Here is a 144,179-nt window from a genome sequence, read left to right on the forward strand (position 1 = left end):
TCATGGAATTCAATGATATCTAAACTCGAGCTTGAACGAGAAAATATTTTGATCAAAAGTTACAAACCGATTTGTTTTCTGAAAACCTATTTTCAATGCGTTCATTACCATTGAACGTAAAATCCTAGGAATTCACCTGGAATTCATTAGGTCACCTGAACCAAATCGGGTGTCAACCGTAAGAACGGTGGTTGCATAGCATGGTCGAAGACATGACCTTGTGCCAGACCGAAAAACTATAGGGTGATCTTTACTATTGCTCCTACAAAGGATAGTAACTGCATCCGACACGTTTTTGACCATAATTAAAAGCATGTCAGGGGACATTGCCTTAACAGTTGCTTGTTCATCGCTTTCCTTTACAACCGGACGGTAGTTTACTGAAAGGTAATATACGGCACAAGTAAACTGGACGTGTTGCTTTCCTAATACAAGGTTAATAAGTGGGTGACACAAAACCATAAGTTTTGAGCTAAAATTTTCAAATCTGAAACCCACAAAACCCACAAAAATATTTTGCAACACCGGTGAAAGGTTATTCCGGAAAACTTATCTAGGGTAAAAGCTAGAATGAATTTTCAAAATATCAAATGTTTTCATAAAGATCCAATTTCCTTAAAGGATCTAAATTTTTATAGTCATGTGGGACTGTAAACCACAATGTTACTATCATTGTTCATACCGCCTTATCAAAATCACTGATGTATAAAGTGTGAGAATAAAAAAAGTGATTCGAGTGAAGTGTGATTTAATTTCAAGTTCTGTATTGCTTGAGGACAAGCAACGTTCAAGTGTGAGGATATTTGATAGTGCTCCAAATGAACATATATTTAGTAGCAATATCCTCCCAATATGTAAATTATTTAGTTGTAATTGTCCTATTTTAAGTTGTAATCGTTTATATTAAATAAGTGCGAAGACAAAAGGCGAAAACGAAGATTTGAAGACGCAAACGTTCAAAAAGCTCAAATGTACAAGATACAATTCAAGTGGTTCAATTTATTGATGAGAAACGTCTAAAAATGACAAAAGTACAAGTTGCGGAACGCAAAGTACAAGATATTAAATTATACGAAAGGACGTTCGAAAATCCGGAACCGGTACCCGAGCCAACTATCAACGCCCGACGCAATGGACCAAAAATTACAAGTCTACTATGCACAAGAATATAATATAATATATAAATAATTATATTAATTATTTATATTTTATATTTATATATTTATTATGTCGACAAGCAAGGAGCCAAAAGTTTGTGAGCTAGATTTTCAAACTCCACGACTCGCGGAGTTTGAAGGCCAAAAACTCCACGACTCACGGAGCTGTGCATTCTGCAGAGTTTATATATAATAAATAATAATAATAATACTCTGTAATAAATAAATAAATATATATATATATAATATATATAGTATAGGGTAGTTTTATATTAGATTAGTTCGGGTTATGCAAAAGTTATTTTTACGGGTTTTTGAAGTCAAAATTCTGTCCGTGTAACACTACGCGATAAATACTCAATGTAAGTTATGTTCTCCTTTTTAAATTAATATCTCGTACTTAAGTTATTATTATGCTTATTTGAGCCAAAGTAATCATGATGTTGGACTAAATATTAAAGACGGGGTAATTGGGCTTTGTACCATAATTGGGGTTTGGACAAAAGAACGACACTTGTGGAAATTAGACTATGGGCTATTAATTGGCTTTATATTTGTTTAACTAAATGATAGTTTGTTAATTTTAATATAAAGATTTACAATTGAACGTACCTATAAATAACCATATACACTCGATCGGACACGATGGGCGGGGTATTTATATGTACGAATAATCGTTCATTTAACCGGACACGGGAATGAATTAGTAGTCTATGGAATTATTAAAACAGGGGTGAAATTATGTACAAGGACACTTGGCATAATTGATAACAAAGTATTAAAACCTTGGGTTACACGCAGTCGATATCCTGGTGTAATTATTAAACAAAGTATTAAAACCTTGTTACAGTTTAAGTCCCCAATTAGTTGGAATATTTAACTTCGGGTATAAGGATAATTTGACGAGGACACTCGCACTTTATATTTATGACTGATGGACTGTTATGGACAAAAACCAAATGGACATATTAAATAATCCAGGACAAAGGACAATTAACCCATGGGCATAAAACTAAAATCAACACGTCAAACATCATGATTACGGAAGTTTAAATAAGCATAATATATTTTATTTCATTTTTCCTCGTACTTTTATTTATTGTCATTTTAATTATTGTTATTTATTTTATATTGTTATTTAAATATCATCATTTACTATAAGCTTCGCTTAAAATATAAATCGACAAACCGGTCATTAAACGATAAACCCCCTTTTATATATTATTATATATAATTATATATATTTTGTACAAATATAGTTGTTTAAAAATATAGTGTGCAATAAGCCCGCTCCCTGTGGAACGAACCGGAATTACTAAAAACTATACTACTCTACGATTAGGTACACTGCCTATAGTGTTGTAGCAAGGTTTAGGTATATCCCATTTGTAAATAAATAATTAAAACTTGTGTAATTTGTAACGTATTTCGTAGTAAAATATAGTACTATCACGTACCCCCATGCTACCACATCACCTGTGTATAAAATCATTCTATCGATACATAACATTCACTTTTCATTCATTTCGTGGCTTGGTTACCGACCTTAACATATAATGCGCATAAATAATACCCCCAAAACAGAACATCTCGTCTGTATAATATATAAAATTCGAAGTACTAAACACCATGCCCACTAGCTCTTCCGTCTAGTGAACATTCTGGTGGGGGTGTTAAACCCGGTAGCTACCTTTAGGATTCGCGTGAATTAGGGCCATACAAGATTCTAATTCTTAGGTTACCAAGCAATAATAATCAAGGGAAAATATTCACAACATTTAGTATAACGTCCAACTAATTCAATCATAATCCACAGAACTTCTGTTTGTATAATAATTCATTCGAGGAATGTTTTGCTTGTGTCTATCTCGTCAAACATTTATAAAAGTATTTCATGTATTCGCAGTTCAAAATATATTTTAAAAGCATTTAATAAAGCAGATATAAAAATAGCGCATGTATTCTCAGTTCCACTTCAGTAAAGAGTAAAAGGGAATCAAATGAACTCACGATACGATATTTTGTAGTAAAAATATGCATACAACGATACTGAACAATGCAGGGTTGGCCTTGGATTCACGAACCTATATTAGTTATATATATATATATATATATATATATATATATATATATATATATATATATATATAATAAAACATGTAATCGTAATCGAACAGATTTATATAATATTAGTGATATAATTGTTAATTATATGTTTCTTTAATAACTTAATTAAATATATTTATTTTATATCCTTTAACTAACTAACAATTATTTAATACAAAAATGTTAATACAGTTTTGTTAAATATATTTTTATATAATACATTTTTATTGTAATAATAATAATAATAATAATAATAATAATAATAATAATAATAATAATAATAATAATAATAATAATAATATTAATAGTAATATTGATAGAAATAATAATATAGTTTTTTTTAATAACAATAATAATACTAGTATTAATAATAATAATAATAATGATAATAATAATACTAATGTTAAAATGATAATATTAATGATACAAATAATGATACAAATAATAATACTTATAATTATAATGATAATGATGATAATAATAATAATACTAATTACATTAACTACAAAAATCATAATAACAATAATAATAATAATAATAATAATAATAATAATAATAATAATAATAATAATAATAATAATAATAATAATAATAATAATAATAATAATAATAATAATAAGGAAAAATAACTACCTTTAAAAAGATAACAAATATGTCTCAGCCCGGACTCGAACCTGTGTCCTCCCGCTCACCCGCTAACACTCTTAACCAATCTTCTACCTTGTATCTTTCTGCTTTTAACTGGTATCTAAATTTATTTAGCCCGAAAATTCCATCGACCAAATCATCACTCTTTTAATAGCGTTTTTAACAGCAGCATGAAATGGGTCTCGGCCCATTAAACAATTTACGGCCCAACAGAAAAGAAAACTAAACTTAACGGCCCTCTACAATTAAATCAAGCCCGTTAAAGAAGTTGAAAGTGTTCGGTTAAATAAAGGGAACAAAATGGGGTTACTCCACTTGTAGCAGCCATATACGACTTCCATTATTTTAATAGCCACAACAATCATCATCGTTATACAGTTGTCTATCATCATCTTCATTGTATATCATCACTTATCATTGTAGCAGGAACACAGCAAGGGAAACAAAGGAGTAGCAGCGAGAATAAAAAAAAAATGGTGTTGCTTGATAGTTTTAAACAAACGCAGACTTTAAAACATGAAAGAATAAATGGCGGTTTAGGGTTGGGTTTGGTCCTATGGTTACGTTTTTGGTGTTGGTGGGTGTGATGGTGGAGATGTGGTGGTGGTGACATATGTTGTGATTTTCGAATAGAAATTAGAAACAGAAACCTTAATAACGAGTTGGTGTTTGCGATAGTTTGAAACTGAAACAGAAAAAGGTTCGTACTAGCAGTCTAGTTTTAAGTGATGGTGTTCTAAATGAGTTTGGTTTGGTTGTGGTTTCACGATGATGGGGTTAACCGGTGGTGGTTGTAGATTGTATCAAACAACAGGAAAATAGATCCACTGTAGCATCATCATCTTCGTTTAATTTGAAATGTCCCGTTCTTATTGATTAAAAACGTTCCATATTAATTGATTTCGTTGCGAGGTTTTGACCTCTATATGAGACGTTTTTCAAAGACTGCATTCATTTTAAAACAAACCATAACCTTTATTTCATCAATAAAGGTTTAAAAAGCTTTACGTAGATTATCAAATAATGATAATCTAAAATATCCTGTTTACACACGACCATTACATAATGGTTTACAATACAAATATGTTACAACAAAATAAGTTCCTTGAATGCAGTTTTTACACAATATCATACAAGCATGGACTCCAAATCTCGTCCTTATTTAAGTATGCGACAGCGGAAGCTCTTAATAATCACCTGAGAATAAACATGCTTAAAACGTCAACAAAAATGTTGGTGAGTTATAGGTTTAACCTATATATATCAAATCATAATAATAGACCACAAGATTTCATATTTCAATACACACCCCATACATAGAGATAAAAATCATTCATATGGTGAACACCTGGTAACCGACATTAACAAGATGCATATATAAGAATATCCCCATCATTCCGGGACACCCTTCGGATATGATATAAATTTCGAAGTACTAAAGCATCCGGTACTTTGGATGGGGTTTGTTAGGCCCAATAGATCTATCTTTAGGATTCGCGTCAATTAGGGTGTCTGTTCCCTAATTCTTAGATTACCAGACTTAATAAAAAGGGGCATATTCGATTTTGATAATTCAACCATAGAATGTAGTTTCACGTACTTGTGTCTATTTTGTAAATCATTTATAAAACCTGCATGTATTTTCATCCCAAAAATATTAGATTTTAAAAGTGGGACTATAACTCACTTTCACAGATTTTTACTTCGTCGGGAAGTAAGACTTGGCCACTGGTTGATTCACGAACCTATAACAATATATACATATATATCAAAGTATGTTCAAAATATATTTACAACACTTTTAATATATTTTGATGTTTTAAGTTTATTAAGTCAGCTGTCCTCGTTAGTAACCTACAACTAGTTGTCCACAGTTAGATGTACAGAAATAAATCGATAAATATTATCTTGAATCAATCCACGACCCAGTGTATACGTATCTCAGTATTGATCACAACTCAAACTATATATATTTTGGAATCAACCTCAACCCTGTATAGCTAACTCCAACATTCACATATAGAGTGTCTATGGTTGTTCCGAAATATATATAGATGTGTCGACATGATAGGTCGAAACATTGTATACGTGTCTATGGTATCTCAAGATTACATAATATACAATATAAGTTGATTAAGTTATGGTTGGAATAGATTTGTTACCAATTTTCACGTAGCTAAAATGAGAAAAATTATCCAATCTTGTTTTACCCATAACTTCTTCATTTTAAATCCGTTTTGAGTGAATCAAATTGATATGGTTTCATATTGAACTCTATTTTATGAATCTAAACAGAAAAGTATAGGTTTATAGTCGGAAAAATAAGTTACAAGTCGTTTTTGTAAAGGTAGTCATTTCAGTCGAAAGAACGACGTCTAGATGACCATTTTAGAAAACATACTTCCACTTTGAGTTTAATCATAATTTTTGGATATAGTTTCATGTTCATAATAAAAATCATTTTCTCAGAATAAAAACTTTAAAATCAAAGTTTATCATAGTTTTTAATTAACTAACCCAAAACAGCCCGCGGTGTTACTACGACGGCGTAAATCCGGTTTTACGGTGTTTTTCGTGTTTCCAGGTTTTAAATCATTAAGTTAGCATATCATATAGATATAGAACATGTGTTTAGTTGATTTTAAAAGTCAAGTTAGAAGGATTAACTTTTGTTTGCGAACAAGTTTAGAATTAACTAAACTATGTTCTAGTGATTACAAGTTTAAACCTTCGAATAAGATAGCTTTATATGTATGAATCGAATGATGTTATGAACATCATTACTACCTTAAGTTCCTTGGATAAACCTACTGGAAAAGAGAAAAATGGATCTAACTTCAATGGATCCTTGGATGGCTCGAAGTTCTTGAAGCAGAATCATGACACGAAAACAAGTTCAAGTAAGATCATCACTTGAAATAAGATTGTTATAGTTATAGAAATTGAACCAAAGTTTGAATATGATTATTACCTTGTATTAGAATGATAACCTACTGTAATAAACAAAGATTTCTTGAGGTTGGATGATCACCTTACAAGATTGGAAGTGAGCTAGCAAACTTGAAAGTATTCTTGATTTTATGAAACTAGAACTTTTGGAATTTATGAAGAACACTTAGAACTTGAAGATAGAACTTGAGAGAGATCAATTAGATGAAGAAAATTGAAGAATGAAAGTGTTTGTAGGTGTTTTTGGTCGTTGGTGTATGGATTAGATATAAAGGATATGTAATTTTGTTTTCATGTAAATAAGTCATGAATGATTACTCATATTTTTGTAATTTTATGAGATATTTCATGCTAGTTGCCAAATGATGGTTCCCACATGTGTTAGGTGACTCACATGGGCTGCTAAGAGCTGATCATTGGAGTGTATATACCAATAGTACATACATCTAAAAGCTGTGTATTGTACGAGTACGAATACGGGTGCATACGAGTAGAATTGTTGATGAAACTGAACGAGGATGTAATTGTAAGCATTTTTGTTAAGTAGAAGTATTTTGATAAGTGTATTGAAGTCTTTCAAAAGTGTATAAATACATATTAAAACACTACATGTATATACATTTTAACTGAGTCGTTAAGTCATCGTTAGTCGTTACATGTAAGTGTTGTTTTGAAACCTTTAGGTTAACGATCTTGTTAAATGTTGTTAACCCAATATTTATAATATCAAATGAGATTTTAAATTATTATATTATCATGATATTATCATGTATGAATATCTCTTAATATGATATATATACATTAAATGTCTTTACAACGATAATCGTTACATATATGTCTCGTTTAAAAATCATTAAGTTAGTAGTCTTGTTTTTACATATGTAGTTCATTGTTAATATACTTAATGATATGTTTACTTATCATAGTATCATGTTAACTATATATATATCCATATATATATGTCATCATATAGTTTTTACAAGTTTTAACGTTCGTGAATCACCGGTCAACTTGGGTGGTCAATTGTCTATATGAAACATATTTCAATTAATCAAGTCTTAACAAGTTTGATTGCTTAACATGTTGGAAACATTTAATCATGTAAATATCAATCTTAATTAATATATATAAACATGGAAAAGTTCGGGTCACTACAGTACCTACCCGTTAAATAAATTTCGTCCCGAAATTTTAAACAGTTGAAGGTGTTGACGAATCTTCTAGAAATAGATGCGGGTATTTCTTCTTCATCTGATCTTCACACTCACAGGTGAACTCGGGTCCTCTACGAGCATTCCATCGAACCTTAACAATTGGTATCTTGTTTTGCTTAAGTCTTTTAACATCACGATCCATTATTTCGACGGGTTCTTCGATGAATTGAAGTTTTTCGTTGATTTGGATTTCATCTAACGGAATAGTGAGATCTTCTTTAGGAAAACATTTCTTCAAATTCGAGACGTGGAAAGTGTTATGTACAGCCGCGAGTTGTTGAGGTAACTCAAGTCAGTAAGCTACTGGTCCGACACGATCAATAATCTTGAATGGTCCAATATACCTTGGATTTAATTTCCCTCGTTTACCAAATCGAACAACGCCTTTCCAAGGTGCAACTTTAAGCATGACCATCTCTCCAATTTCAAATTCTATATCTTTTCTTTTAATGTCAGCGTAGCTCTTTTGTCGACTTTGGGCGGTTTTCAACCGTTGTTGAATTTGGATGATCTTCTCGGTAGTTTCTTGTATAATCTCAGGACCCGTAATCTGTCTATCCCCCACTTCACTCCAACAAATCGGAGACCTGCACTTTCTACCATAAAGTGCTTCAAACGGCGCCATCTCAATGCTTGAATGGTAGCTGTTGTTGTAGGAAAATTCTGCTAACGGTAGATGTCGATCCCAACTGTTTCCGAAATCAATAACACATGCTCGTAGCATGTCTTCAAGCGTTTGTATCATCCTTTCGCTCTGCCCATCAGTTTGTGGATGATAGGCAGTACTCATGTCTAGACGAGTTCCTAATGCTTGCTGTAATGTCTGCCAGAATCTTGAAATAAATCTGCCATCCCTATCAGAGATAATAGAGATTGGTATTCCATGTCTGGAGATGACTTCCTTCAAATACAGTCGTGCTAACTTCTCCATCTTGTCATCTTCTCTTATTGGCAGGAAGTGTGCTGATTTGGTGAGACGATCAACTATTACCCAAATAGTATCAAAACCACTTGCAGTCCTTGGCAATTTAGTGATGAAATCCATGGTAATATTTTCCCATTTCCATTCCGGGATTTCGGGTTGTTGAAGTAGACCTGATGGTTTCTGATGCTCAGCTTTGACCTTAGAACACGTCAAACATTCTCCTACGTATTTAGCAACATCAACTTTCATACCCGGCCACCAAAAATGTTTCTTGAGATCCTTGTACATCTTCCCCGTTCCAGGATGTATTGAGTATCTGGTTTTATGAGCTTCTCTAAGTACCATTTCTCTCATATCTCCAAATTTTGGTACCCAAATCCTTTCAGCCCTATACCGGGTTCCGTCTTCCCGAATATTAAGATGCTTCTCCGATCCTTTGGGTATTTCATCCTTTAAATTTCCCTCTTTTAAAACTCCTTGTTGCGCCTCCTTTATTTGAGTAGTAATGTTATTATGAATCATTATATTCATAGATTTTACTCGAATGGGTTCTCTGTCCTTCCTGCTCAAGGCATCGGCTACCACATTTGCCTTCCCTGGGTGATACGAATCTCAAAGTCGTAATCATTCAATAATTCAATCCACCTACGCTGCCTCATATTCAGTTGTTTCTGATTAAATATGTGTTGAAGACTTTTGTGGTCGGTATATATAATACTTTTGACCCCATATAAGTAGTGCCTCCAAGTCTTTAATGCAAAAACAACCGCGCCTAATTCCAAATCATGAGTCGTATAATTTTGTTCGTGAATCTTCAATTGTCTAGACGCATAAGCAATCACCTTCGTTCGTTGCATTAATACACAACCGAGACCTTGCTTTGATGCATCACAATAAATCACAAAATCATCATTCCCTTCAGGCAATGACAATATAGGTGCCGTAGTTAGCTTTTTCTTCAATAACTGAAACGCTTTCTCTTGTTCATCATTCCATTCAAATTTCTTCCCTTTATGCGTTAATGCAGTCAAGGGTTTTGCTATTCTGGAAAAGTCTTGGATGAACCTTCTGTAGTAACCAGCTAGTCCTAAAAACTGGCGTATGTGTTTTGGAGTTTTTGGGGTTTCCCACTTTTCAACAGTTTCTATCTTTGCCGGATCCACCTTAATACCTTCTTTGTTCACTATGTGACCGAGGAATTGAACTTCTTCCAACCAAAATGCACACTTTGAAAACTTAGCGTACAATTCTTCCTTCCTCAATACTTCTAACACCTTTCTCAAATGTTCACCGTGTTCTTGGTCATTCTTTGAGTAAATAAGTATGTCATCAATGAAAACAATGACAAACTTGTCAAGGTATGGTCCACACACTCGGTTCATAAGGTCCATGAACACAGCTGGTGCATTAGTTAAACCAAACGGCATGACCATAAACTCGTAATGACCGTAACGTGTTCTGAAAGCAGTCTTTGGAATATCATCTTCTTTCACCCGCATTTGATGATACCCGGAACGTAAGTCAATCTTTGAATAAACAGACGAGCCTTGTAGTTGATCAAATAAGTCATCGATTCTCGGTAGTGGGTAGCGGTTCTTGATGGTAAGTTTGTTCAACTCTCGGTAGTCGATACACAACCTGAATGTACCATCTTTCTTCTTGACAAACAAAACAGGAGCTCCCCACGGTGATGTGCTTGGTCGAATGAAACCACGCTCTAAAAGTTCTTGTAATTGGCTTTGTAGTTCTTTCATCTCGCTGGGTGCGAGTCTGTAAGGAGCACGAGCTATTGGTGCAGCTCCTGGTACAAGATCTATTTGAAATTCAACGGATCGATGTGGGGGTAATCCCGGTAATTCTTTCGGAAATACATCAGGAAATTCTTTTACGACGGGAACATCATTGATGCTCTTTTCTTCAGTTTGTACTTTCTCGACGTGTGCTAGAACAGCATAGCAACCTTTTCTTATTAGTTTTTGTGCCTTCAAATTACTAATAAGATGTAGCTTCGTGTTGCCCTTTTCTCCGTACACCATTAAGGGTTTTCCTTTTTCTCGTATAATGCGAATTGCATTTTTGTAACAAACGATCTCCGCTTTCACTTCTTTCAACCAGTCCATACCGATTATCACATCAAAACTCCCTAACTCTACTGGTATCAAATCAATCTTAAATATTTCGCTAACCAGTTTAATTTCTCGATTCCGACATATATTATCTGCTGAAATTAATTTACCATTTGCTAATTCGAGTAAAAATTTACTATCCAAAGGCGTCAATGGACAACTTAATTTAGCACAAAAATCTCTACTCATATAGCTTCTATCCGCACCCGAATCAAATAAAACGTAAGCAGATTTATTGTCAATAAGAAACGTACCCGTAACAAGCTCCGGGTCTTCCTGTGCCTCTGCCGCATTAATATTGAAAACTCTTCCACGGCCTTGTCCATTCGTGTTCTCCTGGTTCGGGCAATTTCTAATAATGTGGCCCGGTTTTCCACATTTATAACAAACTACATTGGCATAACTTGCTCTGACACTACTTGCTCCGCCATTACTCGTTCCGACACCATTTGTTCCTTTCGTTCTATTAACCCCTGGTCCGTAGACCTCACACTTCGCCGCGCTATGACCATTTCTTTTACACTTGTTGCAAAATTTGGTGCAGAACCCCGAGTGATTCTTTTCACACCTTTGGCATAGCTGCTTCTGATTGTTGTTGTTGTTGCGGTTATTATTGTTGTTGGGATGATTGTTGTAGTTGCTGTTGTTGTTGTTGTTGTTGTTGTTGGGCCGTTTGTTGTAGTTGCGATTGATGTTGCGATTGTTGGGATAATTGTTGCGATTATTGTTGTAATTGCTGTTGTTGTTGTTGTTGTATTGGTGATTCTTATCACCGTTTTCCTCCCACTTTCTTTTGACTTGCTTCACATTGGCCTCTTCAGCAGTCTGTTCTTTAATTCTTTCTTCAATCTGGTTCACGAGTTTGTGAGCCATTCTACATGCCTGTTGTATGGAGGCGGGCTCGTGTGAACTTATATCTTCTTGGATTCTTTCCGGTAATCCTTTCACAAACGCGTCGATCTTCTCTTCCTCATCTTCGAATGCTCCTGGACACAATAGGCACAATTCTGTGAATCGTCTTTCGTACGTGGTAATATCAAATCCTTGGGTTCGTAACCCTCTAAGTTCTGTCTTGAGCTTATTGACCTCGGTTCTGGGACGGTACTTCTCGTTCATCAAGTGCTTGAATGCTGACCACGGTAGTGCGTACGCATCGTCTTGTCCCACTTGCTCTAGATAGGTATTCCACCATGTTAACGCAGAACCTGTGAAGGTATGCGTAGCGTACTTTACTTTGTCCTCTTCAGTACTCTTACTTATGGCAAACACCGATTCGACCTTCTCGGTCCACCGTTTCAATCCGATCGGTCCTTCGGTTCCATCAAATTCCAAAGGTTTGCAGGCAGTGAATTCTTTGTAGGTGCATCCTACACGATTTCCTGTACTGCTAGATCCAAGGTTATTGTTGGTATGTAGCGCAGCCTGTACTGCGGCTATGTTTGAAGCTAGAAAAGTACGGAATTCCTCTTCATTCATATTCACGGTGTGTCGAGTAGTCGGTGCCATTTCCTTCAAAATAGTTAAATGGAACAAGTTAATCATACAGAATATTAGGAGTAGTTAATAGTATTTCGTAGCATAATATGAACTCATTTATAAAAGCTTTTTCTTCATATTAGCGTTTTATAAGTTTAAATTCGGGTAGTACCTACCCGTTAAATTCATACTTAGTAGCTAATATACAATTCAACTACTACAATTCTATGTGAAAAACTGATTATAATAATATTTCGCGTTCAAACTTTTACACAATATTTTACAAACTTACAATACCGCTTATTTTACATATAGCATGAAATATAGCACACAATAAATTTGATACAAGATGGTTGTGAAGATAATTCTAGCTAGTACACAAGTCGTTCAGCAAAGGCAACAAAGACACGTAATTCATACGTCCAGAAACAAGTCATGCATTCTGGTTTTACTAGGATTACTTCCCATCCTTGGTCTTGTGGAACATAACCGTTATGGCCGTTGATAAGACAGCGTATTGTAACGTCGTCAAAGGGACGAGGGTTACGTAATGTCCAACAGTCCCGTAACAATCTAAAAACCTCATTTCTTACCCCAATTACCGACTCCGTCACTTGTGGGAACGTTTTGTTTAATAGTTGTAGCCCGATGTTCTTGTTCTCAGTTTGGTGAGAAGTGAACATTACTAATCCGTAAGCATAACATGCTTCTTTATGTTGCATGTTAGCCGCTTTTTCTAAATCACGAAGTCCAATATTCGGATATATTGAGTCAAAATAATTTCTTAACCCATTGCGTAAAATAGCATTTGGGTTCCCCGCAATATATGCGTCAAAGTAAACACATCGTAACTTATGGATTTCCCAATGTGATATCCCCCATCTTTCGAACGAAAGCCTTTTATAAACCAAGGTATTCTTGGAACGTTCTTCGAATGTCTTACAAACTGATCTCGCCTTAAGTAGTTGTGCCGAAGAATTCTGACCGACTCTAGACAAGATTTCATCAATCATGTCTCCGGGTAGGTCTCTTAAAATATTGGGTTGTCTATCCATTTTGTGTTTTTATACTGTAAAATAGACAAGAGTTAGATTCATAAAAAAAAAATACTTATTAATACAAGCAATTTTTACATATATCATAAAGCATAAGCACACTATATTACATATATTACACCACACGAATACAGCTATCTTATTCCGACTCGCTTGTTTCTTCTTCTTCGGTTTTGGTTCGTTTTGCCAAGTTTCTAGGGATATATGATGTTCCCCTAATACGAGCCGTCGTTATCCACATTGGTTTAGAAAAACCTGGTGGTTTAGAGGTTCCCGGGTCATTGTTACAACTTAAGGACTTCGGGCGTTGACGATACATATAAAGTTCATCGGGGTTGGAATTAGATTTCTCTATTTTTATGCCCTTTCCCTTATTATTTTCTTTTGCCTTTTTAAATTCAGTTGGGGTAATTTCTATAACATCATCGGAATTCTCGTCGGAATCCGATTCATCGGAGAATTGGTAATCCTCCCAATATTTTGCTTCCTTGGCGGAAACACCATTGACCATAATTAACCTTGGTCGGTTGGTTGAGGATTTTCTTTTACTTAACCATTTTATTATTTCCCCCACCGGTTCTATTTCTTCATCCGGTTCCGATTCTTCTTCCGGTTCCGATTCTTCTTCCGGTTCTGACTCTTCTTCCGGTTCCTCTTCGGGAACTTGTGAATCAGTCCAATATATATTCGACTCTTCGTTATTATTAGGTGAGTCAATGGGATTTGTGCTAGAGGTAGACATCTATCACACAATATCAAACATGTTAAGAGATTAATATATCACATAATATATACATGTTAATAATATATAGTTTCCAACAAAAATGTTAAGCAATCATTTTTAAAGAAAACACGGTCGAAGTCCAGACTCACTAATGCATCCTAACAAACTTGATAAGACACACTAATGCAAATTTTCTGGTTCTCTAAGACCAACGCTCGGATACCAACTGAAATGTCCCGTTCTTATTGATTAAAAACGTTCCATATTAATTGATTTCGTTGCGAGGTTTTGACCTCTATATGAGACGTTTTTCAAAGACTGCATTCATTTTAAAACAAACCATAACCTTTATTTCATCAATAAAGGTTTAAAAAGCTTTACGTAGATTATCAAATAATGATAATCTAAAATATCCTGTTTACACACGACCATTACATAATGGTTTACAATACAAATATGTTACAACAAAATAAGTTCCTTGAATGCAGTTTTTACACAATATCATACAAGCATGGACTCCAAATCTCGTCCTTATTTAAGTATGCGACAGCGGAAGCTCTTAATAATCACCTGAGAATAAACATGCTTAAAACGTCAACAAAAATGTTGGTGAGTTATAGGTTTAACCTATATATATCAAATCATAATAATAGACCACAAGATTTCATATTTCAATACACACCCCATACATAGAGATAAAAATCATTCATATGGTGAACACCTGGTAACCGACATTAACAAGATGCATATATAAGAATATCCCCATCATTCCGGGACACCCTTCGGATATGATATAAATTTCGAAGTACTAAAGCATCCGGTACTTTGGATGGGGTTTGTTAGGCCCAATAGATCTATATTTAGGATTCGCGTCAATTAGGGTGTCTGTTCCCTAATTCTTAGATTACCAGACTTAATAAAAAGGGGCATATTCGATTTTGATAATTCAACCATAGAATGTAGTTTCACGTACTTGTGTCTATTTTGTAAATCATTTATAAAACCTGCATGTATTCTCATCCCAAAAATATTAGATTTTAAAAGTGGGACTATTACTCACTTTCACAGATTTTTACTTCGTCGGGAAGTAAGACTTGGCCACTGGTTGATTCACGAACCTATAACAATATATACATATATATCAAAGTATGTTCAAAATATATTTACAACACTTTTAATATATTTTGATGTTTTAAGTTTATTAAGTCAGCTGTCCTCGTTAGTAACTACAACTAGTTGTCCACAGTTAGATGTACAGAAATAAATCGATAAATATTATCTTGAATCAATCCACGACCCAGTGTATACGTATCTCAGTATTGATCACAACTCAAACTATATATATTTTGGAATCAACCTCAACCCTGTATAGCTAACTCCAACATTCACATATAGAGTGTCTATGGTTGTTCCGAAATATATATAGATGTGTCGACATGATAGGTCGAAACATTGTATACGTGTCTATGGTATCTCAAGATTACATAATATACAATACAAGTTGATTAAGTTATGGTTGGAATAGATTTGTTACCAATTTTCACGTAGCTAAAATGAGAAAAATTATCCAATCTTGTTTTACCCATAACTTCTTCATTTTAAATCCGTTTTGAGTGAATCAAATTGCTATGGTTTCATATTGAACTCTATTTTATGAATCTAAACAGAAAAGTATAGGTTTATAGTCGGAAAAATAAGTTACAAGTCGTTTTTGTAAAGGTAGTCATTTCAGTCGAAAGAACGACGTCTAGATGACCATTTTAGAAAACATACTTCCACTTTGAGTTTAATCATAATTTTTGGATATAGTTTCATGTTCATAATAAAAATCATTTTCTCAGAATAACAACTTTAAAATCAAAGTTTATCATAGTTTTTAATTAACTAACCCAAAACAGCCCGCGGTGTTACTACGACGGCGTAAATCCGGTTTTACGGTGTTTTTCGTGTTTCCAGGTTTTAAATCATTAAGTTAGCATATCATATAGATATAGAACATGTGTTTAGTTGATTTTAAAAGTCAAGTTAGAAGGATTAACTTTTGTTTGCGAACAAGTTTAGAATTAACTAAACTATGTTCTAGTGATTACAAGTTTAAACCTTCGAATAAGATAGCTTTATATGTATGAATCGAATGATGTTATGAACATCATTACTACCTTAAGTTCCTTGGATAAACCTACTGGAAAAGAGAAAAATGGATCTAGCTTCAATGGATCCTTGGATGGCTCGAAGTTCTTGAAGCAGAATCATGACACGAAAACAAGTTCAAGTAAGATCATCACTTGAAATAAGATTGTTATAGTTATAGAAATTGAACCAAAGTTTGAATATGATTATTACCTTGTATTAGAATGATAACCTACTGTAAGAAACAAAGATTTCTTGAGGTTGGATGATCACCTTACAAGATTGGAAGTGAGCTAGCAAACTTGAAAGTATTCTTGATTTTATGAAACTAGAACTTTTGGAATTTATGAAGAACACTTAGAACTTGAAGATAGAACTTGAGAGAGATCAATTAGATGAAGAAAATTGAAGAATTAAAGTGTTTGTAGGTGTTTTTGGTCGTTGGTGTATGGATTAGATATAAAGGATATGTAATTTTGTTTTCATGTAAATAAGTCATGAATGATTACTCATATTTTTGTAATTTTATGAGATATTTCATGCTAGTTGCCAAATGATGGTTCCCACATGTGTTAGGTGACTCACATGGGCTGCTAAGAGCTGATCATTGGAGTGTATATACCAATAGTACATACATCTAAAAGCTGTGTATTGTACGAGTACGAATACGGGTGCATACGAGTAGAATTGTTGATGAAACTGAACGAGGATGTAATTGTAAGCATTTTTGTTAAGTAGAAGTATTTTGATAAGTGTATTGAAGTCTTTCAAAAGTGTATAAATACATATTAAAACACTACATGTATATACATTTTAACTGAGTCGTTAAGTCATCGTTAGTCGTTACATGTAAGTGTTGTTTTGAAACCTTTAGGTTAACGATCTTGTTAAATGTTGTTAACCCAATGTTTATAATATCAAATGAGATTTTAAATTATTATATTATCATGATATTATCATGTATGAATATCTCTTAATATGATATATATACATTAAATGTCTTTACAACGATAATCGTTACATATATGTCTCGTTTAAAAATCATTAAGTTAGTAGTCTTGTTTTTACATATGTAGTTCATTGTTAATATACTTAATGATATGTTTACTTATCATAGTATCATGTTAACTATATATATATCCATATATATATGTCATCATATAGTTTTTACAAGTTTTAACGTTCGTGAATCACCGGTCAACTTGGGTGGTCAATTGTCTATATGAAACATATTTCAATTAATCAAGTCTTAACAAGTTTGATTGCTTAACATGTTGGAAACATTTAATCATGTAAATATCAATCTTAATTAATATATATAAACATGGAAAAGTTCGGGTCACTACAGTACCTACACGTTAAATAAATTTCGTCCCGAAATTTTAAACAGTTGAAGGTGTTGACGAATCTTCTAGAAATAGATGCGGGTATTTCTTCTTCATCTGATGTTCACGCTCACAGGTGAACTCGGGTCCTCTACGAGCATTCCATCGAACCTTAACAATTGGTATCTTGTTTTGCTTAAGTCTTTTAACATCACGATCCATTATTTCGACGGGTTCTTCGATGAATTGAAGTTTTTCGTTGATTTGGATTTCATCTAACGGAATAGTGAGATCTTCTTTAGCAAAACATTTCTTCAAATTCGAGACGTGGAAAGTGTTATGTACAGCCACGAGTTGTTGAGGTAACTCAAGTCAGTAAGCTACTGGTCCGACACGATCAATAATCTTGAATGGTCCAATATACCTTGGATTTAATTTCCCTCGTTTACCAAATCGAACAACGCCTTTCCAAGGTGCAACTTTAAGCATGACCATCTCTCCAATTTCAAATTCTATATCTTTTCTTTTAATGTCAGTGTAGCTCTTTTGTCGACTTTGGGCGGTTTTCAACCGTTGTTGAATTTGGATGATCTTCTCGGTAGTTTCTTGTATAATCTCAGGACCCGTAATCTGTCTATCCCCCACTTCACTCCAACAAATCGGAGACCTGCACTTTCTACCATAAAGTGCTTCAAACGGCGCCATCTCAATGCTTGAATGGTAGCTGTTGTTGTAGGAAAATTCTGCTAACGGTAGATGTCGATCCCAACTGTTTCCGAAATCAATAACACATGCTCGTAGCATGTCTTCAAGCGTTTGTATCATCCTTTCGCTCTGCCCATCAGTTTGTGGATGATAGGCAGTACTCATGTCTAGACGAGTTCCTAATGCTTGCTGTAATGTCTGCCAGAATCTTGAAATAAATCTGCCATCCCTATCAGAGATAATAGAGATTGGTATTCCATGTCTGGAGATGACTTCCTTCAAATACAGTCGTGCTAACTTCTCCATCTTGTCATCTTCTGTTATTGGCAGGAAGTGTGCTGATTTGGTGAGACGATCAACTATTACCCAAATAGTATCAAAACCACTTGCAGTCCTTGGCAATTTAGTGATGAAATCCATGGTAATATTTTCCCATTTCCATTCCGGGATTTCGGGTTGTTGAAGTAGACCTGATGGTTTCTGATGCTCAGCTTTGACCTTAGAACACGTCAAACATTCTCCTACGTATTTAGCAACATCGGCTTTCATACCCGGCCACCAAAAATGTTTCTTGAGATCCTTGTACATCTTCCCCGTTCCAGGATGTATTGAGTATCTGGTTTTATGAGCTTCTCTAAGTACCATTTCTCTCATATCTCCAAATTTTGGTGGTTGTGGAGGTTCACGATCAAGGAAGGGGAGTGAGATGAGGTGGTGAAGTTGTCGTGGGTTTAAAACAGAAGATGAAGAAGGAGCTCGAGTAGAAATAGAAAGATACAGAAAAGAAAAGGAACATAGATGGTTGTGTTCGTGATCAAGGTGCTTGTGGTGTTCGACTTTTAATAAAAATAAAAATGAAACAATCTATAAAGGTGATGATTTTGGTGTTTAATGTTTTCCAGCGTTTAAAACATTTGGTTGATGTTTGGTGTGTAGATCTAAAAATCTGGCTTTCAAGTGAGTAGGTTGGTTTGGTTGAAACTCACAAGTGTATGTGTAATGTAAATGCATATATAGAGAGGATAGAATGCAATTAGGATAGAATGTAAAATACAGTAAACGAATAATCTAATAAATATTATAATATAATAATAATAAGCAACATGTGACATTAAACTTTATGAAACACTAAACGAACTTGTGATTGAAATAATTCAGCAGCCTATAATTTAACTTCATCTACCGACAGTTTTAACGAACTATTATATCGTGCACTATTTGAAATCAGTGGCGGATAAAAGTCTCCGGAAAAATCCCAAATTTTTAGATTAACTATATTTATTTATTTTGGTCATTATGGTATAAAATTTGATCATTAATTAAAAAAAAATTACATTAATTATTCACTCCCAACCCCAAGTAAAAAATAAAAAGGTTAAAAATACAACAAATAACTTCTAAATATATTATTAATAAACCTAAAATTTATAAAACTCAGTTTCGAATCACCGTTTATTTTAAAATTACATAAGTTCCTTTTTAACTTTTATAACATCGTTCGAACTATAACTGGGTGTTGCTATCGTTTTCTAAATGAATTTGAAACCACCAATATATATTAAATATACTCTATTTATTTTTATAGATATGTTTAATTACTAATTATTATATATATTAATTTATTTTACAATAATAACTCCAACAATTAAATCATATAATATTTCAATTTATTATTTTACATATGTATATATATATATATTTTTAAATATATACATTTCTATTTACAAATAGTGGTTCGTGAATCGTCAAGAGCAGTGGAAAGTCAATTGAATATATGAACATAGTTTCAAGGTTTTCAAGACTCAATATTACAGACTTTGCTTATCATGTCGAAATCATGAAAGAATAAAGTTTAAATTTGATCGGAAATTTTCGGGTCGTCACAGTACCTACCCGTTAAAGAAATTTCGTCCCGAATTTGAGTGGGATCATCATGGCTAACAATAAGAATGTTTTCCTGACGAATATGGGCTGATAAATAGAGTTTTATTACTGTTGAGTAATATGGATAAGATAATTCGACTACTCTCGAGTACGAGTGAAGCTATCACAAAAGACTGAAATGAGTAAATGTAAATTCGTCTTAACCGGTGACATAGTCACAGTTGATTTCCGTAATTTAAGGGATTTAGTGAAAATCTTCGAAATCTAAAAGATTTGATTCTTCGTCGAATAAGGGAATTGAGATCTTTATAATTAAATACGGTGATCTGCCTCGATTACTCTGTCTGATATTTTCATTATAAATTAAGCTTTTTCCATTCCATTATTCTCACCATTCCTATACTTTCTTTCTCAGTTCATACATCTAAAAGATTGTGAAAATGCTTAATCCCGTTCTAATCCTGAATATTTTCCTAATTATCATTTTTGTCATCCTTCTTTTCAATCTTCCACCAGAAAAATCTGTTTACTTCTACTATTACCTTGGGGTGATACCATTCTTAATTCTGCCGTGTATTTATATTGCTATTCGTATTAATATCCATGGTTTGTAACCTCCGTGTTGTTATTGGGCTTTATATTTTCTCTTACATTTTGGAGCTCTTTGCCTTTTTATTCTCTTCTCGACCTCTAGTAAAGCGAGTAATGGTCCAGAATTCTTAAGTACGGAGTTTCAAATGAACTTAATGTTCTAAACAAGAATGGACGTAATAGCACGATTTAATTTGTCAAATTACCAGAATCACTGAGAATAGAACTATCAAGAATATACTTTCTTGATATTTTCAGAAGTTAAGCAGAATGAAAGAGTTTTGTAACATGGCACATAATGACTATATGGTCTGTGAATCATCACGTTTCATTTAAAAACTCAGCATGACTTACTGTAATATAATCACGTTGATCAAGTGTCATTATATTATACTAACTCATGCATCAGTTCCCAACGTTAATTCAAAACATTCATATTTTAAATTCGAATATTTACAGAATATAGAAACTAAAACAGTTTCCTTTTATGATATAACACAGATAGCGCAGAGAGATAATTAAAATCAGACGAGAATATTTATGAAGATATCTTCAGAAATATTGAGGATATTTATAATGAAAGATACGATAATATCTTATAATTCTACAATCAAATTGTGATGAAGAAATTCATTCACAATGATTTAGAATAATTACGGAACAAGGTATTCGCTAAAGATTTCATCAGAAATAGCATCATCTGGATTCTTTATGTACAAGTTTAGTCCTTGTGATTTGTTCAGAGTCTCCTTCATGGTTTGTTCAATCCGTTTTTCAGTTTAAAACTTTTTCTGAGCTTTGCCAACACACAATTCTTTATCATCAAACTTTTGACTGTTAAGGCAGTCTTCAGTTTTCACTGCTTCATCAGCTTTTTCAAAACTCAGAAAACTGATTCATTAGCTAAAGCGCTTTTCAGAATTTCAGAATTGAAGATCATAATTTTTGGAGATAGATGTTATATGTATACATATAACCGTTGATGTAGAACGTTGTGAGATTCGAAATAATGATTGATGATTTCCGGTGATTGGTGTGGCAATTATTGTTTCAAGATGTGGATGAGTACATGATAGGGTTTCAATGCATATAATGATTTTTCAAAAAAATCAAGGATCAATGAAGTTGTTGGTAAGTTTACTGCTATTGTGGCTGAATATAAAAGGTTCTCCGGTAACAATAAAAGAGCACGCATACATATCGTGGTTATAATAAGGTTGTTTCGAACGAAAAGTCGAAGTTGACTTGCTGGAGCTGTGATAAAATTGGCTAATTTGAAAGAAAAAAAATGCAATGTTATTTTCGATAACAACAATGCCAAAGGAGCTAGTACAGATACGTGTTAAATGTTTACTCAGGTTCTGAGAGTTTTTCAAGTGCATAACAATATGCATCAATCTTTTCTTTCGTAGATGAAGTGCGGTTGGTTCATCATCTCGATTGAGGTGTTTTCAAGAATCATGAAAGGTTTTGAACGCAGATTGTAATCGTCGAGATACAAATGAGGTTTAAGATGAAATCAAGTGGCAAACTTGAAGAATTGTTTAGTTTCATATGTTATAATCAGTATTTTAATTCATTTTAATTGTCCAATGTTAGTAGTCCACAGTTGATAGTCCACAGTTAACAGTCCAATAATTCATATATAGCTTAATATATAATATTCGAATTAATTAATACGTATCGTGACCCGTGTACATGTCTCAGACTCAATCACAACCCAAAGTATATATATTATTGTAGAATCAACCTCAACCCTATATAGCTAACTCAAGAATTACTGCATATAGAGTGTCTATGGTTATTCCAAATAATATATATAGATGCGTCGATATGATATGTCAAAACCTTGTATACGTGTCCCGATATTTAAAGTGCGTAAAATAAATAACAGAAATTAAATGACAATAAATAAAATTGCGAGAATATAAATTGCGATAAATAAATTGCGATAACTAAAATGTAATCAGTTAGCTAGGAACAGTTAGCGTGAATTCTTACCAAAAGTTTTCTCATAGTTAATTTGTTTGTTTCTAACAAATTTTATTTTGTCCAATGTTTTCTTCATTATGCCACTTGTTGGATTCTGATAGGTCAAAATCCAAATATGAAATTGAATGAAAATGGTTATTCTACGGTGAACGGATACGTATATCGATGGATGTAAGTAGGATAGTAAATTACTGTTGAATCAGATTCGAAGAATGTATAATGTAACTTATTAATGTGAAATATAAATATTCCTCGGGTATTACCTACCCGTTAAAATATTTCCACCATTAACAGTTTGTACGAAAGAATTTTTTTTAATTACAATCTTTATGAAAACATATATACATATATATTTTCTTCAGATGTAATCATAGATTTAATGAGTCAGTATGATATTAAACTCATTTGATTTACCGTTAGAACGAGAATATATAATCTCTAAAACATTAGAGATTACATAATTGCCATGTCGAATGAAGATAAATGATGTAGACGTCATGTAGAACGATGATTATACTCGAGGTACAGATTGAGATGTTGAGGCGTGGGATGTTTGTTGAAGCTGGTAAGTTTTGCACCATATTCTCCAAATTGATTACTCGAGCGTGAAGCTCGTTGACTTCTTCCATTACTCCAGGATGATTGTCGATCGGAACGAGCGGATGAATAAGGTTTAGAATTGTAGATAGTATATAATCATGGAAAAATATTCGGGAAATGATGATGAAAATGGTGTTTCGGACTGGTTCGCCGGTAAGTGCTTCAGGTTCTTCGCCAATAGGGCAATATGATGGGTGGAAAGGATCGCCTTCTTCACGTCTCCATTGATTAAGTCTACTACGAACCCATCAGATGAATTGGGGATGGATGATTGGTTGATTCATTCTGGTGACGCTGCTTTCGGAGCTTAGGTGAACATCCATGTCGGAATAGCTGTCGGAAGCCGAGAAGCTTGAACTAGTTGCGATTTCCATTTCGTACGATTGAATAAAGAATTTTTTGATATGAAATGATTTCCGGCTATCGGGTGGTATCCTAATTATATAGAGTATCTATATATATAGAACAAAAGATTTCGTAGATTACGGAGGAATTTACGGAATATGTCAAGCAAAGTTTACAGTAACAGATACGCTAAGATATGAATTAGCAGATATGCTAAGATATGAATTTTGTCTATACACTATTCATGCAATCAATGTAGTAAGATGTGTCTAGACTAAGAACGATAAGCAGGTAATTTCCTAAGGATGATAAGCAGGTAATTTTCGACACGAAATGATAAGCAAAACTTTTGACATGCAGACACGGTCGAAGTCCAGACTAACTAATGCATCTAATCAACTATCAGTTAGACACACTAATGCAAGACCTGGTTCGCTAAGACCACTGCTCTGATACCACCTGTAGTGACACGTCCGAATCTATCTGGATGAATACATTACATTTGGTTACATCACGAGGTACTTGACCTCTATATGATACGTTTTACAAACATTGCATTCGTTTTTAAAAGACAAACTTTCAGTACATCGACAGTTGATGGCATGCATACCATTTCATAATATATTCAACTATAATTGACTTAGTAATGATTTTGATGAACTCGACGACTCAAATGCAGCGTCTTTTGAAATATGTCATGAATGACTCCAAGTAATATCTCTAGAATGAGCAAATACACAGCGGAAGATTTCTTTAATACCTGAGAATAAACATGCTTTAAAGTGTCAACCAAAAGGTTGGTGAGTTCATAAGTTTATTGTAAACAATAAAATTCATCATTTTGATAGACCACAAGATTCAAATACAGTACACCTATCTCGTGTATGAAACCATTTTCATAAATCTTAGTAACCGTACACATATCTCGTGTACAAAAATATCATACACATAACCTGTGTATAAAATCATTCTCTCGATACATAACATTCACTTTTCATTCATTTCTTGGCTTGGTAACCGACCTTAACATATAATGCGCATAAATAATATCCCCAAAACAGAACATCTCATCTGTATAATATATAAACTTTGAAGTACTAAACACCACGCCCACTAGCTCTTCCATCTAGTGAACATTCTGGGTGGGGGTGTTAAACCCGGTAGCTACCTTTAGGATTCACATGAGTTAGGGCCATACTCGATTCTAATTCTTAGGTTACCAAGCAATAATAATCAGGGGAAAATATTCACAACAATTAGTGGCAATTATAACGTCCAACTAATTCAATCATAATCCACAGAACTTCTGTTTGCATAATAATTCATTCGAGGAATGTTTTGCTTGTGTCTATCTCGTCAAACATTTATAGAAGTATTTCATGTATTCGCAGTTCAAAATATATTTCAAAAGCATTTAATAAAGCAGTTATAAAAATATCGCATGTATTCTCAGTCCCAAAAATGTAAAGAGTAAAAGGGAATTAAATGAACTCACGATACGATATTTTGTAGTAAAAATATGCATACAACGATACTGAACAATGCAGGGTTGGCCTTGGATTCACGAACCTATATTAGTTATATATATATATATATATATATATATATATATATATATATATATATATATATATATATATATATATATATATATATATATATATATATATATATATATATATATATATATATATATATTTATTTATTTATTAAAACATATAATCGTAATCGAACAGATTTATATAATATTAGTGATATAATTGTTAATTATATGTTTCGTTAATAACTTAATTAAATATATTTATTTTATATCCTTTAACTAACTAACAATTATTTAATACAAAAATGTTAATATAGTTTTGTTAAAAATATTTTTATATAATTGATTTTTATTGTAATAATAATAATAATAATAATAATAATAATAATAATAATAATAATAATAATAATAATAATAATATTAATAGTAATATTGATAGAAATAATAATATAGTTTTTTTTAATAACAATAATAATACACTTATTAATAATAATGATAATAATAATAATACTAATGTTAAAATGATAATATTAATGTTAAAATAATGATAAAAATAATGATACAAATAATAATACTTATAATTATAATGATAATGATGATAATAATAATAATATTAATTACATTAACTACAAAAATCATAATAATAATAATAATAATAATAATAATAATAATAATAATAATAATAATAATAATAATAATAATAATAATAATAATAAGGAAAAATAACTACCTTTAAAAAGATAACAAATATGTCTCAGCCCAGACTCGAACCTGTGACCTCCCGCTCACCCGCTAACACTCTTAACCAATCTTCTACCTTGTATCTTTCTGCTTTTAACTAGTATCTAAATTTATTTAACCCAAAAATTCCATCGACCAAATCATCACTCTTTTAATAGCGTTTTTTAACAGCAGCATGAAATGGGTCTCGACCCATTAAACAATTTACGGCCCAACAGAAAAGAAAACTAAACTTAACGGCCCTCTACAATTAAATCAAGCCCGTTAAAGAAGTTGAAAGTGTTCGGTTAAATAAAGGGAACGGAATAGGGTTACTCCACTTGTAGCAGCTATATACGACTTCCATTATTTTAATAGCCACAACCATCATCATCGTTATATAGTTGTCTATCATCATCTTCATTGTATATCATCACTTATCATTGTAGCAGGAACACAGCAATGGAAACAAAGGAGTAGCAGCGAGAATAAAAAAAATGGTGTTGCTTGATAGTTTTAAACAAACGCAGACTTTAAAACATGAAAGAATAAATGGCGGTTTAGGGTTGGGTTTGGTCCTATGGTTACGTTTTTGGTGTTGGTGGGTGTGATGGTGGAGATGTGGTGGTGGTGACATATGTTGTGATTTTCGAATAGAAATTAGAAACAGAAACCTTAATAACTAGTTGGTGTTTGCGATAGTTTGAAACAGAAACAGAAAAAGGTTCGTACTAGCAGTCTAGTTTTAAGTGATGGTGTTCTAAATGTGTTTGGTTTGGTTGTAGTTTCACGATGATGGGGTTAACCGGTGGTGGTTGTAGATTGAATTAAACAACAGGAAAACAGATGCACTGTAGCATCATCATCTTCGTTTAATTACTGTAGCAGGATGTTGGTTTTGATAACAAGGCAAAAGCATAAACTAACGATCACTTTGAATGGTAGTGAATGGATTTTGGGTGGTTCCTGGCTGCACCCAAACACGAACAGCAGTAATTGCTTCAACAGATTCACGTATATAGCAACAAGTATAGCATCGTTTCAAATTGGGTTTCAAGTTGAAAATTGTGATTCGAACATCATAAAATGGAAGTGGTGTGGTTGTTTCGAAACGTGAAGATGGTTTCGAAGAGAAGATAAGGTGGTGGTTTGGCTCGATTAGTACATAAAGCATACTCGATGGTGGTGATGGTGAGGGTGATGGGTTTTCAAAATAAAAACAAAGGAGATGGTGGTTGTGGAGGTTCACGATCAAGGAAGAGGAGTGAGATGAGGTGGTGAAGTTGTCGTGGGTTTAAAACAGAAGATGAAGAAAGAGCTCGAGTAGAAATAGAAAGATACAGAAAAGAAAAGGAACATAGATGGTTGTGTTCGTGATCAAGGTGCTTGTGGTGTTCGACTTTTAATGAAAATAAAAATGAAACAATCTATAAAGGTGATGATTTTGGTGTTTAATGTTTTCCAGCGTTTAAAACATTTGGTTGATGTTTGGTGTGTAGATCTAAAAATCTGGCTTTCAAGTGAGTAGGTTGGTTTGGTTGAATCTCACAAGTGTATGTGTAATGTAAATGCATATATAGAGAGGATAGAATGCAATTATGATAGAATGTAAAATACAGTAAACGAATAATCTAATAAATATTATAATATAATAATAATAATAATAAGCAACATGTGATATTAAACTTTATGAAACACTAAACGAACTTGTGATTGAAATAATTCAGCAGCCTATAATTTAACTTCATCTACCGACAGTTTTAACGAACTATTATATCGTGCACTATTTGAAATCAGTGGCGGATAAAAGTCTCCGAAAAAATCCCAAATTTTTAGATTAACTATATTTATTTATTTTGGTCATTATGGTATAAAATTCGATCAATAATTAAAAAAGTTACATTAATTATTCACTCCCAACCCCAAGTAAAAAATAAAAAGTTTAAAAATACAACAAATAACTTCTAAATATATTATTAATAAGCCTAAAATTTATAAAACTCAGCTTCGAATCACTGTTTATTTTAAAATTACATAAGTTCCTTTTTAACTTGTATAACATCGTTCGAACTATAACTGGGTGTTGCTATCGTTTTCTAAATGAATTTGAAACCACCAATATGAAATGTCCCATTCTTATTGATTAAAAAAACGTTCCATATTAATTGATTTCGTTGCGAGGTTTTGACCTCTATATGAGACGTTTTTCAAAGACTGCATTCATTTTAAAACAAACCATAACCATTATTTCATAAATAAAGGTTTAAAAAGCTTTACGTAGATTATCAAATAATGATAATCTAAAATATCCTGTTTACACACGACCATTACATAATGGTTTACAATACAAATATGTTACATCGAAATCAGTTTCTTGAATGCAGTTTTTACACAATATCATACAAACATGGACTCCAAATCTTGTCCTTATTTTAGTATGCAACAGCGGAAGCTCTTAATATTCACCTGAGAATAAACATGCTTTAAACGTCAACAAAAATGTTGGTGAGTTATAGGTTTAACCTATATATATCAAATCGTAACAATAGACCACAAGATTTCATATTTCAATACACATCCCATACATAGAGATAAAAATCATTCATATGGTGAACACCTGGTAACCGACATTAACAAGATGCATATATAAGAATATCCCCATCATTCCGGGACACCCTTCGGATATGATATAAATTTCGAAGTACTAAAGCATCCGGTACTTTGGATGGGGTTTGTTAGGCCCAATAGATCTATCTTTAGGATTCGCGTCAATTAGGGTGTCTGTTCCCTAATTGTTAGATTACCAGACTTAATAAAAAGGGGCATATTCGATTTCGATAATTCAACCATAGAATGTAGTTTCACGTACTTGTGTCTATTTTGTAAATCATTTATAAAACCTGCATGTATTCTCATCCCAAAAATATTAGATTTTAAAAGTGGGACTATAACTCACTTTCACAGATTTTTACTTCGTCGGGAAGTAAGATTTGGCCACTGGTTGATTCACGAACCTATAACAATATATACATATATATCAAAGTATGTTCAAAATATATTTACAACACTTTTAATATATTTTGATGTTTTAAGTTTATTAAGTCAGCTGTCCTCGTTAGTAACCTACAACTAGTTGTCCACAGTTAGATGTACAGAAATAAATCGATAAATATTATCTTGAATCAATCCACGACCCAGTGTATACGTATCTCAGTATTGATCACAACTCAAACTCTATATATTTTGGAATCAACCTCAACCCTGTATAGCTAACTCCAACATTCACATATAGAGTGTCTATGGTTGTTCCGAAATATATATAGATGTGTCGACATGATAGGTCGAAACATTGTATACGTGTCTATGGTATCTCAAGATTACATAATATACAATACAAGTTGATTAAGTTATGGTTGGAATAGATTTGTTACCAATTTTCACGTAGCTAAAATGAGAAAAATTATCCAATCTTGTTTTACCCATAACTTCTTCATTTTAAATCCGTTTTGAGTGAATCAAATTGCTATGGTTTCATATTGAACTCTATTTTATGAATCTAAACAGAAAAGTATAGGTTTATAGTCGGAAAAATAAGTTACAAGTCGTTTTTGTAAAGGTAGTCATTTCAGTCGAAAGAACGACGTCTAGATGACCATTTTAGAAAACATACTTCCACTTTGAGTTTAATCATAATTTTTGGATATAGTTTCATGTTCATAATAAAAATCATTTTCTCAGAATAACAACTTTAAAATCAAAGTTTATCATAGTTTTTAATTAACTAACCCAAAACAGCCCGCGGTGTTACTACGACGGCGTAAATCCGGTTTTACGGTGTTTTTCGTGTTTCCAGGTTTTAAATCATTAAGTTAGCATATCATATAGATATAGAACATGTGTTTAGTTGATTTTAAAAGTCAAGTTAGAAGGATTAACTTTTGTTTGCGAACAAGATTAGAATTAACTAAACTATGTTCTAGTGATTACAAGTTTAAACCTTCGAATAAGATAGCTTTATATGTATGAATCGAATGATGTTATGAACATCATTACTACCTTAAGTTCCTTGGATAAACCTACTGGAAAAGAGAAAAATAGATCTAGCTTCAATGGATCCTTGGATGGCTCGAAGTTCTTGAAGCAGAATCATGACACGAAAACAAGTTCAAGTAAGATCATCACTTGAAATAAGATTGTTATAGTTATAGAAATTGAACCAAAGTTTGAATATGATTATTACCTTGTATTAGAATGATAACCTACTGTAAGAAACAAAGATTTCTTGAGGTTGGATGATCACCTTACAAGATTGGAAGTGAGCTAGCAAACTTGAAAGTATTCTTGATTTTATGAAACTAGAACTTTTGGAATTTATGAAGAACACTTAGAACTTGAAGATAGAACTTGAGAGAGATCAATTAGATGAAGAAAATTGAAGAATGAAAGTGTTTGTAGGTGTTTTTGGTCGTTGGTGTATGGATTAGATATAAAGGATATGTAATTTTGTTTTCATGTAAATAAGTCATGAATGATTACTCATTTTTTTGTAATTTTATGAGATATTTCATGCTGGTTGCCAAATGATGGTTCCCACATGTGTTAGGTGACTCACATGGGCTGCTAAGAGCTGATCATTGGAGTGTATATACCAATAGTACATACATCTAAAAGCTGTGTATTGTACGAGTACGAATACGGGTGCATACGAGTAGAATTGTTGATGAAACTGAACGAGGATGTAATTGTAAGCATTTTTGTTAAGTAGAAGTATTTTGATAAGTGTATTGAAGTCTTTCAAAAGTGTATAAATACATATTAAAACACTACATGTATATACATTTTAACTGAGTCGTTAAGTCATCGTTAGTCGTTACATGTAAGTGTTGTTTTGAAACCTTTAGGTTAACGATCTTGTTAAATGTTGTTAACCTAATGTTCATAATATCAAATGAGATTTTAAATTATTATATTATCATGATATTATCATGTATGAATATCTCTTAATATGATATATATACATTAAATATCTTTACAACGATAATCGTTACATATATGTCTCGTTTAAAAATCATTAAGTTAGTAGTCTTGTTTTTACATATGTAGTTCATTGTTAATATACTTAATGATATGTTTACTTATCATAGTATCATGTTAACTATATATATATCCATATATATGTCATCATATAGTTTTTACAAGTTTTAACGTTCGTGAATCACCGGTCAACTTGGGTGGTCAATTGTCTATATGAAACATATTTCAATTAATCAAGTCTTAACAAGTTTGATTGCTTAACATGTTGGAAACATTTAATCATGTAAATATCAATCTCAATTAATATATATAAACATGGAAAAGTTCGGGTCACTACAGTACCTACCCGTTAAATAAATTTCGTCCCGAAATTTTAAGCTGTTGAAGGTGTTGACGAATCTTCTGGAAATAGATGCGGGTATTTCTTCTTCATCTGATCTTCACGCTCCCAGGTGAACTCGGGTCCTCTACGAGTATTCCATCGAACCTTAACAATTGGTATCTTGTTTTGCTTAAGTCTTTTAACCTCACGATCCATTATTTCGACGGGTTCTTCGATGAATTGAAGTTTTTCGTTGATTTGGATTTCATCTAACGGAATAGTGAGATCTTCTTTGGTAAAACATTTCTTTAAATTCGAGACGTGGAAAGTGTTATGTACAGCCGCGAGTTGTTGAGGTAACTCTAGTCGGTAAGCTACTGGTCCGACACGATCAATAATCTTGAATGGTCCAATATACCTTGGATTTAATTTCCCTCGTTTACCAAATCGAACAACGCCTTTCCAAGGTGCAACTTTAAGCATGACCATCTCTCCAATTTCAAATTCTATATCTTTTCTTTTAATGTCAGCGTAGCTCTTTTGTCGACTTTGGGCGGTTTTCAACCGTTGTTGAATTTGGATGATCTTCTCGGTAGTTTCTTGTATAATCTCCGGACCCGTAATCTGTCTATCCCCCACTTCACTCCAACAAATTGGAGACCTGCACTTTCTACCATAAAGTGCTTCAAACGGCGCCATCTCAATGCTTGAATGGTAGCTGTTGTTGTAGGAAAATTCTGCTAACGGTAGATGTCGATCCCAACTGTTTCCGAAATCAATAACACATGCTCGTAGCATGTCTTCAAGCGTTTGTATCGTCCTTTCGCTCTGCCCATCAGTTTGTGGATGATAGGCAGTACTCATGTCTAGACGAGTTCCTAATGCTTGCTGTAATGTCTGCCAGAATCTTGAAATAAATCTGCCATCCCTATCAGAGATAATAGAGATTGGTATTCCATGTCTGGAGATGACTTCCTTCAAATACAGTCGTGCTAACTTCTCCATCTTGTCATCTTCTCTTATTGGCAAGAAGTGTGCTGATTTGGTGAGACGATCAACTATTACCCAAATAGTATCAAAACTACTTGCAGTCCTTGGCAATTTAGTGATGAAATCCATGGTAATGTTTTCCCATTTCCATTCCGGGATTTTGGGTTGTTGAAGTAGACCTGATGGTTTCTGATGCTCAGCTTTGACCTTAGAACACGTCAAACATTCTCCTACGTATTTAGCAACATCGGCTTTCATACCAGGCCACCAAAAATGTTTCTTGAGATCCTTGTACATCTTCCCCGTTCCAGGATGTATTGAGTATCTGGTTTTATGAGCTTCTCTAAGTACCATTTCTCTCATATCTCCAAATTTTGGTACCCAAATCCTTTCAGCCCTATACCGGGTTCCGTCTTCCCGAATATTAAGATGCTTCTCCGATCCTTTGGGTATTTCATCCTTTAAATTTCCCTCTTTTAAAACTCCTTGTTGCGCCTCCTTTATTTGAGTAGTAAGGTTATTATGAATCATTATATTCATAGATTTTACTCGAATGGGTTCTCTGTCCTTCCTGCTCAAGGCATCGGCTACCACATTTGCCTTCCCAGGGTGGTAACGAATCTCAAAGTCGTAATCATTCAATAATTCAATCCACCTACGCTGCCTCATATTCAGTTGTTTCTGATTAAATATGTGTTGAAGACTTTTGTGGTCGGTATATATAATACTTTTGACCCCATATAAGTAGTGCCTCCAAGTCTTTAATGCAAAAACAACCGCGCCTAATTCCAAATCATGCGTCGTATAATTTTGTTCGTGAATCTTCAATTGTCTAGACGCATAAGCAATCACCTTCGTTCGTTGCATTAATACACAACCGAGACCTTGCTTTGATGCGTCACAATAAATCACAAAATCATCATTCCCTTCAGGCAATGACAATATAGGTGCCGTAGTTAGCTTTTTCTTCAATAACTGAAACGCTTTCTCTTGTTCATCATTCCATTCAAATTTCTTCCCTTTATGCGTTAATGCAGTCAAGGGTTTTGCTATTCTGGAAAAGTCTTGGATGAACCTTCTGTAGTAACCAGCTAGTCCTAAAAACTGGCGTATGTGTTTCGGAGTTTTCGGGGTTTCCCACTTTTCAACAGTTTCTATCTTTGCCGGATCCACCTTAATACCTTCTTTGTTCACTATGTGACCGAGGAATTGAACTTCTTCCAACCAAAATGCACACTTTGAAAACTTAGCGTACAATTCTTCCTTCCTCAATACTTCTAACACCTTTCTCAAATGTTCATCGTGTTCTTGGTCATTCTTTGAGTAAATAAGTATGTCATCAATGAAAACAATGACAAACTTGTCAAGGTATGGTCCACACACTCGGTTCATAAGGTCCATGAACACAGCTGGTGCATTAGTTAAACCAAACGGCATGACCATAAACTCATAATGACCGTAACGTGTTCTGAAAGCAGTCTTTGGAATATCATCTTCTTTCACCCGCATTTGATGATACCCGGAACGTAAGTCAATCTTTGAATAAACAGACGAGCCTTGTAGTTGATCAAATAAGTCGTCGATTCTCGGTAGTGGGTAGCGGTTCTTGATGGTAAGTTTGTTCAACTCTCGGTAGTCGATACACAACCTGAATGTACCATCTTTCTTCTTGACAAACAAAACAGGAGCTCCCCACGGTGATGTGCTTGGTCGAATGAAACCACGCTCTAAAAGTTCTTGTAATTGGCTTTGTAGTTCTTTCATCTCGCTGGGTGCGAGTCTGTAAGGAGCACGAGCTATTGGTGCAGCTCCTGGTACAAGATCTATTTGAAATTCAACGGATCGATGTGGGGGTAATCCCGGTAATTCTTTCGGAAATTCATCGGGAAATTCTTTTGCGACGGGAACATCATTGATGCTCTTTTCTTCAGTTTGTACTTTCTCGACGTGTGCTAGAACAGCATAGCAACCTTTTCTTATTAGTTTTTGTGCCTTCAAATTACTAATAAGATGTAGCTTCGTGTTGCCCTTTTCTCCGTACACCATTAAGGGTTTTCCTTTTTCTCGTATAATACGAATTGCATTTTTGTAACAAACGATCTCCGCTTTCACTTCTTTCAACCAGTCCATACCGATTATCACATCAAAACTCCCTAACTCTACTGGTATCAAATCAATCTTAAATGTTTCGCTAACCAGTTTAATTTCTCGATTCCGACATATATTATCTGCTGAAATTAATTTACCATTTGCTAATTCGAGTAAAAATTTACTATCCAAAGGCGTCAATGGACAACTTAATTTAGCACAAAAATCTCTACTCATATAGCTTCTATCCGCACCCGAATCAAATAAAACGTAAGCAGATTTATTGTCAATAAGAAACGTACCCGTAACAAGTTCCGGGTCTTCCTGTGCCTCTGCTGCATTAATATTGAAAACTCTTCCACGGCCTTGTCCATTCATGTTCTCCTGGTTCGGGCAATTTCTAATAATGTGGCCCAGTTTTCCACATTTATAACAAACTACATTGGCATAACCTGCTCTGACACTACTTGCTCCGCCATTACTCGTTCCGACACCATTTGTTCCTTTCGTTCTATTAACCCCTGGTCCGTAGACCTCACACTTCGCCGCGCTATGACCATTTCTTTTACACTTGTTGCAAAATTTGGTGCAGAACCCCGAGTGATTCTTTTCACACCTTTGGCATAGCTGCTTCTGATTGTTGTTGTTGTTGCGGTTATTATTGTTGTTGGGATGATTGTTGTAGTTGCTGTTGTTGTTGTTGTTGTTGTTGTTGTTGTTGTTGTTGTTGTTGTTGTTGTTGTTGTTGTTGTTGTTGTTGTTGTTGTTGGGCCGTTTGTTGTAGTTGCGATTGATGTTGCGATTGTTGGGATAATTGTTGCGATTATTGTTGTAATTGCTGTTGTTGTTGTATTGGTGATTCTTATCACCGTTTTCCTCCCACTTTCTTTTGACTTGCTTCACATTGGCCTCTTCAACAGTCTGTTCTTTAATTCTTTCTTCAATTTGGTTCACGAGTTTGTGAGCCATTCTACATGCCTGTTGTATGGAGGCGGGCTCGTGTGAACTTATATCTTCTTGGATTCTTTCCGGTAATCCTTTCACAAACGCGTCGATCTTCTCTTCCTCATCTTCGAATGCTCCCGGACACAATAGGCACAATTCTGTGAATCGTCTTTCGTACGTGGTAATATCAAATCCTTGGGTTCGTAACCCTCTAAGTTCTGTCTTGAGCTTATTGACCTCGGTTCTGGGACGGTACTTCTCGTTCATCAAGTGCTTGAATGCTGACCACGGTAGTGCGTACGCATCGTCTTGTCCCACTTGCTCTAGATAGGTATTCCACCATGTTAACGCAGAACCTGTGAAGGTATGCGTAGCGTACTTTACTTTGTCCTCTTCAGTACACTTACTTATGGCAAACACCGATTCGACCTTCTCGGTCCACCGTTTCAATCCGATCGGTCCTTCGGTTCCATCAAATTCCAAAGGTTTGCAGGCAGTGAATTCTTTGTAGGTGCATCCTACACTATTTCCTGTACTGCTAGATCCAAGGTTATTGTTGGCATGTAGCGCAGCCTGTACTGCGGCTATGTTTGAAGCTAGAAAAGTACGGAATTCCTCTTCATTCATATTCACGGTGTGTCGAGTAGTCGGTGCCATTTCCTTCAAAATAGTTAAATGGAACAAGTTAATCATACAGAATATTAAGAGTAGTTAATAGTATTTCGTAGCATAATATGAACTCATTTATAAAAGCTTTTTCTTCATATTAGCGTTTTATAAGTTTAAATTCGGGTAGTACCTACCCGTTAAGTTCATACTTAGTAGCTAATATACAATTCAACTACTACAATTCTATATGAAAAACTGATTATAATAATATTTCGAGTTCAAACTTTTATACAATATTTTACAAACTTACAATACCGCTTATTTTACATAAAGCATGAAATATAGCACACAATAACTTTGATACAAGATAGTTGTGAAGATAATTCTAGCTAGTACACAAGTCGTTCAGCAAAGGCAATAAAGACACGTAATTCATACGTCCAGAAACAAGTCATGCATTCTGGTTTTACTAGGACTACTTCCCATCCTTGGTCTTGTGCAACATAACCGTTATGGCCGTTGATAAGACAGCGTGTTGTAACGTCGTCAAAGGGACGAGGGTTACGTAATGTCCAACAGTCCCGTAATAATCTAAAAACCTCATTTCTTACCCCAATTACCGACTCCGTCACTTGTGGAAACGTTTTGTTTAATAGTTGTAGCCCGATGTTCTTGTTCTCACTTTGGTGAGAAGCGAACATTACTAATCCGTAAGCATAACATGCTTCTTTATGTTGCATGTTAGCCGCTTTTTCTAAATCACGAAGTCCAATATTCGAATATATTGAGTCTAAATAATTTCTTAACCCGTTGCGTAAAATAGCATTTGGGTTCCCCGCAATATATGCGTCAAAGTAAACACATCGTAACTTATGGGTTTCCCAATGTGATATCCCCCATCTTTCAAACGATAGTCTCTTATAAACCAAGACATTCTTGGAACGTTCTTCGAATGTTTTACAAACTGATCTCGCCTTAAATAGTTGTGCCGAGGAATTCTGGCCGACTCTAGACAAGATTTCATCAATCATGTCTCCGGGTAGGTCTCTTAAAATATTGGGTTGTCTATCCATTTTGTGTTTTTAAACTGTAAAATAGACAAGAGTTAGATTCATAAAAAAATACTTATTAATACAAGCAATTTTTACATATATCATAAAGCATAAGAACACTATATTACATATATTACATCACACGAATACAACTATCTTATTCCGACTCGCTCGTTTCTTCTTCTTCGGTTTTGGTTCGTTTTGCCAAGTTTCTAGGGATATATGATGTTCCCCTAATACGAGCCGTCGTTGTCCACATTGGTTTAGAAAAACCTGGTGGTTTAGAGGTTTCTGGGTCATTGTTACAACTTAAGGACTTCGGGGGTTGACGATACATATAAAGTTCATCGGGGTTGGAATTAGATTTCTCTATTTTTATGCCCTTTCCCTTATTATTTTCTTTTGCCTTTTTAAATTCAGTTGGGGTAATTTCTATAACATCATCGGAATTCTCGTCGGAATCCGATTCATCGGAGAATTGGTAATCCTCCCAATATTTTGCTTCCTTGGCGGAAACACCATTGACCATAATTAACCTTGGTCGGTTGGTTGAGGATTTTCTTTTACTTAACCGTTTTATTATTTCCCCCACCGGTTCTATTTCTTCATCCGGTTCCGATTCTTCTTCCGGTTCCGATTCTTCTTCCGGTTCCGACTCTTCTTCCGGTTCCTCTTCGGGAACTTGTGAATCAGTCCACGAATCATTCCAATTTACATTTGACTCTTCATTATTATTAGGTGAGTCAATGGGACTTGTTCTAGAGGTAGACATCTATCACATAATATCAAACGCGTTAAGAGATTAATATATCACATAATATTCACATGTTAAAAATATATAGTTTCCAACAAAATTTGTTAAGCAATCATTTTTCAAGTAAACACGGTCGAAGTCCAGACTCACTAATGCATCCTAACAAACTCGATAAGACACACTAATGCAAAATTCTGGTTCTCTAAGACCAACGCTCGGATACCAACTGAAATGTCCCGTTCTTATTGATTAAAAAAACGTTCCATATTAATTGATTTCGTTGCGAGGTTTTGACCTCTATATGAGACGTTTTTCAAAGACTGCATTCATTTTAAAACAAACCATAACCATTATTTCATAAATAAAGGTTTAAAAAGCTTTACGTAGATTATCAAATAATGATAATCTAAAATATCCTGTTTACACACGACCATTACATAATGGTTTACAATACAAATATGTTACATCGAAATCAGTTTCTTGAATGCAGTTTTTACACAATATCATACAAACATGGACTCCAAATCTTGTCCTTATTTTAGTATGCAACAGCGGAAGCTCTTAATATTCACCTGAGAATAAACATGCTTTAAACGTCAACAAAAATGTTGGTGAGTTATAGGTTTAACCTATATATATCAAATCGTAACGATAGACCACAAGATTTCATATTTCAATACACATCCCATACATAGAGATAAAAATCATTCATATGGTGAACACCTGGTAACCGACATTAACAAGATGCATATATAAGAATATCCCCATCATTCCGGGACACCCTTCGGATATGATATAAATTTCGAAGTACTAAAGCATCCGGTACTTTGGATGGGGTTTGTTAGGCCCAATAGATCTATCTTTAGGATTCGCGTCAATTAGGGTGTCTGTTCCCTAATTCTTAGATTACCAGACTTAATAAAAAGGGGCATATTCGATTTCGATAATTCAACCATAGAATGTAGTTTCACGTACTTGTGTCTATTTTGTAAATCATTTATAAAACCTGCATGTATTCTCATCCCAAAAATATTAGATTTTAAAAGTGGGACTATAACTCACTTTCACAGATTTTTACTTCGTCGGGAAGTAAGACTTGGCCACTGGTTGATTCACGAACCTATAACAATATATACATATATATCAAAGCATGTTCAAAATATATTTACAACACTTTTAATATATTTTGATGTTTTAAGTTTATTAAGTCAGCTGTCCTCGTTAGTAACCTACAACTAGTTGTCCACAGTTAGATGTACAAAAATAAATCGATAAATATTATCTTGAATCAATCCACGACCCAGTGTATACGTATCTCAGTATTGATCACAACTCAAACTATATATATTTTGGAATCAACCTCAACCCTGTATAGCTAACTCCAACATTCACATATAGAGTGTCTATGGTTGTTCCGAAATATATATAGATGTGTCGACATGATAGGTCGAAACATTGTATACGTGTCTATGGTATCTCAAGATTACATAATATACAATACAAGTTGATTAAGTTATGGTTGGAATAGATTTGTTACCAATTTTCACGTAGCTAAAATGAGAAAAATTATCCAATCTTGTTTTACCCATAACTTCTTCATTTTAAATCCGTTTTGAGTGAATCAAATTGCTATGGTTTCATATTGAACTCTATTTTATGAATCTAAACAGAAAAGTATAGGTTTATAGTCGGAAAAATAAGTTACAAGTCGTTTTTGTAAAGGTAGTCATTTCAGTCGAAAGAACGACGTCTAGATGACCATTTTAGAAAACATACTTCCACTTTGAGTTTAATCATAATTTTTGGATATAGTTTCATGTTCATAATAAAAATCATTTTCTCAGAATAACAACTTTAAAATCAAAGTTTATCATAGTTTTTAATTAACTAACCCAAAACAGCCCGCGGTGTTACTACGACGGCGTAAATCCGGTTTTACGGTGTTTTTCGTGTTTCCAGGTTTTAAATCATTAAGTTAGCATATCATATAGATATAGAACATGTGTTTAGTTGATTTTAAAAGTCAAGTTAGAAGGATTAACTTTTGTTTGCGAACAAGTTTAGAATTAACTAAACTATGTTCTAGTGATTACAAGTTTAAACCTTCGAATAAGATAGCTTTATATGTATGAATCGAATGATGTTATGAACATCATTACTACCTTAAGTTCCTTGGATAAACCTACTGGAAAAGAGAAAAATAGATCTAGCTTCAATGGATCCTTGGATGGCTCGAAGTTCTTGAAGCAGAATCATGACACGAAAACAAGTTCAAGTAAGATCATCACTTGAAATAAGATTGTTATAGTTATAGAAATTGAACCAAAGTTTGAATATGATTATTACCTTGTATTAGAATGATAACCTACTGTAAGAAACAAAGATTTCTTGAGGTTGGATGATCACCTTACAAGATTGGAAGTGAGCTAGCAAACTTGAAAGTATTCTTGATTTTATGAAACTAGAACTTTTGGAATTTATGAAGAACACTTAGAACTTGAAGATAGAACTTGAGAGAGATCAATTAGATGAAGAAAATTGAAGAATGAAAGTGTTTGTAGGTGTTTTTGGTCGTTGGTGTATGGATTAGATATAAAGGATATGTAATTTTGTTTTCATGTAAATAAGTCATGAATGATTACTCATTTTTTTGTAATTTTATGAGATATTTCATGCTAGTTGCCAAATGATGGTTCCCACATGTGTTAGGTGACTCACATGGGTTGCTAAGAGCTGATCATTGGAGTGTATATACCAATAGTACATACATCTAAAAGCTGTGTATTGTACGAGTACGAATACGGGTGCATACGAGTAGAATTGTTGATGAAACTGAACGAGGATGTAATTGTAAGCATTTTTGTTAAGTAGAAGTATTTTGATAAGTGTATTGAAGTCTTTCAAAAGTGTATAAATACATATTAAAACACTACATGTATATACATTTTAACTGAGTCGTTAAGTCATCGTTAGTCGTTACATGTAAGTGTTGTTTTGAAACCTTTAGGTTAACGATCTTGTTAAATGTTGTTAACCTAATGTTCATAATATCAAATGAGATTTTAAATTATTATATTATCATGATATTATCATGTATGAATATCTCTTAATATGATATATATACATTAAATATCTTTACAACGATAATCGTTACATATATGTCTCGTTTAAAAATCATTAAGTTAGTAGTCTTGTTTTTACATATGTAGTTCATTGTTAATATACTTAATGATATGTTTACTTATCATAGTATCATGTTAACTATATATATATCCATATATATGTCATCATATAGTTTTTACAAGTTTTAACGTTCGTGAATCACCGGTCAACTTGGGTGGTCAATTGTCTATATGAAACATATTTCAATAAATCAAGTCTTAACAAGTTTGATTGCTTAACATGTTGGAAACATTTAATCATGTAAATATCAATCTCAATTAATATATATAAACATGGAAAAGTTCGGGTCACTACACAATATATATTAAATATACTCTATTTATTTTTATAGATATGTTTAATTACTAATTGTTATATATATTAATTTATTTTACAATAATAACTCCAACAATTAAATCATCTAATATTTCAATTTATTATTTTACATATATATATTTTTAAATATATACATTTCTATTTACAAATAGTGGTTCGTGAATCGTCAAGAGCAGTCGAAGGTCAATTGAATATATGAACATAGTTTCAAGGTTTTCAAGACTCAATATTACAGACTTTGCTTATCGTGTCGAAATCATGAAAGAATAAAGTTTAAATTTGATCGGAAATTTTCGGGTCGTCATACATGGAAGAGAACATACAGATCCATAATCAAGCCAGTGAATGGCCAAAGCAACTGATCAAACCACTCTTTTACCACCATTTATGGTTGCATCTATAGGAAGGTCAAAGAAAAACACAAAGAAGGTTATGGATGAGAAGGATAGCATGAACCAGAGTGGAAAATTGTCAAGAAAAGGAAAGTCAACTACCTGTGGCAAGTATGGAAAGTATGGTCATAACAAGAGGACGTGTTCATCTGGTGCAAGTGACAACACAGTGAAGAAAAGGAAGCCCGAGATCAATGGTGCAGGTGGTGGCAAGAAGAAAACAAAAGTTTGAATGATGTTTATTTATGCAGGTTGTATGTTTAAAAACTTATGTTATATGTTTGAAACTAATGTTGTCTTTTGGATGTTCAAACTTATGTTGTCTTTTGTATGTTTAAAACATTATGTATTATTATGCAGTTTGGTTTATGCACTTTTGAGTGATGTTAAATTTATGCACTTTTATTGGTTTGGATGTTTATTTACGTAATTTTTAAGTGATGTTAAATTATGCACTTTTGTTGGTTTGGATGTTTGGTTTATGCACTTTTGAGTGATATTAAATTTATGCACTTTTGGTGTATACATTTTTGGTTGTTAATCTGGTGACTTGTTTAATACACACAACAAAACCCAATACTACATGAGTGGTGTATGAGAGAGGTGAGATGTAGACAATCCTTCCCCTATCCGAGAATAAAACAAGTCATTTCTCCACCTAGAGTGAAAACACTCTCAAATGTAGAGATGGTCATCCCTCTCTCTATTCGACGGATAAAGCGATTGCTTCCGAGTGGACCTCCGGCCAATAAGTAGGAAATTAATTTTTTTTAAATATTAAAATAAAATTGAGACGCCATGAAAATGATACAATCAAATTTTCATGGGTTCTAAATCCTTCCTGTTGACGTGTTTAATCTACTTCAATATATATAAATTTTTTGGTTGTTAACCTATTACCTTTGAACAAAACCAGACATAAGTGAACAATTGTTTAGCAATAATAGATAATCCATTACATTACTTGTTTATCAAATACACACATGTGAAAAAAAAACACAATTACATCTGTTAGTCTGCTATAAACTACTTAAAAAACACAAAATGAAATAGCAACTGTAATCCACGTAGCTATTAACATCATCTTCAATCTCCTCGATTTGTGTCCGAGTCCTTTTACCTTCTCATCACTCGAATTCTTCGATCTTAACAATCCAGGTATTATATTGGTTGCACGAGCACACATTGGTGGATCAATCCACTGAAAAAACCTTCAATTACGAATCTGAATACCAAAAAACAAGATAAATAAGAACGAATCAAAAAAAGATAATGGAAAAAAATTAGGGTTTTCATTACCAACCTTATTTGGACAAGAAACAAATCGACGACCAATGTTCTGACCTGTCCATTTGTTTGTTGAATCAAGCTAATTATCCTATAATAGAAAAGTTAGTATATGCGTTGGTCCATACACCTAGGCGGTTAAGAAGATATTTTCAGTGACATTTAATATTAATGTTAACGGATCAGCCAATTAAACAAATTTTAAAGCATCCAGAATCATCAGGATTGCTAACAAAGTGGGTAGTGGAACTAGGAGAGTATGAAGTCAATTTTGCACCAAGGAATGCAGTCAAGGGACAAATACTAGCAAATTTTTCTCTTGGAAACAAGTGAAAAAGTTGAAAAACTCGGAGAACGTAACGAATGATTAAACATGGGGGTTACATACTAAAGGTGAATCTAGCGAAGAAGGAATATGAGTTGGTCTGGTGCTCACAAATCCAGACGGAGAAGAGCATACCAATGCATCAAAATTCAATTTCTATGCATCAAAAGATGAAGTGGAATATGAAGCGTTGTTTTCCGATCTACGCATAGCTGTTGAGATGGGAATAAAAAAAATTGTGGGCATATATAGATACACAGATTCTAGCACAATAAGTAAACAGAGTGTTTGAGGCAAAAGATGCATCTATAAAAGAAATATCTTAGTCTTTTGGAAAAGATATCAAAGCAATTTGAATATCTGAAAGTTGTGCAAATCTCAAGAAACAAAAATAAAAAGGCAGATGTGTTGAGTAAAGTGGCTACATTAACCTTTGATCATATAAACAAAAGAGTGTTAGTGGAGGAATTAAGTGTAAAGTCAATAGATGAGAAGGTGATAGTTGCAAGGGTTGAAGAGGATGAACCGTGTTGGATGACCCCGTATATCAGGTATTTGTAAGACGGAACACTACCAACAGATCAAATGGAAGCAAAAAGGGTAAAAATTAATGAACCAATGTATGTATTGGAAAATTTAGTCATATACAGAAAGTCACTCCTAGGACCAAATTTGAGATGTTTAGGCCCAAAGCAAGCAAACAAATGTTATTTTGGAAATGCATGAAGGATCATGTGTACAACATTCAGGATACAAAACAGTGGTGGCAAAAATAATGCGACAAGGTTACTTGAAATGACCCAAACCCGTTTACTAAAAAAAGACAAGATTTCTTTTTTGGAATAGTCCCAGTTTAGTTCATTGACGCTACGTGCCAAATAGTTGCGCGGCGCGCGCCACAAAAGGTTTTCAGTGCCGAAGCTAAATTCAAAAACAGATACCATACTACAGCTATACTGCGCGGAACACCAGGACCTGCGCGGCGCGCAGTAACACAGAAATCGGACCTGTAGTTTTTGTTAAGACTTGACCCGTTTTCATTATGCCAAATTCCTCAAACACATTTACACAAGTCCAAAACTCATTTTAACTTATAATACAATATCATAGCTTACGGTTTTAGACGTTAAACAAGTTATATCATCATTCGAGCCATGACCCATTACAAAACCAAAACACAATTTCGACCCAAGTACACAACATAAGGGTTAAGACTCGACATCCCAACCTGATACCATGAGCATGATCTCGGGGACTATCCATCCCCAACCGAAGCCAAATATTCAAGAGTTAAATTCACCAAGCTCAAGCAAGCTCCTAACATTCTAGTCCAACTACTAGGATTCTCCAATACATCTAACGGGTACCTATAAGAAGGTAAACAACGAGAGAGTAAACAACATGCTTAGTGAGTGTAATAGTTATATGCATACATACATAACTTACTTCCTTGCACATACTTACATAAATCCACATACAAGCTATTATCACAATCGTATATAATCACAATGTAATATGCCACACTACAAACACACAAATATGGTTAACCATACCCAATAGTGCCAGTCATAAAATGAAATAACACTATCCACACATCCACGTTGCCAACGAAGGTGCTTTGCGGATGGCACCGCCACGTACACACGAATGTGGTCGCCGAAAAGTGGAAACCGTTAGGTGACACTTCCCACATTCCAACACACCGTGTGGCCGCTGAAGAGTGAGTAACACTCGCCACACCTCAAACCGCAAACATGGTCAACGAAGAGCGAAACCTTACGGATATCACTCACCACCTTGCATTAAGTGGCCAACGAAGAGCGAATCCTTATGCCTGGATGTCACTCGCCACATATCATGTGGCCAACGAAGAGCGAATCCTTGTGCTTGGATGTCACTCGCCACTTCACCTACAAGTAAGCAACTTATATACATACACATATAAATACTCCACTCACCTTGGAGCACACACACAAGCCATGTATGCTATATCATAGTCTCCGCATCTAATCAAGTAGTCATCTATATAAACATAGGCACACAAACACATAAACATTCCTTCTCTAGCCTAGAGTTTCCAACTTGCTTACCAAAACCCATCCATTTAGTCACCTAAATGGACATAACTAAATCACCACTACGGGTGGTAATTTCGACCCAATCCAATTAGTACAATTGTAACCTTAATTGTACTTAACCAACCAAAACAAGACAACTTGACCCATAATCACTATTACTAGTGATTATGTTCCCAAACACCAATTGACCACTTACATCAAGTACTCAAGTACTTATTCCACCAATTTTAGTGTTAAACACTAGTTTGACCCAAAATTACTTCTCACATGCGATTAACTTTAAAAGACACCGATAAACACTAAACACATGTGCTTAAGCACTAATTTAACCAAAACTAGTGAAAACACCACATTTGACCCAAAAAGGCACTTGAACCAATTTGACACAAGTCAAAAACACCCATAATCACCAATGGCTTGTGATTTTGGTCCTAATACACCATTTTAACACAATTACACAACAGCAAGTACTTATGTACTTGTCTTTCTCAAAATCAAGTCATGAACCCTAATTTTGACCCATTTTAACACTAAACCCATTTTGACCCAAATTGAGGGTTTACACCCAAAATCAACTTTACACAAGTAACACCATCACCAATTTACAAGTTTTCTAGTGATTATCAAGCTCATGCAAGACCTAAGTCTTACAAATTGGTCACCCACAACCCTAAGTCAGAAAATAGGGTTTACACACCCAATTTACACCCCAAGAACTCAAATTTCACAAGAAAAAGGGTCTTAAACACACAACCAACCTAAACCATAACCTATACATGAAATTAAACACAACAAACTCGGATTTAGGGCTTACCACGAGTGTATAATAAGCCTAAGTAGCAGCTACACATAAATTGGACTTAAATTTAGGGATGAACTAGCCTATTCTTCACAAAAATCAACTTTCTCACTCTAAAATTTCTTTCTCTCACTAGAATGGGTGTTTGTTTGGAGTAAGATTGAAGAAAATGACTGACTTAGGTCAGTTTTCTTGTCCCTAAATCGTTCACATGAAATATTGCAACAAGGTCCTTCTTATTTTTATTTTTACAATATAGCCACCCAGCCTCGCTCGTTAGGCGCGACACGCAAGGAAATGGTCGGGCGCGCCATTCTGTTGTTTCATAAATCAGTTTGTTACAATCTGAAATGTCCCGTTCTTATTGATTAAAAACGTTCCATATTAATTGATTTCGTTGCGAGGTTTTGACCTCTATATGAGACGTTTTTCAAAGACTGCATTCATTTTAAAACAAACCATAACCTTTATTTCATCAATAAAGGTTTAAAAAGCTTTACGTAGATTATCAAATAATGATAATCTAAAATATCCTGTTTACACACGACCATTACATAATGGTTTACAATACAAATATGTTACAACAAAATAAGTTTCTTGAATGCAGTTTTTACACAATATCATACAAGCATGGACTCCAAATCTCGTCCTTATTTAAGTATGCGACAGCGGAAGCTCTTAATAATCACCTGAGAATAAACATGCTTAAAACGTCAACAAAAATGTTGGTGAGTTATAGGTTTAACCTATATATATCAAATCATAATAATAGACCACAAGATTTCATATTTCAATACACATCCCATACATAGAGATAAAAATCATTCATATGGTGAACACCTGGTAACCGACATTAACAAGATGCATATATAAGAATATCCCCATCATTCCGGGACACCCTTCGGATATGATATAAATTTCGAAGTACTAAAGCATCCGGTACTTTGGATGGGGTTTGTTAGACCCAATAGATCTATCTTTAGGATTCGCGTCAATTAGGGTGTCTGTTCCCTAATTCTTAGATTACCAGACTTAATAAAAAGGGGCATATTCGATTTCGATAATTCAACCATAGAATGTAGTTTCACGTACTTGTGTCTATTTTGTAAATCATTTATAAAACCTGCATGTATTCTCATCCCAAAAATATTAGATTTTAAAAGTGGGACTATAACTCACTTTCACAGATTTTTACTTCGTCGGGAAGTAAGACTTGGCCACTGGTTGATTCACGAACCTATAATAATATATACATATATATCAAAGTATGTTCAAAATATATTTACAACACTTTTAATATATTTTGATGTTTTAAGTTTATTAAGTCAGCTGTCCTCGTTAGTAACCTACAACTAGTTGTGCACAGTTAGATGTACAGAAATAAATCGATAAATATTATCTTGAATCAATCCACGACCCAGTGTATACGTATCTCAGTATTGATCACAACTCAAACTATATATATTTTGGAATCAACCTCAACCCTGTATAGCTAACTCCAACATTCACATATAGAGTGTCTATGGTTGTTCCGAAATATATATAGATGTGTCGACATGATAGTTCGAAACATTGTATACGTGTCTATGGTATCTCAAGATTACATAATATACAATACAAGTTGATTAAGTTATGGTAGGAATAGATTTGTTACCAATTTTCACGTAGCTAAAATGAGAAAAATTATCCAATCTTGTTTTACCCATAACTTCTTCATTTTAAATCCGTTTTGAGTGAATCAAATTGCTATGGTTTCATATTGAACTCTATTTTATGAATCTAAATAGAAAAAGTATAGGTTTATAGTCGAAAAAATAAGTTACAAGTTTTTTTTGTAAGGGTAGTCATTTCAGTCGAAAGAACGACGTCTAGATGACCATTTTAGAAAACATACTTCCACTTTGAGTTTAACCATAATTTTTGGATATAGTTTCATGTTCATAATAAAAATCATTTTCTCAGAATAACAACTTTTAAATCAAAGTTTATCATAGTTTTTAATTAACTAACCCAAAACAGCCCGCGGTGTTACTACGACGGCGTAAATCCGGTTTTACGGTGTTTTTCGTGTTTCCAGGTTTTAAATCATTAAGTTAGCATATCATATAGATATAGAACATGTGTTTAGTTGATTTTAAAAGTCAAGTTAGAAGGATTAACTTTTGTTTGCGAACAAGTTTAGAATTAACTAAACTATGTTCTAGTGTTTACAAGTTTAAACCTTCGAATAAGATAGCTTTATATGTATGAATCGAATGATGTTATGAACATCATTACTACCTTAAGTTCCTTGGAAAAACCTACTAGAAAAGTGAAAAATGGATCTAGCTTCAACGGATCCTTGGATGGCTCGAAGTTCTTGAAGCAGAATCATGACACGAAAATAAGTTCAAGTAAGATCATCACTTGAAATAAGATTGTTATAGTTATAGAAATTGAACCAAAGTTTGAATATGATTATTACCTTGTATTAGAATGATAACCTACTGTAAGAAACAAAGATTTCTTGAGGTTGGATGATCACCTTACAAGATTGGAAGTGAGCTAGCAAACTTGAAAGTATTCTTGATTTTATGTAACTAGAACTTGTAGAATTTATGAAGAACACTTAGAACTTGAAGATAGAACTTGAGAGAGATCAATTAGATGAAGAAAATTGAAGAATGAAAGTGTTTGTAGGTGTTTTTGGTCGTTGGTGTATGGATTAGATATAAAGGATATGTAATTTTGTTTTCATGTAAATAAGTCATGAATGATTACTCATATTTTTGTAATTTTATGTGATATTTCATGCTAGTTTCCAAATGATGGTTCCCACATGTGTTAGGTGACTCACATGGGCTGCTAAGAGCTGATCATTGGAGTGTATATACCAATAGTACATACATCTAAAAGCTGTGTATTGTACGAGTACGAATACGGGTGCATACGAGTAGAATTGTTGATGAAACTGAACGAGGATGTAATTGTAAGCATTTTTGTTAAGTAGAAGTATTTTGATAAGTGTATTGAAGTCTTTCAAAAGTGTATAAATACATATTAAAACACTACATGTATATACATTTTAACTGAGTCGTTAAGTCATCGTTAGTAGTTACATGTAAGTGTTGTTTTGAAACCTTTAGGTTAACGATCTTGTTAAATGTTGTTAACCCAATGTTTATAATATCAAATGAGATTTTAAATTATTATATTATCATGATATTATCATGTATGAATATCTCTTAATATGATATATATACATTAAATGTCTTTACAACGATAATCGTTACATATATGTCTCGTTTAAAAATCATTAAGTTAGTAGTCTTGTTTTTACATATGTAGTTCATTGTTAATATACTTAATGATATGTTTACTTATCATAGTATCATGTTAACTATATATATATCCATATATATGTCATCATATAGTTTTTACAAGTTTTAACGTTCGTGAATCACCGGTCAACTTGGGTGGTCAATTGTCTATATGAAACATATTTCAATTAATCAAGTCTTAACAAGTTTGATTGCTTAACATGTTGGAAACATTTAATCATGTAAATATCAATCTCAATTAATATATATAAACATGGAAAAGTTCGGGTCACTACAGTACCTACCCGTTAAATAAATTTCGTCCCGAAATTTTAAGCTGTTGAAGGTGTTGACGAATCTTCTGGAAATAGATGCGGGTATTTCTTCTTCATCTGATCTTCACGTTCCCAGGTGAACTCGGGTCCTCTACGAGCATTCCATCAAACCTTAACAATTGGTATCTTGTTTTGCTTAAGTCTTTTAACCTCACGATCCATTATTTCGACGGGTTCTTCGATGAATTGAAGTTTTTCGTTGATTTGGATTTCATCTAACGGAATAGTGAGATCTTCTTTAGCAAAACATTTCTTCAAATTCGAGACGTGGAAAGTGTTATGTACAGCCGCGATTTGTTGAGGTAACTCAAGTCGGTAAGCTACTGGTCCGACACGATCAATAATCTTGAATGGTCCAATAAACCTTGGATTTAATTTCCCACGTTTACCAAATCGAACAATGCCTTTCCAAGGTGCAACTTTAAGCATGACCATCTCTCCAATTTCAAATTCTATATCTTTTCTTTTAATGTCAGCGTAGCTCTTTTGTCGACTTTGGGCGGTTTTCAACCGTTGTTGAATTTGGATGATCTTCTCGGTAGTTTCTTGTATAATCTCCGGACCCGTAATCTGTCTATCCCCCACTTCACTCCAACAAATCAGAGACCTGCACTTTCTACCATAAAGTTCTTCAAACGGCGCCATCTCAATGCTTGAATGGTAGCTGTTGTTGTAGGAAAATTCTGCTAACGGTAGATGTCGATCCCAACTGTTTCCGAAATCAATAACACATGCTCGTAGCATGTCTTCAAGTGTTTGTATCGTCCTTTCGCTCTGCCCATCAGTTTGTGGATGATAGGCAGTACTCATGTCTAGACGAGTTCCTAATGCTTGCTGTAATGTCTGCCAGAATCTTGAAATAAATCTGCCATCCCTATCAGAGATAATAGAGATTGGTATTCCATGTCTGGAGACGACTTCCTTCAAATACAGTCGTGCTAACTTCTCCATCTTGTCATCTTCTCTTATTGGCAGGAAGTGTGCTGATTTGGTGAGACGATCAACTATTACCCAAATAGTATCAAAACCACTTGCAGTCCTTGGCAATTTAGTGATGAAATCCATGGTAATGTTTTCCCATTTCCATTCCGGGATTTCAGGTTGTTGAAGTAGACCTGATGGTTTCTGATGCTCAGCTTTGACCTTAGAACACGTCAAACATTCTCCTACGTATTTAGCAACATCGGCTTTCATACCCGGCCACCAAAAATGTTTCTTGAGATCCTTGTACATCTTCCCCGTTCCAGGATGTATTGAGTATCTGGTTTTATGAGCTTCTCTAAGTACCATTTCTCTCATATCTCCAAATTTTGGTACCCAAATCCTTTCAGCCCTATACCGGGTTCCGTCTTCCCGAATATTAAGATGCTTCTCCGATCCTTTGGGTATTTCATCCTTTAAATTTCCCTCTTTTAAAACTCCTTGTTGCGCCTTCTTTATTTGAGTAGTAAGGTTATTATGAATCATTATATTCATAGATTTTACTCGAATGGGTTCTCTGTCCTTCCTGTTCAAGGCATCGGCTACCACATTTGCCTTCCCCGGGTGGTAACGAATCTCAAAGTCGTTATCATTCAATAATTCAATCCACCTACGCTGCCTCATATTCAGTTGTTTCTGATTAAATATGTGTTGAAGACTTTTATGGTCTGTATATATAATACTTTTGACCCCATATAAGTAGTGCCTCCAAGTCTTTAATGCAAAAACAACCGCGCCTAATTCCAAATCATGCGTCGTATAATTTTGTTCGTGAATCTTCAATTGTCTAGACGCATAAGCAATCACCTTCGTTCGTTGCATTAATACACAACCGAGACCTTGCTTTGATGCGTCACAATAAATCACAAAATCATCATTCCCTTCAGGCAATGACAATATAGGTGCCGTAGTTAGCTTTTTCTTCAATAACTGAAACGCTTTCTCTTGTTCATCATTCCATTCAAATTTCTTCCCTTTATGCGTTAATGCAGTCAAGGGTTTTGCTATTCTGGAAAAGTCTTGGATGAACCTTCTGTAGTAACCAGCTAGTCCTAAAAAGTGGCGTATGTGTTTCGGAGTTTTTGGGGTTTCCCACTTTTCAACAGTTTCTATCTTTGCCGGATCCACCTTAATACCCTCTTTGTTCACTATGTGACTGAGGAATTGAACTTCTTCCAACCAAAATGCACACTTTGAAAACTTAGCGTACAATTCTTCCTTCCTCAATACTTCTAACACCTTTCTCAAATGTTCACCGTGTTCTTGGTCATTCTTTGAGTAAATAAGTATGTCATCAATGAAAACAATGACAAACTTGTCAAGGTATGGTCCACACACTCGGTTCATAAGGTCCATGAACACAGCTGGTGTATTAGTTAAACCAAACGGCAGGACCATAAACTCGTAATGACCGTAACGTGTTCTGAAAGCAGTCTTTGGAATATCATCTTCTTTCACCCGCATTTGATGATACCCGGAACGTAAGTCAATCTTTGAATAAACAGACGAGCCTTGTAGTTGATCAAATAAGTCGTCGATTCTCGGTAGTGGGTAGCGGTTCTTGATGGTAAGTTTGTTCAACTCTCGGTAGTCGATACACAACCTGAATGTACCATCTTTCTTCTTGACAAACAAAACAGGAGCTCCCCACGGTGATGTGCTTGGTCAAATGAAACCACGCTCTAAAAGTTCTTGTAATTGGCTTTGCAGTTCTTTCATCTCGCTGGGTGTGAGTCTGTAAGGAGCACGAGCTATTGGTGCAGCTCCTGGTACAAGATCTATTTGAAATTCAACGGATCGATGTGGGGGTAATCCCGGTAATTCTTTCGGAAATACATCGGGAAATTCTTTTGCGACGGGAACATCATTGATGCTCTTTTCTTCAGTTTGTACTTTCTCGACGTGTGCTAGAACAGCATAGCAACCTTTTCTTATTAGTTTTTGTGCCTTCAAATTACTAATAAGATGTAGCTTCGTGTTGCCCTTTTCTCCGTACACCATTAAGGGTTTTTCTTTTTCTCGTATAATGCGAATTGCATTTTTGTAACAAACGATCTCTGCTTTCACTTCTTTCAACCAGTCCATACCGATTATCACATCAAAACTCCCTAACTCTACTGGTATCAAGTCAATCTTAAATGTTTCACTAACCAGTTTAATTTCTCGATTCCGACATATATTATCTGCTGAAATTAATTTACCATTTGCTAATTCGAGTAAAAATTTACTATCCAAAGGCGTCAATGGACAACTTAATTTAGCACAAAAATCTCTACTCATATAGCTTCTATCCGCACCCGAATCAAATAAAACGTAAGCAGATTTATTGTCAATAAGAAACGTACCCGTAACAAGCTCCGGGTCTTCCTGTGCCTCTGCCGCATTAATATTGAAAACTCTTCCGCGGCCTTGTCCATTCGTGTTCTCCTGGTTCGGGCAATTTCTAATAATGTGGCCGAGTTTTCCACATTTATAACAAACTACATTGGCATAACTTGCTCCGACACTACTTGCTCTGCCATTACTCGTTCCGACAACATTTGTTCCTTTTGTTCTATTAACCCCTGGTCCGTAGACCTCACACTTCGCCGCGCTATGACCATTTCTTTTACACTTGTTGCAAAATTTGGTGCAGAACCCCGAGTGATACTTTTCACACCTTTGGCATAGCTGCTTCTGATTGTTGTTGTTGTTGCGGTTATTATTGTTGTTGGGATGATTGTTGTAGTTGCTGTTGTTGTTATTGTTGTTGTTGTTGTTGTTGTTGTTGTTGTTGTTGGGCCGTTTGTTGTAGGTGCGATTGATGTTGCGATTGTTGGGATAATTGTTGCGATTATTGTTGTAATTACTGTTGTTGTTGTATTGGTGATTCTTATCACCGTTTTCCTCCCACTTTCTTTTGACTTGCTTCACATTGGCCTCTTCAGCAGTCTGTTCTTTAATTCTTTCTTCAATCTGGTTCACTAGTTTGTGAGCCATTCTACATGCCTGTTGTATGGAGGCGGGCTCGTGTGAACTTATATCTTCTTGGATTCTTTCCGGTAATCCTTTCACAAACGCGTCGATCTTCTCTTCCTCATCTTCGAATGCTCCCGGACACAATAGGCACAATTCTGTGAATCGTCTTTCGTACGTGGTAATATCAAATCCTTGGGTTCGTAACCCTCTAAGTTCTGTCTTGAGCTTATTGACCTCGGTTCTGGGACGGTACTTCTCGTTCATCAAGTGCTTGAATGCTGACCACGGTAGTGCGTACGCATCGTCTTGTCCCACTTGCTCTAGATAGGTATTCCACCATGTTAACGCAGAACATGTGAAGGTATGCGTAGCGTACTTTACTTTGTCCTCTTCAGTACACTTACTTATGGCAAACACCGATTCGACCTTCTCGGTCCACCGTTTCAATCCGATCGGTCCTTCGGTTCCATCAAATTCCAAAGATTTGCAGGCAGTGAATTCTTTGTAGGTGCATCCTACACGATTTCCTGTACTGCTAGATCCAAGGTTATTGTTGGTATGTAGCGCAGCCTGTACTGCGGCTATGTTTGAAGCTAGAAAAGTACGGAATTCCTCTTCATTCATATTCACGGTGTGTCGAGTAGTCGGTGCCATTTCCTTCAAAATAGTCAAATGGAACAAGTTAATCATACAGAATATTAAGAGTAGTTAATAGTATTTCGTAGCATAATATGAACTCATTTATAAAAGCTTTTTCTTCATATTAGCGTTTTATAAGTTTAAATTCGGGTAGTACCTACCCGTTAAGTTCATACTTAGTAGCTAATATACAATTCAACTACTACAATTCTATATGAAAAACTGATTATAATAATATTTCGCGTTCAAACTTTTATACAATATTTTACAAACTTACAATACCGCTTATTTTACATAAAGCATGAAATATAGCACACAATAACTTTGATACAAGATAGTTGTGAAGATAATTCTAGCTAGTACACAAGTCGTTCAGCAAAGGCAATAAAGACACGTAATTCATACGTCCAGAAACAAGTCATGCATTCTGGTTTTACTAGGACTACTTCCCATCCTTGGTCTTGTGGAACATAACCGTTATGGCCGTTGATAAGACAGCGTGTTGTAACGTCGTCAAAGGGACGAGGGTTACGTAATGTCCAACAGTCCCGTAACAATCTAAAAACCTCATTTCTTACCCCAATTACCGACTCCGTCACTTGTGGGAACGTTTTGTTTAATAGTTGTAGGCCGATGTTCTTGTTCTCACTTTGGTGAGAAGCGAACATTACTAATCCGTAAGCATAACATGCTTCTTTATGTTGCATGTTAGCCGCTTTTTCTAAATCACGAAGTCCAATATTCGGATATATTGAGTCAAAATAATTTCTTAACCCATTGCGTAAAATAGCATTTGGGTTCCCCGCAATATATGCGTCAAAGTAAACACATCGTAACTTATGAATTTCCCAATGTAATATCCCCCATCTTTCGAACAAAAGCCTTTTATAAACCAAGGCATTCTTGGAACGTTCTTCGAATGTCTTACAAACTGATCTCGCCTTAAATAGTTATGCCGAAGAATTCTGACCGACTCTAGACAAGATTTCATCAATCATGTCTCCGGGTAGGTCTCTTAAAATATTGGGTTGTCTATCCATTTTGTGTTTTATACTGTAAAATAGACAAGAGTTAGATTCATAAAAAAAATACTTATTAATACAAGCAATTTTTACATATATCATAAAGCATAAGCACACTATATTACATATATTACACCACACGAATACAGCTATCTTATTCCGACTCGCTTGTTTCTTCTTCTTCGGTTTTGGTTCGTTTTGCCAAGTTTCTAGGGATATATGATGTTCCCCTAATACGAGCCGTCGTTATCCACATTGGTTTAGAAAAACCTGGTGGTTTAGAGGTTCCCGGGTCATTGTTACAACTTAAGGACTTCGGGGGTTGACTATACATATAAAGTTCATCGGGGTTGGAATTAGATTTCTCTATTTTTATACCCTTTCCCTTATTATTTTCTTTTGCCTTTTTAAATTCAGTTGGGGTAATTTCTATAACATCATCGGAATTCTCGTCGGAATCCGATTCATCGGAGAATTGGTAATCCTCCCAATATTTTGCTTCCTTGGCGGAAACACCATTGACCATAATTAACCTTGGTCGGTTGGTTGAGGATTTTCTTTTACTTAACTGTTTTATTATTTCCCCCACCGGTTCTATTTCTTCATCCGGTTCCGATTCTTCTTCCGGTTCCGATTCTTCTTCTGGTTCCGACTCTTCTTCCGGTTCCTCTTCGGGAACTTGTGAATCAGTCCACGAATCATTCCAATTTACATTTGACTCTTCATTATTATTAGGTGAGTCAATGGGACTTGTTCTAGAGGTAGACATCTATCACATAATATCAAACGCGTTAAGAGATTAATATATCACATAATATTCACTTGTTAAAAATATATAGTTTCCAACAAAATTTGTTAAGCAATCATTTTTCAAGTAAACACGGTCGAAGTCCAGACTCACTAATGCATCCTAACAAACTCGATAAGACACACTAATGCAAAATTCTGGTTCTCTAAGACCAACGCTCTGATACCAACTGAAATGTCCCGTTCTTATTGATTAAAAACGTTTCATATTAATTGATTTCGTTGCGAGGTTTTGACCTCTATATGAGACGTTTTTCAAAGACTGCATTCATTTTAAAACAAACCATAACCTTTATTTCATCAATAAAGGTTTAAAAAGCTTTACGTAGATTATCAAATAATGATAATCTAAAATATCCTGTTTACACACGACCATTACATAATGGTTTACAATACAAATATGTTACAACAAAATAAGTTTCTTGAATGCAGTTTTTACACAATATCATACAAGCATGGACTCCAAATCTCGTCCTTATTTAAGTATGCGACAGCGGAAGCTCTTAATAATCATCTGAGAATAAACATGCTTAAAACGTCAACAAAAATGTTGGTGAGTTATAGGTTTAACCTATATATATCAAATCATAATAATAGACCACAAGATTTCATATTTCAATACACATCCCATACATAGAGATAAAAATCATTCATATGGTGAACACCTGGTAACCGACATTAACAAGATGCATATATAAGAATATCCCCATCATTCCTGGACACCCTTCGGATATGATATAAATTTCGAAGTACTAAAGCATCTGGTACTTTGGATGGGGTTTGTTAGACCCAATAGATCTATCTTTAGGATTCGCGTCAATTAGGGTGTCTGTTCTCTAATTCTTAGATTACCAGACTTAATAAAAAGGGGCATATTCGATTTCGATAATTCAACCATAGAATGTAGTTTCACGTACTTGTGTCTATTTTGTAAATCATTTATAAAACCTGCATGTATTCTCATCCCAAAAATATTAGATTTTAAAAGTGGGACTATAACTCACTTTCACAGATTTTTACTTCGTCAGGAAGTAAGACTTGGCCACTGGTTGATTCACGAACCTATAATAATATATACATATCTATCAAAGTATGTTCAAAATATATTTACAACACTTTTAATATATTTTGATGTTTTAAGTTTATTAAGTCAGCTGTCCTCGTTAGTAACCTACAACTAGTTGTGCACAGTTAGATGTACAGAAATAAATCGATAAATATTATCTTGAATCAATCCACGACCCAGTGTATACGTATCTCAGTATTGATCACAACTCAAACTATATATATTTTGGAATCAACCTCAACCCTGTATAGCTAACTCCAACATTCACATATAGAGTGTCTATGGTTGTTCCGAAATATATATAGATGTGTCGACATGATAGTTCGAAACATTGTATACGTATCTATGGTATCTCAAGATTACATAATATACAATACAAGTTGATTAAGTTATGGTAGGAATAGATTTGTTACCAATTTTCACGTAGCTAAAATGAGAAAAATTATCCAATCTAGTTTTACCCATAACTTCTTCATTTTAAATCCGTTTTGAGTGAATCAAATTGCTATGGTTTCATATTGAACTCTATTTTATGAATCTAAATAGAAAAAGTATAGGTTTATAGTCAAAAAAATAAATTACAAGTTATTTTTGTAAAGGTAGTCATTTCAGTCGAAAGAACGACGTCTAGATGACCATTTTAGAAAACATACTTCCACTTTGAGTTTAACCATAATTTTTGGATATAGTTTCATGTTCATAATAAAAATCATTTTCTCAGAATAACAACTTTTAAATCAAAGTTTATCATAGTTTTTAATTAACTAACCCAAAACAGCCCGCGGTGTTACTACGACGGCGTAAATCCGGTTTTACGGTGTTTTTCGTGTTTCCAGGTTTTAAATCATTAAGTTAGCATATCATATAGATATAGAACATGTGTTTAGTTGATTTTAAAAGTCAAGTTAGAAGGATTAACTTTTGTTTGCGAACAAGTTTAGAATTAACTAAACTATGTTCTAGTGATTACAAGTTTAAACCTTCGAATAAGATAGCTTTATATGTATGAATCGAATGATGTTATGAACATCATTACTACCTTAAGTTCCTTGGAAAAACCTACTAGAAAAGTGAAAAATGGATCTAGCTTCAACGGATCCTTGGATGGCTCGAAGTTCTTGAAGCAGAATCATGACACGAAAACAAGTTCAAGTAAGATCATCACTTGAAATAAGATTGTTATAGTTATAGAAATTGAACCAAAGTTTGAATATGATTATTACCTTGTATTATAATGATAACCTACTGTAAGAAACAAAGATTTCTTGAGGTTGGATGATCACCTTACAAGATTGGAAGTGAGCTAGCAAACTTGAAAGTATTCTTGATTTTATGTAACTAGAACTTGTAGAATTTATGAAGAACACTTAGAAATTGAAGATAGAACTTGAGAGAGATCAATTAGATGAAGAAAATTGATGAATTAAAGTGTTTGTAGGTGTTTTTGGTCGTTGGTGTATGGATTAGATATAAATGATATGTAATTTTGTTTTCATGTAAATAAGTCATGAATGATTACTCATATTTTTGTAATTTTATGAGATATTTCATGCTAGTTGCCAAATGATGGTTCCCACATGTGTTAGGTGACTCACATGGGCTGCTAAGAGCTGATCATTGGAGTGTATATACCAATAGTACATACATCTAAAAGCTGTGTATTGTACGAGTACGAATACGGGTGCATACGAGTAGAATTGTTGATGAAACTGAACGAGGATGTAATTGTAAGCATTTTTGTTAAGTAGAAGTATTTTGATAAGTGTATTGAAGTCTTTCAAAAGTGTATAAATACATATTAAAACACTACATGTATATACATTTTAACTGAGTCGTTAAGTCATCGTTAGTCGTTACATGTAAGTGTTGTTTTGAAACCTTTAGGTTAACGATCTTGTTAAATGTTGTTAACCCAATGTTTATAATATCAAATGAGATTTTAAATTATTATATTATAATGATATTATCATGTATGAATATCTCTTAATATGATATATATACATTAAATGTCTTTACAACGATAATCGTTACATATATGTCTCATTTAAAAATCATTAAGTTAGTAGTCTTGTTTTTACATATGTAGTTCATTGTTAATATACTTAATGATATGTTTACTTATCATAGTATCATGTTAACTATATATATATCCATATATATGTCATCATATAGTTTTTACAAGTTTTAACGTTCGTGAATCACCGGTCAACTTGGGTGGTCAATTGTCTATATGAAACATATTTCAATTAATCAAGTCTTAACAAGTTTGATTGCTTAACATGTTGGAAACATTTAATCATGTAAATATCAATCTCAATTAATATATATAAACATGGAAAAGTTCGGGTCACTACACAATCTCCCCCACTTAGAATGGATTGGTATCCCAGTGATCCGTACCACGACCTGTTAGGACCCCGAAGTTGTATAGTGTTAATGTGAATTAAGCTTAAATGAAGGTTCCTTAGAAGAGGGCTATATAAGGAACCTAAGTAGTCCTAATTAGATAGCCATTACATTGTAACCGAGTTCTAGAAGCTGTGGAATGTAATTTTACCAATTCTCTCTCATACCGAGTCTTCTTCCTATATACCGAATCTCACTCTATCTTATCTTTTCTCTCAATCTCAACATGATCTGACCTATCATTTGGTATCAGAGCTTCCAGGAAGTGATTCTACATCACTATATCGATCCAGAGATTGTAGATTACAGAATCTGAATTCTCTCGGTAAAATTAATCAGATTCGGTATTATCGAATTTGATAATCTGACGTTCAGATTCTTGTGATAAGTTCAGCGAAGGTGTATTAGGTCTATTAGAAAGAGTTTCGATCATCATTACAGCTTTTTAACTTCAATTATGGAGAATCAAATTGATTTTTAGAGTTTGTGGCTAAAACTCTCGGAATTGCTTAATTCAAGCTTGATTCTGGTGTTTTGTGAAGATTTAAAGATTCAGTTGTGTTCGTGAGGTGTTAAATCACATTTTTGTCTGTTCAATTTCTTCAATTCTTCAAGTTTTGAAGATTTGGTCAACACTCGGTATCGTAACTGTCATACCGAATATGCTTCATTACTGGAAATTCATCTTAAGTGTTGCAGATTGTGGTGTGTTTGTGATTCTATCACATTCGGTTTGATCATACGCAGCTAATTGGTGTGGTTTGAGAAAGGATTCTGTTATTTTTCTAAGTTTTAGACTTAGACTTGGTATTGTCAACTGCTACAGTTGATATTCGGTATCCTGAATCTTCGGTATCATTGATATTTTGTTTGTTACTAACTTTTTTCTTGTGCAGCAAGGTTACCAAATCTAATTCAAGGGAATTGGATTGAGTTTACACATATTATTGTACATAATTTGACTACCGAGTCAATTACCGAATCAGAATCTCGGTTTCACTTAATTCTTTGGGTTTAAGTGTACTGAAGCTTCAAGTTGTGTGGTTACCGAATCCATACCGAATTTGAGTGTGTTACTTGTGATTCTTATCAGTTTCTGATACAGAATCTGGTTTACCGAATTGTTACCGAATCTGCTACAGTACCAACCACTTACCGAATCTACTACTGTACCGAATCTTTTACCGAATCTGACATTCTTTTTAGATTTTATACTGAACCCTGATCATAGCTTGTGTTTAATACCGAATCTATACCGAATCTACCTCAATTTAAGATGTCTACTCAAGATACTCTTATCATTGGATCAGATTCCTGACCTCCAGTGTTGTTTGATGGCAAGTACACTCAGTGGCTTCATCGTAATACTTAGTATATAGACTATAAGGGTGAGAAAGCTAAACATATTTGGGCTTCTCTGAGAGATGGTCCAGTTGTTGATTTTCATCCGGATACTGGTATGCCAATTCCAGTCTATGAACTTTCTGGTGATAAACGTGAAAGAGCTCAGGGTGACATAGAGGCTAAGAATATTGTCATGCAAGCTATCCCATATGAGCTATTTGAAAATGTTGATAGCAACACTACTGCAAAAGATATATGGGATGAGATCAAACGAAAACAAGAAGGTTATGACATGTCAGACGTTACTAAATTGAAAAAGGCTCTGGGATTGTATGAAGATTTCAAGCAGGAACCAGAAGAACAACTCAAGGATACCTACCGTTGTTTCAATGGTGTTCTCAATGAGTTGAAATGGTGTAAGATTGTAAAAGTACATGCTGTAGTCAACATGAAATTCCTCAAAAAGCTCAATGCTGATTGGCTTCCTTATGGAATAATTGTTCGATCTACCAAAGAGATTGACAAGTTGACTATTCATGAGCTTGTTGGAGTTCGTATGCATTACCAACCTGAGGTGTCTAAACTTCAAGAAGGAAGGAAAGAGTCTTCTCCGGGCCATCCTCTTGCTCTAATTGCCAAAAAGAAGAGCAAATCATTTTCCAAAAGCTTGTCCAAGAAAGTGCTTGTTGAAGAATCAACTGATTCTGAAGAGTTGAATCTTTCTGATGTTGATGATTCACACCTTGAATTAGTCAAGATGGCAGCCATGTTCACAAACGCCTTGAACAAACACAAGTTTAAAGGCAAATCAAGCAATCAACGCAAACACTCATCATCTTCCTCGTACTACAAGAAAGCTGATCAATCCAAACAACAATGTGCTGATGATTCCAAGAAGGAAGATTCAATCTGTTTCAATTGTGGCAAAGCTGGTCATTACTCTCGTGAGTGCAAGATGCCTAAGAAGAAGGACGCAGCTTACTACAAGAAGAAAATGTTGATGGCTAAGATTGTGAAAACTGGGGGAGAGCTGAAACCGATTGATGATACTTGGTTTAACTGGACTGATGATTCAGACTCAGAGGTGGAACATGCAAATGTTTGCAAGGTGACTAAGCTCATCAAAGCTAAGGAAGCATTGGAGAATTCTGACTCAACATCTGACGATGATGAGGTACAATCAACTGAAATCTCACCTGATTTTATATAAATGCAAAATAACTTGATGAAGAATCTGGTCTCAATGTCAAAAGAAGTCAAAGGCTTAAAGTCTGAAAACAAGGTTTTAAAAGATAAAATCAAACTTTCTGAGACCAAACCATCTTCATCCAAATTACAATCGGAATTGCAAAAGTTGACCGTCCAACTCAGCTCCTCGGAATCTGAGTTGGAAGATCTTAAAAAGACAATTCATCCGATTAAAGTCGAACGAACTGATTATCGTTTAAAATCTGAACGACTTGCAGAAAAAGTTCAATTCTTAGAAAAAGATCTTTCTGATTTAAAAAACCAACATGAACCCACACTTTCAAAGCTAAACAAGAAAATTATTCATTTGGAAAACGCCATTATTGAAAAAGACACTGAAATTTCTTCGTTGTCAAAAGAGTCTGTTCAAATAAAAGCACAACTTGCTCGATATGAGGAAAAACTCTATCGAACAGAGCAATCCAAAGCTATCATGGATATGGAACTTTCAAAACAAACGATTTTCATGAATAGACCAAAAATGATTCATGGTGAAAAGTGGGGGTTGGGTTTTGAAGATCCTAAGATCTTAGATGGAGCTTCCAAAAAGATTCCAGGATTATATTATTCTGATTACTTTCAAGCTGGTTTACCATCGCATTTTGTGCATTCTTCTGATGTTGATTTTGATGATATTATTATTAATCGTAAATCTAAAAAATACCATCAAATTAGCTTAATGTATGAGAAAATTAATGTAAAAATGGGTAAATCAAATCCTGATTTCTTGAAGGAACTTGTTGAAACTGAAAAGAATGTGCAATGTGCTAATTATGTGCCGACACGTAGATTGGTTTACATTCTTACACTCTTGCTAGAGAAATACATTTTAATGCTTGAGAATGATGTGTTTAACAAACCTAGTTCTAGCATTGTTAACATAGATGTGTTTGATGAACCAACTTTTGATGTGAAACCAATTCTACCTGCTTTACCTGCATGTTCTGATAATGTTTTTCGTGAAGACCTAGCATATGAACTAACTGTTTTCTTTGAGACAGAATCTCTAGGTCAAAATTCTTTAGATGAAAAAGTAGAACCTCATACTGAACCGATGATTGAACCTTTGATAGATTTTGAAAGTCAGCTTTATCCTTTGAACGATTATTATTTGCATTTACCTGCTGTACGTAATTCGAATCGCATAGTAGCTCAACTAGAAAAGGAGAATATTGACTTGCAACTTAAGTGCCAATCATTAGAACAAATGCTTGCTCTGTGTGATAAATTGCCTTCACTGCCTAAGAAAGAATGTTCCTATGTTTTTAAGGAGGGTGAAGTGATAGTTTCTGCTGAAGAATTATGTCTTGAGATTAAAAGCTTAAAACAAAAGATAATTCAACTGAAACAGGCTAACACACTTAAGCAATCGTCTAATGTTGAAACCAATGTGCTTGAATGTATTGGTGGGATTACTAAGAAGGGGAAGGGAACAACAACATCTAAGGATGTAAAACCCATTACTATTCTTAAAAATCCTCTACGTTCTCAATTTGGCAATCGTGATTCAAAAGTTGTTTTTACAACTCAATTTGTTGTCAAAAAGGTTCATTCTCCCGATGGTTCTGTGTTAACTGAAAAGATTCCTATGATTCCAATGACAAAAACTTCAAAAGCGAGTCTTTTAACGACATCAGTTAAGTCCACACAACACACAAGTCCTAAATCTAATTTAAGTGAGTATGATGCAAAAGAACGTAAAATCAAATTAGAAATTTTGCAAAATCAATCATCTCATGTGTCAACTGAAAAGTTTGGACGTCTAACTAACAAAGGTCTTTTTCGTGTCACAGGTCATAATCCAAACTTGAATTACAAATCTGTATGGGTTCCTAATGTAGTGACCCGAACTTTTCCATGTTTATATATATTAATTGAGATTGATATTTACATGATTAAATGTTTCCAACATGTTAAGCAATCAAACTTGTTAAGACTTGATTAATTGAAATATGTTTCATATAGACAATTGACCACCCAAGTTGACCGGTGATTCACGAACGTTAAAACTTGTAAAAACTATATGATGACATATATATGGATATATATATACTTAACATGATACTATGATAAGTAAACATATCATTAAGTATATTAACAATGAACTACATATGTAAAAACAAGACTACTAACTTAATGATTTTTAAACGAGACATATATGTAACGATTATCGTTGTAAAGACATTTAATGTATATATATCATATTAAGAGATATTCATACATGATAATATCATGATAATATAATAATTTAAAATCTCATTTGATATTATAAACATTGGGTTAACAACATTTAACAAGATCGTTAACCTAAAGGTTTCAAAACAACACTTACATATAACGACTAACGATGACTTAACGACTCAGTTAAAATGTATATACATGTAGTGTTTTAATATGTATTTATACACTTTTAAAAGACTTCAATACACTTATCAAAATACTTCTACTTAACAAAAATGCTTACAATTACATCCTCGTTCAGTTTCATCAACAATTCTACTCGTATGCACCCGTATTCGTACTCGTACAATACACAGCTTTTAGATGTATGTACTATTGGTATATACACTCCAATGATCAGCTCTTAGCAGCCCATGTGAGTCACCTAACACATGTGGGAACCATCATTTGGCAACTAGCAAGAAATATCTCATAAAATTACAAAAATATGAGTAATCATTCATGACTTATTTACATGAAAACAAAATTACATATCCTTTATATCTAATCCATACACCAACGACCAAAAACACCTACAAACACTTTCATTCTTAAATTTTCTTCATCTAATTGATCTCTCTCAAGTTCTATCTTCAAGTTCTAAGTGTTCTTCATAAATTCCAAAAGTTCTAGTTTCATAAAATCAAGAATACTTTCAAGTTTGCTAGCTCACTTCCAATCTTGTAAGGTGATCATCCAACCTCAAGAAATGTTTGTTTCTTACAGTAGGTTATCATTCTAATACAAGGTAATAATCATATTCAAACTTTGATTCAATTTCTATAACTATAACAATCTTATTTCAAGTGATGATCTTACTTGAACTTGTTTTCGTGTCATGATTCTGCTTCAAGAACTTCGAGCCATCCAAGGATCCATTGAAGCTAGATCCATTTTTCTATTTTCCAGTAGGTTTATCCAAGGAACTTAAGGTAGTAATGATGTTCATAACATCATTCGATTCATACATATAAAGCTATCTTATTCGAAGGTTTAAACTTGTAATCACTAGAACATAGTTTAGTTAATTCTAAACTTGTTCGCAAATAAAAGTTAATCCTTCTAAATTGACTTTTAAAATCAACTAAACACATGTTCTATATCTATATGATATGCTAACTTAATGATTTAAAACCTGGAAACACGAAAAACACCGTAAAACCGGATTTAGGCCGTCGTAGTAACACCGCGGGCTGTTTTGGGTTAGTTAATTAAAAACTATGATAAACTTTGATTTAAAAGTTGTTATTCTGAGAAAATGATTTTTATTATGAACATGAAACTATATCCAAAAATTATGGTTAAACTCAAAGTGGAAGTATGTTTTCTAAAATGGTCATCTAGACGTCGTTCTTTCGACTGAAATGACTACCTTTACAAAAACGACTTGTAACTTATTTTTCCGACAATAAACCTATAATTTTTCTGTTTAGATTCATAAAATAGAGTTCAATATGAAACCATAGCAATTTGATTCACTCAAAACGGATTTAAAATGAAGAAGTTATGGGTAAAACAAGATTGGATAATTTTTCTCATTTTAGCTACGTGAAAATTGGTAACAAATCTATTCCAACCATAACTTAATCAACTTGTATTGTATATTATGTAATCTTGAGATACCATAGACACGTATACAATGTTTCGACCTATCATGTCGACACATCTATATATATTTCGGAACAACCATAGACACTCTATATGTGAATGTTGGAGTTAGCTATACAGGGTTGAGGTTGATTCCAAAATATATATAGTTTGAGTTGTGATCAATACTGAGATACGTATACACTGGGTCGTGGATTGATTCAAGATAATATTTATCAATTTATTTCTGTACATCTAACTGTGGACAACTAGTTGTAGGTTACTAACAAGGACAGCTGACTTAATAAACTTAAAACATCAAAATATATTAAAAGTGTTGTAAATATATTTTGAACATACTTTGATATATATGTATATATTGTTATAGGTTCGTGAATCAACCAGTGGCCAAGTCTTACTTCCCGACGAAGTAAAAATCTGTGAAAGTGAGTTATAGTCCCACTTTTAAAATCTAATATTTTTGGGATGAGAATACATGCAGGTTTTATAAATGATTTACAAAATAGACACAAGTACGTGAAACTACATTCTATGGTTGAATTATCGAAATCGAATATGCCCCTTTTTATTAAGTCTGGTAATCTAAGAATTAGGGAACAGACACCCTAATTGAAGCGAATCCTAAAGATAGATCTATTGGGCCTAACAAACCCCATCCAAAGTACCGGATGCTTTAGTACTTCGAAATTTATATCATATCTGAAAGGTATCCCGGAATGATGGGGATATTCTTATATATGCATATTGTTAATGTCGGTTACCAGGTGTTCACCATATGAATGATTTTTATCTCTATGTATGGGATGTGTATTGAAATATGAAATCTTGTGGTCTATTATTATGATTTGATATATATATATAGGTTAAACCTATAACTCACCAACATTTTTGTTGACGTTTTAAGCATGTTTATTCTCAGGTGATTATTAAGAGCCTCCGCTGTCGCATACTTAAATAAGGACGAGATTTGGAGTCCATGCTTGTATGATATTGTGTAAAAACTGCATTCAAGAAACTTATTTTGTTGTAACATATTTGTATTGTAAACCATTATGTAATGGTCGCGTGTAAACAGGATATTTTAGATTATCATTATTTGATAATCTACGTAAAGCTTTTTAAAACCTTTATCCATGAAATAAAGGTTATGGTTTGTTTTAAAAATGAATGCAGTCTTTGAAAAATGTCTCATATAGAGGTCAAAACCTCGCAACGAAATCAATTAATATGGAACGTTTTAAATCAATAAGAACGGGACATTTCAGTTGGTATCCGAGCGTTGGTCTTAGAGAACCAGAATTTTGCATTAGTGTGTCTTATCGAGTTTGTTAGGATGCATTAGTGAGTCTGGACTTCGATCGTGTTTACTTGAAAAATGATTGCTTAACAAATTTTGTTGGAAACTATATATTTTTAACATGTGAATATTATGTGATATATTAATCTCTTAACGCGTTTGATATTATGTGATAGATGTCTACCTCTAGAACAAGTCCCATTGACTCACCTAATAATAATGAAGAGTCAAATGTAAATTGGAATGATTCGTGGACTGATTCACAAGTTCCTGAAGAGGAACCGGAAGAAGAGTCGGAACCGGAAGAAGAATCGGAACCGGAAGAAGAATCGGAACCGGATGAAGAAATAGAACTGGTGGGGGAAATAATAAAATGGTTAAGTAAAAGAAAATCCCCAACCAACCGACCAAAGTTAATTATGGTCAATGGTGTTTCCGCCAAGGAAGCAAAATATTGGGAGGATTACCAATTCTCCGATGAATCGGATTCCGACGAGAATTCCGATGATGTTATAGAAATTACCCCAACTGAATTTAAAAAGGCAAAAGAAAATAATAAGGGAAAGGGCATAAAAATAGAGAAATCTAATTCCAACCCCGATGAACTTTATATGTATCGTCAACCCCCGAAGTCCTTAAGTTGTAACAATGACCCGGGAACCTCTAAACCACCAGGTTTTTCTAAACCAATGTGGATCACGACGGCTCGTATTAGGGGAACATCATATATCCCTAGAAACTTGGCAAAACGAACCAAAACCGAAGAAGAAGAAACGAGCTAGTCGGAATAAGATAGTTGTATTCGTGTGGTGTAATATATGTAATATAGTGTGCTTATGCTTTATGATATATGTAAAAATTGCTTGTATTAATAAGTATTTTTTTATGAATCTAACTCTTGTCTATTTTACAGTTTAAAAACACAAAATGGATAGACAACCCAATATTTTAAGAGACCTACCCGGAGACATGATTGATTAAATCTTGTCTAGAGTCGGTCAGAATTCCTCGGCACAACTATTTAAGGCGAGATCAGTTTGTAAGATATTCGAAGAACGTTCCAAGAATGTCTTGGTTTATAAGAGACTTTCGTTTGAAAGATGGGGGATATCACATTGGGAAACCCATAAGTTACGATGTGTTTACTTTGACGCATATATTGCGGGGAACCCAAATGCTATTTTACGCAACGGGTTAAGAAATTATTTTGACTCAATGTATCCGAATATAGGACTTCATGATTTAGAAAAAGCGGCTAACATGCAACATAAAGAAGCATGCTATGCTTACGGGTTAGTAATGTTCGCTTCTCACCAAAGTGAGAAAAAGAACATCGGGCTACAGCTATTAAACAAAACGTTCCCACAAGTGACGGAGTCGGTAATTAGGGTAAGAAATGAGGTTTTTAGATTGTTACGGGACTGTTGGACATTACGTAACCCTCGTCCCTTTGACGACATTACAACACGCTGTCTTATCAACGGCCATAACGGTTATGTTCCACAAGACCAAGGATGGGAAGTAGTCCTAGTAAAACCAGAATGCATGACTTGTTTCTGGACGTATGAATTACGTGTCTTTATTGTCTTTGCTGAACGACTTGTGTACTAGCTAGAATTATCTTCACAACTATCTTGTATCAAAGTTATTGTGTGCTATATTTCATGCTTTATGTAAAATAAGCGGTATTGTAAGTTTGTAAAATATTGTATAAAAGTTTGAACGCGAAATATTATTATAATCAGTTTTTCATATAGAATTGTAGTAGTTGAATTGTATATTAGCTACTAAGTATGAACTTAACGGGTAGGTACTACCCGAATTTAAACTTATAAAACGCTAATATGAAGAAAAAGCTTTTATAAATGAGTTCATATTATGCTACGAAATACTATTAACTACTCTTAATATTCTGTATGATTAACTTGTTCCATTTGATAATTTTGAAGGAAATGGCACCGACTACTCGACACACCGTGAATATGAATGAAGAGGAATTCCGTACTTTTCTAGCTTCAAACATAGCCGCAGTACAGGCTGCGCTACATACCAACAATAACCTTGGATCTAGCAGTACAGGAAATCGTGTAGGATGCACCTACAAAGAATTCACTGCCTGCAAACCTTTGGAATTTGATGGAACCGAAGGACCGATCGGATTGAAACGGTGGACCGAGAAGGTTGAATCGGTGTTTGCGTACGCACTACCATGGTCAGCATTCAAGCACTTGATGAACGAGAAGTACCGTCCCAGAACCGAGGTCAATAAGCTCAAGACAGAACTTAGAGGGTTACGAACCCAAGGATTTGATATTACCACGTACGAAAGACGATTCACAGAATTGTGCCTATTGTGTCCGGGAGCGTTCGAAGATGAGGAAGAGAAGATCGACGCGTTTGTGAAAGGATTACCGGAAAGAATCCAAGAAGATATAAGTTCACACGAGCCCGCCTCCATACAACAGGCATGTAGAATGGCTCACAAACTAGTGAACCAGATTGAAGAAAGAATTAAAGAACAGACTGCTGAAGAGGCCAATGTGAAGCAAGTCAAAAGAAAGTGGGAGGAAAACGGTGATAAGAATCGCCAATACAGCAACAACAGCAATTACAACAATAATCGCAACAATTATCCCAACAATCGCAACTACAACAAACGGCCCAACAACAACAACAACAACGACAGCAACTACAACAATCATCCTAACAACAATAATAACCGCAACAACAACAACAACAATCAGAAGCAGCTATGTCAAAGGTGTGAAAAGAATCACTCGGGGTTCTGCACCAAATTTTGCAACAAGTGTAAAAGAAATGGTCATAGCGCGGCGAAGTGTGAGGTCTACGGACCAGGGGTTAATAGAACGAAAGGAACAAATGGTGTCGGAACGAGTAATGGCGGAGCAAGTAGTGTCGGAGCAAGTTATGCCAATGTAGTTTGTTATAAATGTGGAAAACCGGGCCACATTATTAGAAATTGCCCGAACCAGGAGAACACGAATGGACAAGGTCGTGGAAGAGTTTTCAATATTAATGCGGCAGAGGCACAGGAAGACCCGGAGCTTGTTACGGGTACGTTTCTTATTGACAATAAATCTGCTTACGTTTTATTTGATTCGGGTGCGGATAGAAGCTATATGAGTAGAGATTTTTGTGCTAAATTAAGTTGTCCATTGACGCCTTTGGATAGTAAATTTTTATTCGAATTAGCAAATGGTAAATTAATTTCAGCAGATAATATATGTCGGAATCGAGAAATTAAACTGGTTAGCGAAACATTTAAGATTGATTTGATACCAGTAGAGTTAGGGAGTTTTGATGTGATAATCGGTATGGACTGGTTGAAAGAAGTGAAAGCAGAGATCGTTTGTTACAAAAATGCAATTCGCATTATACGAGAAAAAGGAAAACCCTTAATGGTGTACGGAGAAAAGGGCAACACGAAGCTACATCTTATTAGTAATTTGAAGGCACAAAAACTAATAAGAAAAGGTTGCTATGCTGTTCTAGCACACGTCGAGAAAGTACAAACTGAAGAAAAGAGCATCAATGATGTTCCCATTGCAAAAGAATTTCCCGATGTATTTCCGAAAGAATTACCTTGATTACCCCCACATCGATCCGTTGAATTTCAAATAGATCTTGTACCAGGAGCTGCACCAATAGCTCGTACTCTTTACAGACTCGCACCCAGCGAGATGAAAGAACTACAAAGCCAATTACAAGAACTTTTAGAGCGTGGTTTCATTCGACCAAGCACATCACCGTGGGGAGCTCCTGTTTTGTTTGTCAAGAAGAAAGATGGTACATTCAGGGTGTGTATCGACTACCGAGAGTTGAACAAACTTACCATCAAGAACCGCTACCCACTACCGAGAATCGATGACTTTTTTGATCAACTACAAGGCTCGTCTATTTATTCAAAGATTGACTTACGTTCCGGGTATCATCAAATGCGGGTGAAAGAAGATGATATTCCAAAGACTGCTTTCAGAACACGTTACGGTCATTACGAGTTTATGGTCATGCCGTTTGGTTTAACTAATGCACCAGCTGTGTTCATGGACCTTATGAACCGAGTGTGTGGACCATACCTTGACAAGTTTGTCATTGTTTTCATTGATGACATACTTATTTACTCAAAGAATGACCAAGAACAAGGTGAACATTTGAGAAAGGTGTTAGAAGTATTGAGGAAGGAAGAATTGTACGCTAAGTTTTCAAAGTGTGCATTTTGGTTGGAAGAAGTTCAATTCCTCGGTCACATAGTGAACAAAGAAGGTATTAAGGTGGATCCGGCAAAGATAGAAACTGTTGAAAAGTGGGAAACCCCGAAAACTCCGAAACACATACGCCAGTTTTTAGGACTAGCTGGTTACTACAGAAGGTTCATCCAAGACTTTTCCAGAATAGCAAAACCCTTGACTGCATTAACGCATAAAGGGAAGAAATTTGAATGGAATGATGAACAAGAGAAAGCGTTTTAGTTATTGAAGAAAAAGCTAACTACGGCACCTATATTGTCATTGCCTGAAGGGAATGATGATTTTGTGATTTATTGTGACGCATCAAAGCAAGGTCTAGGTTGTGTATTAATGCAACGAACGAAGGTGATTGCTTATGCGTCTAGACAATTGAAGATTCACGAACAAAATTATACGACGCATGATTTGGAATTAGGCGCAGTTGTTTTTGCATTAAAGACTTGGAGGCACTACTTATATGGGGTCAAAAGTATTATATATACCGACCACAAAAGTCTTCAACACATATTTAATCAGAAACAACTGAATATGAGGCAGCGTAGGTGGATTGAATTGTTGAATGATTACGACTTTGAGATTCGTTACCACCCGGGGAAGGCAAATGTGGTAGCAGATGCCTTGAGCAGGAAGGACAGAGAACCCATTCGAATAAAATCTATGAATATAATGATTCATAATAACCTTACTACTCAAATAAAGGAGGCGCAACAAGGAGTTTTAAAAGAGGGAAATTTAAAGGATGAAATACCCAAAGGATCGGAGAAGCATCTTAATATTCGGGAAGACGGAACCCGGTATAGGGCTGAAAGGATTTGGGTACCAAAATTTGGAGATATGAGAGAAATGGTACTTAGAGAAGCTCATAAAACCAGATACTCAATACATCCTGGAACGGGGAAGATGTACAAGGATCTCAAGAAACTTTTTTGGTGGCCGGGTATGAAAGCCGATGTTGCTAAATACGTAGGAGAATGTTTGACGTGTTCTAAGGTCAAAGCTGAGCATCAGAAACCATCAGGTCTACTTCAACAACCCGAAATCCCGGAATGGAAATGGGAAAACATTACCATGGATTTCATCACTAAATTGCCAAGGACTGCAAGTGGTTTTGATACTATTTGGGTAATAGTTGATCGTCTCACCAAATCAGCACACTTCCTACCAATAAGAGAAGATGACAAGATGGAGAAGTTAGCACGACTGTATTTGAAGGAAGTCATCTCCAGACATGGAATACCAATCTCTATTATCTCTGATAGGGATGGCAGATTTATTTCAAGATTCTGGCAGACATTACAGCAAGCATTAGGAACTCGTCTAGACATGAGTACTGCCTATCATCCACAAACTGATGGGCAGAGCGAAAGGACGATACAAACGCTTGAAGACATGCTACGAGCATGTGTTATTGATTTCGGAAACAGTTGGGATCGACATCTACCGTTAGCAGAATTTTCCTACAACAACAGCTACCATTCAAGCATTGAGATGGCGCCGTTTGAAGCACTTTATGGTAGAAAGTGCAGGTCTCTGATTTGTTGGAGTGAAGTGGGGGATAGACAGATTACGGGTCCGGAGATTATACAAGAAACTACCGAGAAGATCATCCAAATTCAACAACGGTTGAAAACCGCCCAAAGTCGACAAAAGAGCTACGCTGACATTAAAAGAAAAGATATAGAATTTGAAATTGGAGAGATGGTCATGCTTAAAGTTTCACCTTGGAAAGGCGTTGTTCGATTTGGTAAACGAGGGAAATTAAATCCAAGGTATATTGGACCATTCAAGATTATTGATCGTGTCGGACCAGTAGCTTACCGACTAGAGTTACCTCAACAACTCGCGGCTGTACATAACACTTTCCACGTCTCGAATTTGAAGAAATGTTTTGCTAAAGAAGATCTCACTACTCCGTTAGATGAAATCCAAATCAACGAAAAACTTCAATTCATCGAAGAACCCGTCGAAATAATAGATCGTGAGGTTAAAAGACTTAAGCAAAACAAGATACCAATTGTTAAGGTTCGATGGAATGCTCGTAGAGGACCCGAGTTCACCTGGGAGCGTGAAGATCAGATGAAGAAGAAATACCCGCATCTATTTCCAGAAGATTCGTCAACACCTTCAACAGCTTAAAATTTCGGGACGAAATTTATTTAACGGGTAGGTACTGTAGTGACCCGAACTTTTCCATGTTTATATATATTAATTGAGATTGATATTTACATGATTAAATGTTTCCAACATGTTAAGCAATCAAACTTGTTAAGACTTGATTAATTGAAATATGTTTCATATAGACAATTGACCACCCAAGTTGACCGGTGATTCACGAACGTTAAAACTTGTAAAAACTATATGATGACATATATATGGATATATATATACTTAACATGATACTATGATAAGTAAACATATCATTAAGTATATTAACAATGAACTACATATTTAAAAACAAGACTACTAAGTTAATGATTTTTAAACGAGACATATATGTAACGATTATCGTTGTAAAGACATTTAATGTATATATATCATATTAAGAGATATTCATACATGATAATATCATGATAATATAATAATTTAAAATCTCATTTGATATTATAAACATTGGGTTAACAACATTTAACAAGATCGTTAACCTAAAGGTTTCAAAACAACACTTACATATAACGACTAACGATGACTTAACGACTCAGTTAAAATGTATATACATGTAGTGTTTTAATATGTATTTATACACTTTTGAAAGACTTCAATACACTTATCAAAATACTTCTACTTAACAAAAATGCTTACAATTACATCCTCGTTCAGTTTCATCAACAATTCTACTCGTATGCACCCGTATTCGTACTCGTACAATACACAGCTTTTAGATGTATGTACTATTGGTATATACACTCCAATGATCAGCTCTTAGCAGCCCATGTGAGTCACCTAACACATGTGGGAACCATCATTTGGCAACTAGCAAGAAATATCTCATAAAATTACAAAAATATGAGTAATCATTCATGACTTATTTACATGAAAACAAAATTACATATCCTTTATATCTAATCCATACACCAACGACCAAAAACACCTACAAACACTTTCATTCTTAAATTTTCTTCATCTAATTGATCTCTCTCAAGTTCTATCTTCAAGTTCTAAGTGTTCTTCATAAATTCCAAAAGTTCTAGTTTCATAAAATCAAGAATATTTCAAGTTTGCTAGCTCACTTCCAATCTTGTAAGGTGATCATCCAACCTCAAGAAATCTTTGTTTCTTACAGTAGGTTATCATTCTAATACAAGGTAATAATCATATTCAAACTTTGGTTCAATTTCTATAACTATAACAATCTTATTTCAAGTGATGATCTTACTTGAACTTGTTTTCGTGTCATGATTCTGCTTCAAGAACTTCGAGCCATCCAAGGATCCATTGAAGCTAGATCCATTTTTTTCTTTTCCAGTAGGTTTATCCAAGGAACTTAAGGTAGTAATGATGTTCATAACATCATTCGATTCATACATATAAAGCTATCTTATTCGAAGGTTTAAACTTGTAATCACTAGAACATAGTTTAGTTAATTCTAAACTTGTTCGCAAATAAAAGTTAATCCTTCTAAATTGACTTTTAAAATCAACTAAACACATGTTCTATATCTATATGATATGCTAACTTAATGATTTAAAACCTGGAAACACGAAAAACACCGTAAAACCGGATTTAGGCCGTCGTAGTAACACCGCGGGCTGTTTTGGGTTAGTTAATTAAAAACTATGATAAACTTTGATTTAAAAGTTGTTATTCTGAGAAAATGATTTTTATTATGAACATGAAACTATATCTAAAAATTATGGTTAAACTCAAAGTGGAAGTATGTTTTCTAAAATGGTCATCTAGACGTCGTTCTTTCGACTGAAATGACTACCTTTACAAAAACGACTTGTAACTTATTTTTCCGACTATAAACCTATACTTTTTCTGTTTAGATTCATAAAATAGAGTTCAATATGAAACCATAGCAATTTGATTCACTCAAAACGGATTTAAAATGAAGAAGTTATGGGTAAAACAAGATTGGATAATTTTTCTCATTTTAGCTACGTGAAAATTGGTAACAAATCTATTCCAACCATAACTTAATCAACTTGTATTGTATATTATGTAATCTTGAGATACCATAGACACGTATACAATGTTTCGACCTATCATGTCGACACATCTATATATATTTCGGAACAACCATAGACACTCTATATGTGAATGTTGGAGTTAGCTATACAGGGTTGAGGTTGATTCCAAAATATATATAGTTTGAGTTGTGATCAATACTGAGATACGTATACACTGGGTCGTGGATTGATTCAAGATAATATTTATCAATTTATTTCTGTACATCTAACTGTGGACAACTAGTTGTAGGTTACTAACAAGGACAGCTGACTTAATAAACTTAAAACATCAAAATATATTAAAAGTGTTGTAAATATATTTTGAACATACTTTGATATATATGTATATATTGTTATAGGTTCGTGAATCAACCAGTGGCCAAGTCTTACTTCCCGACGAAGTAAAAATCTGTGAAAGTGAGTTATAGTCCCACTTTTAAAATCTAATATTTTTGGGATGAGAATACATGCAGGTTTTATAAATGATTTACAAAATAGACACAAGTACGTGAAACTACATTCTATGGTTGAATTATCGAAATCGAATATGCCCCTTTTTATTAAGTCTGGTAATCTAAGAATTAGGGAACAGACACCCTAATTGACGCGAATCCTAAAGATAGATCTATTGGGCCTAACAAACCCCATCCAAAGTACCGGATGCTTTAGTACTTCGAAATTTATATCATATCCGAAGGGTGTCCCGGAATGATGGGGATATTCTTATATATGCATATTGTTAATGTCGGTTACCAGGTGTTCACCATATGAATGATTTTTATCTCTATGTATGGGATGTGTATTGAAATATGAAATCTTGTGGTCTATTATTATGATTTGATATATATATAGGTTAAACCTATAACTCACCAACATTTTTGTTGACGTTTTAAGCATGTTTATTCTCAGGTGATTATTAAGAGCCTCCGCTGTCGCATACTTAAATAAGGACGAGATTTGGAGTCCATGCTTGTATGATATTGTGTAAAAACTGCATTCAAGAAACTTATTTTGTTGTAACATATTTGTATTGTAAACCATTATGTAATGGTCGCGTGTAAACAGGATATTTTAGATTATCATTATTTGATAATCTACGTAAAGCTTTTTAAAACCTTTATCCATGAAATAAAGGTTATGGTTTGTTTTAAAAATGAATGCAGTCTTTGAAAAATGTCTCATATAGAGGTCAAAACCTCGCAACGAAATCAATTAATATGGAACGTTTTTAATCAATAAGAACGGGACATTTCACCTAAGTCCACGACTAAGAAAGTAGCAACCAAACCAACGTAATCTGCTAGTCGGCCTAGGAAATCATCTCATGTTTTTTAATTTTTGTCTGTGAACAAAACATCTACTTGGAATAAGTTGTGTGTTAAGACTTCTGATAACGATATAAAACTTGATATTGCGTATGATGCTTCATGTAATGTGGTTTTAAATGATGCTTTATTGTCTAAACTACATGATGCTTTACGTGATTATCTTGTTTTTGATCCAAAGTTTATTGTTGGTACTAACCGTAGAGGACCCAAGAAACTTTAGGTGCCTAAACTCTAGGAAATTCACATTTACAGGGTTTCGACGTCTATGTTTGGTATATCGATTTCGGTTGTTCTCGACACATGACGGGCGATAAATCCTTGCTTGTCAACTTCATTGACAAATTCCTAGGAACGGTTACTTTTGGAAATGATGAAATTGCAGCGATAATGGGTTACGTTGATTATGTGCAAAATGGCATAACAATCAAACGGGTTTCATATGTTGAAGGTTTGGGGTGCAGTTTATTTAGTGTGAGTCAATTCTGCGATTGAGATCTTAAAGTTCTGTTTGAACGTCGACAATGCTCGGTGCAATCCACCGAAGGAAATGATCTTCTTGTTGGTAAACGTTTTGCTTCACTATACACTATTGACCTCAATGATGCACCTTCACATGCAACCATGTGTTTGGCTACTAGTTCTACCAAAGAAAATTCATGGTTATAGCATCATCGGATGTCACACCTGAATTACAAGGGTATCAATCGACTAGTCTCTAAAGACTTAGTTGATGGTATTCCAACCTTTCACTATGATAAGCATCATGTGTGTCCATAATGTGCGATGGGTAAGCTGAAACGGTCTAATCATTCACTTAAGCAAAACCCCAGTACTTCATCGTCTTTGCAATTATTGCATATGGACTTATGTGGACCCATGCGTATTTCTAGCCTCGGTGGCAAGAAACATGTGCTTGTCATTGTCGATGACTATACCCGGTTTACATAGATTTTTCATTTGCGAACTAAGTCAGAGACCCCCGCCATTATCATTGAGTTCATTAAAAAGACTCAACGCTCTTTTAACAAACATGTTAAGAGCATTCAGACTGATAATGGGACGGAATTTAAGAATAACCTGCTTGATAGTTATTTGAAAGACCAAGGCATTGAACATCAGTTCTCTGCTGCTCGGACCCCCCAACAGAATGGAGTAGTCGAACGACGTAATCGTACGTTGTGCGAAGCAGCTCGAACGATGCTTGCTTACTCCAAACTACCTCCAAAAATGTGGGGGGAGGCCATCTCAACTGCATGCTATACCCAAAATCGTTGTATTGTTAATAAATGTTTTGATAAAACTCCATATGAGTTATTATATGGTAGACGCCCGAATGTCAAATATTTCCGTGTCTTTAGTTGTATATGCTATGTGCTTAACGATTTTGACAGCCTCGGAAAGTTTGATCCAAATGGCGATCAAGCCATATTTCTCGGTTATTCTTCGAACAAAGTTGCTTATCGGGTTTATCACAAACGGACAAAAACGATTAAAGAGAGCATCAATGTCAAGTTCGATGAATTTTCGGGAATGGATTTTGAACAACTCAGTTCAAAACCCGATCCTAACCTGGCTACTTCTTCTTCCGCGCAAAACTCAATTTTTTCGACGAAGGGTGTTCCTACGGTTACATCAGAGGAACTGGATATCTTGTTTGATAATCTTTATGCTCCTCAACGGATTTCAAATGTTCAAACCGTACCGGTTACACCGTCACAGTCAACTACTGTAGAGACTCAACAAATTATTTTTGATGAAGATACCACAACAACTGATTCACCTGTTGCTTCTTCATCCTCCCTACCACCTCCTATTACTGATAATCTTGAACCAATTCAAGATTCATCAGTTGATACAACTCCAGCTGTTTCTCCAGATAATCAATTGAATCCATTAGATCATGTTACATCAGATCAAGTGGATCAAGGTTCAACGTCAACAATGGTTGATGTTTCAATGGATGCCACTGATGTATAACATCTTCCACACAACCGATGGACTAAAAATCATCCAATAGATCTTATTATTGGTGATGCATCCGCTCCAGTCTCAACTCGAAGGGCTACTTGGAATATGTGTCTATACACTGCTTTTCTTAGTAAGATTGAACCAACAACGGTTGCTCAAGCTTTACTAGATCCGAACTGGGTGGTTGAAATGCAAGAAGAGATCAATAAATTTGAACGGTTGAAAGTATGTCGATAGGGGTTAAGTGGATTTTTAAGAACAAGAAGGATTCTGATGGAATTGTGGTTCGGAATAAGGCACGTCTTGTGGCCAAGGGATATCGACAACAAGAGGGTATTGATTATGACGAAACGTTTGCTCCGGTTGCTAGGATTGAGGCTATTCGTCTTTTCCTTGCATTTGCTTCTCATATGAAGTTCACAGTGTTTCAAATGGATGTCAAAACTGCTTTTCTGAATGGTTATCTTCAAGAGGAAGTCTATGTTGATCAACCAGAAGGCTTTGTCGATCCCATTCATCCAAATCACGTATACTTCTTGGAGAAGGCTTTGTATGCTCTGAAGCAAGCACCGCGTGCAAGGTACGAGACCTTAACAAAGTATTTGCTGGACAACGGCTTCTCTCGTGGAACGATTGATACAACGCTATTCATCTGTAAAAACCACGATCACATTCTCTTGGTTCAAATTTACGTTGATGACATTATTTTTGGTTCCACGTCCCCGGCCTTATGCAAAGAATTTGGCGACCTTATGGCCAACAAATTCGAAATGAGTATGCTTTACCAGTTAAATTTCTTTTTGGGGTTACAAGTAAAACAATTATCAAACGGGATTTTTCTCAGTCAAACAAAGTATATCAAAGATATGCTAAAACATTTTAAAATGACTGCTTTAAAACCAATGACAACCCCAATGAGGACTTTACTGGATGCTGATACTAATGGGGAACCCTTTTGATGTTACACTTTATCGAAGCATGGTTGGTTCTTTAATGTATCTGACTGCAAGTCGACCCGACATTACACTTGCTGTAACTGTCTGTGCCCGCTTTCAGTCAAACCCTAAGAAATCTCATTCCAAAGCGGTTGTTAGGATTTTTCAGTACCTTAAAGGTACACCTAACCTTGGGATCTGGTATCCTCATGGATTCGATTTCAATCTCACTGCTTACACTGATGCGGATCATGGCGGTTGCCATGTTGATAGAAAAAGCACATCTGGGTCAATTCAGATGTTGGGGAATAGGCTAGTTGGTTGGTCATCCAAAAAGCAGAACTGTGTGTCTTTATCAACAGCTGAGTCTGAGTACATTGCTGCAGGTCATTGTTATTCACAAGTTTTGTGGATGCAAATTCAACTTTCAGACTATGGCTTTAAGTTTTCTAAGACCCTGATTTACTGTGATTCACAAAGTGCTATTGCAATAACAAGCAACCCGGTCCAACATTCTAAGACTAAACACATAGATATTCGCTATCATTTCATTAAGGACCATGTAGAGAAAGGGGATGTAGAGTTATACTTTGTGCCTACCAAAGTGCAATTAGCTGACATGTTCACTAAGCCCTTAGATGAACTTAGGCTAAAGTTCTTGATCAAAGAGATTGGCATGGTAGAGTATAGTGCTTGATATTCCTTAGATCTGTTGGGACTTATTCTTGGGATCTTGTGTTTAGGGGGAGTAGATACTTTCTAGGGGGAGCAACTACTTTCTTATGCTTTGGATATCATCTTTTAAGGGGGAGCCTTTAGATTTATGATAACTTCCTGGATATAATTGTTCAATGGTTACGAAAGGGGGAGGTAACTCATTGATATCATATTTCAAGGAGGAGTTAATTCATTTTCTAGGGTAATTTTATCAAAATGATGATTTACATTCTTGTATATCACATTTTGAGGGGGAGAAAAAGGGAGAAAATGAGAAAATTACTAAAAAATATTGTTTTTCAAAAGTGAATTCATAAATTCTTTGTTTTATATCTGAAATAATTCACTAAGGCTTGTATACATCTTAGTATGCAACCCGTTTTAACAATTGGTATCACTGAAGATTTGTACTTTTTTCACAAATTCAAAGTTCTTTTAAGTATAAATCTTATTTTGAAAAATTCATAAAAATTAAAAAAAGATAAAATCCAAAAATATTTGATTTTTACTGAATAAATGCGAGTTTTAGCATTATACCGAATCTGACATCCAACAGTACAGATTCGGTAAGTTCAAAGTTTTTCAAAAATTGTCTCAGAATTGTTTTTCATGAAAAGATTGAAGTGAATTTTAAGAGGAAAAGTCAATTTGTCAAGATTTTGAAGTTAAAATTGATAAACTTTTGAAAAGTGGACTGTATTCGGTAAAATAGGCCCATTCGGTAAAGCTCATTCGGTATTTTATCTTCGGTATCTATAAAAGGAGGGTCAAAGTCAAACTAACTCTCTTACTGTGCTTAATTACCTACCGAGTCTAATTGAACATACCGAATCTGCCTAATCTATCGAATCCGTTCTTCTATTTCTTCAAATCTTTGGTATAATTTCATTTTTATCATTGCTTTAGTTACATTCGTGTAGATCTGAGATAATTAAATATTTTTCAACCAGAAAAGATCAAAATAACTGGTTTGTGACTCTCAATTTTGAAATTCTGTTGATTATACCGAGTCTGAGTCGTATTCTTTTAAACTTTGATTAAACTCAATTGATTTGGTTAATTAACATGAATTCTTGTCTACTCTGAGTTATATTGATTGATCTATCATTTGACCAAGCTTGATTACATGTTTAATTGATTGTTTGATGGATTCTGTATTTACCGAATATGTTCTGTCTATTGTACCGAGTCTGTTCATACGATTAACATGTTGATCTGCTTCTAATTGAGTGGTTAATTGATTATGGTTGTGATTTTACATGATAGAATATGCATATTTGAGTGACTTTATGTTAATTTTGGAGATACCGAATCTGTTCTTCTCTTGATACCGAATCTGACTTTTGGTACCTTGAAACTTTCTGATTTTTATCTTCAAACACTTAACATGTTTATTCTATATCTTTCTGATCTGAAAACTCAAGCTTATTTGGTTACAGAATCTCAAGTTTTCATGAATACTGAATCTGCTTGAATTGTGTTTAAAAATTGACTAAGTGTTGTTCTGATTCTTTGTGTTATATAATTGATTTTACATGATGAATTTGTATTGTGATGAATATCATATGAATATCATGATTGTCAATTACTTGTTCATATTTGAGAATAAAGGATTTTTATATCTTAGAAAAACCATAAAAATCATAAAATATAAAAGATAAAACATATTCAAAGGATTTCAAAGGCAAATAAGAATAGAGATATATGCTTAATGTTAAATATCTTGTGGTCTTCTATTTCTTATTTATACAGCTAAATGACGAACAATCACTTCATCAACTCTGAAACCAAGATTCCCTGCAACTACTGGACTGTAATTCTAGAGAGGCACACTCTGTGGCCTACTCTAAACCCTACAGTCAGTGTACCTGTAACAGATCTGGAGCTACTTAACAGAACAATTAGGTTTGTAGAAGCTTCACAACCTACTGCTGAAAATCCAGAGGGAACACAAGCTCGTTTTGAATTTCAACTGAGAGGAGTTCAAGGGAGGAGGAGTATCACTAAGGCTGATTTCAGGAGGATATTCAGACTTCCTATTGTGCATAATGCTCCTGCTTTTCCTGCTACTCAACAGATGATGTCATCTGTCTTCGATCTTGGTTATGTTGGAGCCCGCAATGTTCCTCTGGCTAAGTTTCAGAAGAAATATCTGCACTCAAGGTGGTATGTGATCTTCTCAATCATCAACAGATGCTTGCTAATGACAAAGTGTGATGCCTCGTACAAAACCATCGTGTACGATTCATCAACAACAGGATCATTACAAGGTTAAGTACCACATGCTGTAATAAAAGAAGTTGCATTCACGATAAAAAGATGACATCATAACCGATGTCAATTGTTTTACACCAACAGTATGCTTCTACGAATAGCAAGCATGAATAAATGTATGTGACCCTTAGCTCATTACAAAACATAGTTTCAAATGTAATTAAGTTTGAATGCAAGATAAAGTAGTTCATGCGGTGATAACACTAGAGCAGCGGGTGTCTACGGCAAGACTAGCACGACAGCGGAAGTAAATAACCTTAAGCACCTGAGAAAAACATGCTTAAAAACGTCAACACAAAGGTTGGTGAGCTATAGTTTAAGTATAACAGTATGTAAGGTAGGCCACGAGATTTCAGTGCTACAAAGAGAGTTTCAAAACAGTATGATAAAGTATATGTTAACCGTGGGCACTTGGTAACTAACTTAATGTTTATACCCCCTGAAAGTAAACTTGGCAAGTGCGTATGTCTACGAAGTATTAAACACTCGTTAAATGCTAGCACTACTAGCCCGAGTGGGGATGTCAAACTCTATGGATCCATATCTAAGATTCGCGTTCACGGTTCAAAAACCAATGATTAAACGTTACCGAGCTAAAGGGAATGTTTATGCCGTTGTATAACCCACACATATATAAGTTTAAGTACTCGTGCCTAGTATGTAAAACATAAAATCCGCATGTATTCTCAGTTCCCAAAATAAGTTAAAGTAAAAAGGGAATGCTATAACTCACAATGATAAAGTAGCGGTAAAGTATGACTCGGAAAGTAAGCAAGTAATGAAGGTTGTCCAAACGGGTCCTCAACCTAAGTCAAATAGTACTAAGTCAGTAAATTGTCCGAATAGGTTTAAAAGTATGTAAATAAGGTCTTAAGGGTCATCATCATTCATCATCAAACAAAAGGCGTAAAGTAAATTTCGTTCATGAAAGTATTTTAAAACAAAGGCTGACTTCGATCAGTCACCACGGCCTCTACCCTTACTGAATTAAGGTGAGACTAGTGACCATGGCTCCATATATGAGTCCTTTAAGTGTAGTAAAATTTACAGAAGAAAACTCGTCTTCTTTTGACCATGGCGACGGTCTAAGTGCGAGTAGGTCAGAAATTTCTTCACAACGTTAAAAGGACATAGTGACGATCGGAGGGCCATAAATCCTAAACCGTAACTCGGATTAAGACGAGTCCTATATGAAAAATTATATACTCGAACAGAGATATCTGAAAATCAACATTAAAATAGCCCAGGTCTTACTGATCAGACCCAAAAACAGAAAAACAGTAGGGTTAGTAGGTTCCGGTGGTTCTTGGTGCTCGATGCTTATCATGGTTCTCATCCTTGATGCATATAGCTTCAAGTGTACAACTCGTTGATGTGTTTGCATCATTTTCACCAAGGTTTGACCATCATAACCCAAGTGTAAGTCTAAGACATGAAGCACAACTCACTTAAGTGTTGCAAGTGTTTTGATGAACCAAAGTTACATCAAAGTCTTAGATCTAACACATACATGAACTTTAAAACTAATAAAAAGTTACAAACTTGAAAGTGAACTTATGAAATCAAGATCTTAGTTTGATCTTGAAGATCCAAGACTCAAAAGTCTAGATCTAACATAAGTGTACAAAGTTATAATCAAAGAAAACTTACTTACATGTTCTTGAACTTTTAAAGTTAGCTTTTAGTTCAAGATTAATGAGATCAATGTTAACTAGTAACACTTGACCAACAAGAACATAAATCATGAAATTAAAGTGCAAGTAAATGAAGTAAATAAGCTAGGTAAACAAGTTAATAAGTTCATGGGTTGCATACTTTAAAGATTCAAACCAAAGTTTGATCTTTAAGAAAGTAAACTTTAAAGTTTACTAACATGAATTACAAGTATGATTTACAATACATGAACCTTAAATCTTTTGAAACAATAAAAGTAGAATCATAAACTAGTAAGTTTATGTTCTTGTGTTCTTGAAAGTACAAGATATTATGAAGAATCAAAATAAAGAGTTGATTCTTGAAACTAGTAAGTAACAACCAACAACTAGTAACAAAGTAACAACAACTAAGTACAAGTAACAAACAACAAATGATGATGATTAAGGGTGTATATATTCAGTTTTAAGACAAGGAAAGAAGAGAGAAAAATGTTTTTGTTACTTACAATCTTTAGAAAGAAAAGAGAGAAAAATGAAAGCAAGTTGAAGTGTGTGTTTTGAATGAGAGAAGTATGAATGAAGTAATGTGAAAAATGAAACCAAACTCCCTTGTTTGAAGGGTTAGGCCGACGGTTTTTGGGGGAGGAGGGAGGTGGAGAAAGTCTACTAGTTCTTAGCATGAAAAGCCTTACAAAAGTTGGTTATTTGGTGTATGTGCATGGGGATTATGGTAACTAGATTCCTTCAAGTATTAAACTAAGTAGTTAAGTTCCAAATAGTACTTACAAGTGGAAGACATGGGCTAAATAATCCAACTAAGAGGTAGGGTGGGCTTATAAGCCCATATTCAAGAGTCCATTTACATTAATCAAGTCCAAGTTCCATTAATTAACAAATAAATCCAATTAAAGCCCAAGTAACTAACTAATAGTCTTAGTTAATTAAAATGATTAATAAAACTAATCATGAATGTAAATAATACTTGAAAATATTATTCGTGCAAGTTTCGCGTGTCACAAAGACGTTTCGGGCAATTAAAGTCAAGTACGGGCAATCATGGCAACATGTAAATGTAATAACATACATTCGTTTAATCACACGCATTAATAATAACAATTATTAATAAAATAACGTTGGAAAATCCAGGGTCGTTACATTACCCACCTGTAAAAGAAAATTTCGTCCCGAAATTTAAGCTGAGATAGATGGAGGAGTCGGGAAAAGGTGAGGATACTTCCGCATCATTTGATCCTCTCATTCCCAAGTAAACTCAGGTCCTTGTTTGGCATTCCATCGCACTCGAACGATCGAAATCTTGTTGCGTTTCAAAGTTTTGATCTCACGATCCATAATTTCAACAGGTTCCTCCACAAAGTGGAGTTTGTCATCAATTGTAAGTTCTTCCAGTAGTATGATAAGTTCACGTGCAGCAAGACACTTCTTCAAGTTTGACACGTGGAAGGTAGGATGAACTGAGCTCAATTGTGCTGGTAGATCCAAACGGTAAGCAACGGTTCCAACACGTTCCAGGATTTCAAAAGGACCAATGTATCGCGAGTTTAACTTTCCGCGTTTTCCAAAGCGAATCACACCCTTCCAAGGGGAAACCTTCAACATTACACGGTCACCAACATTGAATTCAAAGTCTTTACGTTTAAGATCAACATAACTCTTTTGGCGATCGTGGGCAGGCTTAAGTCTAGCTTGAATCTGAGCAATCTTCTCCGTGGTTTCATGGACTACCTCAGGTTCGGTGATTTTCTTTTCGCCTACTTCGGCTTAACAAATAGGAGATCGGCACTTGCAGCCATACAATGCTTCAAAAGGTGCGGCATTAATGCTTGAGTGATAACTGTTGTTGTACGAGAATTCGGCTAATGGCAAATGCCTTTCCCAGGCCTTTCCAAAATCAATAGCACATGCGCGCAACATGTCTTCCAATGTCTGAATCGTGCATTCACTTTGCTCGTCAGTCTGAGGGGGATAAGCAGTACTCATGTCAAGACGAATTCCCATGGCTTCTTGCAAAGAACGCCAAAATCTAGAAGCAAAACGGGGATCGCGATCTGAGATGATCGATAAAGGTACACCATGACGAGATACAACCTCCTTGATGTATAGTTGAGCAAGTCTCTCCATTGTATCTGTTTCCTTCATCGCTAGAAAGTGTGCAGATTTGGTAAAACGGTCAACGATAACCCAAATAGTATCGTATCAGCCCACCGTCTTTGGTAGCTTGGTGATGAAATCCATCGTTATCCTTTCCCACTTCCATTGTGGGATTTCCGGTTGTTGAAGTAAACCAGAAGGTCTCTGATGCTCGGCTTTAACCTTCGAGCAAGTCAAACACTTACCAACATAAGTCGCAACGTCCTTCTTAAGATTTGGCCACCAATAATGTTCTTTAAGGTCGTGGTACATTTTGCCCGCTCCAGGGTGAATCGAATATCTCGACTTGTGGGCTTCATCAAGTATAAGGTTCCGTAGATCTCCATAATAAGGTACCCAAATTCTTCCGGCATAACATCGGAGTCCAGACTCCCTAACCTCGAATCGAGAGGCAAGTATGTTCAAATGTTCGTGAGATATATTCTCCTCCTTGAGTGAAAGGACCCGTCCTAATCCATCTGGACGAAGTCCATCTCGATTATAAATGATTCACAACAGTTGATTACATCGCGAGGTACTTGACCTCTATATGATACATTTACAAACATTGCATTCGTTTTTGAAAAGACAATCTTTCATTACATCGAAAGTTGACGGCATGCATACCATTTCATAATATATCTATCTATAACTGACTTAATAATAATCTTGATGAACTCAACGACTTGAATGCAACGTCTTTTGAAATATGTCATGAATGACTCCAAGTAATATCTCTAAAATGAGCAAATGCACAGCCGAAGATTTCTTTCATACCTGAGAATAAACATGCTTTAAAGTGTCAACCAAAAGGTTGGTGAGTTCATTAGTTTATCATAAATAATCATTTCATAATTTTAATAAACCACAAGATTTCATATTTTCCTTTCTCATAAACATACGTCCCATGCATAGAGACAAAAATATCATTCATATGGATTGAACACCTGGTAATCGACATTCACAATATGCATATAAGAATATCCCCATCATTCCGGGATCCTCCTTCAGACATGATATAAATTTTGAAGTACTAAAGCATCCGGTACTTTGGATGGGGCTTGTTGAGCCCGATAGATCTATCTTTAGGATTCGCGTCAATTAGGGTGTCTGTTCCCTAATTCTTAGATTACCAGACTAAAAAGGGGCATATTCGATTTAATAATTCAACCATAGAATGTAGTTTCGATTACTTGTGTCTATTTCGTAAAACATTTATAAAAGCGCATGTATTCTCAGTCCCAAAAATATATATTGCAAAAGCATTTAAAAAGGGAGCAAATGAAACTCACATACTGTATTTTATAGTAAAAATACATACGGCGTCATTGAACAATGCAGGGTTGGCCTCGGATTCACGAACCTATATCATTTATATATTTATTAACACATATAATCGTAATCGAACAAATTGATATATTCTGTCCTAGTTTATATATTTTATATATTTAATTTGTGTATATATTTAAAATGATTAATATTTATATAATTATATTAATATCTATATATGATTAGTATTATATCAAAAATATTTAATTTGTTATATATGAATATTTATATAAAAACATTAATATGAACAATACATACTTATATGTAATATTAATAAAAGTATATTTTTTATATACAAAATATTTATTTGGTAACATATTATCAATAACGGTAATAAAAGTTGTATTTGCTTATAATGATAATAATGCTACTACTTATGATAATAATAAAAATAATGATGATATTCTTACTAAAAATGATTCTTTTAATAATACTATAGTTGTTATAATAATAATAATGATGATAATGATACTATTAGTAAAAATGATAATAAAAATAATAGTATAGTTGTAATAATAATAATAATAATAATAATAATAATAATAATAATAATAATAATAATAATAATAATAATAATAATAATAATAATAATAATAATAATAATAATAATAATAATAATAATAAAAAGGGCTACCATAATGTAATAAGTCTAAAAAAAATAAATGCATCAGTCCGGACTCGAACCCGAGACCTCTCGCTCAACAATAACACCACTAACCATCTGGAATGTCACGTTTTTCTTAAGTAACATTTAATCTAATTTTTCTTATAACTCGTCTTCCTCAGCTCCTTTAGGCCCAACAAGCAATAGCCCAATCATTAGAAGTCCATGGCACAAATTCTTTTACAAATCCACGGCCCAACTGAAAATGAAGAACTCGGCCCAACAACTTCTTCTTACCCAATATACACAAGCCCAATAATCAGTTTATCAAGACTGCTTTTATTTAAAAAAAATGCACTTGTCTAGATTCGAACCCCGGTCCTTTTGTTTACACACAAACTCCCAGAACCACTCCTCCATTCTCGTTTTCCTGGTCTTATTAGTATCCTAATATTTTTAACCCTATACATTCTGTTTCCTTCTTCTTCCTCATTTATATTGCAACGCCATCATCTATGATTATCTTCACCATCAATATTTATTATCATTATCATCCTTATCCTCTATCATCAAAACGTCATCATCATGTACATCACTCATCATCATCATTATTTATATCATCGTCATCTTCCTAATCATATTCTTCACTATCATCAATCCTTTTAAAATATTGATAAGCGTGTTTAGCCTAATAAAAAATTCATTTACTTATGATCTAATCCATAACACAGCAAAAAGGAATATATTGAACGTCCCTATAACTATCCCAATGGTCGGCCATCAAGTGTTCCACTTGATACATATTATAGTTTTCTATATTAAATATTTTCCAAGACATAAAAGCACTAGATAAAGTAGCTAGGATAGTGGATTACTTTATAAATGGTGGTTCAAAATAAGATGCTGCATGTGTTGGGTTCGGATCAGCAGCACTTCAGCTGTAGTAGGTGATGTAATGGTAAAGTTCTCGACACCAATAAGGAAACAAAAAAAGAAAAAGATCGCAGGTGTATGACGGTTTCCAGAAAATAGAAACTAAGCAGAAGTAACAGTAACGTAAGTGGGTTTTGGATGGTGTAGTTTGTGATGGTTTCTATTGTTGGTTGTTGAAAACAGAAAGAACTAGATAGTAGCAATGCAATGTGGTAGATGAGCGGTAAATAGAAGGCGTATTCAGCATCTGTTGCTTGATAGTTTGAGATGGTGATTCGAGCAAAAAAAATAAAAAAATAAAGTGGGTTTGTATAGTGAGGGTTGATGATGGGTTCATGGTGGCGTTAGAAGGTGAAAGACGTTTCAACCAACAGTAGTGGTGATCGTGGGTTGTCTGAGGGTGTAGTCGAGCAACAGTAAACCATCATACGTCGAAGGTGGTGGGTTGTGTTTGTGGGTTTGGGTTTGATAAGGAAAACAGAAATAGTAGCAATGGGTTTTTGGGTTGTTGTTTCATTTGTCTAAAACAGAATCAAATAAGAAACAACAACAAACTAACAGTAACATAGCAGCGTGAGGTGGTGATATTCGATTATAAATAGAAACAAAGCAGCTGTAGCTGCTGGCTTGATCGACGAAGTGTTGACAGCTGAACAGAAATATAAATCGTAGTTGGTTGTTGCAGCAAGAAACCGAAACAAATTATACGGTGAGAGTGTTGATGTGGTGGAAGTTTGGGTGATGGTGGATGGTTCAAGTTGGGAGAGGGTGATCGAATGGCTACATCTATGGCAGTTTGGGTGGTGTTAGGTTAATAATAGAATATGGCCGGTTGTGAGTTTTTGGAGCTCGACAAGAACAAAAAATGCAACAGGAGAAATAAAGCACAAAGCACACTTTTGTGGTGTGTTCTCTATATGGTGATATATATATATATATATATATATATATATATATATATATATATATATATATATATATATATATATATATATATATATATATATATATATATATATATATATATATATATATATATATATATATATTAATATAATCTATATGATAAAAGAATGTAAAAAGGAAAACAGCTGTGTTACCTAAATAATTCTCACTTAAAAAAATCATATTTAATAATAAAACAAAGTAATCGTGTGACAACAATAAGTTTGAGATATTTGTTGTCGACAGTCTCAACTGGATATAATATCGTGTCCATTGCTAAACAGTTAATACATAAAAGTGTCCCTAAAAATCCCAAATTTTTAGATTAAATATATTTAATTATTTCACTCATCAATTGTTTGAAACCTGATAAAAAAGGTTCGATAATTATTTATTTTCTGTTCCAATTTATATGTACGGAGTACTAATATTTAAACTTAAAAAGGTAAAAAAAATATTTTTAACAAATGTAAAATCTTCGTAATCGATTTATAGTTCAACTTTTATTTTAGTCCTTCATAAACACATGTAATATATCTATATTAAAACTAATGAAACGTCAACCGAGTGTTACTGACGTTTACTAATTAGGCTCGAAATCATTCATTTTCAATATGCACATTATATATATATATATATATATATATATATATATATATATATATATATATATATATATATATATATATATATATATATATATATATATATATATATATATATATCAAATCTTCATTAACAAGTTTAAGTATATTAATTATATTCTTTTAAACAACTAAATATAATATTATATAATTACAAGTAATATTTATATATATATATTTTTATATATATTATTATATATATATATTTAATTATATATCTAACTATTTACAAATAGTTGTTAGTGAATCGTCGAGAATAGTCGAAGGTTAAATGCATTCATATAATAGTTCAATACTTTTGAGACTCGGTCTAACAGACTTTGCTTATCGTGTCGCAAATATATAAAGATTAAGTTTAAATTTGATCGGAAATTCCCGGGTCATCACATTGAGAGCCTCATCTTGGGCTACTCTGATCTGGCTGTTGAGGTTCGAATGGATGGTGATGTTCAGAGCCCTAACACGAAGAGGTGCCGTCCTCTCCTTTCGGCTTAAAGCGTCAGCTACAACATTGGCCTTGCCAGGATGATAGCGAAGTTCACAATCGTAGTCGTTCAATGTCTCGATCCATCGACGCTGTCGCATGTTCAGTTGCTTCTGGTCAAAGATGTGCTGGAGACTCTTATGATCGGTGAAGATAGTGCTCTTAGTTCCATACAAATAGTGTCTCCACAATTTGAGCGCAAAGACAACGGCTCCAAGTTCAAGATCGTGAGTAGTGTAGTTCCGCTAGTGAATCTTCAATTGTCAGGAGGCATAAGCGATAACCTTTGAGCGTTGCATCAGTACACAACCAAAACCACTCTTCGATGCATCACAATAAAAAATAAAGTCATCACTGCCCTCAGGAAGTGATAGGATAGGTGCGGTGGTTAACTTCTTCTTCAAAGTTTGAAATGTTGATTCGTGTACGGGTTCCCAAATGAACTTCTTGCCCTTGTGAGTCAGTGAGGTCAAAGGACGCGCAATCAGAGAAAATCCTTCAATGATCCTTCGGTAGTAACCGGCGAGACCTAGGAATTGGCGAATATGAGTCGGAGTAGTGGGGGTCTCCCACTTGCTGATAGCTTCAATCTTGGTAGGATCAACTTTAATACCCTGGTCGCTCACAACATGACCCAGAAATTGTACTTCCTTCAACCAAAATTCACACTTGGTGAATTTGGCGTAAAGTTGCTCTTATCTCAAGATTTCAAGTACTAGTCAGAGGTGTTGCTCATGCTCTTCTTCGCTCTTAGAGTAGATGAGGATATCATCTATGAAGACGATAACAAACTTATCCAAGTACGGCTTGCAGACACGATTCATGAGGTCCATGAACACGGCAGGTGCATTTGTCAAACCGAATGGCATCATGAGAAACTCATAATGACCATAACGGGTCCTGAATGCAGTTTTCATCAAGTCACTTTCCTTCACCCTCAACTGGTGATAACCGGATCATAAATCGATCTTTGAGTAAACGCTCAATCCTTGTAGTTGATCAAAAACATCATCAATTCGTGGAAGAGGATACCGATACTTGATAGTCAATTTGTTGAGTTCACGGTAGTCGATACACATACGGAAGGATCCATCCTTCTTCTTCACAAACAGCACGGGTGCGCCCCAAGGCGAGAAACTTGGTTGGATAAATCTACGGTCAAGTAGTTCTTGTAGTTGGCTTTGTAATTCTTGCATCTCGGAAGGTGCGAGTCTATAAGGTGCGCGAGCTACAGGTGCAGCTCCTGGCACTAAATCAATTTGAAATTCTACTGCTCTTGGTGGCGGTAATCCAGGCAATTCTTCAGGGAAGACATCGGAAAATTCGTTCACAATTCGAACGTCGTTCACATTCTTCACCTCGGTTTCTACCGTTTTCACATGCGCTAGGACAGCAAGACGTCCCTTCTTCATAATCTTTTGCGCTTTCACGCAACTAATGAGGTTCAACTTCGAGGTACATCTCTCTCCGTAGATAACCAGTGGCTCACCGTCTCCTTGTGGTATACGAAGAGCTTTATCTCCACAAATAATATCAGCCTTTATCTTGCTCAACCAATCCATACTGACTATCATGTCAAAACTTCCCAGTTTAATGGGTATCAAATCAATTTCCAAATCTGCACCAGCTATGTTGATAATAGCTCCTCGACTAATATGGTCAACTTTTTCAAGTTTTCCATTGGTGACCTCGACAAACATACTCTCTTTTAACGGGACTAATGACCAATTAATCATATCGCAAAAATGTCTACATACATAACTTCTATCCGCACCAGTATCAAACAAGACAGAAGCTAAAAGATTGTTGATTTTGAATATACCTGTCACCAAGTCGGGGTTTTCGCATGCGTCCCTTGCATTAACGTTGAAAGATCTAGCGCGCGGTGGTCCGCCATCTTTTCGCTTATTTGGACACGCATTTCTGAAATGGCCTGTCTGCCCGCATTTGTAACACTTCCTTGGCCCTGTGGGGTTCGGCTTCCCATTCAAAGTGGTGACCATGCAGTCTTTTCCAACATGCCCAGACCGTTGGCACTTCTCGCAGACAACATTGCAATACCCAGTGTAGTGTTTGTAGCACTGCTTGCATTGTGGTAAGGTTCCTTTGTAGTTCGGGTTGGAGTTGGTGTTGTTGTTGGGGTTGGGGTTTCCACCGTTGTTGTTTCCTCTGAAACCCTCATGTCGTTTTGCCGGGTTCTGTTCATAGTTCCTTCCCCTGTTCTTGTTGTTGTTGTGGTTATCCCATTTGCGCTTCTCACTAGTACCCGCTTCAGACTTAGTTTTCTCCGGTTCATTGATGGTTATTTGATTCATTAAAGTATGCGCCATGCGCATTGCTTTGGGAACATTCGGTGGCTTGGACGAGGTGACATTTCCCTTAATGCTCTTAGGGAGTCCGCAGAAGTACCTCTCCATTCGTTTGAATTCTGGGGTGACCATTGTCGTTTAACAATCCTTCGGGATATTTATCAGACTTCCAGCAAACTGATCCCTTGATTCATGAAAGTGATTCATTGGATCAAACCACTTCTCTTCCGGATTCTGAATCTTAGGGTCTGGAGGAAGAGTCTTTAACTAAAAGAAATTTGCCACCTCATGATATATCAATGATTTCAGGAGTCGGAGATAGCAATATCTCTACGAGAGCTAAACCTACGGGTAGTTCTGCTACTCTGTCAGAGTCCCATGAGACTAAAGTCATGGAGGCGGATGCTTCGAAAGAAACTTCGCCGGTGACAACTTCGGTTGTTACCCAACCTCCATCAGAAGGGGATATCACGAATCTGACTAGTAGTATGTACAGCCCTACATATAAGAATAATACTGCACAATCATCCTTACATGCCCTCACGGTAACTCAAACACTTCCATCGACATCGCCTTCAACAGGTACTGCTGCTGCTACTGTTCCCGTTGTTACTTTTCCATCATCACCCTCTCGTTTACCACATTTCTATGATGCTTTGGAGCAAGAATATTTCAGTCGTATGTTTTCTAGAGTCAATCTTGATGTTCTTCGATGCAATTTGCTTCAAGCATTGTTTCGTGCTCGTATTCGATATCCACTTACTTCATGCTCTTCTCCTTTAAGTCCTCACCGTGATAATGAACATGACGATTCTGATCCTCAGAATAGCCATGAGGGGGAGATAGGAGTAGATGGAGAATATCTATCGGTGAACATTTCAACCAAGGGTGGTGATGTGAGGTCTTCATCAGCTTCACAAGCTCAACAAGTTCAGACGGAATCAGAAATGGTTTCTTGTAGCGACCCGACCAAATCATGTTTGACGGCGCCGTCTACGTAGGTCCCATTACATGGTCATAAGTCTTTAAGACAAAGTTTGACCAAAAAAATGTCACCTTCATTTCTTAAATAAAGATTTTTCCCAAGTTTACAATAATTGTTCAACCAAAAGTTGCGTTACAAAGTTACAAGTACAAATGAAATCTAGGAGACACGGTTTTAAATAAAGTCAATAGACGCTCCATGTATGCACATATACCCGACATCCAAAGCAAGTATCAAATAATGAGCGGAAGCATGTTTCACATATCGTTCAAAGACCTGAGAAAAACATAGAAATCTGTCAACGAAAACGTTGGTGAAATCATAGGTTTAAGTAAGTGAGTGAGTAAAAATAAGTCGAACCACAAGATTTGCAACATTGATAAAAGTAAGACATTCTAAAACTTAATATTCACGAGCACTCAACTATCAAGGCTTAACATTCCTTCCATAGAACCCCATCACAATAGTGTTAGAACATACACTGTTTCTCGAAAATATATTTCACCCGTAGACGGTAGCGAACCGTCCAAAGTGAGGGTTTGTTAAACCCATATGGCCATACAACATAAGTTCACGCCTACACTTACACCCTGCAAGTGTAACTAATGATAATCGAATTGAGGCTTTCGTTCTAAACTCGTATGTAGAATGTTTGTTTTCCTGTACTTGTGTTCACTTAGTTAAAAAGAAATGTTTATGTTTTCTCATCTCAAATGTAAGTTCAAAATAGTAAAAGTGGACTATGATCTCACCTTGAGTGCAAGAGTGTAGTAGTATTTCAACAAGTAAATGTGCAAAGAACAATGCTAGTCTTGACCTAAACAAATAGGTTGTATCAATAATGGTAAACACGGTTGGTCAAAGATGCTCAATTAGTCCTTTGGCTCGTTACGACTCAATTATATAGCATGTGAATCACGTTGTCAAGTTTCATGCAAAATACAAGTATAAAAGCAAATTTAGAACGATGGCATACGTATTTGGTTAAGTTTGACTAAAAGTCAAACTTGGTCAAAGTTAAAGTCAACGAAAAAGTCAACGTGATCGGGTCGGGTCTCGAACAATTTTTCTAAGCTTAGAAATCATATATAAGCATGTTGGCCAAGTTTCATATCAATTGGAGGTGCGTAGCATAGTTAGAATTCAAATGAAAGTTGAAAAGTGAACAACCATCTGCCCACGCTTTAAGCCGCGCCGCGTCTGGAAGACCCGCGCCGCGGGCTAACACTAGTTTTGAAGGTCGAGCATTTTGATGGTTTCAGACATCTGAGTTAGTGTTAAGCCGCGCCGCGGCTAGAGGAGCCACACCGCGGGCTAAAGCATGACAGGATACCTGTGCAGTTTTTAAGTGTAGGCTCGATCAAAACTTCAAACAAACGTAGCTTATGAACCGTAAACATTCAAAACATGTATCTTATATCGTTGGAAAGGTAATTTAAAGAGGAATACAACTAAATACATTTCATCAAACAAAAACATCAATTTCAATAACCGATTTCTCGTCAAGTGATCATTAAAAGTCCATTTTCAAGTTTCAAGTTCACAAAATGCATTTTAAGTTTCGGGAATCCAATTCACACATATGATAGGCCGTTTTAAAGGTAATGAAACATACATTACAACTACACACTTACAATTAATATTTCATGGCATTCAAGCATCAAAAAGTTCATTTCAAGAACGACCAAACCCTAATCAAGAATCACAAAATCATTAATCATGTTTTTGAAGTTTTACAAATCAACCTACACATCAAAATGTAGCTAATGATACTAGTAACACACTTAAAACATGAACTTTAACAATTTAACAATATTAAATCTTCCAAAATGCAAGATTAAGAAAACTCATTTCAAAATTTCAAACTAGTTACTCTAAACAACAAATCGAGCAAACAAAACATATATTCATGTTAGACTTGAGCCATAGACACTAATTAACAACTTTATAATTCAAAAACATCAAGAACACAAAATCTAGTGATTTTAGAAAGTTACTCAAATGAGTTGAAATTGGTATCAAGTCGACGAGGATGAAGAGGGGATTCCAAATATGTAATTTGTTTTGATGTTAGCCTCCAAATCCGAAATTAGATGATGAATCTTGTTTGAGTTCTTGAGAGGAAAATGGAAGTATGAAAAGAGAGAAAGAGAGAAAATGAGAGGAGGAGGTTGAAGGTTTGACTAGTTGACCTAGTCAAATCTTTGGCCTCTTTGCAAGTTTAGTCCCTCTAGTTCGGGTACGGGTGCGTGAATCAACCAAACGAATTATTTTAAATTACACGAGAGTACGGGAGATGTTATAATCCAATAATGAAAATATTAAGAATGTTAGCTAATGGAGGATACGAATCTAGATACGAAGGTTATTATTAAAATAAAAAGACAGGCGTTAAAATAATTTAACGGAAAAATGCGGGATGTTACATTACCCACACCTTAAAAGAAATTCCGTCCCGAAATTTAGTTGGAAGTAATAGTCGATGTCTCTTCCTCGAGACCTTGCATTGTCAATGCTATAAATAAGTGAAGATACGTCCTTGTGCATTCCCACCAATTTTGACAGTCGAGATTTCAGTTTGTATTAAGACTTGGTTTTACAATCCACAATTTCAACCAGTTTCCCATGAAGGGGAGTTTGCCATCAATAGTAAGTTTATCTAGGAGAATAGCACGTTCCCGTTCCGTAGGACACGTCTCTAAGTTTGTTGCATGGAACGTAGGGTAAACGGAAACTTAATTGAGTCGGAAGTTCTAAACGGTAGGAGCGGTTCCAATACGCCCCAAGGTTTCAAAAGGATTAATATATCGCGGTTTTAACTTTCCCTGATTCCCGAAACGGATTACACCTTCCCAAGGTGCGGGTTCTCAATATTACACGGATACTGACTTGGGATTCGAGAGGTTTACGTCGAGTATCGGTATAGCCCTTTTGGCGATTACGGGTCGTCTTGAGTTCTTCTCGGACTTGAACGATCTTGACTGTTGTTTCTTGTATGAGTTCGGATCCGTTGATTTGCTTGCCACATGCTTTGGTCCAATGAATAGGTGTATGACATTTGCGGTCATATAGGGTTTCGGGAGTGCGGCTTTAATACACGAATGGTAACTACCGTAGTAAGAGGAATCATCTAAAAGCGACAATACGAGTTGGTAATCTTTCTCTCCAAGATTTGAATCGTGTGTTTGCTTGTTCCGTCAGATTATGGATGATACGCGGTACTCATGTTTAAACGTGTCCCTAAGGCTTCTTGTAACACTAGAAGTGAAACGAGTATTTCGATCCGAGGTAGTTGACAATGGTACACCGTGTGGGAGTAGAATTTCTTAAGATATGTTTGAACAAGTTGGTTAGGGTTCGAAAACGTTGATTGGGACAAGTTTTTGTTTCTCAAGGACTCCCGCGCCGCGAAAGATTTATCGATTTTTGAAAACGTTCGCTACAGCAAGTTTCTTATCGGGTTCTGGAAAATGTTTGTTTGGACTATTCACCCTTATGGCGAATACCAGTGTAACGTGATGAGTCTCTCCCTCCATGGGGAAATTTAGAATAAAAGATTTCCTTATACGAAAGTACGAGCTAAAAAGATAGGAGTGAAATGAGGACTTAGAACAGGATGAGTTCACACCTTGAGGTAACCATGTCGCGCACTTAGTGGTCGAATGTTGAGGCCTGGTGAGATAACGAGATAGTACACGTAGTTGTATGATAAGTCAAAGAAGAGTGAAGTATCCTTGGATTGTGAAATGTCCCGTTCTTATTGATTAAAAACGTTCCATATTAATTGATTTCGTTGCGAGGTTTTGACCCCAATATGAGACGTTTTTCAAAGACTGCATTCATTTTAAAACAAATCATAACCTTTATTTCATCAATAAAGGTTTAAAAAGTTTTACGTAGATTATCAAATAATGATAATCTAAAATATCCTGTTTACACACGACTATTACATAATGGTTTATAATACAAATATGTTACAACGAAATAAGTTTCTTGAATGCAGTTTTTACACAATATCATACAAGCATGGACTCCAAATCTTGTCCTTATTTAAGTATGCGACAGCAGAAGCTCTTAATAATCACATGAGAATAAACATGCTTAAAACGTCAATAAAAATGTTGGTGAGTTATAGGTTTAACCTATATGTATCAAATCATAACAATAGACCACAAGATTTCATATTTCAATATACATCCCATACATAGAGATAAAAATCATTCATATGGTGAACACCTGGTAACCGACATTAACAAGATGCATATATAAGAATATCCCCATCATTCCGGGACACCCTTCGGATATGATATAAATTTCGAAGTACTAAAGCATCCGGTACTTTGGATGGGGTTTGTTAGGCCCAATAGATCTATCTTTAGAATTCACGTCAATTTGGGTGTCTGTTCCCTAATTCTTAGATTACCTGACTTAATAAAAAGGGGCATATTCGATTTCGATAATTCAACCATAGAATGTAGTTTTACGTACTTGTGTCTATTTTGTAAATCATTTATAAAACCTGCATGTATTCTCATCCCAAAAATATTAGATTTTAAAAGTGAGACTATAACTCACTTTCACAGATTTTTACTTCGTCGGGAAGTAAGACTTGGCCACTGGTTGATTCACGAACCTATAACAAATATGTACATATATATCAAAGTATGTTCAAAATATATTTACAACACTTTTAATACATTTTGATGTTTTAAGTGTATTAAGTTAGCCGTCCTCGTTAATAACCTACAACTAGTTGTCCAAAGTTAGATGTACAGAAAAAAATTGATATATATTATCTTGAATCAATCCACGACCCAGTGTATACACGTCTCAGGCTAGATCACAACTCAAAGTATATATATTTTTGGAATCAACCTCAACCCTGTATAGCTAACTCCCACATTACTGCATATAGAGTGTCTATGGTTGTTCCAAATAATATATACACATGGGTCGATATGATATGTCAAAACATTTGCATACGTGTCTATGGTATCCCAAGATTACATAATATATTAGAATACATGTATAATACAATATAAGTTAGCTAGGATATGATTAATATAGATTTGTTACCAATTTTCACGTTGCTACAACAAGAAAAATTATCCAATCTTGTTTTACCCATAACTTCTTCATTTTAAATCCGTTTTGAGTGAATCAAATTGTTATGGTTTTATATTGAACTCTATTTTATGAATCTAAACAGAAAAAGTATAGGTTTATAGTCGGAAATATAAGTTACAAGTCATTTTTGTAAAGGTAGTCATTTCAGTCGAAAGAACGACGTCCAGATGACCATTTTAGAAAACAAACTTCCACTTTGAGTTTAACCGTGATTTTTGGATATAGTTTCATGTTCATAAGAAAAATCATTTTTCAAGAAGAACAACTTTTAAATCAAAGTTTATCATAGTTTTTAATTAACTAACCCAAAACAGCCCGCGGTGTTACTACGACGGCGTATGTCCGGTTTTACAGTGTTCTTCGTGTTTCCAGGTTTTAAATCATTAATTTAGCATATCATATAGATATAGAACATGTGTTTAGTTGATTTTAAAAGTCAAGTTAGAAGGATTAACTTTTGTTTGCAAACAAGTTTAGAATTAGCTAAACTATGTTCTAGTGATTACAAGTTTAAACCTTCGAATAAGATAGCTTTATATGTATGAATCGAATGATGTTATGAACATCATTACTACCTCAAGTTTTCTGGATAAAGCTACTGGAAATGAGAAAAATGGATCTAGCTTCAAAGGATCCTTGGATGGCTTGAAAGTTCTTGAAGCAGAATCATGACACAGAAAACAAGTTCAAGTAAGATTTTCACTCGAAACAAGATTGTTATAGTTATAAAAATTGAATCAAGGTTTGAATATGAGTATTACCTTGTATTAGAAAGATATCTTACTTTAAATAAGAAAGATTTCTTGAGGTTGGATGATCACTCTACAAGATTGGAAGTAAGCTAGCAAACTTCGAAGTATTCTTGATTTTATGAAACTAGAACTTGTAGAATTTATGAAGAACACTTAGAACTTGAAGATAGAACTTGAAGATAGAACTTGAAGATAGAACTTGAGAGAGATCAATTAGATGAAGAAAATTGAAGAATGAAAGTGTTTGTAGGTGTTTTTGGTCATTGGTGTATGGATTAGATATAAAGGATATGTAATTTTGTTTTCATGTAAATAAGTCATGAATGATTACTCATATTTTTGTAATTTTATGAGATATTTCATGCTAGTTGCCAAATGATGGTTCCCACATGTGTTAGGTGAATCACATGGGCTGCTAAGAGCTGATCATTGGAGTGTATATACTAATAGTACATACATCTAAAAGCTGTGTATTGTATGAGTACCAATACGGATGCATACGAGTAGAATTGTTGATGAAAATGAACGAGGATGTAATTGTAAGCATTTTTTTAAGTAGAAGTATTTTGATAAGTGTCTTGAAGTCTTTCAAAAGTGTATGAATACATATTAAAACACTACATGTATATACATTTTAACTGAGTCGTTAAATGTAAGTGTTGTTTTGAAACCTTTAGGTTAACGATCTTGTTAAATGTTGTTAACCCAATTTTTATAATATCAAATGAGATTTTAAATTATTATATTATCATGATAATATGATGTATGAATATCTCTTAATATGATATATATACATTAAATGTCGTTACAACGATAATCGTTACATATATGTCTCGTTTCAAAATCATTAAGTTAGTAGTCTTGCTTTTACATATGTAGTTCATTGTTAATATACTTAATGATATGTTTACTTATCATAATATCATGTTAACTATATATATATATATCCATATATATGTCATCATATAGTTTTTACAAGTTTTAACGTTCGTGAATCACCGGTCAACTTGGGTGGTCAATTGTCTATATGAAACCTATTTCAATTAATCAAGTCTTAACAAATTTGATTGCTTAACATGTTGGAAACACTTAATCATTTAAATAACAATTTCATTTAATATATATAAACATGGAAAAGTTCGGGTCGTGAGGGTTTCCCGATTACGTGTGGTTCCGATTACGAGATGTATTGAAATACTTTGACCACTAACAACATGGTCTAAAAATTGGACTTCGTTTAACCAAAATTCTCACTTGGAGAATTCGGCATAGAGTTGCTCTTTTCTCAAGAGTTCGAGCGTAAGACGGAGATGTCGTTCGTTTTCTTCTTTACTTGAATAGGTTTAGACATCATCTATAAATACGATAATGGATTCATCTAGATAAGTTTACAAAAGTGGTTCAGGAGGCCTATGAATACGAGCGGGGGCCTAGATAATCGAACGGTACTAAAAGAAGTTTACAACTATCGTAGCGAGTTCTAAAAGTGGGTTAGGAGACATCTTCTCCCTGATCTCTCAATTGATGATAATCGGAACAGAGGTCGGTTTGGAATATACGCGAGATTCATGTAAATAATCATGAGGTCATGGATACGAGGAAAAGGGTATCGGTTTTCAACCGAAAGTTACTTAGTTCCAATGATCTATACATAATTGTAGGGAAACAATTTCTCCTTAACGAATAGGTTTTGAGCTCCTTAGTTCTATAGGTGTCAAGTCAAAATTCTAATTATCCACCCAATAAGTTTAACGTATATCCTCCGATAAAATTTATAGGTATACAATATTTTTCCGTTGGTCACTTGAATTTCCTAATAGTATCTAGGGGAAAAGGTGGAGTGCAAAGAGTACGAGTCAAAGCCTTGGTTATAAAACGTCTAACAGTAACCGAATCGAATAAGTATGAAAAATACGGGTTGTTGTGAAGAAACGTACCCGTGACTAGTTGTCATCTCGGGTTTCCTCGGTGTTAATGTTGAAAGTTCAATCGCGTACGTTGAGGTTGATTTTCTTCTTTGGGTATTCATTCCTAAAATGACCCGTTTGGCCACATGCATAGCAAGTGACCGACTTTTGTGTGTTGGGCCCCTTTTTAGCGACGGGGGTGGTACTTTTACAAATATGGGCCACATGGCCACTTCTTTGACACCTGATGCAAAATGGTTTGCCACATTCACCCAAATGATGTTTGCGACATTTGTTACAGTAGGGCAGGTTTCCGGCATACCCTTTCTTACCGCCGGAGGCAAAAGGTTTCTTGACGAAGTTGTTGTGATTGTAGTTGTTTGATCGAGAGGCTTCCTATTTTATTTTGTTGCCGCTCGGTTGACTCTCGGCCATTGGTTCCGGTGCTTCAATTTCATCCACCGTTTGTATAAATTTTCGGGCCATCGTTAAAGCCTCTTGTAAGTTGGCGGGTTTGGATGACATTACCCCGTGTTGAATGCTCTTCGGAAGGCCATCAATGTAAAGTTCAACTCTTAGGGATTCAGGAGTCATGAGGTTCGGGCAACTTAAGGCTAGTTCGACAAACCGTTGATTATAAGCTTCAAGGTCATTTCCGACCGTTTTTAAATTTCTTAGCCCCTGTTCGAGCCTTCGAGTTTCGTCACGAGGGAAGTATTCGGTGATCATTCTTTCTCTTAATTCGGTCCAAGAGAGTGTAAGGGCCTCATCGATACCCACTGATTGTACATACGTGTTCCACCACGAGAGAGCAATACCGGTAAGAGTGAGGGTGGAAAACTTGACCTTATCTTGGTCTTGACAACCGCTTATGCTAAAAATGGCTTCCGTTTGTTCGAACCATCGGGTGAGAGCAATCGGTCCCCTGGTTCCATCGAAAGTGGGAGGTTTGTACCCCATGAAGTTTTTGTAGGAGCACCCCTCGTTTGAATTACTGGCTACATGATTGTTGTTGTGGTTGGAGAAGTGATCGGCCACGGCCTCACCCACGGCGGTGGCTATCATTCGTTGAAGGGCTTGTTCTAAAGTTTCGGGAAGGGTATTGTGTTGACCTTGGTGAGCCATTGTTCCTTCATGACACAAGAATATCGTTGATTAGTATTCTTAACAATACTAATCGTGATATGGAATAATGATGAAGAGAAAATTTTCCTTGACTCGCCTTAAATTCTTTATGTCGTAATGTCGGAACGTTCATATGAGTCACCATTATATAATCCCGGCAATTATATTACCCTGATTCATATGTGCATTCGACATTATTCTATAAAGTCAAGGTGGCGCATCAATCAAATTAAACAACGAAAGATTTAGATGAAGCGAGAGTTAGTTATGAGTAGAAACGTTCGAGTATAAATGCACAAATAGTCAAGTAATTCCTACTTCAAGTCTATATGCCGGTTGTAGTCTAGATTCACTAATGTACCCTATGACTCGGGGTTGACACCAATGAACTCTAAATCCCTACAATCAAAGCTCTGATACCATCTGTAGCGACCCGACCAAATCATGTTTGACGGCGCCGTCTACGTAGGTCCCATTACATGGTCATAAGTCTTTAAGACAAAGTTTGACCAAAAAAATGTCGCCTTCATTTCTTAAATAAAGATTTTTCCCAAGTTTACAATAATTGTTCAACCAAAAGTTGCGTTACAAAGTTACAAGTACAAATGAAATCTAGGCGACGCGGTTTTAAATAAAGTCAATAGACGCTCCATGTATGCACATATACCCGACATCCAAAGCAAGTATCAAATAATGAGCGGAAGCATGTTTCACATATCATTCAAAGACCTGAGAAAAACATAGAAATCTGTCAACGAAAACGTTGGTGAAATCATAGGTTTAAGTAAGTAAGTGAGTAAAAGTAAGTCGAACCACAAGATTTGCAACATTGATAAAAGTAAGACATTCTAAAAGTTAATATTCACGAGCACTCAACTATCAAGGCTTAACATTCCTTCCATAGAACCCCATCACAATAGTGTTAGAACATACACTGTTTCTCGAAAATATATTTCACCCGTAGACGGTAGCGAACCGTCCGAAGTGAGGGTTTGTCAAACCCATATGGCCATACAACATAAGTTCACGCCTACACTTACACCCTGCAAGTGTAACTAATGATAATCGAATTGAGGCTTTCGTTCTAAACTCGTATGTAGAATGTTTGTTTTCCTGTACTTGTGTTCACTTAGTTAAAAAGAAACGTTTATGTTTTCTCATCCCAAATGTAAGTTCAAAATAGTAAAAGTGGGACTATGATCTCACCTTGAGTGCAAGAGTGTAGTAGTACTTCAACAAGTAAATGTGCAAAGAACAATGCTAGTCTTGACCTAAACAAATAGGTTGTATCAATAATGGTAAACACGGTTGGTCAAAGATGCTCAATTAGTCCTATGGCTCGTTACGACTCAATTATATAGCATGTGAATCACGTTGTCAAGTTTCATGCAAAATACAAGTATAAAAGCAAATTTAGAACGATGGCATACGTATTTGGTTAAGTTTGACTAAAAGTCAAACTTGGTCAAAGTCAAAGTCAACGAAAAAGTCAACGTGTTCGGGTCGGGTCTCGGACAATTTTTCTAAGCTTAGAAATCATATATAAGCATGTTGGCCAAGTTTTATGTCAATTGGAGGTGTGTAGCATAGTTAGAATTCAAATGAAAGTTGAAAAGTGAACAACCATCTGCCCACGCTTTAAGCCGCGCCGCGTCTGGAAGACCCGCGCCGCGGGCTAACACTAGTTTTGAAGGTCGAGCATTTTGATGGTTTCAGACATCTGAGTTAGTGTTAAGCCGCGTCGCGGCTAGAGGAGCCGCACCGCGGGCTAAAGCATGACATGATACCTGTGCAGTTTTTAAGTGTAGGCTCGATCAAAACTTCAAACAAACGTAACTTATGAACCGTAAACATTCAAAACATGTATCTTATATCGTTGGAAAGGTAATTTAAAGAGGAATACAACTAAACACATTTCATCAAAAAAAAACATCAATTTCAATAACCGATTTCTCGTCAAGTGATCATTAAAAGTCCATTTTCAAGTTTCAAGTTCACAAAATGCATTTTAAGTTTCGGGAATCCAATTCACACATATGATATGCCGTTTTGAATGTAATGAAACATACATTACAACTACACACTTACAATTAAAATTTCATGGCATTCAAGCATCAAAAAGTTCATTTCAAGAACGACCAAACCCTAATCAAGAATCACAAAATCATTAATCATGTTTTTAAAGTTTTACAAATCAACCTACACATCAAAATGTAGCTAATGATACTAGTAACACACTTAAAACATGAACTTTAACAATTTAACAACATTAAATCTTCCAAAATTCAAGATTAAGCAAACCCATTTCAAAAGTTCAAACTAGTTACTCTAAACAACAAATCGAGCAAACAAAACATATATTCATGTTAGACTTGAGCCATAGACACTAATTAACAACTTTATAATTCAAAAACATCAAGAACACAAAATCTAGTGATTTTAGAAAGTTACCCAAATGAGTTGAAATTGGTATCAAGTTGACGAGGATGAAGAGGGGATTCCAAATATGTAATTTGTTTTGATGTTAGCCTCCAAATCCGAAATTAGATGAAGAATCTTGTTTGAGTTCTTGAGAGGAAAATGGAAGTATGAAAAGAGAGAAAGAGAGAAAATGAGAGGAGGAGGTTGAAGGTTTGACTAGTTGACCTAGTCAAATCTTTGGCCTCTTTGCAAGTTTAGTCCCTCTAGTTCGGGTGCGGGTGCGTGAATCAACCAAACGAATTATTTTAAATTACACGAGAGTACGGGAGATGTTATAATCCAATAACGAAAATATTAAGAATGTTAGCTAACGGAGGATACGAATCTAGATACGAAGGATATTATTAAAATAAAAAGACGGGCGTTAAAATAATTTAACGAAAAAATGCGGGATGTTACATTTCTGTACATGATGAAATTGATGATAAGGAGCCTGAGCAAGTTATAATTCCAATTGTTCATAAAGAGGCTGATAGTGGACCAGTAGATGAGGATTTGAACTTAAGTGATTTTTATCTTGAAGAGACGGATGATGATGGGTTTGTCATCTTAAGCAAGTTATCTTCAGTATCTTCAATTCCGGAAGATGTAGAGATTGTAGGTGAAGGGAATCCTGATCCAATAATAGAAAGTGATGATGAAATGGATTCTTCTGATGACGATGAAGACAATCTTTATGTTGATCCAAATGAAGATGATATCTTTGATCATATTGAAGATAATGATGTTCCAAATGATGATGCAACAAATCCTACTGATCATTCATCGAATTCTACACCCTCATCGAGTTCACATCCAACAAATGCTAATGAAAGCTCAACTTCTGGTACATCTACATCAAGTGATACAGTAAATTCCAGATTCAAATACAACCATGGAATAATCTTTAAGAATCAGGAACAAAGATTGTTATTGGGAGTTGAACATGATTTTATAATGTTACGAAACACATTCATCGAAGAAAATGCTTACAAGATCTTCCGCATCAAAGATATACCAAGGAGTAAAAGATTTACTTATATAGGTTCACGATTGCTTCCAGCAAGTGAAAGGAATTGGTATGAGTTTATGTGGAGGAAACATATCAACAAAGATGAAGATGAATTGTGGCTTCAAAGAAAATATCGTATTTCAGAAGTGTTGAATATTGCTCGAGTCGGAGTAGAGATAAGTGAAAAGAAAGACGTCATCAGTTAGTTCCATGTTATTAGAGAAGATGAGAAAGAGTACAAGTTCACAGAAGCAGATTTTCATAATCTTGATATGCTTGACATCATTCACATCTACAACTACCTCAGTATCATCACCATTAGACCTTTTGCTAAAGCTCAAGCTTTGGAAGCTGTGAAAAGATATATGATGGAGATAATTGAACTGATGAGATGTGAAGATTTTCAAATAGGTCTTGAAGCAAATAGGAAAAAGATTCGAATAACGTGTCCGAATCAATTTACGGAGGGACTGAAGGATATGAGGATGTTTCAATTGCAATTCGAACCCGAAGGCTTTGTATTTGTAAATTCTCAAAAGGAAAAGGTGTTCATTCGTACTGAAGATCTGAACAAATATTCAGATGGAACACTTAAGGCTGCACTGAATTATCTTAAAATTCGTCAAAGCAAGGTTGATGACTTTGATACAAAAATGGGTCTTGGAGAGTTTATAAAGCATATCAGAGATCGTTTAAAGCTACGAATCCGTACAAGTCAGTTTGAGATTCTTCGTGGCCAGAGAAAGAGAAGGTATTTCAAGGAAATAGATGAATATCCATTACATGAGGGAGATCCAAGGAAAGCGTGGGGAGTTTGGAAAACTTCTAAGAAAATTTCAGAAAATCAAGTAGAAGTTTCAAAACCAGATGGCTCATGATGGAAACTAACGTTTGGACCTCTCAAGATTTCACAATAGGATTATATTGTAAAGTTCACATTTAACACTAAGGGGGAGATTGTTAGGACCCCGAAGTTGTATAGTGTTAATGTGAATTAAGCTTAAATGAAGGTTCCTTAGAAGAGGGCTATATAAGGAACCTAAGTAGTCCTAATTAGATAGCCATTGCATTATAATCGAGTTCTAGAAGCTGTGGAATGTAATTTTACCGATTCTCTCTCATACCGAGTCTTCTTCCTATATACCGAATCTCACTCTATCTTATCTTTTCTCTCAATCTCAACATGATCTGACCTATCACGACCGAAGGGGTATCTACAGTAGAACCACTACTGCTACCCATCAACAACACCATACGGCATTCTACAAACCCGTTAGACACAATCGAAACACCGAGGTTAAGACTTCACTCGCATAGCGATTAGCAATCTCGCCACTCGCTCGCATTCATCGACGCTCCTTACCACAAAATGCAATTACATTATACTTCCAATGGTCAGCATCCGCTTAGGAGATACAGAAGAGACCATGCACTCCTACGATTGCTCTCGGGAAACTTCCCTCAATAACTTACCTTTCGCACTACATCGTCAATCACGATAAACCAAGTCCACTAAATCGAGTATTAAGCCTCGCATCATATCAGGACAACGTCACTACACAACACTCTCGACAGTTCACCACCCCATTACATAAGGTTCCTTCTCGATACCATCATCTTTTAACGCCAAACGACTCTCTAGCACTAGTATGGAAACTATTCGTGCACCATAATTCTGTCAACAACAAGTTCTCACCCTGTCAACAGTCGCACGTCATCACACACCCCACAATATACTCACCAACATCAGATGAGACTTTCGCCTTGACCGACCGTTTAGGAAGGCCTTGGGATTTCAACACATCAAGATCTCACAAAAAAAGGTAACACACTTTCAAAAATCAAGCCGTAACCGTGCGCTTCTAATTGGAGCATTCGGAATGGACATTCCACGCCTTACAATCGCTCGCAAAGTGGAATAATCCATTGGCAATTTTTCATGACCACGCTTCCCAAACAGGGAAAACGAAGCAATCTCCACAACAAAAAACTCAGAATCGCTCACCAACGCCATCCGAGATTCACAGCTTCCCGAATTTACGCTATGGATACACCCTTTAGGGTATGCCCGCACCCCAATTCAGGTTTCTAAGGTATCGCATTGGGCCTCATACCAGCATTTGGTGATTCCCGATCCCCCTTCTCATGGGGACCTAAGCGCCACTGTCTAGTGACCCGAACTTTTCCATGTTTATATATATATAATGAAATTATTATTTACATGATTAAGTGTTTCCAACATGTTAAGAAATCAAAATTGTTAAGACTTGATTAATTGATATAGGTTTCATATAGACAATTGACCACCCAAGTTGACCGGTGATTCACGAACGTTAAAACTTGTAAAAACTATATGATGTCCTATATATGGATATATATATATATATATATATATATATATATATATATATATATATATATATATATATATATATATATATTAGTTAACATGATATTATGATAAGTAAACATATCATTAAGTATATTAACAATGAACTACATATGTGAAAACAAGACTACTAACTTAAGGTTTTCGAAACGAGACATATATGTAACGATTATCGTTGTAACAATATTTAACTGTATATATATATCATATTAAGATATATTAATACATCATATTATCATGATAATATAATAATTTAACATCTCTTTAGATATAATAAACAATGGGTTAACAACATTTAACAAGATCGTTAACCTAAAGGTTTCAAAACAACACTTATATGTAACGACTAACGATGGCTTAACGACTCAGTTAAAATGTATATACATGTAGTGTTTTAATATGTATTCATACACTTTTGAAAGACTTCAAGACACTTATCAAAGTACTTCTACTTAACAAAAATGCTTACAATTACATCCTCATTCATTTTCATCAACAATTCTACTCGTATGCACTTGTATTTGTACTCGTACAATACACAGCTTCTAAATGTATTTACTATTGGTATATACACTCCAATGATCAGCTCTTAGCAGTCCATGTGAGTCACCTAACCATGTGGGAACCATCATTTAACATCTAGTATGAAAAATCTCACAAAATAACAAACTAATGGAGCCTATATGATACCTCCATATTCATGAGATTTAGGGAGTCCACAAACACATTCATTTTTCAACTTACATGCATCAAACTACTCTCTCTCAAGTGTTCTTCCATTGTTCTAAGTGTTCTTTATCATCTTCATCAAAATCTAGCTCAATCTAGTTCATAAATCCATACATAAACCAAGTTATAAAACAACTACTCAAGAACACACCAACAACACTTCCAAGTTTGCTAGCTTACTTCCAATCCTGCAAATCCACTTTGGGTGATCATCCAACCTCAAGAAATCTTTCTTATTTACAGTAAGATATCTTTCTAATATAAGGTAATACTCATATTCAAACTTTTATTCAATTTCTATAACTTTAACAATCTTATTTCGAGTGAAAATCTTACTTGAATTTGTTTTCGTGTCATGATTCTACTTCAAGAACTTTCAAGCCATCCAAGGATCCTTTGAAGCTAGATCTATTTTTCTCATTTCCAGTAGGTTTATCCACAAAACCTGAGGTAGTAATGATGTTCATAACATCATTCGATTCATATATATAAAACTACCTTATTCGAAGGTTTAAACTTATAATCACTAGAACATAGTTTAGTTAATTCTAAACTTGTTCGCAAACAAAAGTTAATCCTTCTAACTTGACTTTTAAAATCAACTAAACACATGTTATATATCTATATGATATGCTAACTTAATGATTTAAAACCTGAAAACACGAAAACACCGTAAAATCGGATATACGCCGTCGTAGTAACACCGCGGGCTGTTTTTGGGTTAGTTAATTAAAATCTATGATAAAATTTGATTTAAAAGTTTTCTTCTGGAAAAATGATTTTTCTTATGAACATGAAACTATATCCAAAAATCATGGTTAAACTCAAAGTGGAAGTATGTTTTTCAAAATGGTCATCTAGACGTCGTTCTTTCGACTGAAATGACTACCTTTACAAAAATGACTTGTAACCTGTATTTCCGACTATAAACTTATACTTTTTTCTGTTTAGATTCATAAACTTAAGTTCAATATGAAACCATAGAAACTTTAATCACTCAAAACGGATTTAAAACGAAGAAGTTATGGGTAAAACAAGATTGGATAAATTTTCTTGTTGTAGCTACGTGAAAATTGGTAACAAATCTATATTAATCATATCCTAGCTAACTCATATTGTATTATACATGTATTCTAATATATTATGTAATCTTGGGATACCATAGACACGAATACAATGTTTTGACATATCATATCGACCCATCTATATATATATTTCGGAACAACCATAGACACTCTATATGCAGTAATGTCGGAGTTAGCTATACAGGGTTGAGGTTGATTCCAAAATATTATATATACTTTGAGTTGTGATCTAGCTGAGGCTTGTATACACAAGGTTGTGGATTGATTCGAGATAATATATATTGCTTTATTTTCTGTACATCTAACTGTAGACAACTAGTTGTAGGTTACTAACGAGGACAGCTGACTTAATAAACTTAAAACAGCAAACGTATTAAAAATGTTGTAATTATATTTTGATCATACTTTGATATATATGTACATATTTGTTATAGGTTCGTGAATCGACCAGTGGCCAAGTCTTACTTCCCGACAAAGTAAAAAACTGTGAAAGTGAGTTATAGTCCCACTTTTAAAATCTAATATTTTTGGGATAAGGATACATGCAACTTTATAAATGTTTTACAAAATAGACACAAATACATGAAACTACTTTCTATGTTTGAATGATCGAAGCCGAATATGCCCCTTTTTGCTTGGTAGCCTAAGAATTAGGGAACATCACTAATTTTGAGAATTAGTGCACGCCTAATTGAAGCGAATCCTAAAGATAGATCTATTGGGCCTAACAAACCCCATCCAAAGTACCGGATGCTTTAGTACTTCGAGTTTTATATCATGTCCAATGGATGTCCCAGAATGATGGGGATATTCTTATATGCTTCTTGTTAATGTCGGTTACCAGGTGTTCACCATATGAATGATTTTTATCTCTATGTATGGGATGTATATTGAAATATGAAATCTTGTGGTCTATTATTACGATTTGATAAATATATAGGTTAAACCTATAACTCACCAACATTTTTTTTGATGTTTAAAGCATGTTTATTCTCAGGTGATTATTAAGAGCTTCCGCTGTTGCATGCTAAAATATGGACAAGATTTGGTGTCAGCATGCTTGTATAATATTGTTTAAAACTGCATTCGAGATTTACTTTGTTGTAACATATTAATATTGTAAACCAATATGTATTGGTAGTGTGTAAGTGTGATATTTTAGATTATCATTTCTGGATAATCTAGGTGGTGACTTTTTAACCTTGTCGATAAAATAAAGGTTATGGTTTGTTTTTAAAAACGAATGCAGTCTTTGAAAAACGTCTCATATAGAGGTCAAAACCTCGCAACGAAATCAATTAATATGGAACGTTTATAATCAATATGTACTGGACATTTCACACTGAACCATCATCACAAAAGATCTCATACACATTCTCCTCGAATCATGACTCAACAGTCGTAACGCTCGACCTTGAGTCCCATGTCAATAGCACGTCATTCTACCGTGTTGGGAATTCGCATCCCTATGGAGGTCTATAACGTTGCTCTCCAACACTTCTTACCCTAAACACTACCAAACCTTTCTCGGGGAACAATAAAACTCCCCCACTTAGGATTTAGCTCCATACTCAAGTCGCGAAGATGGTAACATCCTGCGAATTTATCGTTCACCAATATACATGACTATCGTCATCACTGATCATATAGACATCGATTTTCCGGGAATCAACACTTCAAACTATTGAAGCCATCAAACACAATCACCCTAGATGTCACACTTACAAAGACATCACATCTTCATTAACATGAGTCGCGCTCGTCTCCCTCACAAGGTAGAATCTCACAAAATTCCTACATACACCTCTAAGCCTAGGCATACGCCATCGCGCTCCATCCGTCCCACCTGTCAGTCGAGCCCACTCAACTTTTTACCCAATTAACAGTTAAATGCTAACATGCCTTTGATCAATCTCATGGAGAAGAGTGACCAGTTGTCACAACGAATAAGTCGCCCACATTAGCAAAACATCATCATTGATCGTGACCTAGCAGACAGTTATGTCCCTAGTTGCCTCGCCAATCATCACAACCCACCAAGATCTTAAGAGCAACAGGATTCACCCGTCTCGTGAGCTCATCAAACATACGTAACTCATCATCGCTCCCTGTTTGCGCATAGCAAATGACCATAGTGTTTGATGTGCGTGATCGTGTCCTTTTATTTTGAACGGATTTGGATTGAATTTATTACACGAATTGGTTGTGATTTTATGACATTTTTATGATTTCGGATTGATTTCACACATATAGGCATCTAGTCCCATTCGTATAGTAATATTTTATTTGGTAAATCCGGTTCGTTCCACAGGAAAATGGAGTTTTCAGGTGTTTTAATTGCTAAAAGTTAAACTATTTAAATGGGGGGTTTTGGATTAGGCTTTAATTATAACTAAACGCAATTTAAATTTAACTAAAACGAAATAACTAAATTAACGAAACTAAATAAAACTACAATTTATACTAATTTGTAAAAAGTAGAGAAATAAGATTTTTCATGGCAATATAGTAAAATAGTAAAAAGTAATTAAAGTTTACAATATGGTAAAAAGTAATACGGTAAAAGTAAATAAAATTTATCTGCGTAGTAAAAAGTGAAATTGATGAGATTTAAAATAGAGTAAAGTAGTGGCTACTAAAATATGTCCCCTATGGATTATGAATTGTTTTTAAGTTCGATTACAATATTTTAATATATATCCTTATATTTTATCTTTCGATTTATAAAGATTTAATTAACTAAAATTAAATCTAACTTTCGTTAGATCTCATTTTAGCGAATTAAATTATACCCCGACTATTCAAATTGAGATTTAATCTGGTTTTAACTTTCGCTAATACCAAAATTATAACGGTCTTCCCTTTTTATAATTACACGATTATATAAACTATAATATTACCCAAACCATCGGATCACACTTCTAAATTGTTGTCAATAATTTGTCCATATGTTCATCTAGATCACTGAGGTGTTGAAGCATAATTTATGTAAATTTAATTAATTTTCGCTAATCAATTTAATAAATTATGTGATAGGGGTGAAAATATTAAATTATATAACAATGGGTCGGTGATTAAACTCAATGTTAAAAATAGTCAAAGTTACATCATAATATTATAATATGGTTCAATCCATTCGTCTAGAGGTTCTACATTTTAGTTACCACTGTGGGTTTTTAGTTGGACATTATAACGGTATAAAAATATAAATTATAAAAAGTGGACATGGCTACAATAATAATAATAATAAATGATAACAATAATGAAAATAAATAACGATAATAACGATGATAACAATAAAAATAACAACAATAATAATAATAACAATAGTAATCGCAACGATAATAACGATACTTAAATATAATAACAAAGTTGGGACGCGGAGACTTACAGCGAGTTGAATGGTAGAAAAGCCGTACTACAATACCCGTAAACTTGAATTACACCACAACTACTACTTATAACTTAGATAAAATATTAAAACTATACTATGATTTAATTGAAAGTGAATTAGAATTGGAAATTGTGAAGTTGCTTGTGTCCTCCAACTATCCGTGTAAATGCTCTCCTTTTATAGGCAAGATAATGTTACTGTAGGTTTGTGGAAAGTTGGGTGCATAATTGATCAAGTTGATATAAATTACTCTGTAATTTGTAATTGGTGAGTGTGTATCAACTTGTTGATACTTTTCAATATGCACGTTCCTAATTCTCAATTTGCAAATTGAGATATTATTATATATTATTATTATATTATTATTATTATTATTATTATGAATTATTTATGTATTATATTATATTCTTGTGCATAGTTGACTTGTAATTTTAGCTCCGTTGACTTGTACGTTGATAGTTGGTTCATGTCTCGGTTCCAGATTTTTGAACGCCTTTTCGTATGCTTAGATATCTTGTACTTTGCGTTCCGCGGCTTGTACTCTTGCCAATTTTTAGCCGTTATTCATCGATAAATTAAACCACTTGGAGTGTAACTTGTACGTTTGAGCATTTTGGATGGTTTGGTATTTCAAATCTACATTTTCGTCTTTAAATCTTCATTTTTGAGCGATCTTCGTCTTTTGTCTTCGCACTTATTTATTTAAACGTTTAAAATTAAAAATAAGGAAATTACAATTAAAAACATTACATATTGGAATGATATTGCGTCTAAATATATGATCATTTTAAGCAATATCAAATATCCCCACACTTGAACGTTGCTTGTCCTCAAACAATATATAACTTGAAATAAACTTCACTCGAATCATTTTTTTTATTCTCACACTTTATACATCAGTGATTTTGATACGGTGGTATGAACAATGATAGTAACGATATGGTTTACAGTCCCACATGACTATGAAAATTTAGATCCTTTAAGAAAATTGGATCTTTATGAAAACATTTGATCTTTTTAAAATTCATTCTAGATTTTACCCTAGATAAGTTTTCCGAAATAACCCTTCACCGGTGTTAGCAAAATGTTTTTGTGGGTTTTGTGGGTTTCAGATTTTAAAATTTTAGCTCAAAACTTGTGGTTTTGTGTCACCCACTTGCTAACCTTGTATTAGGAAAGTAACACGTCCAGTATACTTGTTTCGTATATTACCTTTCGGTAAACTACCGTCCAGTTGTAAAGGAAAGCGTTGAACAAGCAACTGTTAAAGCAATGTATAATGACATGCATTTGATTATGGTCCAAAAACGTGTCAGATGAAATTACTATCCTTTGTAGGAGAAATAGCAAAGATCACCCTATAATTTTTCGGTCTGGCCCAAGGTCCTGTCTTCGACCATTCTATGCAACCACCGTTCTTACGGTTGACACCCGATTTGGTTCAGGTGACCTAATGAATTCTGATGAATTCTTAGGATTTTACGTTCAATGGTAATGAACGCATTGAAAATAGGTTTTCAGAAGAAAAAAAATCGGTTTTAATTTTTGATCTTAATATTTTCTCGTTCAAGCTCGAGTATAGATATCATCGAATTCCATGAGTTTGTAATTCTCAATCTTTAAGGTCAATCTCAAGGATTGAGTAATATCAGGCTTAAATGCTGATTTTTAATCTTTAAGGAGATTATCCTTTCTGGGGGTCTGATTCATTAGTCTTATCAAGCTAATTTGCACGGCGCCCTCCTCATTTTACGAGACGGATCCTCTCATGGTTAGGATAAGTCTGACCACTTGGCGACCCTGTTTGATGCTGAGGTCCGTGGATTTCCAGCTGATTTTCAAGAAAACTTTTCAAGGTTTTTCGTAGACTCTACAACTGGTCTGGATGACAACTTCCTGACCTAAATCAAGAAGTGCATTTCTTTTTCTGAAGACTTTACTTCATTTTAATGATGGAATTGATTCATCGTGTAGATCCATCTTTTCTTTAATTTTTTTATATAAATTAATGGATAAAACAAATTTATACAGCCCAAAGCAAAAGTACCTGCAATAAACTTCACACAAACATGTGATAACAGTACATATATATTGAAAAATCTCCCCAAACTTGGCTTTTTTCTTGAATCTTTTTATTCCTGATTTAATCAAATAAATTCATAAATTTGGTAGTTTCTCAGTTTATGTTCTCCTTGAGGTAACAATAATTTTGGTATTAACACCTAGTTTTATCGTTCATAAACATATTAAACAAGATTTGAATTCATTTAGTTAAAAATTTTTAAAATTTTCACAAATTTAGAAAATAAGCCAAGTGTATAAACCCGAGAGAATTTATAAACCCTCCCCACACTTGAGATCATGCAATGCCAGTTTCACGAGGGCAATTAGTATAGAAAGGGAGTTAAAACCTCTTTAATTAAAAAGTTGTAACTTAATACCAGTCTTTGAAAATGCGTCTTTTACCCTTATATAAACTACAAACATATATACATATTTTTGAAGTTTGGTATATTACCCCACATTCATATAATATTTTTGGCATACTTTAGATCAATAATATTAAAATAATTATAATAAAATTTTTCGCCCCATCCTTGGGTAAAGCAATTTCGGTTCTACGACGTAGTGTTTAACTCACGACAAATTTTAGAAATTATTTTTTTAAACTTTATGAAATAAACTAAATTTTGTTTTTAAATTCACACAAAACTAAAATTTAAAAAGCATATTAATTTCATACAAAACTAAAAAAAATTCAGAATGGAGGGAGAAGACTAGTTCTTTAGTGTCTGCTAGGGAAAGACCAATCGGGCTCCACTCTCAAAATATTTTGAAATGTTTTAAGAAGGTGAGTTGTTAGCTAAAATTATCCTGTATTCATTTGTCCTTAGGGTAGAATGTGATGTCATCTCTTTCAGTGTTGTTGAATCCTTCATAATAGAATTTTGAGTCTATGACCATTCACATTAAAAGTACCACCATTCTTGCCATATAACTTTATGTATCCAGATGGAAATGTATTTTTTACTTCATACGGTCCCGTCCATCGGGAGTTAAGTTTTCCAGGTGAAAACTTAAAACGTGATTGAAAAACTAGAACTTTGTCCCCTGGTTCAAATGTAACGACCCGGATTTTTCCGATCATTTTATACCTATGAGATTAATATTTACATAAATTAAACCTTACCAACATGATAAGTAATCTAAATTGTTGAGATTTATGTTTTTAAAAAAGAGTTTTACACAACGTTTGACCGTCCAATTTGACCGATAATATCACGAACTATATAACAAACGATAATTATACGTTTGTGTATATATATGTATTTATATATATTTAACATGATCTAAGAATGGTTTAACATCTTATTGTGTACTAATAACAATAAGTTATAAGTATACTTTGAGACTACTAACTTAAGTTTTCAAAATGATAACTATACGTAACGTTATTTGACATATATACCTTTAACCTATAATACTTATACAAGTATAGTATAAATATGTATTTAATCACTTTTAAAGGGCTTATATACATAAAACAATATAAGTATATTTACAAAAGATAGCTATATTTGAATTCTCGTTCCGTTTCCTCAAAATTTCTACATGTATACCTAGAGTATATGTACTCGTATCATACCCAGCTCCTATACGTATTTACTATTAGTATATACACATCACAATCACTTTATTAGCAGCCATGAGTCAGCCAATTTTGGATCTTAGCATGCATGATTAATCAATTTGGCATATTACAAGACTTTTGCACAATATTACAAATTTATACATCTTTTCACCACCATTTATACTCCATTCCAATTTCATTTTCACTACACATTTTCTCTAACCAAAAACACACTCTTAGGAACCTTAAGTGTTCTTCACAATCTCAGCAAATAACCATGAAGATCTAGCTTCAAAAACAAGCCTTAATCATCATAATAAATTCCTTACAAGAAAACTTCAATAATCCTTCCAAAAATACAAGTTTACTTCCAACCTTTTGATCCAACTCCACCACTCTTTTGGTTCTAGGATTTTACTCATCTTTTACAGCAACTTTGTCCAAGTAACTTGAGGTAGTAACCTTGTTCATAACCTTATTCGATTCATATTTATATAGCTATCTTATTTTGTGTTGTAAAATTTTAACAACAAGAACATAGTTTGAATGATTTCAAACTTGTTTGCAAACTAATAGATCATTCTAACTTAACTTTTAAAACACTTCAAGACCTGTAATATATCATAATGATATGCTAACTTAACAAGATATAACTTGGTTTTACAAAGAACATCTTAAAAACTGAATCTACGTCGTCGGAGTGCAACCGGGGGCTGTTTTGGGTTGGATAATTAAAAACCATCTTAAGCAAACGGAAGCCGTCTTTAGCATAAGCGGTTGTCGGGACCAAGACAAGGTCAAATACTCCACTCACACTTTCTCCGGAATTGCTCTAACATGGTGGAACACCTATGTTCAATCGGTGGGTACCGATGAAGCTCATGCCCTCTCTTGGACCGATCTAAAGGAAAAGATGATTGTTGAATATTTTCCGCGCGAAGAAACCCGAAAGCTTGAGGAAGAACTAAGAGCTTTGAAAGCGGTCGGAAACGATCTTAAAGCTTATAATCAACGCTTCGCCGAACTATCCTTGATGTGTCCTAATCTTGTTAACCCCGAATCTCAAAGGATTGAACTCTACATGCTCGGTCTTCCAAAAAGCATCAAACAAGGGGTGATGTCATCCAAACCCACTACTCATCAAGCCGCTATGAACATGGCTCGCCAACTAATTGAAACGGTTGACGAAATCGTAGTGCCGGCTCCTAAGGCCGAGGACAAGTCGGGTGGCAACAAAAGGAAATGGGAAGCCACTCCATCAACCAACTACAACAACAACACCTTCACCAAAAAGCCCTTCAACAACGACGGCAAGAGGGGTTATGCCGGGAACCTACCTCTTTGCAACAAATGCAACAAACATCACTTTGGTGAATGTGGCAAGTTAATTTGCCACCGGTGCCAAGGAGTTGGTCATAAGGCCAACGATTGTAAAAGTGCCACTCCCGTTGCTCGAAAGTGGCCCAATGCACCAAAGACGGGCACTTGTTACGAATGTGGTCAAACGGGTCATTATAGAAATGCATGCCCAAAGAAGAAAGCCAACCCCAACAACCGAGGCAGAGCCTTTAACATCAACACCGAGGAAGCCCGAGATGACAATGAACTAGTCACGGGTACGTTTCTTCTCAACAACTCTTATGTTACTTGCTTATTCGATTCGGGTGCCGATAAATGTTTTGTGTCCAAGACTTTAGCTCCTACCCTTTGCACTCCACCACACCCTTTAGATACTACTTATTCCATCGAAGTGGCCGACGGAAAACTCTTAAGCGCCGACACATATTACCGGGGGTGTACTTTGAACATTTTGGGTAAGGAATTTGAAATTGACTTGATACCCATGGAACTAGGAAGCTTTGATGTAATAATCGGTATGAATTGGTTAGTCAAAACGAAATCTCACATTCTTTGTGATCTTAACGCAATCCGAATTCCTATCGAGAATGGTGAACCTTTGATCGTCTATGGCGATAAGAGTTGCACCGGACTCAACCTCGTTTCGTGTATTAAAGTTAGAAAACTACTCCGTAAGGGTTGTTTTGCGATCCTTGCTCACGTTAAGAAAGTCGAGTCCGATGAGAAGCACATCGATGATGTGCCAATTGTTAGTGACTATTCCGATGTATTTCCCGACGAATTGCCGGGTCTTCCGCCTCATCGACCGGTTGAATTCCAAATCGATCTTATTCCGGGAGCCGCACCCGTAGCGCGTGCACCATATAGACTCGCTCCATCTGAAATGCAAGAATTGCAAAGTCAAATCCAAGAACTACTTGATCGTGGTTTTATCCAACCTAGCCATTCACCTTGGGGCGCTCCGATTTTGTTTGTTAAAAAGAAAGACGGATCCCTACGAATGTGCATTGATTATCGTGAACTAAATAAATTGACGGTTAAGAACCGATATCCTCTTCCTCGCATCGATGACCTCTTTGATCAACTACAAGGGTCTTGTGTATATTCGAAAATCGATCTCCGCTCGGGTTATCATCAATTGAGGGTTAAGGGGGAAGATGTCTCCAAAACCGCTTTCCGAACTCGTTATGGTAGTTATGAATTCCTTGTCATGCCATTTGGTCTCACTAACGCACCGGCGGTGTTCATGGATCTTATGAACCGCGTGTGCAAACCGTATCTCGATAAATTCGTTATTGTGTTCATCGATGACATATTGATCTATTCTAAAAATGAAGAAGAGCACGAACAACATCTCCGACTTGTGCTTGAACTTTTAAGACAAGAACAACTCTATGCCAAATTCTCCAAGTGTGAATTTTGGTTAAAGGAAGTTCAATTTCTTGGTCATGTTGTAAGTGACCAAGGTATTAAAGTCGATCCAACGAAAATCGAAGCCATTAGTAAATGGGAGACTCCTACTACTCCTACTCACATTCGTCAATTTTTGGGTCTCGCCGGGTACTATCGTAGATTCATCGAAAACTTCTCTTTGGTTGCACGTCCTCTAACCGCATTGACTCACAAAGGAAAGAAATTCATTTGGGCGACCGAGCAAGAATCCGCGTTTCAAATCTTGAAAACGAAGCTAACCACCGCTCCTATCTTGTCACTTCCCGAAGGCAATGATGACTTTGTTGTATATTGCGATGCCTCAAAACACGGTTTTGGGTGTGTATTGATGCAACGAACGAAAGTCATTGCTTATGCTTCTCGACAACTCAAAATTCATGAACGAAACTATACGACACATGATCTCGAACTCGGAGCCGTTGTCTTTGCACTTAAAATGTGGAGACACTATCTTTATGGAACCAAGAGTACTATCTTCACCGATCACAAAAGCCTTCAACACATTTTCGATCAAAAGCAACTAAACATGAGACAACGAAGGTGGATTGAAACCTTAAACGATTACGATTGCGAGCTTCGTTACCATCCCGGGAAGGCAAATGTAGTAGCCGATGCCTTAAGTCGAAAAGAAAGAGTGGTGCCTCTTCGTGTCCGAGCCTTAAACATCACCATCCACACAAACCTTAATAGCCAAATTCGGGTAGCCCAAGATGAGGCTCTCAAGGATGAAAACATCTCTCTCGAACACTTGAACGTCCTCACCTCTCGATTCGAAGTTAAAGAAACCGGACTCCGATATTTCGCCGGAAGGATTTGGGTGCCTAGTTATGGGGACCTACGAAGCCTTATTTTAGATGAAGCCCATAAGTCACGATACTCGATTCACCCCGGTGCCAATAAGATGTACCACGACCTTAAACAGCTATATTGGTGGCCGAACATCAAAAGGGACGTAGCTACTTATGTTTCCAAGTGTTTGACATGTTCCAAAGTCAAAGCCGAACACCAAAGACCGTCCGGACTACTTCAACAACCCGAGATCCCGCAATGGAAGTGGGAAAGGATAACGATGGATTTTATCACCAAGCTACCAAAAACGACGGGCGGTTATGATACCATTTGGGTTATTGTTGACCGTCTCACCAAATCCGCACACTTCCTTGCCATGAAAGAAACGGACAAAATGGAGAAACTTGCACAACTTTACATTAAGGAGATCGTAGCCCGACACGGTATACCTTTATCGATTATCTCCGACCGAGATGGCCGTTTCGTTTCTAGATTTTGGCGTACATTGCAAGAAGCGTTGGGAACGCGTTTAGACATGAGCACCGCATATCATCCTCAAACCGATGGACAAAGCGAACGTACAATTCAAACCTTAGAGGACATGTTACGAGCTTGCGTGGTTGATTTCGGAAAAGCTTGGGACAAGCACTTACCTCTCGCCGAGTTCTCTTACAACAATAGTTATCACGCGAGTATTAAAGCCGCACCTTTTGAAGCGCTATATGGCCGCAAATGTCGTTCACCTCTTTGTTGGGCCGAGGTAGGCGACGTGCAAATCACCGGACCCGAACTCATTCACGAAACCACCGAGAAAATCATTCAAATCCGAGATAGGCTTAGGACGGCCCGAAGTCGTCAAAAGAGCTATACCGACAAACGACGCAACGATCTTGAATTTCAAGTCGGTGACCGAGTAATGTTAAAAGTCGCACCTTGGAAGGGTGTAATCCGTTTTGGGAAACGCGGGAAGCTAAATCCGCGGTATATTGGTCCTTTCGAAATCTTGGAGCGTATTGGAACCGTTGCTTATCGTTTAGATCTTCCGCCTCAATTGAACTCCGTTCATCCTACCTTCCATGTATCTAACTTGAAAAAGTGTCTTGCCGAACCCGATATCGTCATCCCTCTCGAAGAACTTACTATTGATGACAAACTTCATTTTGTGGAGGAACCGGTTGAAATTGTGGACACCTCCGTCAAGACATTGAAACAAAGCCGAATCCCGATTGTCAAGGTTCGTTAGGATGCCAAAAGAGGACCCGAGTTTACTTGGGAAAGGCAAGATCAAATGCAAAGGAAGTATCCTCATCTATTTGTGAATTCAGAAACGCAAGATCTCGAGGAAGAAACAACGACTACTACGCCTACTTAAATTTCGGGACGAAATTTCTTTTAAGGAGTAGGTAATGTAACATCCCGCCTTTTTCCATTTACTTTTCCGTTATACTAATATAAAGTCCGTTATATGTTTATAACATCTCCCGTTGATACGCGTTTTAAATTATCTCGTTTAGGTAATTCCCGCACCCGAACGAAAGTTGAGGGACTAAACTTGACAAGGGATCAAACCCTTGACTAGGTCAAAGGGTCAAACCCCTTTCACCCATTCATTTCCACCTCCATCTCTCTCTCTTTCTCTCTAGCAAGAACACACACTCAAAACCAAATTCATTCAATCATCATCTAAATTCGATCTAGGAGGCTTACAACAAAATAAACTACATATTTGTGATCCTCTCTTCATCCTCTTCATTTTGGTACCAACTTCATCTCATTTGGGTAACTTTCTAAAATCACTAATTTTATGTGTTCTTGAGATTTTTGAGTTATAAAGTTGTTAATTAGTGTCTATGGCTCATTGTGATGTCGTGTATGTAATTTGTATGCTCGATTCGTTGTTTTTGGTGTAACTAGTTCAATATGAAAATTTACTTGCTAAATCCTTGATTTTGGATGATCAAATGTTGTTAGATTGTTAAAGTGCATGTTTTAAACGTGTTACTAGTATCATTAGCTTCGTTTTGATGTATAGGTTGATTAAGGAAACTCCAAGAACATGATTAATGATTTTGTGAACTTGGATTAGGGTTTGATGAGCTTTACATGAACTTTTGATGCGTCAAATGCTATGAGATATTGTTGTTAAGTGTTTTGTTGCAATGTGTGTTTGATTACCTTCAAAACGGCATATCACATGTGTGAATTGGATTCCCGAAACTTAAAATGCATTTGATGAACTTGAAACTTTGAAAATGGATTCTTAATGATCACTTGACGGAAAATCGGTTATTGAAATTGATGTTTTTGTTTGATGAAACGTGTTTAGTTGTTTTCCTTGTCAAATTACCTTTCCGACGATATATAGTATGCATTTTGGATGTTTTCGGTTCATAAAATAGGTTAATTTGAGTTTTGGTTCGTGACTTGGTCTTTTTCTGCAAACTGCATGTTTCCCAGGTATTGCGCGCCGCGCATATACCCGCGCGCCGCGCAAAATTAGAAATACCAGATGTTTGCCTTCGTGGTTAAGTTCTGACCAGGATTTACACTTGGGTGCGCGCCGCGCAACCCTTTGCGCGCCGCGCATATGCCCAGCTCATTTTAGTTTTTATTTTTCCTTTCACAAAATGTTTCCCGCTTAACCGTAACTCCGATTAACATGAAACTTGGCCATTCTGCTCATAAATGATTTCTCATCATGAGAAAATTGTCGGACACCCGATCCGACCCCGTTGACTTTGACTTTGACCAAGTTTGACTTTTAGTCAAACTTAACCAAACAATTATACGATCGTTCTAACATGCTTAGTTACTTGTATCGTGCATGAAACTTGACTAGTTGATTCACATGCTACATAATCGAGTCGTAACGAGCCATAGGACTAATTGAACATCTTTGACCTATCGTGTTTACCGTTATTGATACAACCCTATTGTTTAGGTCAAGACTAGCATTGTTCTTTGCATACGTTTACTTGTCGAAGTACTTTACTACTCGTGCACTCAAGGTGAGATCATAGTCCCACTTTTACTCTTTTTGAACTTACATTTGGGATGAGAAAACATAAACATTTCTTTTCTAAGTGAACACAAGTACAGGAAAACAAACATTCTACATACGAGTTTAGAACAAAAATCCTCAATTCGATTATCATTAGTTACACTTGCAGGGTGTAAGCGAGAACTTATGTTATATGGCCATATGGGTTGACAACCCTCATCTTTGACGGTTCGCTACCGTCTACGGATGAAATATATTTTCGAGAATCAGTGTTTGTTCTAGCACTAAGTGATGGGGTATACAATGGAAGGAATGTTAAGCTTTGATAATTGGGTGCTCGTGAAACAAACTTTTGGAATGTATTACTATTATTTCATTGATGCAAATCTTGTGGTTCACTTGTACTTACTTACTTAAACCTATGATTTCACCAACGTTTTCGTTGACAGATTTCTATGTTTTTCTCAGGTCCTTGAACGATACATGATACATGCTTCCGCTCATTATTTGATACTTGCATTGGATGTCGAGTATATGTGCATTTCATGGAGCGTCTTTTGACTTTACTTTAAACCGTGTCGCCTAGATTTCATTCGTATTATAACGTTGTAACTTAACTATTGGTTGAACAATTCTTGTAAACTTTGGGAACAATCTTTATTTTGAAATGAAGGCGACATATTTTGGTCAAACCTTGTCTTAAAGACTTATGACCACGTAACGGGACCTAAGTAGACGGCGCCATCAAACATGATTTGGTCGGGTCGCTACAGATGGTATCAGAGCGTTGGTTGTAGGGATTTAGAGTTCATTAGTGTCAACCCCGAGTCATAGGGTACATTGGTGAGTCTAGACTACAACCGGCATATAGACTTGAAGTAGGAATTACTTGACTACTTGTGCATTTATACTCGAACGCTTCTACTCATATCTACTCTTAGTTCATCTTAATCTCACGTTGTTTAATTTGATTGACACGCCACCTTGACTATATGAAATGATGTCGAATGCACATATGAATCAGGGTAATATAATTTCCGGGATTATATTACGGTGACTCATATGAACGTTCCGACATTATGACATAAAGAATTTAAGGCGAGTCGAGGAAAAACTTCTCTTTATCTTTATTCTATATCACGGTTAGTATTATTGAGAATACTAATCAATGATATTCTTGTGTCTTGAAGGAACAATGGCTCCTCGTCGTGTACGCCGCAATGAAACTCCCGAACAAGCTCTCGAACGGATGATACCTACCGCCGTAGATGCGGCCATGGCCGGTCACTCATCCAACAATAATAATAATAACAACCACAACAACAACAACAACAACAATGGAGCCGGAAACTCAAACGAGGGATGCTCCTATAAAGCTTTCATGGGGTGCAAACCTCACACTTTTGATGGAACCGGGGGACCGGTCGTGCTCACCCGATGGTTTGAGCAAACGGAAGCCGTCTTTAGCATAAGCGGTTGTCGGGACCAAGACAAGGTCAAATACTCCACTCACACTTTCTCCGGAATTGCTCTAACATGGTGGAACACCTATGTTCAATCGGTGGGTACCGATGAAGCTCATGCCCTCTCTTGGACCGATCTAAAGGAAAAGATGATTGTTGAATATTTTCCGCGCGAAGAAACCCGAAAGCTTGAGGAAGAACTAAGAGCTTTGAAAGCGGTCGGAAACGATCTTAAAGCTTATAATCAACGCTTCGCCGAACTATCCTTGATGTGTCCTAATCTTGTTAACCCCGAATCTCAAAGGATTGAACTCTACATGCTCGGTCTTCCAAAAAGCATCAAACAAGGGGTGATGTCATCCAAACCCACTACTCATCAAGCCGCTATGAACATGGCTCGCCAACTAATTGAAACGGTTGACGAAATCGTAGTGCCGGCTCCTAAGGCCGAGGACAAGTCGGGTGGCAACAAAAGGAAATGGGAAGCCACTCCATCAACCAACTACAACAACAACACCTTCACCAAAAAGCCCTTCAACAACGACGGCAAGAGGGGTTATGCCGGGAACCTACCTCTTTGCAACAAATGCAACAAACATCACTTTGGTGAATGTGGCAAGTTAATTTGCCACCGGTGCCAAGGAGTTGGTCATAAGGCCAACGATTGTAAAAGTGCCACTCCCGTTGCTCGAAAGTGGCCCAATGCACCAAAGACGGGCACTTGTTACGAATGTGGTCAAACGGGTCATTATAGAAATGCATGCCCAAAGAAGAAAGCCAACCCCAACAACCGAGGCCGAGCCTTTAACATCAACACCGAGGAAGCCCGAGATGACAATGAACTAGTCACGGGTACGTTTCTTCTCAACAACTCTTATGTTACTTGCTTATTCGATTCGGGTGCCGATAAATGTTTTGTGTCCAAGACTTTAGCTCCTACCCTTTGCACTCCACCACACCCTTTAGATACTACTTATTCCATCGAAGTGGCCGACGGAAAACTCTTAAGTGCCGACACATATTACCGGGGGTGTACTTTGAACATTTTGGGTAAGGAATTTGAAATTGACTTGATACCCATGGAACTAGGAAGCTTTGATGTAATAATCGGTATGAATTGGTTAGTCAAAACGAAATCTCACATTCTTTGTGATCTTAACGCAATCCGAATTCCTATCGAGAATGGTGAACCTTTGATCGTCTATGGCGATAAGAGTTGCACCGGACTCAACCTCGTTTCGTGTATTAAAGTTAGAAAACTACTCCGTAAGGGTTGTTTTGCGATCCTTGCTCACGTTAAGAAAGTCGAGTCCGATGAGAAGCACATCGATGATGTGCCAATTGTTAGTGACTATTCCGATGTATTTCCCGACGAATTGCCGGGTCTTCCGCCTCATCGACCGGTTGAATTCCAAATCGATCTTATTCCGGGAGCCGCACCCGTAGCGCGTGCACCATATAGACTCGCTCCATCTGAAATGCAAGAATTGCAAAGTCAAATCCAAGAACTACTTGATCGTGGTTTTATCCAACCTAGCCATTCACCTTGGGGCGCTCCGATTTTGTTTGTTAAAAAGAAAGACGGATCCCTACGAATGTGCATTGATTATCGTGAACTAAATAAATTGACGGTTAAGAACCGATATCCTCTTCCTCGCATCGATGACCTCTTTGATCAACTACAAGGGTCTTGTGTATATTCGAAAATCGATCTCCGCTCGGGTTATCATCAATTGAGGGTTAAGGGGGAAGATGTCTCCAAAACCGCTTTCCGAACTCGTTATGGTAGTTATGAATTCCTTGTCATGCCATTTGGTCTCACTAACGCACCGGCGGTGTTCATGGATCTTATGAACCGCGTGTGCAAACCGTATCTTGATAAATTCGTTATTGTGTTCATCGATGACATATTGATCTATTCTAAAAATGAAGAAGAGCACGAACAACATCTCCGACTTGTGCTTGAACTTTTAAGACAAGAACAACTCTATGCCAAATTCTCCAAGTGTGAATTTTGGTTAAAGGAAGTTCAATTTCTTGGTCATGTTGTAAGTGACCAAGGTATTAAAGTCGATCCAACGAAAATCGAAGCCATTAGTAAATGGGAGACTCCTACTACTCCTACTCACATTCGTCAATTTTTGGGTCTCGCCGGGTACTATCGTAGATTCATCGAAAACTTCTCTTTGGTTGCACGTCCTCTAACCGCATTGACTCACAAAGGAAAGAAATTCATTTGGGCGACCGAGCAAGAATCCGCGTTTCAAATCTTGAAAACGAAGCTAACCACCGCTCCTATCTTGTCACTTCCCGAAGGCAATGATGACTTTGTTGTATATTGCGATGCCTCAAAACACGGTTTTGGGTGTGTATTGATGCAACAAACGAAAGTCATTGCTTATGCTTCTCGACAACTCAAAATTCATGAACGAAACTATACGACACATGATCTCGAACTCGGAGCCGTTGTCTTTGCACTTAAAATGTGGAGACACTATCTTTATGGAACCAAGAGTACTATCTTCACCGATCACAAAAGCCTTCAACACATTTTCGATCAAAAGCAACTAAACATGAGACAACGAAGGTGGATTGAAACCTTAAACGATTACGATTGCGAGCTTCGTTACCATCCCGGGAAGGCAAATGTAGTAGCCGATGCCTTAAGTCGAAAAGAAAGAGTGGTGCCTCTTCGTGTCCGAGCCTTAAACATCACCATCCACACAAACCTTAATAGCCAAATTCGGGTAGCCCAAGATGAGGCTCTCAAGGATGAAAACATCTCTCTCGAACACTTGAACGTCCTCACCTCTCGATTCGAAGTTAAAGAAACCGGACTCCGATATTTCGCCGGAAGGATTTGGGTGCCTAGTTATGGGGACCTACGAAGCCTTATTTTAGATGAAGCCCATAAGTCACGATACTCGATTCACCCCGGTGCCAATAAGATGTACCACGACCTTAAACAGCTATATTGGTGGCCGAACATCAAAAGGGACGTAGCTACTTATGTTTCCAAGTGTTTGACATGTTCCAAAGTCAAAGCCGAACACCAAAGACCGTCCGGACTACTTCAACAACCCGAGATCCCGCAATGGAAGTGGGAAAGGATAACGATGGATTTTATCACCAAGCTACCAAAAACGACGGGCGGTTATGATACCATTTGGGTTATTGTTGACCGTCTCACCAAATCCGCACACTTCCTTGCCATGAAAGAAACGGACAAAATGGAGAAACTTGCACAACTTTACATTAAGGAGATCGTAGCCCGACACGGTATACTTTTATCGATTATCTCCGACCGAGATGGCCGTTTCGTTTCTAGATTTTGGCGTACATTGCAAGAAGCGTTGGGAACGCGTTTAGACATGAGCACCGCATATCATCCTCAAACCGATGGACAAAGCGAACGTACAATTCAAACCTTAGAGGACATGTTACGAGCTTGCGTGGTTGATTTCGGAAAAGCTTGGGACAAGCACTTACCTCTCGCCGAGTTCTCTTACAACAATAGTTATCACGCGAGTATTAAAGCCGCACCTTTTGAAGCGCTATATGGCCGCAAATGTCGTTCACCTCTTTGTTGGGCCGAGGTAGGCGACGTGCAAATCACCAGACCCGAACTCATTCACGAAACCACCGAGAAAATCATTCAAATCCGAGATAGGCTTAGGACGGCCCGAAGTCGTCAAAAGAGCTATACCGACAAACGACGCAACGATCTTGAATTTCAAGTCGGTGACCGAGTAATGTTAAAAGTCGCACCTTGGAAGGGTGTAATCCGTTTTGGGAAACGCGGGAAGCTAAATCCGCGGTATATTGGTCCTTTCGAAATCTTGGAGCGTATTGGAACCGTTGCTTATCGTTTAGATCTTCCGCCTCAATTGAACTCCGTTCATCCTACCTTCCATGTATCTAACTTGAAAAAGTGTCTTGCCGAACCCGATATCGTCATCCCTCTCGAAGAACTTACTATTGATGACAAACTTCATTTTGTGGAGGAACCGGTTGAAATTGTGGACACCTCCGTCAAGACATTGAAACAAAGCCGAATCCCGATTGTCAAGGTTCGTTGGGATGCCAAAAGAGGACCCGAGTTTACTTGGGAAAGGCAAGATCAAATGCAAAGGAAGTATCCTCATCTATTTGTGAATTCAGAAACGCAAGATCTCGAGGAAGAAACAACGACTACTACGCCTACTTAAATTTCGGGACGAAATTTCTTTTAAGGAGTAGGTAATGTAACATCCCGCCTTTTTCCATTTACTTTTCCGTTATACTAATATAAAGTCCGTTATATGTTTATAACATCTCCCGTTGATACGCGTTTTAAATTATCTCGTTTAGGTAATTCCCGCACCCGAACGAAAGTTGAGGGACTAAACTTGACAAGGGATCAAACCCTTGACTAGGTCAAAGGGTCAAACCCCTTTCACCCATTCATTTCCACCTCCATCTCTCTCTCTTTCTCTCTAGCAAGAACACACACTCAAAACCAAATTCATTCAATCATCATCTAAATTCGATCTAGGAGGCTTACAACAAAATAAACTACATATTTGTGATCCTCTCTTCATCCTCTTCATTTTGGTACCAACTTCATCTCATTTGGGTAACTTTCTAAAATCACTAATTTTATGTGTTCTTGAGATTTTTGAGTTATAAAGTTGTTAATTAGTGTCTATGGCTCATTGTGATGTCGTGTATGTAATTTGTATGCTCGATTCGTTGTTTTTGGTGTAACTAGTTCAATATGAAAATTTACTTGCTAAATCCTTGATTTTGGATGATCAAATGTTGTTAGATTGTTAAAGTGCATGTTTTAAACGTGTTACTAGTATCATTAGCTTCGTTTTGATGTATAGGTTGATTAAGGAAACTCCAAGAACATGATTAATGATTTTGTGAACTTGGATTAGGGTTTGATGAGCTTTACATGAACTTTTGATGCGTCAAATGCTATGAGATATTGTTGTTAAGTGTTTTGTTGCAATTTGTGTTTGATTACCTTCAAAACGGCATATCACATGTGTGAATTAGATTCCCGAAACTTAAAATGCATTTGATGAACTTGAAACTTTGAAAATGGATTCTTAATGATCACTTGACGGAAAATCGGTTATTGAAATTGATGTTTTTGTTTGATGAAACGTGTTTAGTTGTTTTCCTTGTCAAATTACCTTTCCGACGATATATAGTATGCATTTTGGATGTTTTCGGTTCATAAAATAGGTTAATTTGAGTTTTGGTTCGTGACTTGGTCTTTTTCTGCAAACTGCATGTTTCCCAGGTATTGCGCGCCGCGCATATACCCGCGCGCCGCGCAAAATTAGAAATACCAGATGTTTGCCTTCGTGGTTAAGTTCTGACCAGGATTTACACTTGGGTGCGCGCCGCGCAACCCTTTGCGCGCCGCGCATATGCCCAGCTCATTTTAGTTTTTATTTTTCCTTTCACAAAATGTTTCCCGCTTAACCGTAACTCCGATTAACATGAAACTTGGCCATTCTGCTCATAAATGATTTCTCATCATGAGAAAATTGTCGGACACCCGATCCGACCCCGTTGACTTTGACTTTGACCAAGTTTGACTTTTAGTCAAACTTAACCAAACAATTATACGATCGTTCTAACATGCTTAGTTACTTGTATCGTGCATGAAACTTGACTAGTTGATTCACATGCTACATAATCGAGTCGTAACGAGCCATAGGACTAATTGAACATCTTTGACCTATCGTGTTTACCGTTATTGATACAACCCTATTGTTTAGGTCAAGACTAGCATTGTTCTTTGCACACGTTTACTTGTCGAAGTACTTTACTACTCGTGCACTCAAGGTGAGATCATAGTCCCACTTTTACTCTTTTTGAACTTACATTTGGGATGAGAAAACATAAACATTTCTTTTCTAAGTGAACACAAGTACAGGAAAACAAACATTCTACATACGAGTTTAGAACAAAAATCCTCAATTCGATTATCATTAGTTACACTTGCCGGGTGTAAGCGAGAACTTATGTTATATGGCCATATGGGTTGACAACCCTCATCTTTGACGGTTCGCTACCGTCTACGGATGAAATATATTTTCGAGAATCAGTGTTTGTTCTAGCACTAAGTGATGGGGTATACAATGGAAGGAATGTTAAGCTTTGATAATTGGGTGCTCGTGAAACAAACTTTTGGAATGTATTACTATTATTTCATTGATGCAAATCTTGTGGTTCACTTGTACTTACTTACTTAAACCTATGATTTCACCAACGTTTTCGTTGACAGATTTCTATGTTTTTCTCAGGTCCTTGAACGATACATGATACATGCTTCCGCTCATTATTTGATACTTGCATTGGATGTCGAGTATATGTGCATTTCATGGAGCGTCTTTTGACTTTACTTTAAACCGTGTCGCCTAGATTTCATTCGTATTATAACGTTGTAACTTAACTATTGGTTGAACAATTCTTGTAAACTTTGGGAACAATCTTTATTTTGAAATGAAGGCGACATATTTTGGTCAAACCTTGTCTTAAAGACTTATGACCACGTAACGGGACCTAAGTAGACGGCGCCGTCAAACATGATTTGGTCGGGTCGCTACACCACTAACATCGGACTGCTAACTACGGACTAAGAAAATATTAAAAGTATTAAAAGTATATATATATATATATATATATATATATATATATATATATATATATATATATATATATATATATATATATATATATATATATATATATATATGTAACGATTACTTAAAAAGAAAATATGTTGATATATTATATATATGGTTAGGTTCGTGACATCTATCGGAGACCAAGTCGTGATAAATACCTTCAAGGCAAAAGTGAGTATATAGTCCCACTTTTAAACTCTAAATATTTCGGGATGAGAATACATGCATTTTATGATTTACGTTATGGACACAAGTGATTAAAAATATATATTCTACGTTGAGTTGTACCATTGGCATACTTCCCTGTAACTTGGTAACTATTATTTACATGAGGTATTGTAAACGCGAATCCTGTTGATAGATCTATCGGGCCTGACAACCCCAACCGGACTGGACGACCAGTATTCAACGGTTGCACAGTACTTCGTTTCGGTAACTACACTTGGTACGGTGTAGTAAGATTTCATAATAAAGGGAATATGCGACGTTGATTAAATGTTAAGTATGGTTATCAAGTGCTCAACAACTTAGAATATTTTTATTAAAACGTTTATATATGAAATCTTGTGGTCTATATTTATAACGCTGCCGGCATTAAACCTATATCTCACCAACTTTATGTTGACGTTTTAAGCATGTTTATTCTCAGGTGATAACTAAAAGCTTCCGCTGCAACATGTTGAATTTAAGCAAGATCTTGAGTATGCATATTTGTGTCAAAAATAAAACTGCATATCGGAGGATTTGTAATGTAAAATATGTTGGAAGTCGTATTGTTATTATCACATGTAAAGTTTGTAAGTCTAAGATTATCTCTAAACGATAATCATTATTAAGTTGTTTAAACCTTGTATTTGTAATAAAAGCTATGGTTTGTATTGTAAAAACGAATGCAGTTTTTGAAAAATGTCACATATAGAGGTCAATACCTCGCGATGAAATCATATGTTATTGTAATCGTCCTTATGGTTAAGGTCGGGTTATGACATGTGGTATCAGAGCGTTGGTCTTAGAGAACCAGAAAATTTGCATTAGTGTGTCTTATCGAGTTTGTTAGGATGCATTAGTGAGTCTGGACTTTGACCGTGTTTGATTTAGAAAACTATTGCTTATCCCTGTTGGTTAAAAAAAATTAATATGTAAATATTATGTGATACTAACATGCTAGTTGTTATGTGATAGATGTCTAGCTTAGAACTTGTTATCACATTCAGCGACTCCGAACCAGAATCTTCAGATGGTGTTCCAGTCATTAACCTATCCGATGATGAAAACGACACCTTTGGGGAAGACTCACAAGTTCCGGATGAATCAATTGAAGAGGAACCAGAAAGTGATCCTGAGGAGGAAGAAATACAGGAAATTACGAAAGACAAGTTCGAACGAGGAAAGAAACGAAAGGCTACTGAAATGGAAAATCCAAATCTCGAGTCTAGAGAGGATGTTGTGGCACCAACTCCACCAGATACTTCCACACCTATTCCCGCTATTCCTATTAGTTCTACCCGACATCCAGTTCTTCGGTTCCTCAGCCAAAACGCAGGGAGACAACCAGGATAACCTTTAAGTGATTTCTTTGAACACAAAGGCTTTGGGTTAAATGATGCGCTATTGTTTTAAACCATGGAATCATATAATGTTTTGTATAATATTACTAGTGTGGTTTGCTTAATGTTTGATGTAAGATAAGTATATGTAAAATAGTGAAGTGTGAAATGCAATAATTTTCCATGGTTGAGTATTATTTGGGTGATAGTAATTGATTTTCGTACTAAGCTATTAAGTATGAACTTTAATGGGTAGGTACTACCCTAGGTATAATTATAAAACGCTAATAAGAAGAAAAGGCTTTTATAATAATAACTGGTTCATATTATTAATAAGCTACGATGTACTGTAAATACATACTACATCTATAATATTCCATGTGAGTAATTATTTTTTTTCCATTTTTATTGAAGATTATGGCGCGATTGAACCGAATGACGGAACAAGAAATCCAGGAACTCATCAATCAGCGAGTGAATGACAGAATGTTATGGGTCGAGGCTGCAAGAGGTGCTGCAGTTAACCCAAATCCTCGTGTGGGATGCACTTACAAAACTTTTCAAGGTTGCAAGCCCTCATCATTCAGTGGAACAGAAGGACCGGTCGGTTTAACCCGGTGGATCGAAAAGATTGAGTCTGTGTTTAAAATCAGTGGTTGTATTGAGAAGGACATGACCAAGTATGCATCGTGCACCTTACAAGATAGTGCACTCACGTGGTGGAAAAACTATGTGAAGGCCGTAGGAGGAGATGTAGCTTATGATACTCCCTGGGAAGAATTCAAAACAATGCTAATCAACGAGTATTGTCCAAGGAACGAGGTTAGGAAGTTGGAAGCTGAATTACAAAGCCTGAAAGTTATTGGTACTGAACTCACCAACTACAATCAGCGATTCATGGAATTAGCTTTGCTATGTCCCGAATTAGTACCAACCGAAGAACGGAAGATTGAACTGTACAAAGACGGTTTGCCTAAAAAGGTCAAGGCAAATGTTACAGCATCCAAACCCAAGACTATTCATGAAGCTATCACCATGGCGAACGAATTGATGGACCAGATTATTCTAGATAAGAACACCGATGTCAAGACATCGGGAAATAAAAGAAAGTGGGAAGGTAATCATCAATAATCCAACAAGAAACAAGAAACCACGCAAGGTGCGGGTAGCGGTTCAAACTCAGGTTACAAGGGACGAAATCCTTTATGTAACAGATGCCACAAACATCACTCTGGTTATTGTAATGTGGTTTGCAACAATTGTAATCGAAAAGGTCATCTTGCTGAAGATTGTAGGGTTCCCGCTACAAATACAAACGGTACCAAGACTCCTGCCACCAATGCAAATAGAACTGCCTTGGCCACTGTTACTTGTTATGGGTGTGGGAAACAGGGTCATTATAAGAGCCAGTGTCCGAATCCAGAGAAGAATAATGAATCTGCACGTGGAAGAGCATTTATTATTAATGCTAGAGAGGTGTGTGAAGACCCGGAGCTTGTTACGGGTACATTTACCATTAATAACTTATCCGCATCTATTATATTTGATACTGGTGCCGATAGAAGTTACGTGTGTAGAGACTTTCACGCTAAATTGAATTGTTCATCATTACCTCTAGATGCTAAGTACATGATTGAGTTAGCTAATGGTAAACTAATTAAAGCCGATAAAATTTTTCGTGATTGTAAAATAAATTTAGCCGGAGAAACATTTAAGATTGATTTGATACCCGTAGAATTAGGAATTTTTGATGTAATAGTCGGGATGGACTGGATGTCCAAAATAGGAGCTGAAGTTGTGTGCGCCAAGAAGGCAATTCGCATTCCTCGTAAGGATAAAACGCCAGTAATGATTTATGGAGAGAAGGGTAACTCAAAGCTAAAACTCATTAGTTGTTTGAAAGCTCAAAAGTGCTTGAAGAAAGGGTGCTATGCTATCTTAGCACATGTTAATAAAGTTGAAATGAAGGAGAAAGTGAAGAGCATCAATGACGTGCCTGTGGCAAGAGATTTTCCTAAAGTCTTTTCGGAAGAGTTGCCGGGATTACCTCCATTTAGATCTATAGAATTTCAAATAGATCTAGTACCGGGAGCTGCACCAGTGGCTCGTGCTCCATATAGACTTGCACCATCTGAGATGAAAGAGTTACAAAGCCAGTTACAAGAATTACTGGACCGTGGTTTCATTCGACCGAGCACTTCACCGTGGGGAGCTCCGATTTTATTCGTCAAGAAGAAAGACGGATCTTTCCGAATGTGTATAGATTATCGTGAATTAAATAAGTTAACTATCAAGAATCGGTATCCACTACCGAGAATTGATGACTTATTTGATCAATTGCAAGGATCATGTGTTTACTCGAAAATCGACCTAAGGTCGGGCTATCATCAACTACGCGTCAAAGAAGAAGATATTCCGAAAACTGCTTTTCGGACACGCTACGGTCATTATGAATTTTTGGTCATGCCGTTTGGATTAACGAATGCGCCAGCTGTATTCATGGACCTCATGAATCGAGTTTGTAGTCCGTATTTAGATAAGTTTGTTATCGTTTTCATTGACGATATTCTTATCTATTCCAAGAGTGAGCAAGAGCATGAGCAGCATTTAAGATTGGTATTAGAATTGTTAATAAAAGAACAGTTATACGCCAAATTTTCTAAGTGTGCATTTTGGTTGAAAGAAGTGCAATTTCTTGGCCATGTTGTTAGTAGCAAAGGAATTCAGGTTGATCCAGCTAAAATTGAGGCCATTGAAAAATGGGAGACTCCTAAGACACCAATGCAGATACGCCAATTTTTGGGTTTAGCTGGTTATTATAGAAGGTTTATTCAAGATTTTTCCTGAATAGCTAAACCATTAACAGCGTTAGCGCAAAAAGGGAAGAAGTACAAATGGATTTCTGAGCAGGAAAGTGCATTTCAATTACTGAAAAAGAAGTTGACTACAGCACCTATTTTATCGTTACCTGAAGGGAACGATGATTTTGAGATATATTGTGACGCTTCGCGACAAGGTTTTCGTTGCGTCCTTATGCAACGGAAGAAAGTTATAGCATACGCATCCCGACAATTGAAGATTCACGAGCGGAATTATACGACGCATGATTTAGAATTGGGAGCAGTAGTGTTTGCATTGAAGATATGGAGACACTATTTATATGGGGTTAAATGCACTGTGTTTACTGATCATAAAAGCCTTCAACATATTTTTGATCAGAAACAGCTGAACATGAGGCAACGTAGGTGGGTCGAGCTGATAAACGACTATGATTGTGAGATTCGCTATCATCCCGGGAAAGCGAATGTAGTGGCCGACGCTCTAAGCAGAAAGGAACGGGAACTAATTCGAGTACGAGCGGTGAACATAAAAATTCGCATGAATCTCAACTCACAAATCAAAGAGGCTCAACGAGAAGCTCTTACTAAAGAAAACATAGGAAATGAAATAATGAAGAAGTATGGGAAACAACTCGTTATACGAGAAGACGGAATTCGATATTTTGCAAACCGTATTTGGGTACCAAAGTTAGGTGGATTAAGGAAGTTGATATTGAACGAGGCACATAAGACAAGATACTCGATACATCCTGGAGTTGGAAAGATGTATCAAGATCTTAAGACGCATTATTGGTGGCCTAATTTAAAGACAGATGTTGTAACATATGTTGGGGAATGTTTAACTTGTTCCAAAGTCAAAGCAGAACACCAGAAGCCGTCAGGGTTACTTTAACAACCAGAAATCCCAGAATGGAAATGAGATGGTATTACCATGGATTTCATCACAAAGTTACCTAAGACTGCCTGGGGTTATGACACCATTTGGGTAATAGTTGATCGTCTCACCAAATCTGCACATTTCTTGCCTATAAAGGAAACAGATAGAATGGAGAAACTATTACGATTATACATAAAGGAAATTGTTTCAAGGCATGAAATACCTATTTCCATTATATCCGATCGTGATAGTAGATTTACATCAAAGTTTTGGCAATCACTACAGGAGGCCCTGGGAACTCGTTTGGATATGAGCACCGCATATCATCCACAAACTGACGGGCAGAGTGAAAGAACAATTCAAACTCTTGAAGACATGCTCAGGGCATGTGTGATCGATTTTGGAAACGGATGGGATAAATATCTACCATTAGCAGAATTCTCGTATAATAACAGTTATCATGCGAGCATTAAAGCTGCACCATTCGAAGCACTGTATGGAAGGAAGTGTAGATCCCCTATCTGTTAGAATGAAGTAGGAGATCGACAATTAACTGGTCCCGAGATCATACACAAAATGACTGAGAATATAGTACAAATCAAGGAGAGATTGAAAACAGCCCGTAGTCGCCAAAAGAGCTACGCCGATGTCCGAAGGAAACCATTAGAGTTTCAGATCGGTGACATGGTTATGTTAAAGGTGTCACCTTGGAAAGGTGTAATACGTTTCGGTAAAAGGGGTAAACTGAACCCAAGGTATGTAGGCCCGTTTAAGATCATCGAACGCATTGGACCGGTAGCTTATCGACTCGAGTTACCGCAACAACTCGCCGGAGTACATAATACATTTCACGTATCAAACCTTAAGAAATGTCTTGCAAAGGAAGATCTCACCATTCCTCTTGAAGAAATCCAAGTCGACGAGAAACTACAATTCATAGAAGAACCAGCCGAAATCATGGACCGTGAAGTTAAACAACTCAAGCAGAGCAACATACCGATCGTTAAGGTTCGTTGGAATGCTTTAAGGGGTCCTGAGTTTACTTGGGAATGAGAGGATCAGATGAAACAAAAGTACCCACATTTATTTCCCGAGAACGCAAAATAGGTACAATTTTAAAATTTCGGGACGAAATTTATTTAACGGGTAGGTACTGTAACGACCCGGATTTTTCCGATCATTTTATACCTATGAGATTAATATTTACATAAATTAAACCTTACCAACATGATAAGTAATCTAAATTGTTGAGATTTATGTTTTTAAAAAAGAGTTTTACACAACGTTTGACCGTCCAATTTGACCGATGATATCACGAACTATATAACAAACGATAATTATACGTTTGTGTATATATATGTATTTATATATATTTAACATAATCTAAGAATGGTTTAACATCTTATTGTGTACTAATAACAATAAGTTATAAGTATACTTTGAGACTACTAACTTAAGTTTTCAAAATGATAACTATACGTAACGTTATTTGACATTTATACCTTTAACCTATAATACTTATACAAGTATCGTATAAATATGTATTTAATCACTTTTAAAGGGCTTATATACATAAAACAATATAAGTATATTTACAAAAGATAGCTATATTTGAATTCTCGTTCCGTTTCCTCAAAATTTCTACATGTATACCTAGAGTATATGTACTCGTATCATACGCAGCTCCTATACGTATTTACTATTAGTATATACACATCACAATCACTTTATTAGCAGCCATGAGTCAGCCAATTTTGGATCTTAGCATGCATGATTAATCAATTTGGCATATTACAAGACTTTTGCACAATATTACAAATTTATACATCTTTTCACCACCATTTATACTCCATTCCAATTTCATTTTTACTACACATTTTCTCTAACCAAAAACACACTCTTAGGAACCTTAAGTGTTCTTCACAATCTCAGAAAATAACCATGAAGATCTAGCTTCAAAAACAAGCCTTAATCATCATAATAAATTCCTTACAAGAAAACTTCAATAATCCTTCCAAAAATACAAGTTTACTTCCAACCTTTTGATCCAACTCCACCACTCTTTTGGTTCTAGGATTTTACTCATCTTTTACAGCAACTTTGACAAAGTAACTTGAGGTAGTAACCTTGTTCATAACCTTATTCGATTCATATTTATATAGCTATCTTATTTTGTGTTGTAAAATTTTAACAACAAGAACATAGTTTGAATGATTTCAAACTTGTTTGCAAACTAAATAGATCCTTCTAACTTAACTTTTAAAACACTTCAAGACCTGTAATATATCATAATGATATGCTAACTTAACAAGATATAACTTGGTTTTACAAAGAACATCTTAAAAACTGAATCTACGTCGTCGGAGTGCAACCGGGGGCTGTTTTGGGTTGGATAATTAAAAACCATCTTAAGCTTTGAATTGGAAGTTCATGTTCTGGAAAAATGATATTTCTTATGAATATGTTAACACATTAAAATTTCATGGTTTAACTCAAAGTGTAAGTATTTTTAGAAAAATGATCATTAAATGTTGTTTTTATGATGGAAAATGATCACTTTCATAAGTTTCACCAAAGTTTGACCTATAACCTGTGATTTCGAATACAACCTAAGGTATTTTCAGTTCATATTCTTAAAATTTGACTCGATCCAAGGAAGTGGCAAGTTGAACCAACAAAAATGGAGTTGTAATGAAGAAACTACGACTAAAACAAGATCGGGTATCCGAAGCTAGTTTAGCTACGAAAATATTTGGAGAAAAATTAAATTAATCATATATTTCTAATTAATATGATATTTCATATATATTTACTTATGATTTGATTTTATATATTTCAGGACCACCCGTAAACAACACGAGAAGATTAATCATAAGACCTCATGATTGTACACAACACGTCATTTGACAACACGGTACTTTATGTACGCAACACGTCACTTGACAACATGGTACCATGGGTCGAGATTAATTCTGATCAATACGAATACGATGGGGTCTTTATTTATTTTATTTAAGCAACTAATTGTGGACCACTAACATCGGACTGCTAACTACGGACTAAGAAAATATTAAAAGTATTAAAAGTATATACATATATATATATATATATATATATATATATATATATATATATATATATATATATATATATATATATAACAATTACTTAAAAAGAAAATATGTTGATATATTATATATATGGTTAGGTTCGTGATATCTATCGGAGACCAAGTCGTGAAAAATACCTTCAAGGCAAAAGTGAGTATATAGTCCCACTTTTAAACTCTAAATATTTCGAGATGAGAATACATGCATTTTATGATTTACGTTATGGACACAAGTGATTAAAAATATATATTTTACGTTGAGTTGTACCATTCGCATACTTCCCTGTAACTTGGTAACTATTATTTACATGAGGTATTGTAAACGCGAATCCTGTTGATAGATCTATCGGGCCTGACAACCCCAACCGGACTGGACGACCAGTATTCAACGGTTGCACAGTACTTCGTTTCGGTAACTACACTTGGTACGGTGTAGTAAGATTTCATAACAAAGGGAATATGTGACGTTGATTAAATGTTAAGTATGGTTATCAAGTGCTCAACAACTTAGAATATTTTTATTAAAACGTTTATATATGAAATCTTGTGGTCTATATTTATAACGCTGCTGGCATTAAACCTATATCTCACCAACTTTATGTTGACGTTTTAAGCATGTTTATTCTCAGGTGATAACTAAAAGCTTCCACTGCAACATGTTGAATTTAAGCAAGATCTTGAGTATGCATATTTGTGTCAAAAATAAAACTGCATATCGGAGGATTTGTAATGTAAAATATGTTGGAAGTCGTATTGTTATTATCACATGTAAAGTTTGTAAGTCTAAGATTATCGCTAAACGATAATCATTATTAAGTTGTTTAAACCTTGTATTTGTAATAAAAGCTATGGTTTGTATTGTAAAAACGAATGCAGTTTTTGAAAAATGTCGCATATAGAGGTCAATACCTCGCGTTGAAATCATATGTTATTGTAATCGTCCTTATGGTTAAGGTCGGGTTATGACATCAAATTTTTTCTTCTCTTTTAAGCGAGCATCGTGTCATTTCTTAGTTTTCTCTTTGTAAGATCTCGAGTTTTCATATGCTTGAAGTCTTAGCTCGTCTAATTCATACAATTGTAAGAATCGATTTTCTCCGGCTTCCACAAGGTCTATATTACATTCTTTTAGTGCCCAATACGCCTTGTGTTCAACCTCGACAGGTAGATGACACGCCTTACCATATATTAATCGGAAAGGAGTGGTACCAATGGGCGTTTTGAATGCGGTTCTAAATGCCCACAGCGCATCATCTAGCTTTCGATGCCAGATTTTTGGATTATTCTTAACTGTTCTTTCTAAAATTCGTTTAAGACCTCAATTTGTGTTTTCAACTTGGCCACTCATTTGAGGGTGGTAAGAAGTTGAGAAACGATGATTAACTCCGTACTTTTTAAGTACTTTCTCGAGTAATTGATTTGTAAAATGAGTTCCACGATCACTGATTAATGATTTTGGAAGCCCGAAACGTGAGAAAAGTTTTTTAAGAAAGCTGACAACAACTCGAGCATCGTTAGTGGGTAGGGCTTTTGCTTCAGCCCATTTAGAAACGTAATCGACTGCTACGAGAATGTATTTGCATTTGTTAGAAGCGGAGAATGGACCCATGAAGTCAATACCCCAAATGTCAAATACTTTGCATACTAGGATGCTTTGTTGTGGCATTTCGTCTCTCTTGGAGATATTTCCAGATCTTTGACAAGCGTGACAGGTTTTTACCATATTGTATGCATCTTTGAAAATTGTAGGCCAGTAAAAACCTGAGTCAAAGACCTTCTTAGCTGTATAGCTTGGTCTAAAATGTCTACTAGCCGGTCCTTGATGACAGTGCTCTAGAATTTGTTTAGCTTCTTTACCATATATGAAATGTCCCGTTCTTATTGATTAAAAACGTTCCATATTAATTGATTTCGTTGCGAGGTTTTGACCTCTATATGAGACGTTTTTCAAAGACTGCATTCATTTTAAAACAAACCATAACCTTTATTTCATAAATAAAGGTTTAAAAAGCTTTACGTAGATTATCAAATAATGATAATCTAAAATATCCTGTTTACACACGACCATTACATAATGGTTTACAATACAAATATGTTACATCGAAATCAGTTTCTTGAATGCAGTTTTTAC

The sequence above is a fragment of the Rutidosis leptorrhynchoides genome, chromosome 1 (genome assembly GCF_046630445.1).
Source record: "Rutidosis leptorrhynchoides isolate AG116_Rl617_1_P2 chromosome 1, CSIRO_AGI_Rlap_v1, whole genome shotgun sequence".
Taxonomy (NCBI): Eukaryota; Viridiplantae; Streptophyta; class Magnoliopsida; order Asterales; family Asteraceae; genus Rutidosis; species Rutidosis leptorrhynchoides.